General features: G+C 37.0%; 1 protein-coding gene across 8 annotated transcripts; it reads left to right on the top strand.

The window, feature by feature from the left end:
* Nucleotides 1-26,295: 26,295 nt before the first annotated feature.
* On the top strand, nt 26,296-124,394 carry LOC149843131 (putative E3 ubiquitin-protein ligase ARI8). 8 transcript variants are annotated; one of them, XR_016430846.1, is made up of 18 exons: nt 26,296-26,692; nt 38,749-38,873; nt 39,455-39,563; nt 39,696-39,786; nt 57,266-57,438; nt 82,760-82,864; nt 82,980-83,068; nt 83,732-83,839; nt 83,942-84,032; nt 84,125-84,214; nt 105,137-105,184; nt 106,196-106,267; nt 106,364-106,463; nt 106,552-106,678; nt 122,230-122,550; nt 123,455-123,662; nt 123,750-123,940; nt 124,145-124,394. XR_016430846.1 is itself a non-coding variant. In XM_089999612.1 (15 exons), exons 1-15 carry the CDS (start codon nt 26,540-26,542, stop codon nt 122,489-122,491), a joined length of 1,743 nt encoding a protein of 580 aa, XP_089855738.1. In that variant the 5' UTR covers nt 26,296-26,539; the 3' UTR covers nt 122,492-122,878. The 8 variants fall into 8 exon arrangements, 1 of the variants encoding a protein (XP_089855738.1); XR_016430841.1 differs by lacking the exon at nt 124,145-124,394 and having other exon boundaries at nt 123,534-123,662; nt 123,750-124,121; XR_016430845.1 differs by lacking the exon at nt 124,145-124,394 and having other exon boundaries at nt 123,500-123,662; nt 123,750-124,121.
* Nucleotides 124,395-144,179: the final 19,785 nt, after the last annotated feature.

Here is a 144,179-nt window from a genome sequence, read left to right as displayed (position 1 = left end):
ATTTAATACTTAATAATTCTTTAATTTGTGGAATGACGACTTTTTTAAAAAGCAACATATAGTACACATATCATTTCATACATTTTCTCTTAGAAAGTTGTTTTGAGATGACCTGGCATCTCACATCACAAAAGGACAATTATTTCAAAAAGCAACGAATATTTTTTGAAGACCTATATATACAAACAAAATAATATTTCAAAGATACAAGTGAGCTTTCAAAGAGAAAAATTCCTACTCGACACATTGAAAAAGAGCTTAGAAAAAGAAAGAGAAGAGAAAGAGAAAAATACAAGAAAAGCTCTCTGACAAAAGAATCAAGTGTGTGAAGAAAAAAAATATTATGTTCTCCTGAAACATTAGTCTGCCTATTTTAAAAAAGGAGAGAACATTCTGAGAATCTTTATACGTGCATTCATACTCTGCATATCATTCTGAAGGTTCTATAGGAAAGTATTGTAACTTTCTGTTTACTTTTGTATCCATTCTCTTTTTAGAGAAGTATACCTCTGTGAAAGAAGGTGTTTTTCCCTTCTCTATTGAGAGAAGTAGACCTTTGAGGAAGAGGGTGTTTTCCTTCTTTGTTGAGAGAAGTAGACCTCTGAGGAAGAGGGTTTGTACTATTTATCCCGTAACACGGATTTTATAGTGAAAGGCTCAAGTGTTTTACTTGGTGACTGGATGTAGGTCAGTAACTCGGCCGAACCAGTATAAATCCTGTGTTTATTGTGTTGTGTTTTATTGCCTTATTCTTTATTTTATCGATCTGCATCATATTTCACTATTCACCCCCCCCCCCCTCTAATGGAATTTCATTTCTAAGTGATTTTTGAAATCTATTTTAATCTATTTTCAAAACTAATTTTCAAAGTAAACATAAAGTTATTTTTGAAAATCTATTTCAATTTCAAAGTTATTTTTCAAAATCATTTGCAAATTCAAAGTGTTTTCGAAATTATTTTCAAATTCAAAGCATATGCAATGAAACATTAATCTAACTAAAACTATTAAGAAATGAGGAAGAAAAAATGTACCTCACGATCCATTTTTGATGGAGGGTTGAGAAGAAAAAACGATCTTTCCTCCGAGTTGCACGTGCCTCCGTCGATGGGGGTAAGAAGAACCAATGCTAGAAGAGATTAGAAGCAAGAAGATAAAGGGGAAGGAAGAGCAAACGGAGAACCGGTTGGGAATGAAGAGGAGGAGAAAGAGAAGAGAGAGAGGGAGAAGATGTTGCATTGGAAAGATGCCCTATGGCTGAAAATTGGGTTTTTATACTAAAAACTTAGGCTAAAATGTATTTTCTAAAAACCTTAATTAATTTTCAGAAATTCTAAAACACACTCCAAAAAAATGTATTTCATAAAAAAATCCTTCTAAAAAAATATTATTTGAAAACACCTAAACTAATTAGACTAATAATTAAAAAGTTTTAAACTAATCAAAACACTAAAAAATGCAGAGAAAGGTTTAAAAATGCGATTTTACCTTTATTTTTAATTCTGAAGCGGTTTCTCAAAACACTGATAAAAATGAGTTTTTAATGCAATTTTTTTATGAATCATGCAAAGAATTGTATGAAAATAATGCAAAAATTATGCATGATCAAATTCTCCCATGCTTATCATCTACTAGTCCTTGAGCAAACTGACCCTGAATAACAAAACAAAAGCAAACTAACAAAGCAAAAACCTAATTCACTTTCGTAGGAATCATGGTGGCATTTACCGTATGCAACAAGTCATTTAAACCCTTGGGTTACCCAAGTAGACGAGTGTGGTCTCGTGAGGGTTTGAAGTAATGCTACCCACAAACATCTCTGTCATATATATATAAAGACTTCAACTTCACGAAGTATTAGGCAGTTAAGGAGTTTGTTTTCACAAATATTTTATGTCATTATTGTTACGACAATGAAGCCATACATGATACTTCAAGTACAAGGTTTTGATGATGAACAAGTGAATCAACTGCATTTCAGCTAAGGCAATGAAGAAAGATGACAAGAATTGAAGAATTCGATGAAGAATCTTTGAAGACTAGTGTGCAAATGTTAAATTCATTAAAAGTCTTAGATTCTTGTAAGAGCCTTACTTAGAGTGCATATTTCGATTGCATTTCACCTAAAAAGTCTTTAGAAAAACTTTTCTAAAAGAACCCTTCATGAAAATCTTTTTAAAAAACTTGTTATTTAATTTTTCGTGTTTATTAGTCAACCAATAGACTCACCAGTCGACTAATCCTTTCACGCCAAATTTTCTAAACAAAATGTCATTTTTGTCAAATTATTCGATCGAAGGTTTTATCAGTCGACCGGACAGAATGTCTGTTTTCTAAAAATTTAGCAGCATTCGACTAATGATTTTATCAGTCGACCGGACAGAACATGTATTTTCAAAAAAAATTAGCAGCAGTCGACTGAAAGGTTTTTCAGTCTACTGATGATATTATCAGTCGACTAACTTTTTCTCTAGTCGACTAAGTTTCAAAACTTCAGATTTTCAAATGGCTTGATAAACACATTAGTCGACCGACGATAACTTTCAGTCTACTAATAGTTAATTATCAGTCGACTAATTACTGTTCTAGTTGACTAATTTTGTCGTTTTTCCTAAAACTTTTAAAAGGCATGTCTTTTCATTTTTCAAACGTTTTGATCATTCAAAATGGACTGTTTTGACACCTTTTCATACTCTCAACGTATGGAATCTTTCAACTGTAAATATGAGTGCATTCTATATTCAAAAACATCGAATTGAAGGCAATCCAATCGAATTATATTGAATTACTCTTTGCTTTTCACTCATATTCATTTTCTCACTCACTTGATATTTTTCACTTTAGTTTTTCACTCAAATTTCTTTGAGAGACAGTGAATTCGTGAGTTGAGTATTTCAACAACCTCAAAAGCCAATTGCATCTCATTTGCATTTATAAGAAAGGCTCGTAGGTTGTTTGTAAGTTGTTACTTATTTCATTTTTCTGTAAAATAAAGGACTCCTTGGTTTAAAGGAGTTGTTTGCTTTCAGTAGGTGTGTTACTGAAAGTGGGACCGGATTTGGTCTGTGTATGATCTTGTAGTTACACAAGGTTGATAGTGGAAATCTTAAGTTGGTTTTGCTTGGGGAATGGATGTAGGTCTGGAAGACCGAACCAGGATATATTCTTGTGTTCTTTGTGTGATTGCTTTGTGAATTTCAAAATCTGTCAAAATTCCGAAAAAGATATTTAAAAGCACTATTCACCCCCCCCCCCTCTAGTGCTCGTTGTCTCGATCCTACTGCACTTTCAATTGCACTTTCAAGACGTATTTATAGTCGTTATATGCCACCACTGAGTAAACCTTCTTTTTTTACTTTTCTAAATATCGTAATCATTTATGCTTTATTCTCAAAAAATCAAATATATATATGTCATTGCTTATTTATCCTCACTTATATGTTTTCTACACAAATTTCTCAAAACTTATTTTTAAGCAGTGAACTTTATCTTTATACTCTTGATTTTTTTTTTTTGTCTTTTTCTATATTTTCAATTTTTTCACATTTTTTTTCTTTTTGTTGAACACTATTTCAAATTTTTAGTTTTCGTGACCCATGTAACGAGCTTTGGGTCAGTGACTCTCAGGTCAGATGACCTTAGGGCATCAGATACAAAGTATCCCTCGGACTTAATTGCTTCAATCACTAGACCTTCCATTTTCATAGTTTTACGTATGACCCGCTTCTTGTCATGTGCAATGTCAACATCTATCAGGCTCTCTATAAAGTCCCTGTAACGGGCTTTCAGGCCGGTGGCTCCTAAACCAAATGACTTTAGGGCAACAGGTGTAAACACCCCTCAGACTCTACTTGCTCGAACAAAATAGGCCATAGATATTAGCTTAGACAAAGAAGTGATTTCCTTCATTATCTTTTTGATATGAGAATTAAACACTTCAACTTGTGTCTGAGCCCAGCTATTAGATAATACGAAGAGATCAAACAACTAAACGTATGCTCTTTTTCACTTTTGAGCTCTTATTTTCAATGTTGTTCATTTGCTTAGTTTTAAAAAATAAACCATGCATATTCATACTTGTGATTCAAAATAAAACTCCAACATGCATCTACCATCTTTTCTTTGAAATCTACATAAGTAACCACATTTTTCTATATTAGTATAAAAAAGTTTTTTTTTCATAGGGCTTAAAAATTCTCTAAAATGTTAGATTGTGTAAAACATTCATATAAGATCAAACACATTCCTTAAAAACTAATTTTTATGAGTTTTCATCAATGCAAATACATGGACAGAAAGAAAAATATTTGGGTGTATAAACTACCCCCCCCCCCATGCTTGAATGACACTGTCCTCAATGGCACTTCCCTATGCTTACATGAAATTAAATAAATGCACACTATGAAATGAAAGCTATGTAAGGGAAGGAGTAGAAGTCACCTTATCTGTGCTATGGAATATGTCATGTAACCGATAACTCATAGACCATATCCAAACAGAATGAAATGTATACATGATCTATCATAAATGCTCACAAACCAAGACAGAAAGAATTATGAAAAAGACTGATAAACTATGAAAGACATCAACCTAAATACTAATGGTGCAACGTATATACATTGTGCATTGCCCCACACATCAACGAGGTCAATGACCTTGATGTCCTGACTAGTAACGACTTCAAAAATATAGGGCTTCAACCATTGCCCATTGACCTTGAAATTGTTGCCCGTTCGTGGGTTCAAGATATCAATAGCACCATGTGGAAAAACTTCCTAGACTATAAATGGGCCATCCCATCTAGACTTCAACTTCAATGAAAATAGTTGGAGTCGCAAATTAAAAAGCCAAACCTTCTGACCAGGCTCAAACTGTTTCCTCAAAACATGCTCTATGCTCCAACTCAACAAGGAGATGACATGGCTTCCCAAAAACCAATCGGTAAGAGGACATGCCAATCAAAGTCTTGAAAGCAATCTTGTATGCCCATAATGCATCGTATAGGCGTTGGGACCAGTCCTTTCGGTCTGGTTGGATTGTCTTTTCAAGAATCTGTTTGATCTCTCTGTTGGATGCCTTGACCTGACCACTCGTCTGTGGATGGTATGGCATAGCAATCCGATGATATACAGAGTACTTCCTAAGTAAGAAAACAACATGCATATTCTTGAAGTGCTTACCTCCATCACTAATCATAGATCTTGGGACACCAAACCTACTAAAGATGTTGTGCTTAATAAATCAAAGCACCTCTTTATGATTATTGGTTCGTGCGGTCATGGCCTCGACCCATTTGGACCACATAATTGACTGCCACTAAAATATAGACATAACCAAGTGAAGGTGGAAAGGAACCCATAAAATTGATACCCCAAACATAAAAAATCTCTAAGACAAGAATGGGAAGAAGGGGCATCATATCATGCTTGAAAATACTCCATGTTTACTGACAGTGTAAGCATCTCTTACAGAAATCATGAGCATCTTTATGTAGTGTCGGACGCCAAAATCCAGACTGAAGGACCTTCGCAACGATCTTTCGGCTAGAAAAGTGGTCTCCATAGTCCAAAGAATGACAAAACTCAAGAATGAACGTGAACTCTTTATTGGGGATGCACCTTCGAATCATCTAGTCTAGACATAATCGAAACAACTCTGGATCCTCTCAGAAATAATGTTTCACCTGTGCCATAAAACGATCTATCTCATTCTTGTTCCAATGCCCAAGGAACTCTCCGGTCACCAAGTAGTTGATGATGTCCGCAAACCAGGGCAAATGCTTGACATGAAGAAGTTTCTCATCCGGAAAAGAATCATCAGTTTGTCACTAATCAGTGAATGTCTCCACTGTCAGTCTGGACAGATGGTCAGCTATAAGATTCTCACATCCACTCTTATCTCGAATCTCAAGATCAAATTCTTGTAGTAGAAGGATCCACCGAATGAGGTGTGGTTTGGTATTCTTTTTACTCATTAGATACCGCAAAGCGGCATGATTTGAGTAAACGATAACCTTGGAGCCCAACAAATACGAATGAAACTTCTCTAGGGAAAATACTACAACTAGCAGTTCCTTCTCAATGGTGGTATAATTCACCTGAGCATCGAAGATGGTCCTACTAGCGTAATATATGACATGAGACCTCTGTTTGATCTTCTGGCTAAGAATGGCTCCGACCGCATAATCAGAAGCATCGCACATTATTTTGAAATGTACTGACCAATTGGAAAATCGAAGAATAGGAGTTGTGGTCAGGGCCTCATTTAGAGATAAAAATGCTTTCAGACAGGCATCATCGAATAGAAATAGTTGGTCCTTCACGAGCAGGTTACATAACGGTCTAGAAATTCTGCCAAAATCTTTAATGAACCGCCTATAGAAACCTATATGCCCTAAAAATGATTGCACCTACCATATTTACGTCAGTCGAGATAATTTGGCAATGGACACCACTTTGGCCTTATCGACCCCTATTCCTTTCTCGGACACAATATGTCCAAGAATAATCTCCTGTCGAACCATGAAATGACTCTTCTCCCAGTTGAGCACAAGATTTGTCTCCATGCATTATTTTAGCACTCTCGCCAACTTTTGGAGACAATCATCAAATAAAGAGCCATACACTGAAAAGTCGTCCATAAAAATCTCCAGGACGTCATCTACCATGTAGAAGAAAATGACCATCTTGCACCTCTAAAATATTGTCAGGGTATTGCTGAGCCCAAATGGCATTCTTCTAAATGCGAAGGTGCCATAATGATAGGTGAAGCTAGTCTTCTCCTGGTCCTCAGGGTGAACGACCACCTGATTGTATCCTAAATAGCCATCCAGGAAAAAGAAATAATGTTAACCTACGAGTTTCTTTAAGATTTGGTAGATGAACGACAATGAAAAGTGATCCTTTCATGTTGCATTGTTCAACTTTCGATAATCAATGCATACTCGTCATCTCGTGGTAGTCCTCATGGGGATGCTTTCTCCTTTCTCATTAATCGCAATAGTGAGCCCAGACTTCTTGGAGACAACATGGGTGAGACTCACCCACTGACTATCAAAGATGGGATAAATGATCCTTGCATCCAACCACTTGACTACCTCATTCTTCACTGCCTCTTTAATGTGAGATTCAACCTCTTTTGCATCTCTCTTGAGGGCTTGGCACCCTTGTCTATGATAATCTGATGCATGAATAAGGAAGGGTCTATCCCCTTAACATTTGCCACCGACCATCCAATCGTCTCTTTAAGCTCGTGCAGAAGCTAACACTCCTGAGTGTCAGACAGGTTTGCTGAAATGATGACGGGGAGAGTTCGATCCTTGCCTAAAAAGGCATACTTGAGGGTGGTCGACAGGGGCTTTAACTTAAGTTCGGACAGACTCTCAATGGAAGCTCTAGCAGGGTTTTTGCCAAATAAGAAAGTGGTTCAAACTGCCAGGTCCATTGCGCTTCGCTTGTCAATCGGCTAAGCAGACCATAGCTCTCTCCCACGAGTGATTCATCCTCCTCCTTCTGTTGACTCAACATCCAAATTGACTTTGCTTTCACCAGGTCCTCAATAAAATCAACCTGGAAAAAAACATTTGCTCTTGTAGGACCCATTGCTGCATTGAAGATGTTTAACCTCATCTTCCCATTACTAAATGAGACATCCATTGTGCTAGTACGACATTTGATGCACGCATTGGCAGTAGATAGGAAAAGGTGACCTAGAATAATGGGTGTTTGTCTCACATCATCTACTCCCTCCATATCTAAGATAATAAAGTCAACAGGAAAGTAGAAATCTTCCACCTTGACTAAAATATCCTCAAGAAACTCTCGCGGTACCTTAATGGATCAATCTGTCAACTGCAGGGTCATCATTGTCGGCTTTATCTCCTGTAATCCAAATGTATCATAAAAGAAATCCAGCAAGATGTTCACGCTTGCCCCGAGGTCAAGCAAAGCACGCTCGACAGTAATGTTTCCTATAACGCAAGAGATGATAGGAGCCCTTGGGTCCTTGAGCTTTGGTGGAGTTTGGTGTTGTATCACTACACTCACCTGCTTAGTAAGATATATCTTCTTTGGCATGTTGGACCTCAACTTCATCTTCTGCGTACAAAGATTCTTCAGGAACTTTGCGTATATAGGGACTTGCTGGATGGCATCAAGCAGAGGAAGGTTTATCTAAACGTGCTTGAAAATCTCAAGCATCTTCTGCTTGTCGAACAACTTCAGGTTCTCTAATGCCTCAGGAAATGGAGCTTTGGGTATATAGGATTTGGAAGGCGCAGATGAGGGATCCCTCCCGCTTTCTTGGGGTGTCTCAATAGGGACCGGTTGCTCAACATTGGATCTCATGCTTTCTTCTGCAGCCTCTGTCGCTCTATATTGATTCCCACTCCTAAGGGTTATAACCGCATGAGCCTGCTCTTGATAGGCATATGTCATGTGCAGGCCATGCATCGGCTCTTTACCCCTAGGGTTAACCACCGACTCACTAGGCATTGTCTTCTCACTTCGCCTGCTTAGCGCTTCAGTGAGATATCTCATCTGTGTCTCTAGTTTGGCAATGGATTAAGTATGAGAGCTCAGATTCGTCGTGATATCTGAGAAAGCCTCCAACATCTTGTCCTCAAAGGACTGGTTAGAAGCGGGCTCCTGGGTTGGAGGCTGACTAAAGGAGGGCTGGGTTTGAAGGGTAGCTAGTTCTCTGAAAATCAGGCGCATAACTGCCTTGCCTGGGTTAGTTCTAGGAAGGGATGGGGGTTATTGTTGTGGATTCCTCCATGAGAAATTTGGATAGTTTTGCCAACCCGGATTATAGGTGTTGAAATAAAGATTGGGAATGGGTTTAACGAAACCTTGCACCACTTGAGCTTGCTTCTGAACAAACTCAGGGTACTGCAGTGTTGCGGTGTAGTAAAAAATATGGTGTGTTGGGCTAGCACATAATGCACACACCTGTATGGCTGGTGAGGGATTTGACAATAACTGATCCAATTTCTGGGGCAGCATGTCAAACTTGTTTTGCAACACAAGGTGTGTCCCTATCTTGAAAATCTCAACCTTCTTTGCTCCATCATGAGGTCGAAGCGTAGTGCATCGAATTCTCGCTAAGGGTCTCAAACTGAACCCACACTTCATCCTAACTCTTCAATATAAAGTGCCTCCACAAGCTGCATCAACCATTTGACAATTTTTTTCAGTCAGCCCATCGTAAAAGTATTGCACTGTAAACACCCCAAATTTTCTAAGTTCCAAAAATTATCCTTTCTGACCTTGGGTCTCACCTTATGAGTCATTCAGAAGGGCAATTGGGTCAATTTCTAATCATTTCTCAGATTCACTTCCTTGTTTAAGATCCAAAATCCAATTTCATTTTCTATACTAGACCCAACCTTGGATCCAGATCAGACATTCAAATCCAATTCTGAGCCTGATTCTTCTATTTTCAATCCAAATCTAAAAATTCAAAATCAATCTTCAGTATGGTTCAAGTATTTTCATTTAAATCCAATCTCTATTTGGATCCATTCCTCTCATTTTTCCTCAATTCGAGATCCAAACTCTATCTTTAGTCAAAATCTCGGATCCAGATTCGTTTTTAAAATTTAATTTTTAAAATTAATTCTTCTATTTCAAAAGTTCTCCTTTGCAAAATCCTCAAACTTAAAAATCAATATTTTTGCAAAATCTTTCAAAACTCTATATGGATCTCGTCTCTTGAGTCACTTGCATTTTTATAATATTTTAGATTTTTTTTCAAAAAAAAGACAAAATTTTAGAAAGTGACTTTAGGTTAAATAAGAAGAGGTTTTGTAAAATTTTTGCAACTAAAGCCCTCTTTTTAAGATTTTAAAAATCCAAAAGGGACATTTTTTAAAATGAACATAACCACCCTCTCATTTATAAAGCCATGTAAAGGAGAGGGAAGGGGTCTCTCAATCTTTTTTAAAAGAAAAAAAAATGAGTTCATCTCATCTCCCTCTTTCCCTCCTCTTTTCCTCCTCCTCTTCTTCTTCTCTTTCCCCTTTCTCTCTTCTTATCTTTCTCTCTTCTTTTCTCACGGCTGAAGACGATCAATCCGGCGACAGTGTAAAAGAAGAAGGTTCCCTCTCCTCTCTTCTCGATCTAATCAAATTCAGATCGGTAAGTGTTTCTTCTTCTTTATCTTCTCGTTCTTCTCTTTTCTTATCTCCGCTTTTTTTGTATTCTCGTTTTAGATTAAGTTTGATTTAAAAACTAAAAGAAAAATTTGCTCCTGCTATTCTCATGTTTCTGTTTCAATGTTTGCATCAATCATGCATTTGCATTTATTTATTTGCATCATCTTGTTCATAACTGTCATATGCATCCACATCCAGTACAACATTTGCTCTTATTCACGGTGAAATTGGATCTGAGTTTACAGAGAAATCCTTATTTGCAATGGAATCTGATCTGATCCAGAATCAGATTTGATCCGTCGGATTCCTTTGCATTTGCCAGATTCCTTTGCATCTTTCTTATTCCTTTCAATCTTCCAGAATAATTTACCATGAAAATCATTATGCCCTGTCGTGAATCAGAATCAGAATTGATTTTCACAGTGAATCTTTGGTTCACCGTGAAATCCTTTGCATCTTCTAGAATCCTTTACATCCATCAGATTCCTTTGCATATATCGGATTCCTTTGCATCTTCTGAATTCCTTTGCATCTACCAGAATCATTTACCATGAAAATCATTATGCCCTGTCGTAAATCAAAATCGGAATTGATTTTCATGGTGAATCTCTGGTTCACCATGAAATCCTTTGCATCTTTCAGATTCCTTTACATCTGCCGGATTCCTTTGCATCTACCAAAATCATTTACCGTGAAAGTCATTATGCTCTGTCATGAACCAGAATCAAAGTTGATTTTCACAGTGAATCTCTGGTTCACCGTGAAATCCTTTGCATTAGTTTACCGTGAAATTAAACATCTGAGCTAGATCATCATGAAAGTTGATATGCCGGAATTCGTTGCTTTGCTAGAAACTACCGTGGGAAGGCCGGAATCCTTTGCTCAGCTGGAAACTATCGTGGGAGGCTAATCTACCAGAATCGTTTGCATTTGCCAGAAAATCGAATTGATTATAGCATCTTCATTTCTAATCAGCATTTTTCATTTCAATTCCATTGCATCAATTTGACTTATTGCATTGTCTATGCATCATGTGCTTGACTTTATCAGATTATACATCGATCTTTATTGCATTTATCTTCATTAGCATTATTTCTTTTATGCTTCATAGATTCGTTGTTTTCATTTTTATTTCATCCCCCTATTCTGCATCTCCATTTCATTTGTGTTTATCATCATAAATCGCATTTAGTCTTAAATTCTTCATCACATCACATCAACATTGCATTTCATTCCCTTCTCAGTTGCATCAGACATTCATTCATCTGCATTGGTATCAATTCAGCATCTATACATTTTAGCAACTGTATTAATTTACATTTGAGCATTCATCTACTGTGTCTTCCTCTTTTCTTCTGCATACATTACTCTTCCTCCGATCCAGCACCGTTCTCAACATAGCATCTCATCGATCCACCATTATATTATGCTACATCATTCGTGTTTCAACTCCATATCATTTCTGCAGTATGCTTTGTTCCATTTCTTGTTTTACAACATCCTTTTTGTTCATTGCATTTTATTCATTACTGAAACAACATTCCATCCAATAACTGCATTTTGATTTCATTATATTTTGTGTTTTTTTCTTATTTTACCGTGCTTTCACTTTTTACATTCCCTGCATTTTCCTTTTCCCTGCAAGTCATTCCTTGTTTCTTTTATTTACTTCTTGTAGTAGCTATTATAATTTGTTCCTTTCTTTTCCCGCATGTTATTCACTGCATTTCATTTCATTGTTGGCATTTCAATTCTTAGCTTGCTTTTATACTATTTCATTTCATATAGTTTACCTATTTGTCATTGTTTCCTTTAAGCTCATATTGCATTCCAATTCTGTGCATTCCTTATATTTCGTAATTTTGTGTATTGGAATTTCACACTGCACTTTATCTTGTCACCCATATCTTCATTTCATTTAAATGTCACACTTTCATATTTGCATTTAGCATACTTTTCATTTTCATATTTGTTTTCATCTTTTTATTGTGTAGTATGGTTCATCTCCTGCTGCTTTGTGTGTTTCATGTTTTGCAGGAAAGCGCACAAGATACTGGTTTCTCTTTTAGATTAGAAAATTCCAATATTCAATTTAAATTTGAAGACTGTAATAATTTGATTTAATGAGAATTTCTATTTTCTGTTTAGATTAGAATGGATGAGCGTGTAGTTGCATTTTAATTTCTTCTTAATTGATTGTGGCATTTTATTTTTATTTTTTTAAACGGCACTATGGTGAAACATGAATGGCATGTGCACAATTCTAATAATAGGTAAATAATCCTAAGTAGACGATTTGCATTTGTGGCCATAGTCAAAATGCGAACAATACTTAGGATTTTTATCTTTTATAGAATAAAATTTGACCTACACTTTAGGTCCTTTTCAAAAAACATCATATTTTCTAAAATCAATTTTCCTTTTCTTCCTCCATCAGAATTTGAAATATAAATTAATTTGAGATATATTTGTGGTCATAGTCATGAATGTATTAAAAATTAATTTTGCTTTAAATTCTATAAAAATACAAACTCATCTTTAAAATAAAATCTTTTAAAATTCTTTTATTAAATACATTCATCATAAAATTACATTATATCATTATTTCTCATTTTCAAATTATTTTAATATCTCAAATTTCAAAATATTCCAAGTGATTTTCGAAATTCATTCTCAAAAACTTATTTTCAAAATAAACTTAAATTTATTTTCAAAATCTTGAATTTCAATTTCAATTTCATTTTCAATTTCAAATTCTAATTTCAATTTCAAATTCCAAGTCTAATTTCAAATTCTAATTTCAATTCCGAAATCCAATTTCAAAGTTTATTTAAAATTTCAATTTCTAAATTCATTTTTAATTTTCAATTTTTAAAATCCAATTTCAAATTCTAATTTCAATTCCAAATTTCGATTTCCAAATTTGTTTCCAATTTCAAAGTTAAATTTCAATTTCAAAATCTAAACTTAAATTTCAATTTTTAAACTTTAAATTCAATTTCAAATCTCAATTTCAATATCAATTCTAATTTCAAATTCAAATTCAATTTTTATTTCCATTTTCATTTTCCATTTCAAATTTCCATTTCCATTTCAAAATTTTACTTCAAATAGTTTTCTAAAGTCATTTCAAAACATTTTTAAACATTCTTTTTTTTTATTATTTTATTTTATTTTATTTTCAACTCAATTTTAAAATTCACTTGTAATTATAATTTTAAAATATTTTCTAAGTATTTTCAAATCAAAATGAATTTAAATCATATATCATATTTTAAATCTTTATTTTTTTTAAGTTCATAGCACAAGCATGATTCAATATGCATTTAGGATTTTAAAATAATTTCTTAATCAAATTTAGGCAAAGCAAAAGGCATTAATTCGATCCTTGGTTTGATTGCCTCTGGTAAAGGCGCCAGGAATGGTCGAACCTCGTACTGACGAGCGAGTCCCTATTTCCCATCTTTTTTAAAAAATGAAGGCGAGTTATCTTTTATTTCCAAAAAAATGTTGAAATGCAAAAGGATCCCGCTTAAGGAAAAAATTTGTATGGATACATGCACCAATTGCCAACGGAGCACCTGGTGGTGGGTACACTTTCAGAGAAGATCTTTCATCATCTCCCAAGTCTCATGAAACTGTTCTCCCTTAATCTGAGAAAAACTAGTGATGGTTATTCAAAACTGGTTCATCTTACCAATTGAGAAGTATTTCTTGAGAAACTCTTTCTGCATTCATTCTCAAGTGGTAATCTGAATCATATCTAAAGCCTTCATCCAGTGCTTGGCTTGTCATTGAGGGAAAACGGGAACAAAGTCAACCTCAACATGTTATCCTCGAAATTATTGATCCACACCATAGAGCAGATCTCGAGGAACTCATTGAAATGACGGTAAGGGTCCTCGTTACTAAGGCCGTAAAATGATGGTAATATCTAGATAATACCAGCCTTTATCTCGAACTGGTTGGCTCCTACAGTGGGTCTAGCGATGCAGGAGGTGGGAGTGTATTCAGTGAGAATGAAATACACTCGAAGAGGATGGGTCAGTTGTTGATCCTTAGACATGGGGCTAGATCGACGGGCTTTCCTAATGATAGACTTGGGGTCCTCTACTAGCTCAGCAGGCTCAGAGTCAAGCGAGTGTTGCCCTTGCATACACCTGAGGGTAGACTGGTGTAGCAACCATTCTAAAGAAAGGTGTTCTACCTAAACCTAGTGTGTGCACGTGATCAACCACACAAACCACGAAGTAGGCAAAATAAAAGAAATCAATAAAGCAAGAAACATGCACCACAGACTTGCACTCAAACAGATATTTTGCATAAAGCAAACTATGTGCACAGAACCAACCATGCACAGTCACCTACTAGGTGAGCTCTGCAGGAAAAGTAAGTTGGTCTCTAGGACTCTCAAGCAGCGTGATTCTATAAATCCTAATGACAAAAATAAACTAACAATCATAATTAATGTGCAGGAAAATAAACTAGAAATCCTAAATAATTAACAAAAAAGAAACTAGCAGTCCTAAATAAAATGAGAACACACGAGAGGCAATAAAGTGAATACTCATTTCTATCGTCGTTCCCTGGCAACGGCGCCAAAGATTTGGTGTAAGTTTTATAAAATAGATTTTTTTTAAAAGATATTTTTTGATTAAAATGTTTATGAAAGTCAGACACCAAATACTAAAAATTGACTCACACTAGGGTGAGATCCATGTCGAACTCAAGGAACGGGAGAAAACTTTGTATTCCACATAAATTGCAAGCTTTATTGCCTTTAAAATAAAAATAAATAAAGATAACTAACTATTATAATGAAATACCCTCTTGCAGAGGGCTCAAAAAGAATAATAAATGGTTTTATTACAAACCCCAAATTAATGAATTAAATAAACCTAATCTAAAAGAAAAAGAAAAAGGGGTCTTTAGTTGCTTAAGCTTTAGTCCATTTTTATCTTCATTGCTTCCCTTTGACCAGCAAGCTTATAAAAGCTACTAGTATTTGAGTTGTAAGCTCCATTACTTGTTACTCACTTGATGAAACATTCCTTGAGGGGACCTTTTTGGGCTCTTTGAGGGCTCAAAGGGCCTTTTGAGGGGCTATTTCACATCCAACTGCTTTTCTGTAAAAAAAACACAAAACGAGCAGAACAACGTAAAGAAACAATACCAAAATCTAATATTTCACGGCAGAAAAGCAAGGAACTAATCTAACAAACTAACTAACAGGTAAAAAGAAAACTAACATGTAACAAACTAATTCACTAAATGACAAAATAACAAACTAACTAGATGGAAGTTTGGGACGGATTTTTTCTGTCGCAACTTTGCGGCGGATTAACGAGAGAAACAAATCCATCGCTAAAATCCGTAATATTTACAAAAATAGCAACAAAAAAACTTTTGTCGCCAAATCCGTCGCTAATTAGCAAAGTTGTGCAATGTTACAATGGGTACATCATAAATGGTTATCGATTCCATACAAAAGACTATGGTATAAACAAATCAACGATGAATAGTGGTGTGTGTGTGTCAAGGGTAGCAACTACGGTGAAAATGAACATGATTACTACGGTGTTATAGAGAAAATAATGGAATCGACTTACTTAGGCATAAATAATAGGGTAACTTTATTCAAGTGTCATTGGTTTGATCCAACTGCAAGAAGAGTCGACAAAGCCTCAAGCATTATGGAGGTGAATCATAAATCAAGGTTTGGAACATATGAACTATTCATATTAGCCTCGCAAGCTCAACAAGTTTATTATACTTCATATCCGAGTATAAAAAATTTAGATAGAAATGAATGATGAGCAGTTTGCAAGGTGAAGTCCAAACTATACCCTGAGTATGATCAGTTACAGGAAGACAAGTTAATTGAAAAGAGTGATTACTATCAATCAGATGATATCTATGACTTCTCTTATGGTCACGATGTTGCGCATGATATGCATGTCATATCTCCATTGGTCGATGAAACATTCATAGAAGAATGTGATCCAAATGATATACCAAGTGGATGGGCAAACAATGAAGAAGAAGAATATGAAAGTCAAATAAGTGATGAGGAAGAATTCTCGAGCTAGTGAGCAAAATCTTGTAATACAAACCTCTATTTGAATGTATTCCAATGTTTTGAATATATTGCAATACTTGATGTGAATGATTTAAATTATTTAAATATACAGAAATGTATGATAATGATTTGAATGATTTGAATGTATTGCAATACTTGATGTGAATGATTTAAATTATTTGAATGTATTACAATACTTGATGTGAATGATTTGAATGTATTGCAATACTTGATGTGAATGATTTGAATGTATTGCAATGATTTGAATGATTTGCAGGTATTCCAATGATTTGAATGATTTGAATGTATTGCAATACTTGATTTGAATTATTTGAATGTATTGAAATGTATTGCAATGATTTGAATGATTTGCAGGTATTCCAATGATTTAAATAATTTGAATGTATTGCAATACTTGATTTGAATTATTTGAATGTATTGAAATATATTGCAATGATTTAAATGTATTGCAATACTTGATTTGAATTATTTGAATATATTGAAATACTTAATGTGAATGATTTAAAACAAATTGAATGTATCGCATGCCATTTTTTATTTGTTAAAATATGGTTCATGGAGCTTACAGTGGTCGTTCATCCAATAGTAGTCAGTCTCAGCCTTCATCTTCACGGGCTTCTTTGATAGGTATATCATTTAACTAATTGGATGTTTGATTAGTTGAAATGCGCATTCTGAGAATTTCTAACATATTTTTTTACAGATGATGTTTCGCCTGTACATGACCCACCTACACCAGTTGATCATACAAGTCAGGAGCCAACACAGGATGCAGGGTCTTCTCAGTCTGACACAAGAAGACTCATTCGAATAGTGTATATCGATAATCGACCGTAAGTATTTCATTTTCACTTATTGCATATCTTATAAATATTGTATATTGATATTTACTGTGTACCAATTCATGTGCAACACGAGGTTCGAGCCACAAGAAGTAGTACGTGATATTAGGAATTCACTACTTCAACATCTACTAGGACCGATCGCTCAATGAAAAGAGTATCTAAAAGAGGTGATAAACAGATTGTGGTCCTCATTCACGGTATACCGTTATTTGTCATAGTTAATGTGTTTCAGATTTAATTATTTGTTATAGTCATGTCTACTAACTTTCTAAAAATATTTGTAGGCTTCGAATCGCTTCGCGATTACTATGGAGGAACATGATGCAATGAAGGTGTGGTAGAAGGTGGCTGCCAATTGATTTGCAGACATGTTGCACAATATGAAGACTGCAGCAAGAAAAGCATCTGGTGGGATAGATGATCCACTGCAGTAGAAGGGCCATGGACCTCCTACTATCATGTCAGATGTTTGGGATGTAATGCGTGACAAGTGGGCTGGAGATGCATTTCGAAACCGCTCAGCGAAGGCTGCACAAAATCAATAAAAAATGCCCGAAGCCCATCTACACACAAGTGGATCTAGGACTTTTGGGAGCCACCTAAAGAAAATGGTAACTTATCAATATATAAACAAATCAATTTTATAAGTATTGTTGCAAACCTGTTAACTAAATCTTTTATCATTTCACTTCGCAGGAAGCATAAAAAGGAGGCATTGTGCCATATAAGGATGTGTTTGTTCAAACACATAAACGTAAGACCACGAGAGAGTTCGTATTAGAGAAGGCGAGAATGACAACAGTATGTATTTATTATATTAATAATCATTGTAATATACAAGTTATCATAAATATTGTAATTCTTAATTATTAATTCATACTGTAAACATTATTTTGTAGGAGTCATATGAGCAACAGATGGTAGAGCGATATAGCGATGACTCTACTCAACATCCATCATTTGATCCTGCAGCATGAGTGACTGCAGCAGGTGAACCCAAAAAGGGTCGTGTGTTCGGGTTTGGGAGTAATATGAACACATCACCAGTCGTTGCTTCCTCCAGTCACAGCTCAGAGACTTCTCCTGTCAACATCAGCTTCAAGCATCCGACTGATTCTTGGGATGATGTACGACAGATCGTTAAAGACACAATGCATGACTACTTCCATGAAACAATTGCCGACGTTCTCCGGGATGAGTTCAACAGTTTTTTGTAGAATATGGGAGCTTTGTTTGCAAGTGCCTCTCAGGTATGAAAGTTTCATGTGATGTATTGCATGTCGTTAGATTTCATATAACTTTGATTGCCTTAACTTAGGTGCATTGCATATAATTTATTTCAGTATATTTTGTTTACCAATACTGACCTTTTATATAATATTTCAGTATAATATTTTTACTGCCTTAGAACACATATGAGCATGATAGAATCACATATACAGTTTTTTTACTGCCTTTGAACAATATAAGCACGATAGAATCACATATATAATTTTTTTACTGCCTTAGAACACATATGAGCATGGTAGAATCACATATACGGTTTTTTGACTTCCTTAGAGCACATATAAGCATGGTAGAATCACATATACAATTTTTTTACTGCCTTAGAGCACATATGAGCATAATATAATCACATACAGTTTTTTGCCTGCCTTAGAACACATATGAGCATGATAGAATCACATATACAGTTTTTTGACTGCCTTAGAGCACATATGAGCATGATAGAATCACATATAAAGTTTTTTTGACTACTTTTGAACACATATAAGCATGATATAATCACATATACAGTTTTTTGCCTACCTTAGAACACATATAAGCATGATAGAATCACATATACAACTTTTTGACTGCCTTAGAGCACATATAATCATGATAGAATCACATATATAATTTTTTTGACTGCCTTAGAACACATATGAGCATGATATAATCACATATACAGTTTTTTGCCTGTCTTAAAACATATATGAGCATGATAGAATCACATATACAGTTTTTTGACTGCCTTAGAGCACATATGAGCATGATAGAATCACATATATAGTTTTTTTGACTGCCTTAGAATACATATAAGCATGATATAATCACATATATAGTTTTTTGCCTGCCTTAGAACACATATGAGCATGATAGAATCACATATAAAGTTTTTTGTCTGCCTTAAAACACATATGAGCATGATAGAATCACATATAAAGTTTTTTTACTGCCTTAGAACACATATGAGCATGGTAGAATCACATATACAGTTTTTTTACTGCCTTAAAGCACATATGAGCATGGTAGAATCACATATAAAGTTTTTTTACTACCTTTAGAACACATATGAACATGATTAAATCACATATAAAGTTTTTTAACTGCCTTAGAACACATATGAGCATGATATAATCACAAATACATTTTTTTGCCTGCCTTAGAACACATACGAGCATGATAGAATCACATATACAGTTTTTTTACTGCCTCAGAGCACATATATATGAGTATGATAGAATCACAAAAACAGTTTTTTTAGTGTCTTTAGAACACATATGAGCATGATTGAATCACATATAAAGTTTTTTTACTGCCTTAGAACACGTATGAGTATGGTAGAATCACATATACATCTTTTTGACTGCCTTAGAGCACATATGAGAATGATTGAATCACATATAAGTTTTTTTTACTGCCTTAAGAACACATATGAGCATGATAGAATCACATATACAGTTTTTTTACTGTCTTAGAACACATATGAGCATGATAGAATCACATATACAGTTTTCTTTTCTCGTGTAGGTTGCCTGCGCTAATCAACGTAGTGGAGCTGAAGAGACAGATCAAGACAATGAATAAGAGGACGCACAAAATCTTGACGATGATTAGATTCATGTGTTGAATTTGTTCTACCTTCTTTTTGTTTGAAAAATGTAAATGTTGAATTATAAATAATTAGAACTTGAGAATTTTACAGTGGATCGATTAATTGTTTTAGTTTTCTTTTATATGTATTTTGATGTGTACTTTGTTTTTTATTCACAGGAAATATAAATTGTACAGGAAATATAAATTGTACAGGAAATATAAATTGTATCACGAGAAATTTTTTCTCGATATTTAATTTTCAAATATATATTTTTTAATTTTTTTCCTTGTTTACGACGGATATATTTGTCGCTAATTACTATTAGCGTTGAATGTAGCGACAGATTAGCGATGACTATAAATTCGTCGCAACACCAAAATTGTTGTATAGTAACGACGACCTTGCAGCGGATGTTGGCATTCGTTATTCCGTCGCAACTTAGCGACAAAACTAGCGACAAATACATTATGTCGCTACTTAGCGACGAAATGGGCGACAGATATATTCCATTGCTAATTAGCGTCGAAAAAATTGTGATAAAAGCTATCTGTCTCTAATCTGACGCTAAGCTGTTTAGCGATGGATTAGCGTCGGATTAGTGACAGATTTAGGTCGTCGCTAATCCATAGGTTTCTTGTAGTGGGCGCCATAAGAGATTAGAAGCAAGAAGAGAAAGGAGAAGAAATTAAGGAAGAGCAAAAGAGAGAACCGATTGGGAACGAAGAGGAGGAGGAAGAGAAGAGAGAGAGAGAAGCAACTGCATTTTTCTCAAGAAGGAATGACGTATGGCTGAAAATCGGCTTTTTATACTAAAAAACTAGGTCAAAAACATGTTTTTTAAAAACCTCAATTAATTTTCATAAATTCTAAAACACACTCCAAAAAAATGTATTTCATAAAAAGGACACCACTAAATAAAATATTATTTGAAAACTCCTAAACTAATTAGACTAATAATTAAAAAGTTCTAAACTAATCAAAACACTAAAAAAATGCAAAGAAAGGTTTAAAAATGTGATTTTGCTTTTATTTTCAATTCTGATGTAGTTTCTCAAAAACACTAATAAGAATTAGTTTTAAATACAAATTTTCAATGGATCATGTATAGAATTGTATGAATAAAATGCAAAAATTATGCATGATCACCCAACAAGTTAGATTCTTGTCAGTGAAGGTGAGAAACTTGAGATATGGTTGCTTCGTTTGGTTTCCTTTGTTGGCCTAACCAGACTGTTGTTAAGGGAATTTGGGTCTGCGTTGGCTGGACCCCCCGGGTGTTCTATTCCCTTGTTGGTTTAGTAACTCATGCATCATTATGGTCACTTTATCAATCTTGTTGTCCACCTCACCCAGTTGGTGCTCGGTCTCAGCCCGTAATGCATCTACAAGTTCTTGGGCTCCTCGAGTCACCATGACTCTAAGCAATGTGTTGTTTGATTCCAGGATAGATTTCTGTCAGTCTGGGTTTCAGTTTGTATAGAGGGTTAGGCTAGGGTTTACGGTTGACTCTAGGTTTGGTCTTCTGGTCAGATGTATCAGGTATGTAAAAATAATTTTTTGAGATTTTTTAAGGTTTTTACAAGGTCAAATTTAATTGATTTATGTGCTAGGTCAGGATGTTACAAGTTCAACCATTTTTCTGAGTTCTAATAAGGTTTAAAAATTGAACCATATCTTAGTGATCCAGAAGAATATTTGAGCTTCGTAAGTTGGGTTTGAAAGCTAACGGATATGGTTAACTATGGTAAAAATTTCAGAAATTTAGAGCTTAGGATCAGGACAAGGATTTTTTTTGAAGTTTAAAAATGTTAAGTCATCAGGATCTAGACACAAGATCAGACAAGTTTTGGAAAAAAGGTAATATCTACATATCATAATCTTATTTTTATGATTTGTAAATTAGGTTCGTTCTAAGGCGGGTAGGGCTAGCTAGGGTGGCTTTCCAAAGTTTTTTAAGACCGTCAGATGACTGGGGTGAATTTTTTAAGACTGGACTAAGAAAGAGGTTGGTGTTGATCCTTCTTTAAATACAGACATACTATAACCTACCTTTCGGAGGTCAGATCTGGGTCACCAGAGACTGAATTTGAGTGATTCCAAAGTTGAGTTTGAAGTATAGGACGTGTCGACTCAAGTCTCAGGTTTGTAGATTAACTCGATCTGTGAAGATTGTAGTGGGTCAAACTCCGCGAGTCATCAGATCGAAACTGGATTAACAACACGTGTTTCTTGAATTAGAATTAATAATTCGTGTTAGCATAGTTCATGCTTAATTAGATTTTTTTTTAATATAGTGTTGCTCACATTTTCTTTACTTTCTCATGTTATTAGATTGTTAGGAAATAGTTAGTTCTATATTTGATTCAAGTAGTAGTTTGTTTCTGAAGTTGTTTATAATTTATTAGTTAGTTTTACTATTTTGTCTTTTAGTCAGCTTGTTAGATTAGTTCTTGTTTAGGTTGTTTTGTTGAATTTTTAGTGAATTAGTTCTTAGATTATGTTTAGTTGTTTCGTTCCTGCTGCCTTTTGTGTTTGTGATTTTTGCAGGGAAGCGATCAGACGTGCAATGAGCCCTATGCCGAATTGATGCATCCTCGAGTCAGCTCCATGATCCTCTAGGTGTCGTCCAAGGATGGATTTCTGTGTGTCCTCCTCATGATTGTCATGATCCTCATGAGAGTTATTGCCTCTATTAGCGAATTGGAGATGTTTTTGGGTGGCTTGGATTGTCGTTTGGAGTTGCTGCAACAAGTTGGTGATGTTCAAGAGGTTGGTTTCAAATATGGCCAAACAAGTCTCAACATCACCGATCTTTGTGTTTGTGTCTTCCATAAACTTGTTTAGGGTTTTGGGGTTTGTTTTTGAGATTTGGTTTTGGTTTTTCTTAGGAGGTTTGAGGGTTCACTCTAATACCACTTTAATGCATGCATGAACCTAGTGTACAAAATTTTGGACAAGGGGTAGGCTCGATTAGGTCAAGTAGGCTAACTTGGGTAGACAAAGTTTGAGTTTTTGATAGATTCAAGAAGAAAAATCAGAACTCCCAAATGATGCTATAAAAAATCTCAAATTTCTAGGGATGATTCTAAAATTCTTGAACTAAGTTGTAACCAAATTTGAAAGTCAGAGAACTCAAAACTAGGGAGATACAATTTTAGGAAGTGACAGGTAAAATCAGGGATAAGTAGGGTATACTAAGCTTTAGATTGACAAACCTAAATTCAGAAATAGATTTTTTTGTACAAAAAGTTCAATAAATCATGACATTCAGATGGTTAAAACTAGACACCCCAAGGAACACTAAGTCCAAATTACATACTTAGATTCATCATGGTTTGGGTTGGGTGAGTTTATGAAGTATGACAAAATTTTGGGTCCGTCAAAATTCAGGATAGGCTGAATTGGGTTGGGTAGATTCTAACTTAGGTTTGGTTCAAGGGAAAGGCTTCACTGATTTATTGGGTTTAGGCTGACTTGGCTAGGGACTTCTACAACAACCGGTGGAGATTGGGTTCACCGGGTATTTGGCTTGGGAAGATGATGACCATCATGACTCAGTTTGACCACTCTGGTTGAGTGGACTTGGCAGTAGCCTAAGTCCACTTAGTGAACTAGACCTACTAGATGTTAACACACCAAGGTAAGAGAGAAGGGTGGGTCCTTTAGAGAGAAAGAGAGAGGAGGGGGGCAAAGAGAGACATCCTTAGAGAGAGGGATGTGAGAGAGAAAAACAAGTTTTTAGAGAGCGTAGAGAGAGATTCAATTCAACTTTTCTATGTCCTCCAAGCCAAATGCAAGGGCTATATATATGTTAAGGAGGGATCATAAAACCTTACACAAGTTAGAAAATATTTCTTAAAAGCAAACATAAATCTAGATAAACATCAAAAGAGCAGGGCTATTTCTAGTTAAGCCCTTCTTGGACCGGTCTATTTCTGGAGTCATGCATCACAAAAATAGAGCAATTCTTTGATCTACCATCTTCCATCTTTAGGGGGGTCTTAAAGAACCTTGCACAACCTTTCTTGAGCTCCAAAAATAGGTGGGTCGCCAATTGGGTGGGTCTCACAATGCCTTCAAATACAAAATTAGGAGGGGGCATCCCATGAGTTGTCCCCACTAGTTCATTAATTTGGATAAAATGGGTTCAGATTCGTATCTTCCAAAATTATATATGTACCAATTTACTTAACAAAAGAATGAAACATGGCCATATTGTCCTTCTAAAATAGCATAATTTTTAAAATGCATCTCAATTTGCCAAAATCCTCCCCATGTCCAAATTTTTTATTCTTAACTTTTTAAGACATCTTTTCCCTATAGCAAGGTGTTCGCCAATCATTTTTGTGAATGTCTGAAAAATATGTGAACCACCTTTTACTAAAAAAAAATCGCTTAAAGAGGTAGGAGGACATTCACATGTGAAGGTTAGGACATTCGTAAATGTGAGAGTATTTAGTTAAAGGAGGTTTACAAATATAGTACGACCTTCACAAATCATGTTTGTAAATGTCTCTAAAATATACAAACATATTTTTATTAAAATCACATAAGAGGCACAAGCAGGACATTCACAAATGTATGAGGACGTTCACAAATGTGAGAGTATTTATTTAAAAGAGGTCCACAAATATAGTATGACCTTCACAAATCATATTTGCAAATGTTTCCAAAATATGCGAACATCTTTTTACTAAATACTCTCACATTTGCGAATGTCTACACACATTTGTCAACATCGGCTTGCCTTAGCCTCTTATACGATTTTTTTTGTTTTTTAGAAGGAGGTTCACACATTTTTGGGACATTCACCAAAATGATTTGCGATCGCCGTCTAATATTTGCGGAAGAGCAAAAATGTCCTAAAAAAAGTTGAGAATCAAAATTTTGGACATGAGAAGGATTTTGGCAAATTATGAGGCATTTTCGAAAATGCGCAATTTACAAGGACACTACAATCATTTTCAATAAAAGAATATATGCTGATTCGCTTGACTAAGATGTGCAAAAAGATTTCAATGAATTAAAAAACCAATGGACCATAATAAGCCAAATTTAGGGTTTAAAATATGAATTTATTTTAAAAAAATGATTCGTAATTGTTATTAAAGAATCTATGTTTAAAACATGTATGGAGTCAAATTGAGTGAGAAAGAGGCTGTTGACACTTAATTCGGGGCAACTGCTGTTCACTTGCACACATAGGAGAGGGTATCTCCTAAAAAGTCTTTTCTCCTAAACCGATTAATATCTTCTAAAAAATCTTATTTCCTAAACGGTTTAATTCTTACCCAGGTGGTCGTAAACATGACCTAATTCATAACCAGAATCTGATTCGACCCCAATTTACATCAAAACTAAACTTAACAAGACTCATAAACCCAATTTACGTGAAAAAAGACTCATAAACCCAATTATTCTACCAGACCTGTTTAGTCCCTACCTGATAAACATTAGAAAAGATATAAACCAGAACCAAACCCTAAAAACCAACTTTAATCAGTTGGAGTTCGGTTCTAGTTCTCTAACCCGATTTAAATTTGGGTCTGAGCAAATCGAGCAAACCCAATCCCAATCGACCCAATTGCACCCCTGCGGTTAGGGATGTTAATGAATCAGATTTTATCCTATATCTGATCGAATTCAATGCCATTTAGGCCCTGTTTGTAAACTAGTAACTGGGATGAGAAGTAGCATTTCAGGAAGTGCCAACTGTCAATTCCATGCTCTAGTGTAAACTACCATATCCCATTATAATGGGATACAAACATGGTTTTGATTTTTTGTTACAGAATCACACAAACAATCCAAAATGATGGTTATCTAAATCCGTTTACATGTTAAAAGGCTGATATGATATGAACTTTTTATAATCCGAATTTAAATTCGTTAAGACAACATTCTATAATTGGATATTATAGTGACTACATTCGATCAGAATCCAAACTGTTTACATCCCTATCTGCGGTGGTGTGGTCTTATAAGTTGTATAAAACCCTGTTTGGCTGGAATAGGAAGTACCATTTGCAGAAGTGAGAACTGCTAAATCCTGGATTTGACAGTTAGAGGTGAGGTGGTGGCTGTGGATTCCGTTCTTTAGTGTAAATACAAAGGTGAGATGACCTCACTCCTCATTCCAAATGCATAAACACCCATCCCAAATACCAGTTCCCAAAAGACCACCACAAAATAGGGCTTAAAAGTTGTCGGTACACGGACACGGAACTTGCCTTGTAAATTCGTGTTCGGACATTGACAACAAGGGAAAGTTGGGATATATTGGTAATTTAACGTCGCCCACCACTGGTTAATAATACAAGGGCGCCTGGCGTTAGCCAACGACAGAGGAAAAGGGTTGAGAAAAGGAGGAAAAAGAAAGCCCCCAGCGATTCCGTTGATTTCCCGTCCACCTCTAAATTCCCCCGAATTCCTCCAGTCGATCGCTTTCCTCTCTGCTTCTGTCGATTCCCCACGTTCTCCTTCGGATTCCAACCCTTCTCTCGCCGGATTTGGCCCTCGTTTTGGCGAGAAATTGCCTGTTTTCGGAATTTCTAGGGCTTCCTTGTCCCCCGGCGGTGGAGATGGAATCGGAGGACGACATGCACGACGCAGCGGATGTGGAGTCGCTCGATGACTTCTACAGCGGCGACACGGCGATGAGCGAGGACGACGAGGCGCACTACGAGTTCCTGGACAACGATAGCGATGACTCCGACGCTGCGACGAGGCCGCAGGTAGATCCCGGTGGAATCTCTGTAGGAGTTTCTTTCGATTACTGATTGTGTTTTTTTGGATTTTTGTTGGTTTATTGTGGGGTTTTGGCCTTTTGATTGGTGGATGTTCGTCGATTGAAGTGGCAATGCTGCAAAAATTTGTCCTTTTGTTTCCTTTTACTGGTTTTAGGTTGTTAGGTTGTGGTGAGCTGGTGTTTTGAATGATATAATTCTCTTTTCGCCTGTATGTTTGGGAATTGACTTGTAAATCTATCAAATTATTGGCACGGTGGAGAGATTTCGGGTTAGGCATTTTATCCTATGTGAATCCCCTTTGAGTCGCATTGCTCATCGATAATTGATGGTTGTTTCATCGCCATGAGTCATTAAAGCAACTGTTTGTAATTCTCGTAAGCCATTGTTGAATAGAATATCTCGTTTAGGAGTTTTGGATTGCTCATCAACAACTGATGGTTGTCACATGGGTCAGTAGGACACTTGTAAAATGGATTATGGAGGAAGAATAATAGGCTAAGATAGGTTGTAGGATATTTAGCATGTGACGGCTTTTCAGATTTATATTGCAGAAGCTACAAAGTGAGGTTTTTGTTAAGCCAACATGGTATTCTGGTATGATGTTCCTTTATTTAAGAAAATATGTGTAAGTACTAGAGGAACAAATGCTTTATGAGCATTGAGTTTCTGCGAATTGTGTGGTGATATCCTTTTTTTTACATTGGATAATAGAGTTGATGATTCTAGAGTCATGGATTACTATTGGAGTAGCTCATGCTCATTCTGTTATGAGCAGATATGTCTTTTTGTGTGTTGCGTAGTGGAGAGCTATTCTATAGCTGGATTGTTTTTCTTTTCATACTGGCTATTGTGGTTAATCATCCTTCAAGGTGGATACATAAAGTTAATGTTAACACTAAACTTATTCTCTGCGGTTGTGTTCATTTATGGAAATAAGTATTTAAACCACTTGTGAAGCTTTTTGTGCATTGATTTCATCTTAGTTAATCCATGGTAGTCTTAGACAGTCTTGAGTTGTTTAATCAAAACATGCTTTTAGATATCATTTCAGCATCTGTCATATAGTAAGATGTGTCTTTGATCTTTTCCAAGTTAATGGTTGAATCTCTAATTTGGACACTGATTGCAATTACCTGATTGTGAGTGTCATGGTCCTAAAGGCGAAGGCCCCCGCGACGATGCCTCGGTAGATCTTAACACCAGGAGCAGGCCTTTCAAGCGCACAAGCAAGCTCTCAACACACATGCATGAGCGGAAGCAAAAGTACACGCATGCACAAACACATAGAGAGAGAGCAAGGAGATATGAAAACAAACTTCTTTGTAGCAATTGTAAGTATGTACACAGAGAGAAAGATAGAGAGGGGGGAGAGCGGCCCGCTATCGAAGTATACGGGGGATCTTAGTTCAAAGGCCATTTAAAAGCATTAGAGAGTGCCAAAAAACTTAGTCATACCCGCCTATGTATAACTGTTTAGTTATACACTGCCGGTCCCAAGCCCGGATAAAGGAGGAGGGTTGCGGTAGGCCAGTGCCAGCCAACATAAAAACTTAGTCATACCCTATGAATATGAACCAATATGAGAATTTCGTTGGGGCGTTCCCTACTGAGCGATGCACTGTAATCTATAGGCCCGGAGGCAGTGATAAATGGGCAAGGGTTGCTAGGTCGTCGCCCAGAAGCGACGCGTCACACCGGCGCCTGGGTGTGGTGTCAAATAGGCAAGGGTTCCCTCACTTTGTTGGACGGGTGGGGGTAAAGAACTTAGTCCAAGACCATAAAATTAGGTTAGCCACTTGGAACATAGGGTCTGTAACTGGTAAGTTGGTAGAGTTAGTAGATGTTATGTGTAAGAGAAAGATTGATATTTTATGTCTACAAGAGACCAAATGGGTAGGTGAGAAAGCAAAAGTGATAGAACCTTGGGGATATAAGATTTGGTATACAAGAGTAAATAGGAATAAGAATGGAGTAGCGATTGTTATGAGTCGTGAGTTTATAGATAATGTAGTTGAGGTCCGTAGGAAGGGTGATAGGATTTTACTTATTAAATTAGTATTAGGTACGGATATTATTAATATTCTTAGTGTTTATGCACCTCAAGTAGGTTTAGATGATTCCATTAAGCGTCAATTTTGGGAAGATTTAGATGGAGCAGTACAAGAGATATCTTATGGAGAAAAGCTTTTCATCGGCGGTGACATTAATGGACATGTAGGCATTAGTAGGGATGGATTTGAGAGTATCCATGGAGGCTATGGTATAGGAGAAAGAAACGAAAGTGGAGAAATGATTTTAGATTTTGGTTTGTCCTATAATATGATCTTAGCAAACACTTGGTTTAGGAAGAGGGAGTCTCACCTAGTAACATTTAAAAGTGGGGTTAATACGAGTCAGATAAATTTTTTCTTACTTAGAAAGAGAGATAGGGTTTGTTGCATCGATTGTAAGGTTATACTGGGAGAAAGTGTAGCTACACAACACAGAGTCTTAATTTTAGATCTTAGAATTAGACAATGCCGCAAAAGGGATAGACATAGGATAAATCCTAGAATTAAGTGGTGGGCACTGAAAGGAGCTAAACAAGAAATGTTTGTACAACAGGTAGTTAAGGAAGCTGATTGATGCCTCGAGCAGGATTCAGAATCAATGTGGAATAAGATAGCGGGTGGCATGAGAAAGGTGGCTAAGGCGGTATTGGGTGAGTCTAAAGGCGGTGCACTGCTAGGTAAGGATACATCATGGTGGAACGAAGATGTTAAATTAGCTATTAAAGTTAAAAGAGAGTGTTATAAAAATCTAAGTAAGAGTTGTGATAATGAGAATTTGGAGAAGTATATGATAACAAAGAAGGAAGCTAAAAAAGTAGTTCGAAACGCGAGGGATAAGGTATATAAGGAGGTTTATGACAAGTTGGATACCAAAAAGGGCGAGAAGGATATTTATAGGCTTGCAAAGATGAGAGATAGGAAATCGAGGGATATGAGTATGGTTCGATGTATCAAAGATGAAACACAAAGGGTTTTAGTCAAAGATGAGGAGATTAAGGAGAGATGGAAAGATTATTTTGATAAGCTATTTAATGAAAGTCATGCTGAGGATCTTGGAGACTTCTCCATTCCTTTTCATGAGATGAATCGTGACTTCATGTGCAAGATTCAAAATAAAGAAATTGTAGAGGCTTTGAAGAAAATGAAATCAAGAAGGACAGTTGGCCCAGATGGTATACCTATCGAGGCTTGGAAATGCTTTGGAGAGAAAGGTTTAGAATGGTTGACAAATCTTTTTAACAAGATTTGGCGGACAAATAAGATGCCTAATGAGTGGAGGAAGAGTACTTTGGTGCCTCTATATAAGAATAATGGTGATATACAAGATTGCACAAACTATTGTGTTTTAAAACTCATGAGTCATACTGTAAAACTTTGGGAGAGGGTGATTGAGTTTAGGTTGAGGAAGGTTGTCCTGATATCAGAAAATCAATTTGGTTTTATGCCTGGAAGATCAACTATGGAAGCTATACATCTTCTTAGACAACTTATTGAGAGATATAGAGAGAGGAACAAAGATTTGCATATCGTTTTTATTGATTTGGAGAAGACATACGATAGAGTACCTAGGGACGTTCTCTAGTGGACAATGATGAAAAAAGGTGTTTCTCTCAAGTACATTAGTATACTTAAAGATATGTATGAAGGAGTAGTAACCAATGTCCGCACTTGTAGAGGGGTGATAACCAATTTTCCTATAACGGTTGGGTTACATCAAGGATCCGCTTTAAGCCCTTTCCTATTTGCCATAGTGATGGATGAGCTTACGAGATCAATTCAAGAAAATGTGCCATGGTGTATGTTGTTTGCTGATGATATTGTTTTGATTGATGAGTCTAGGGTTGGGGTTAATGCTAAGTTAGAATTATGGAGACAGACATTGGAAGCAAGAGGTTTTAAGTTGAGTAAGAGTAAGACAACATATATGGAAGTTTAGTAAGCAATGAAGTAGTGATGGGAGTGTAATGAAGCTTGGTGAGCAAGAAATACCAGTGGATAATTGTTTCAAATATTTGGGATCTATCATTCAAAAGTATGGAGAAATTGATGGAGATGTAAATCATAGGATAAAGGTTGGGTGGATAAACTGAAAAAATGCAACTGGAGTGTTGTGCGATCGTAGAATGCCATTGCGGTTGAAGGGAAAGTTTTATAGGACGACAATTAGGCTCGCTTTACTATATGGTACAGAATGTTGGGCTGCTAAGAGACATCATATTCAAAAAATGAGTGTAGCTAAGATGCGTATGCTTAGATGGTTGTGTGGAAATACAATAAAAGATAAGATTCGAAACGAGGAGATACGTAAGAAGGTAGGTGTTGCATCCATTGAAAATAAGATGAGAGAGAATCGTGTACGGTAGTTTGGACATATTCGGCGAAGGCCTAATGAGGCTCTAGTTAGAAGGATGGAGAAATGAGAAAATATATTAGTTAAAAGAGGTCGGGGTAGGCCTAAAAAGACTTGGATGAAGATGATAGGAAATGATATGAATGCTTTGAACCTCATCGAGGACATGACATTGGATAGAAATGATTGGAGGAGAAGGATTCATGTGGAAGACCCAGAATGATTTTCTTTTTTGGTTCATATCACCGACCCCAATTGTTTTGGGATGAAGGTGTAGTAGTTGTTGTTGTTGTTTGTTGTAGAGAGTGCCAAAGTGATATATGCATCAGATGCAAAAAGTGAAAAACATGAAGGTTCAAGACACGCTTCTCCACCTAAGCTGACAGTGTCCTCGACATCAATCGTTCATGATAATCCTTTACAAGCTGATGATAGTGCAACATGTGGGAGGCTTTTTCCCAGGTGGCTTCACTTTCTGATAGACCTTTTCACTGAACTAGGTACTTCTTCACTTCACCAATGTAGTTGTTGGAGTGGTTGATGATGACTTTTGGTTCTCTGTTTGGGATGCTGATTGTTGATGGCGTGCGGTGCAGAATGAGAGCACGTTGAGGTATTCTCCGTTGAGGATCTCCTTCATCTTCATGGAACGATTTCAGGTTGGACACATGAAAGACTGAATGCACTTGAAAATTTGATGTAAAGTCCAACCTATATGCCAAGTTTCCAACGCGCTTGGTGATGGTGAAGGGACTGCTATATTTGCGAATAAGGCCTTGATGGTGACCCTGAAAGATAGCTTTGCGGTCAGGGAAGAACTTTGCCAACACTTTATTTTCAACACGAAACTTTGCTGGCTGACGCTTCTTGTTCGCCCATTTCTTAATGCACTTTGTTGCCTTGTCTGATCCTACAAGTTTCTGACAAACTGGTATGCATAAGACGCTTTGCCACATTTTCGCCCGATAAGGGAGTGCGGAGCCTGTAGCTGTTGTGTTGTTGTAACTTTAAATGAACTATGACCGAATGACTCGCTTTTCTCGAGGTTGTAGTAGAATTGGGCGACATTAAGCAAATCCACCCAAGCTCTTTGGTTGGCACTAACAAGGTGCCAAAGATATTCCTCCAGCATGCCATTGATCCTCTCTGCCTGCCCATCGATTTGGAAATAAAAACTTATACTGAAATGCAAGTTGGTCACCATCAAGCGAAATACTTCTCATCAAAACTTTTCAATGAAAATGGTGTCTCGGTCGCTAATGATGTTATCAGGGATTCCCCAATACTTAATTACGTTTCACACAAATAGCTTTGCAGTATTGGTAGCTGAGCAAGTGGGTGGCAAGGGCAGATATGTAGATAACATACTTTGAAAACCTGTCTACAACCACATAAATTGAGCTTCCACCATGGACTTTTGGTAAGCTGACGATGAAGTCCATGGAGATGCACTCCCACAGACGGCTTAGCACTGGTAGTGGCTCCAACAATCCTGCAGGTCTTTGGTTGATGGGTTTATTTTGCTGGCAGATCAAGCAAGTCCACACATCATCGCACAATTGCAGCCAGTAGAACACACGTTCCAACAATGCCAAAGTCCTCTGCTGCCCTGGGTTACCTGCCCAGACTGTATCACGTTACTCATGCATTAAGCGCATTTATAGAGTATCTTGTTGCGAGATTTATAGACGATCTCCCGTGGTTTGGAGCAAATCATCCTCCAACGAAAATATTCACGTCTTTCTTTTATCAACATGATCGGTTGTTGGGCTGTCAGATCATTCCTCAAAGCTTCTCGAACTTGCTAGAGAAGATCGCTCGTCAGGTGACTAACATTGCCATCCCAACCGAGCGGTGCTACAAGTTTCGCCTTTTGACTCAAGGCGTCAGCAACAACATTGGTTCTGCATGACTTGTACTCAAGGACCATATTAAATTTTGTCAAAAAATCTTGCCGGCGGGCTTGTCTTGTACTCAACTTTTTCTGAGTCTAGAAGTAGCTCGTTGCAACATTGTTAGTTCGCACAACAAATTGCGACCTCAGAAGGTAGTGTCTCCATGTCATAGACAATACACGACTGCTAACATCTCCCGTTCGTGCACAGTGTATCGTTGCTTGACGTCATTCAACTTGCGACTCTCAAATGCAATGGGGTGTCCTTCCTGAAGCAACATCCCTCTAATCGCTAAGTTAGTCGCGTCAATTTGCACTTTAAATGGTTGTTGGCAATTTGACAATCTTAGCACAGGTTCTTCTGTGAGGGTGCGCTTCAGCTTCTCAAAAGCTTCCTGACACACATCAAACAATGGCCATGGCTTGCCTTTTTTAGCAAATCAGTGAGTAGGGCGCGACGATATGAGAATATCCTTTTATGTATTGCAAGTAGTAGTTGGCAAGTCCCAAGAAAGAACACAATTTAGGAACCTTAGCAGATGGTTCAACCTTCTTGTGATCCATTTTCAATCTGCCTCCTCCTAGAACATGGCAAAGGAAGTAAACTTCCCCGTGACCAAATAAGCACTTTTTCTACATGACATATGACATACAACTCATTATCTTTTTAGAGTTTGAAACACAATATGAAGGTATTGAATATGCTCCTCCATAGAGTCGATGTACACCGCGATGAATTTTTCAAGGTATGGGTAGAATATCTTGTTCATCAAGGTAGAGAAGGTCGCAGGCTCATTCGTCAAGCTGAATGACATAACAAAAAAACTCGAACGCTCCATAACACGTCACACAAATGGTCTTGGCTTCATCTACTCTTGCTTGTCAATAACCCGATCTCAAGTACAACTTAGAGAAAACCTAAGCCTTTTCGAGTTGATTAAACAAGTCCGCGATCAAAAGAAGCAAAATCTTGTTCTTCTTATTAATTTGTTTAATTTTAGTCGACGCACAAGCACCCATCGTGCTTTGCTTGAAACAACATGGGTGCTCCAAAGGGAGCTTTGGATGATTAGATGATCCATGCTTCTAGCATGTCATCCAGCTGCTTACGCAGTTCCTGTAGATCAGGAATTGTCATACGATATAGAGCCATTACGGATGGCCATGCACTCGGCACTAGCTCGATATGATGATCTACCTCACGCCTTAAAGGTAACTTCTTCGGCAATTCGGTGGGCATAACATCACCGAACTTCTTTAATACAGGCACTAGGGTCTCTGGAACACCAACGACTTCTCTCGCTTCTTTCGTTTCTTAGATTGTGATGAGGAAAGTCTCGTCACCTCTCTTCGTTCCTTTCTTCAGTTGGAGCGTAGACATAAAGCACTCACGAGGCTTTTCTGCAGGCAACATGATAATCATGCACGACGCATTCTCATCCTTAAAGCTGACAATGTTTAGGTGAGGCATCGACACTACCTTGATGCTTTTAAAAAATTCCATCTCAAATGTTGACTTTGAAATCATCCCTTGGTGCTACTGAAAATGTGGCCTTCCTAGACCAACTTTGGATTCACACTAGCACATTAAGGATAGCACTGTAGATGGCTTTTGCTTCGGAGTTGACCACTTTTATACGACTCTCCTTTTTCCATTGCAAACCCAAACATTATGATTCTTCACGAGAGATGAAGTTATGCGTGTCACATATGTACCAATGCCCGAGTCTCTCATTGAGTAGGAGTTTCAAGTACATCAGTTCCTTGCATACAGGTGGATCCATAGTATCCATCACCCTCACCGCGTTCATCATCTGTATCGCTCCAATAGTCAGTAACAATTACCAACGGTTGAACTATCATCGTCGTGACTGTTATCACTGTCATGACGATGATAGTTCAACCCTTTGTAGTTGTTTTTGTTCTGATTGTTGTTATTATGGCCATCCGGTCGGCCAAGTATCACTGTCACGATGATGATAGTTCAACCGTTGGTAGTTGTTTCTATTCTGATTGTTGTTGTTATTTTGGCCATCCTGTTGGCCAAGATTGTGCTGGTTCCTATGGTCAGTGCTATGCCCATTGTCATTCCTTTGGTTATCCCTTCAATTGTTGTTGTTATAGTCATTTCCAAATTGTCTACCACGTGTTGCGCCTATCGATCTTGGCAAGCTTTTCGACAACAGCAAGCGCCACGATGAGAGTTGGAGGGTCTTGCCGATTGAGTTTCGTAGCTGCCACCCCTACAACCCATGCGTGAAGTGGAACAACCGGTCTGCGTCGCCCATGTCCTCGATGTCTAACATCATCAAGGTAAATGCCTTGATATAATCATAAATTGACCTCGTCTGTTTCAATGCTAGCAACTTGTTGAGGGCCATTCTTTCCTTATTCTTGGGCAAAAAGCAGTCACATTGTTTTCTTTTTCTTTCCACGAGTCTAACATGACAAGCCTTCGTCGAATGTCGCCTAAGCGGCGTCTCCACCAAAGGATAGCATCATTCGCAAGGTGCATCATTGCGGTGCACAATCTGTCTGCATCTTCCTCAATTCTGGCAGCATCAAGGTACTTCTCTATCAGATAAATAAAATTCTTGAGATCTCTTGAGTTTCGAGTGCCCTTATACTTTGCGGGCTCGGGCAACTTGATATGTGGCCTATCCACATGCGCCGTTGCTCCACCAGCCAGGACAACCCTCAACTGTCGCTCCAACTGATCATTTTTTTGTCGAACAACATTCATTTCTACAGCCATGGTGTTGAACCTTTCTAACAGATCATCGAACTTAGTGGTAAGACCATCCATCGTCTCCCCAAATTTAGGGCAAGACCAGTGTTGTGAAAAGCGTTGAGGCGTAGCGAGGCGCTCCACCAAAATCTGAGGCGAGGCGTAAAGCGTAAGCCTCAAATTTTTTTTTGAAAACTTAAAAAAGACTATAAAAAATATCTAAAATTATAAATAAATAAAAATTGCTTTATTGATAAAGCAACAACCAACAAGAAATTAAAAAATCTTAAATAAATACTGAAAAATTATGAGATTAACCTATAAAAGTAACATTAATCCAGTTATGATTAATTATTTTGGTTGATTGGATGACATGTATTCGATTTTGGTGCTACTTAAATCAGGCTTTGTAATGCTTGCCAAGTTGTACATGCGTTTAATCTTGTGGTTTTTGGTGTTTGACGCAGAGCACCATTAATGGATTCAACATGTCTTCTGATTTTTTTTCTTCTTCAACCGAATGTAGCAAGTTGTGCACGACTTGCCAAATCAATTCAATGACTGGCAACTTTTAAATCTTTTTTTCTGTCATCACAGTAACATGCTCAACTGACTACTAAAAGAGATAAAAACCATTAGGAATTGATTTAGGATGATGACCGGCCAGTGATTTATAGTCAAAGAAGAAACAGAAAATACAAATTGAGAACAAGAATGGAGAAAAAGTGAAACTTACCCAAAATGTACAAACTGCGTGTTTCAAATGAACGAACTCGTCTCCTCCTTTCTCTCCGGCAACAAACCCTAATACACCAAAACAATTTTTTGGCCCTCGAACTTGTCTCCTCGGCTCTTCGTTTTTCAGAAAATAACAGGACCCCCAACTGCATGTTTCTCATAAAATATAACATTAGGGTCGGGGGCCCTGTTATTAAAACCTAATTTTTGGTCAAATGAGGGTTTTGACCCTCATTTGACCAAAAATTCGAGGCGTATACGCCTCACCTTGAGGCGCGCCTCGCTCCGAGGCATGCACCTCAAGGCGTATGAGGTGCACGCCTTGGGGCATTTGCGCTTTATGCTTGCGTCTCAAGGCACAAAGGCCCTCGCCTTGAGGTGAGGCGCGCTTTTTGCGCCTTGAGGCACACTTTTAATAACACTGGCCAAAACTTTCCACAATGTCCTCCACTCTCTCTACTGCAATCTTGATCTCTTGATCAAGCATCACAAAGGCAATATTAATCACATTAACCAACTTCTCCATGTTGGTCACGATCCCTATCAGCTCAGCGACATCACACATGATAACTGAGTAACTGACACATGGTCATCAAACATGAACTCTTCTTCCGAAAGAACCTGACTACCTAAAGGAATCATGTTTTGTTTATTCGGAGGCATTGTCAATCTCAATGTCAACAAGGCTCTGATACCAACTTGTCACAGGCTTAAAAGCGAAGCCCCCACAATGACGCCTCGGTAGATCTTAACATCGAGAGTAGGCCTTTCAAGCACACAAACGAGCTTTTAACACACACGTGCATGCACAAACACATAGAGAGAGCAAGAAGATATGAAGACATAAACTTCTTTATAGCAATTGTAAGTACAAAGCGAGAGAGAGAGGGTGTGGGGCCTGTTACCGAAGTATACGGGGGATCTTAGGCCAAAGGCCATTTACAAGAACTAGAGAGTGCCAAAGAGATATATACATCAGATACAAAAAGTGAAAAAACATGGCGGCCCAGAATATTAAGTATGCCTGTTCGTAAGATTTCTCCAAGTGCACTTGTTCATTTATATATTCTGGTTGCGGATTGAGGGCCATTGCATGGTGCAATGGTAAAGTGCTTGGGTTGCTAGTAAGAAATCATGGGTTCAAGTCCTGGTGGGTTCACTTCTCGCAAAAAGCAGAAGGTTAGGACCGGCTCCTGTCAGCCCCTCCCTAGAACCCTGGAATAGTGGACTTCACTGAGTATGGCTCTTTTATATGCTGGTTGTGGGTACATGTCTCATACAGTTGCCAGTGGTGTTGGTTTGGAAGTGACTCAAGATGGAAACAAGGGATAATTTGCTGTAAATATCTGTAGTGTATGCTTAACTACATCTTGAAAGGAAAAAACATGAAATTAAAATAAAAAACAAAGGCAAAAGAGGAAGGAACTTGCTGGTGATTGCATAGACTGAACTGAAATGCGTGATTGAATAGTATGAATTGCATCAGAATTCTAGATAAGGTGAAGCACATTTTCCTTTTCTACCAAAATTATCATGTTTGTCATCTATATGACAGGCATGGACATGGTTATGGGTTATGACATGGATATGCTCGGTATGCCCCAAAAGTCTTGGAAAGCAAGGACACTGGAACATGGTAATATTTGCGTGCACACATGCATGTTTAAAACTCGCTATGTAAAACAATGAAGCATGAATGACCTCTTAAAAGTGCAAGTTCTTGAATAAAAATTCTAAACTATCATGGTTAATATGCATTAACTAACGGATACAAGTTGAAAGTTGAAATAGACATGATTGATGACAAATTTTAACATGAAGAGAACTATGTACATACAAAATAAAGCAAATAAGATTGGGCATGGATTTGGCTGTGCTCATGAAGTTTCATGTTGTGTGTTGTGTCCATCCATGCTAAGAAAATTGTGTGTGACATAGTCTGTTATATAATAAAAAAGTTTTTTGCTCATTTTATACAAAGATGATAGTGTAGAATTGCTGCCTTATTTTCTTGAGTTGTTGATTGCTTGACATTTCAATTAATTTTTATCTGCTGTTTCAATGTGTGGCATGGTATCACTTATTCTTTTTGATAAAGTATTTGCTTGAGTTTTGTCCATCTATTTGTGCTCTTTGTTGTATGGATTGATCCAAATTCTACTCCAAATATTATGCATTCAGACACTTGCAGGTGTTCTTGTGGGGAGATTTATTAATATTTATTTACTGTATAGTAATTTTTTGGTTTGCTGTTAAACTTCTTTCTTCTCTCTTTTCCAGCAAAACTATACCATCTTGAGTGAAGCTGACATCCGTCTTCATCAAGAGGACGACATAACAAGAATATCTACTGTGCTTTCCATTCCAAGAGTTTCAGCTAGTATTCTCTTGCGCTACTATCACTGGTATGAAGTTTGCATCTATTATAAGGAAGTCGTTTATGAAAATTTGTCCATATGCTTCCCCATTTCTTGATGATGGATAACAACATTAAGTATTCTATGATTTATCGGTAAAGTGTAAAAGAGATTGATCCTATCAAGTTGAAGTGCAGTCACCAGAAACCCTTTGGCTTAGAGTGCTGTGTTAACTGGCTTCAAGCCAACAAATTCAAACCCATTGATGCCTGATGTCATGGTCATACATGATACAACTCATAATTGCTATCATTTCTCATGCATGATGTAATGAATCTGGCTCCATACTGAATTTTCGGTATTGGATGCATCTTCTTGGTTGATTTTACATTTCTAAGATTGGGCTCATTTAGTGAATTCATCACTTTGCTAAAATAATCTTTGTTAATCTACCTCTTTCATTTCAAAAGGGGTCCAGGCGCCCGTTACATTTTCATCTATTTGTTATTATGATTTTTATGCATTCAATTAAATGATGGTAAAAATTTGGTAGGTTCTTTGTGTGCTTGAGATCTTTAAGATGTGCTACAAGGATCTCATGCTTTCTCTTGAATCCTCTTAATACACAGGAGTGTCAGTAAAGTCAATGATGAGTGGTTTGCAGATGAGGATAAAGTTCGCAAAGCTGTAGGCTTGCTGGAGAAGCCAGTTGTTGAGATAATGCATGACACTGTTGAAGTAAGCCATCATGTTTTTTTGTTCTTAAAGTGGTTGAATTTCATCTACCTATTAGTATATATCAAACAGATTTTTCTGCCCCCTTAAACCTCATCCTTCCATTAACGGTATTTGTCATTTTCTGGTTTGCAGCTTACCTGTGGGATTTGCTTTGAAAATTACTCTCGTGGAGTAATGCATGCTGTTGTTTGTGGTCATCAATTTTGCACTTCCTGTTGGAAAGGTCTGTCTATTTGTCTTTAGGAGTAAAATAATCTATTGTTTAAAATGTCAAGGATAATTTCATTCCAGGGTAAAAAAGCACATTCTCAATATAGTCCATGCATATCAAAACTTCTTATCTATCTTTTATGCTAATTTAACATTGTTAATGTTTTTTTAGGAAAAAAAATTTAGCCATCAATGCTAAAAGCACCTGCTGTAATTAGTACCATAGTCACAAATATCAGTATCTGCTATATCTTGACGAGGTATAATATCGGGATATTATAGGTTTTCCAATAAATCTCAGGATTTTAAAACTAAAAAAAAAAAAAATTAAAAATAGAAAAAAATAAGAAAAAATAGATGTAAAGCAAAGGAGCCATAATATGACATAAACAACATGACAAACAACCTAAATATACACCGAGAGACCCCCTTCGTTCCCTTCCTCTTTCTTTTCTTCCTTCCCTTCCCCTTTCTTTCCTTCTTTTCCTCCTTCCCTTCCTTCCTTCTTTCTTCCCCTGTCTTAGGGCAGACACCGAGAGCCCCCTTCCTCTTTTCTTCTTTCCCTTCCTCTTTCTTTTCTTCCTTCCATTGTCGCAGGGCAGCCACCGAGAGCCCCTCTTTTTCTTTCTTTCCTTCCTTCCCTTCCTCCTTCTCTTCCTTCTTTCTTTCCTTGTCGCAGCCAAGAGTGTTGAGTATCGGGGGTCAAGGTCAAAGGCCCCCTTACTTAAGGACTTAAAAGTTAAACCTTAAAGGAAAAAGTTATAAAACTGATACTAAAAGTAACCTGTTAAAAAACCAAATGTATCCTTTTTTCAAAAATCCCAAAATACCCCTACACTAACAGTTTTGAAAAAGTAACAGCTGCTGGGGTTTGCGATAGCGATATATATAAATTGCCAATATTTTCAAAATATCGTGATATTTTACCTTTAATATTGTTCTCCATTTTACAGCTTTAATATCACAATATTTTCAAAATATCGGTGATATCTGTGACTTTCTAGGAACAAGTTGATTCTCTTTTTTGTACTCATGCTGCATCTTCTATTCCTTGTTTATTGTTTGAAGCTTGCAATTGAGGCCTATTAAAGAGCCGTTATGTCATTGCAGCCCTTGATCTAAGCACATAACTTGAAACAGTGGTTTTACTGCACACAAATCATGAATACATAGCGTACTAGAAAAAACATGAAAAAAAGTGATATGCAGGCATTTCACTAATGTGATTTAACAACTCTGTTTATGATTACCATAGAAGTTGCCTATTTCTAGTGTATTATGCTGTTTGGAGGAAAGTTATGCCTGTTTAATGTTTAGGTGTATTCTTGTCATTTGATTATAGCCTCAACTTTGAGGATGATATAAGAGGAAATAGTTGTTAAATTCTCAAAGTTTCTTTTGGAATTTAATGTCTATGTGGAGGTTTCTTGGTTAAGTCTATGAATGTACTGTAATGAGAACTTTTAACAGAAAGGAATAATACATCCACATTTTATGCCTAATAATAAATGGATGCTGGAATGAGGTACGTGGAAAGGTTTGATTTCCATGCTTTCTACCAATACGGAACATGCAGTTGAATGATGGGACAAAGACTAAATCCGATTGAACCTTGGCTTGGTCAACAAGCCTGAAATATTCCTTTTTTAATTGGGATGGTCTGACTTTTGAACTCCAAAGTTGGTGATTGGTTTGATAAAAAACTAGTTGATGGGGGCATTACTGATGAAATTTTTGGATTGATTAGTTTCAACAAATTGGTTGACTGAGTGAACATCCTGGTCTGAACTCAGTAATGAAGTGGGCTGCACTGCAGTATAAACTCGTGAAATGTTGGGTGCTGCCTGTCCACGGAGTCTCTTTGAGGGAAGGGGCCCTCCCTTGGACATGGATATTTGCACGGCCAGTTGCATGGGTGAGGCTATGACTCAAGATAACATCCTGGATTGTGTGTTTTTAGCTGGTTCTGCTATATGGAGATCAAGATCATTTACAGATGGATGCTTCAACCCTTTTATGGATAGACCGTCAAACTGACCTGGCCTAATGAAAGTAATCTTTAAGATCTGACATGGTGACACAGACCTTTCATACTTAATAAGCTTACCTGCAAAAGTGAAATTATGGGCAGAAATACAGAGACTTTGATTCAAGGTTCTGCCATCTTGCTGGCTATGTCACAGGGATTCGGCTAGCAGGGTGCCGCACCCGCGTCGACGCGACTCGACGCGGGTGCGGCACCGGGTGCGGTCAACCCGATCCTGGGTGCGTTGACCGCACCCAGGATCATTAAGGTCCATTTTTTTTTGGATTTTTTAAAAAAAAAAATTTGCCCAAATGGGCTGCGATTTTTTTTTTTTTAAAATTATGCTGACAGCAGCTGTCAGCTGCAGCAGCTGTCTGTCAGCTGCTGATGCAAAATTTGAAAAAAAAACCCGCCTGTTCCCCGATCCCCTTTATTTATATATATATATATATATATATGTATATATATATTACATTTTTGCCCCTGCCGCACCCCCGCACCCCCGCACTCGGGTTTTTTGGAAGTGCCGAATCCCCGCACCCGCACCCGCACCCGCACCCGCGCCCGCGCCCGCACCCATGTGACATAGCTTGCTGGTTACTCAAACACTCTGGAGGTAGCGGAGATCTTGCTGGAATTTTATAGGGTAATGATGATGTGGACTGGTTGTCCGTTGCAGCTTTGGAACTCAAATTTTTTTCTCATGTATCTGTTTCTTTTTTTTAGTAGTTCAAATAAATCCTTATCTTTGGTTGTCTAAAATAACGGACCAAACCTTAGTCCAAAGATAATACTAAGAGGCTAATAGTAAAATGAGTGCTAAGCAGTGCCTAGCCTTTGCCCCCTTAGGCTCTAGGTGTCACCTACTGACCCACAAAAATATTATTATTTGAAATAAACATTAAAAAACTCAAAAAAATATATACAATTATAATGTTTTTAAAACTATTAAAAGAATATCCTACCAGGGCACACCTAGATCACCTAGACATCCAAATAGGTCCCTAGGCATAATTTTAATTAATAAGACAAAGAATACACCAATCACATACAATCTATGTCACATGGGTGCGGGTGCGACACAGGTGCGGCGCAATTTCAAAAATTTTGGACTCGGGGACTCGGCTATATATATATATATATATATATATATATATATATATATATATATATATATATATATATATATATAGAAGCAATAACATAGCAACAGAAAAAATTTATTAGCAATTTCATTGTCATTTATCAGTACATGAATATATAAAAATATCAAGTTTTTCAGTAGAGAAAATATGACTTGCATATGAAAATATACATCTTACAGGAAGAGGGCACATTCATGTTTCATTTACCTTTGCTCTGGCTAAATCCTGGTTGTATTGTATTTATATTCCTTTAAATTGATAAATTGAAAGATATTTCAAGAATATAAAATTATGCATATACAACTACTAAGTATTGGTCCTGAACACTGAGAAGCAACTTTCTAGTAGGCAGTTCAAGCATTTACGCTCATTTGAAGAATTTGCATAGTATCAAAAGAAGCACAATATATAAAACAAATCACCCCTAAGATAGATGGAGAGAAAGAAACCAGAAGCACCCAGACGTGTATGTGTGTGTTGGTGTGTTTTGGGGAGAGGTGGGGCAGATAAACATTAAACAAGCACTACATGAACCAGTCAAAGTATGTTTCTGTTTAATAAGTGTATGCCCCATGAAAGCAGGGCCCACTCAAGCATGATATTGGTAGTGCACACCCTTCGCTGGAGGAATCACGCTTCCCCTTAAAGATCACACATCCCCAATCAAATGGATCAGAGTTGCATAAGAGTTGCATAAACTGCAGTTGCATAGACTGTGCAATGCAGTCTGTGACTGTGCACAGTCACAGACTGTGCAGTTGCAGTTGCATAGTGTGCAAGTCACAGACTGTGCACAGTCAGACTGTGCACAGTCACAGACTGTGGCAGTCTGGTTATATATATATATATTTTTAAAAAAAGTTATATAAAAAATGATTTTTTTTGTTTTTCTTCTTAAAAATGGACATTTTTGGACTCGGTCAAAGTTGACCGAGTCCAAAATGTGGACGGACTCGGCCTTGACTCTTTGACCGAGTCCGACTCGGCGTTGACCGAGTCTGGGCCGAGTCCGAAGCCGCACCCGTGTCGGGGCGTGTCGACTCGGGTGCAGCGCCTCCCTAGCCGAGTCCGTGTGACATAGCATACAATTTGGCAGATCCATATACACGTATATGCAAAGAAACCTTATCTTTGACTTTGTAAAAAATAAAAAATCAAATCAATAATCCACAAAACAATATGATAATTGGCATAAAAAAGTGATGTTTATATCTATCCATCTCTATAGGTCACCTGGGCACCTAGGGTAAGTGCCTAGGCATAATTCTAACTGCTTAGTCAAAAAAGTAGAACAAATGGTATACATACAGCAGGTGTGCACATGCACACTCATGTCCACATATATGCAAGAAACCTTATCTTTGGGGGTTTTCCCCCTAAAATAAAGTACCAAATCACTAAACAACAAAACAATGTAGGAATTGGCATAAAAGAAAGTGCACACACATGTATGTGTAATGAAGTGCCAAATGAAAAGAGCAACGTCTCCAAGCGAAAGCACGGAAGCACGCACATACACAAGATGCCACTAAAGGGCAAAATAAACCACAAAAGTGGTCAAGCACAAAAAGAAGATAAAAAATATATCTCACTTCATAGAATGCTTCAAGAGAAGCTTGGTAAATACATGGGGCTGTGCCCCTTATTTATACACAGCAAGGGACCCAAGGAGGGGCTCCCATAGAGTCGTTGGAGCCCCTCCAACGGTCATATTTATGACCGTTGGAGGGGTCCAACGACTCTATGTGGACCCCTCTCAAGTGAATAAAAACAAAAAAAGAAAAAAGCAAAAAAAAGGAAAAAGAATAAAGGAAAAAGAAAAAGAGAAAAGCATATCAATGATATGCGTGTACAGGGTGAAATTACAGAAATACCCCTATCGGGTTTTACAAAATAAATATATATATATTTATATATATAGATAGACACATAGACATATATATATTATATATATGTGTATGTGTCGTAATCTATGTATATAGATATATATATATATAAATATACATCATATTTTAACACCCCCCCTCAAACACATGGTGAGATCACCGAGAGTTTGCTAAGGAGGAAGTAGAAGCGAGGCGAAGGCAAAGCTTTGGTGAAGAAGTCCGCCAACTGATATTCGGTAGGAACATATGGAAGTTGAATGGTGCCTCGTAAAAACTCGTCTCGAACATAATGACAGTCCATCTCAATATGCTTCGTTCGTTCGTGAAAAGTGTGATTGCTAGCGATATAAATGGAGCTCTTGTTGTCACAGCATAGCTTTGAGGGAGTTGAGAATGAGACACCCATATCTTTAAGTAAGCTTCTTAACCATATAATCTCAGTTGTGGTAGTGGCCATCGCACGATATTCGGCTTCAGTAGATGAGAGAGAAACTTTACGCTGCTTTTTACACCTCCAGGAGATAAGTGACTCCCCAAGAAACACACAATAACCTGTGGTAGAAATACGATCATCGGGGTTACCCCCCAATCAGAGTCAGTATACGCAAGTAAAGTAAGAGGTGAAGAAGAGGATAAGAATACTCCCTTAGTTATAGAATCTTTTAGATATCTGATAATCCTCATTACCACTGCCATGTGAGTGGTGGTAGGAGCAGTCTGAAATTGGCTTGCACTATGAACCAGAGTTACCGGAAGCTTCTTAGGTAGGTGGGAAGCTCGCTTCCCGGAAACTCGCTTCGGAAGCGCGATACTCCTCGCTTCCGAAACTTCATGGGAATCTCGATTCCCCCATGCTTCTTCTATGCTTCCCATACACATGGTCTATGCTTCCTATATGCTTTTCTCACGTTTTTTTTTTCATGTTTTTCATGTATTTTCTCTCATACTTTCACTTACTTTCCATATACTTTTTTTAAATTAGTAACCATCATTGTTAGATTTTAACAAAAATTTAACTCTTTTACTGAAAAATCATGAAATATAAGAATCATCAATTTTATTTTAGTTTTTATTTGTTTCTTGTTCGATTCCTATTTAATTACCATATTGCTTCATTTTTTTTAATATTTTGCTTTTAAATTGATACTTCGCTTCCCGCTTCCCATAAATTTTAAAAGCTTCGCTTCTCGCTTCCGCTTCCCGTATCGTTTCCTGCTTTCGCTTCCTAGTTTGGCAACCTTGCTATGAACAGCATGGGAAATGTTAGGCCTGGTAATAGATAAATATGTTAAGGATCCAATCAATTGACGATAAGGCGTGGGATCTGCTAAAGGAGTGCCATCATTGGCTCTCATCTTGGCATTGATCACTTCTGGAGTCTCCACCCTTTTGTCATCTGTTAGCCCAGACCTAGCAATAATATCAGAGGCAAGCTTCATCTGAGATAGGACATACCCCTTGGGGGAGTATGCAACTTTAATTCCTAAGAAATACCTCAAAAAACCCAGATCAGACATATCAAAATTTTTTTTAAGAATATTTTTAATAAGATCAATACCTTTCTTATCATTACCTGTGATAATCATATCATCAACATATAATAACAAAATGGTTATGTATTCATTAGAGGATTTAACAAACAAAGCAGTATCAGTGTAACATGAGGAGAAACCATTATCAAGAACTACTTTGCTAAAAAGATCATACCAAGCTTTTGGCGCTTGTTTTAACCCATAAAGAGCTTTGTTTAATTTTAGAATATTGCCTTTCCCAATTTCAAGACCCGACGGAGGATCCATAAGAACTTCTTCACATAAAGTTCCATTTAAGAAAGCATTTTTAACATCAAGTTGGTATATAGGCCATTGTTTGATGGATGCTAAGGCAATTAAGGTTCGTACACTAGTCATTCTGGCCACGGGAGCAAAGGTTTCTTCATAATCAATCCCATATTCTTGGGCATAGCCTTTTGCTACCAAACGAGCTTTGTATCTTTCAAGAGACCCATCACATTTAGTTTTGACTTTATATACCCATCTACACCCAATTGCCTTCTTCCCTAAAGGTTGAGGAATAATGCTCCAGGTTTGGGCCTTGTTAAGAGCCTCTAATTCGATTTTCATGGCTTCAATCCAATGTGGGTGATCTTTAGCTTCCTTAAAAGAGGAAGGTTCGTGATACGAATGTATTAACATAAGACAGGTCCTATAATTCGGAGAAAAAGATTCATACTTTTGTGGTGGCCTACTGGTACGAGAAGATCTCCTAGGTAGATGGTTGTCAGTAGATTCTTCTAAAAAGTCTTGAGAGTATCTGTCAATAGCAGGTTGATGTTCATTTCCTATCCGCCGGGTATAGACATTTATATCATTAAGGTTTTCATTTTGGGAGGTATTATCATGTTGTTGTATATCATTATAATGTGAAATCCCATCACAACTAGTATCACAAGAAATAGCCTCAGGAGACTCAATTCTACGAGCTAAGTCAAATAGAAAAGAATAATCGATGTCTTCCTTAGATGTGTGGATATCGAAACCATTTTGTTCTTCAATAAAGTTTACATTTCTCGACACATATAATTTATTGTTTCGAATATCATAACATCTATAGCCTTTTTGATTCTCACCATAGCCAATGAACACACATTCAATAGCTTTAGGTGACAACTTATCTTGTCCTAGACTAAGTACAAAACATTTGCATCCAAAGATTCTTAGTCTATTAAAATCGGGAGTAATTTTAAATAATTTTTCAAAGGGCGAAACATTTTTCAAAGAGGAAGAGGGTATACGATTCACAAGATATGTTGCGGTAAGAAGAGCTTCGGCCCAAAAGTTTTTAGGAACACATTTAGACACAAGAAGAGTTCTTGTGGTTTCAATTAAATGCCTATGTTTCCTTTCCGCAAGACCATTTTGTTGCGGAGTTTTAGGACAAGATCGTTGGTGCAAAATTCCATTTGTCTTAAAATAATTTTGGAAGTCTTTAGACATGTATTCTCCTCCTGAGTCGGATCTAAAAATGGCTATATTGTGTTGGAATTGGTTTTGAACAAGAGCGTGAAACTCTTTAAAATTAGTGAAGACATCGGATTTATTCTTGATAATATAAACCCATGTGTATCTAGTAAAATCATCAATAAAAGAAACATAGTAAGAGAAGCCTCCTTTGGACATAACGGGTGCCGGTCCCCATACATCGGAATGCACAAGTTCAAAAGGCCTTTTTGACACAAAATTGCTATGAGAATATGGAAGAGAGTGAATTTTCCCAAGAATACAATCATTGCATGTAAAAGTATTTGTATTACAAAATTTTTCCAAAAATGGAAAAAGGTACAATTTGGAAATACTAGGGTGCCCAAGTCTCCTATGCCAAGTCTCAATATCTTTGGATTGAACATGATTACAAAATGATTTGGATGGCAAAGACAAAAAATCCATATAGTAAAGGTCCCCTCTTCTATGGCCTTGCCCAATCCGCTTCCCGGACCGGAGATCCTGCACATAACAATGGGTTGGTGAAAAAGAGACATTACATTCAAAATCGGTAATTTGAAAGACGAAGAAAAGATTTAGATTAAGTTTTGGGATGATTCGGATTTTGGGAACAAAAAATTCTTTGTTTTGGTCATAAATTTTCTCAAGGTTTCCAATACCCTCAACATTTAAAGAAGTTCCATCGGCGGTGGATACATATGATTTAAATTTATTGAGACTTGGTTTTGACAAAAGTGATGCATTTGGAGTCATATGGAAAGAGGCACCCGAATCAAGAATCCAAGAAGACATACTTGGGAATGAAGAAATGGCGGCATCGGAAGTGGAAGGTGAGGATGATGATGTAGAGGCGTTCATCTTCATAAATTGTTGGAGAGTTTCGGTTAGATGAGCGATGGAATCCTTTATGTCACCATCCTTCTTTGAATCTTCATTGATGATTGGAGGAGTTTCTCCCACGGAAGCTACCTTCTTCTTGAATTTAGGGCAATCGGGACGAATATGGCCCGGTTCATTACAATTATGACATGATTTTCCTTCCTCCACCATTATTCTTCCAAAAATGTGGTGGTTTATATGATCTTACATTGTTGCCGGGTCTAGACACGGCATGTACTTCATCAACATCCTTTTTCAAGGCCAAACGGGTTTCTTCTTGACATAAATCGGCCAAAATATCGCTTAGAGGAGTAGAGGCTCTATGAAGTAGAGATCCTCTAAGTTGTTCAAATTCGGGACGAAGCCCATGAATAAATTGAAAGAACCTCTCTTTTTCCATTTGCTCTTGTCTCATAGCAATAGCACTTCCTTCCCATTGCGGTTCGAGAAGGACAAGTTCATCCCATAAAGAGGATAGGGCACTATAATAGTCCCTAATGCTCATATCACCTTGCTTGGTGGCTCTTACATTTTCTTGAAGAAAAAAGTGCCTAGCAAGGTCTCTTTGAGTGTACATACCTTTCATGAAAAACCATGCTTCATTAGCCTTCTTGAATTTTGCAAGATTTGCACAAATCTTCAATTCGACGTTATTCACGAACCATGCTAAGATTTTAGCATGTTCACTTTCCCAATCTTCCATTTTAGAAGAGTAATCAAGAATAGCCTTTTCTTTTTCTTCTTCATTCAAGGCTTTTTCTTCACCTCCTTCAAATTTAGTTAACTTTAGTTGTGGTTCCGGAATGGTTCCACATACATAACCCCAAAGCCTTTTACCTTTGAGATTATTCTCCATAGCGGTCGCCCACATGCGATAATTGGTCCCATCCAATTTGAATGAGAGATCGATTTTTGCATCTTTGTTGGCCATTAGAAGAAAAATTTATAAGACAAGAGAGTGGAGAGGTATTACTTGTCAGTGGAGGATCCAATGAAGTCTTCTTAGCCAAGGCTCTGATACCATGTAATGAAGTGCCAAATGAAAAGAGCAACGTCTCCAAGCGAAAGCACGGAAGCACGCACATACACAAGATGCCACTAAAGGGCAAAATAAACCACAAAAGTGGTCAAGCACAAAAAGAAGATAAAAAATATATCTCACTTCATAGAATGCTTCAAAAGAAGCTTGGTAAATACATGGGGCTGTGCCCCTTATTTATACACAGCAAGGGACCCAAGGAGGGGCTCCCATAGAGTCGTTGGAGCCCCTCCAACGGTCATATTTATGACCGTTGGAGGGGTCCAACGACTCTATGTGGACCCCTCTCAAGTGAATAAAAACAAAAAAAGAAAAAAACAAAAAAAAAGGAAAAAGAATAAAGGAAAAAGAAAAAGAGAAAAGCATATCAATGATATGCGTGTACAGGGTGAAATTACAGAAATACCCCTATCGGGTTTTACAAAATAAATATATATATATATATTTATATATATAGATAGACACATAGACATATATATATATTATATATATGTGTATGTGTCGTAATCTATGTATATATATATATATAAATATACATCATATTTTAACAGTATGTATGTATGTATTTAATAGAGTCGATTGTATGTACAATCTAGTTGAAATCTCTTGATGCAAGTTGTTTTGATCCAATTTAGCCTCATAAATGTGTTTGGCATGGTCGATTGAGCGAATCAACCCTTTTTTTTGGATTTATAACCAGAAGAAGCCACAACCGGCACGAAGACCTGGTCCCACTGGCTCAGCCTGCCATACCTACGGTCGTCGTGCTGACAGCGTAAAACTCTGAGGCTAGGACCCCCGCCCTCGGGGCCTATGCTACGCATTGGCTTGCGTAGATGGGCGACACCCATGGGAATCAAACCTTGACTGCCCGTCTAGCAGCTAAGGCCCCACCCCACTATGCCAACCATCTTGGGACAAGGGAATCAACTCTTACATCAGTTTTTTTTTGATGAAAAAAACATGTTTTTTTTTAGTTTGAAAAAATCAGTGCATTTACAACTGTCACTTTTTGCATTGCGAGAAAACCTGTACACTTGTCAGATTCTGGTGATTCAAAAGCTTGTTCCACTAAAAAGAGCACGTAGATCAAATCCTTGGGGTTGTTTGGACTGAAAAATCAGAAAATTAAGAAAAAAAATGGTTGCTAAGTCGTTTGTACATACAAGCAGTTGTAGCAACCTTTAACCCTATGTACACACACACACACACTCACAAAGAAAGCACAATTATAATGTTCTACAAATTACTAAAAAATATAAAATACAATTTTAGGCACCATTGACTTTGGAGCTCGCCTAGGCTCTACCCTCCTCTCCCTCTTGCTAGGTGCTATGCATGTGTCTAGGTCACCTGGTCACCTAGACGAGTGCCTAGGCATAATGTTAGCTACTAAGACGAAAAGTATAACAAATGGCATAAAGTGAGTTTATTCACTTGCACACCCATATACACATATATGCAAGTGAACCTCACCTTTGATTTTCTCAAAATAAAGAGCCAAATCTGTAAAGTACAATACAATATGGCAATGACATTTAAGATAAAATTAAGTGCATATATATATATATATAACAAAATACACTACTAAAACAAGTTTATAATATTCTAAATATTATTGAAAAAACCATTGTAGATACCTTCCATCTGGGCGCTCACCTAAGTCACATGGGTGCGGGTGCGGGGGTGCGGCAAAAAAAAATTATATATATATATATAAATTTTTTAAGTTTTAACAGTTAACAACATTAACACTAATGAATGTTCATCTTGGGCATGACCGAGTCGAGCTAGGTCAATTCGGGTTGGGTCAGGTCTACCCAACCCCACTTTCATCCCTACACTGCAATGGCATAAAACATAAATGGACATGATATTTTACCAGTCCAAGCAATTACCTTTTCTGGTGCATTTATTGATTACTTATATATATACAACAACAACAACTACGCCTTCATCCCAAAACAATTGGGGTCGGCGATATGAACCAAAAAATAAAATCATTCTTGGTCTTCCACATGAATCCTTCTCCTCCAATCATTTCTATCCAATTCCATGTCCTCGGTGAGGTTCAAAGCATTCATATCCTTTCCTATCATTTCCATCCAAGTCTTCCTAGGCCTACCCCGACCTCTTTTAACTAATATATTTTCCCATTTCTCCATCCTTCTAACTGGAGCATCATTAGGCCTTCGCCGAATATGTATAAACCACCGTAAACGATTCTCTCTCATCTTATTTTCAATGGGTGCAACGCCTACCTTCTTACGTATCTCCTCGTTCCGAATCTTATCTTTTATTGTATTTCCACACATCCATCTAAGCATACGCATCTCAGCTACACTCATTTTTTTTTAATATGATGTCTCTTGGAATATATATATATATATATATATATATATATATATATAGAGAGAGAGAGAGAGAGAGAGAGAGAGAGAGAGTAATTAATGAGAACTGAGCAGTCTGTTCCTTTGTTAAATCTCCACCCCTCGGCTGTTACGTCTTTGCTAGCCTCTAAGAAGTTTCTTCCCAAGATAAAAGTAACTAAAAATCATGTAGAATTAATTCTTCTTTCATTTTCCATGAAACCCCTTTAAGTAACCATTAGTGGTAACGTCCTTATTTTTTCCCATGATGCCTAAGAACATGTATCGGCTAGTATTTACCAACCAAACACAAGTTATAAGAAACAAACAAATACTCCATTAATCAACCATTTATTTTATTCAAAAATTGGACACAAATGACCCTGGGTGCGTTGACCGCACCTAGGGTTCGGTTGACTGCACCTGGTGCTGCACGCGCACCGGCACCCGCATCGCGTTGATGCGGGTGTGGCACCCGGTTGGCCGAATCCCTGTGACTTAGGCGCTCACCTAGACACCTGGTGCTCTACTTGTGCCTAGGTCACCTAGGAATACTTTTAACTACTGGGAAAAGGAGTAGAAATGGCATAATGTGAGTGTTTGCACGTGTCATCCATATAAAAATATATGCACAAAAACCTTAGTTGTATCCACTCAGTCTGACCTCATAGATGTGTTCAACATGTTTTGTTTGCTAGGAAATGCACCTCGGATAAGGTTTTTTTCGCGGTAAACTTTTTTATTCTTGAAATTTTGGTACATTGTGGGCCATTGATTTTTGAAGCCCTTGAAAAACCTGCTTATATGTTGGAAATACAAAAACCTATTTTATACTAATCAAACTATGTAGATTACATCTATAAGATTAGATAAAAAAATGCAAAATATTGAAAAAATGGTGTTTTCTACCGGATTGTGTACAAACGACTGTATTATATATATATATATATATATATATATATATATATATATATATATATATATCACTGACATCAGCGATATTTTAAAAATATCGCAAGAAATACCAATATTTTAAGGTAGCCGATATTAAAGGTAATATTTCGCGATATTTTAAAAATATTGCGAGAAGACAATATCGCGATAATATTGCAATATTTTTGGGGAAAACTCTTTTATTTACTTTAAGTTTGCATTTCCTATTTTTTTGTTTCTTTTATATTTTAAAACCATTAACACATATTTCTTTATATTTTTGGAAGAAAAAAGATGCAAAATTTATTATTTTCTTAGTTTTTCTATTGTTATTTATATTATTTTCAATTTTTTAAACTCCCGAGATATTCTTGGGATTTATCAACTTTTGAAAATCTCTTCGAGAATTACCCTCGTTGAGAAATTACCTTTAACAATACATGTGACTATGATATATATAGAAAAAGTGGTAGCTGCGCAACCCTGAGGTGTGCAACTACCAGCAAAATCACGCTGCTTGATGGACGACCAGCATAAAAAAGTTAAAAAAATGCTAAAAAGTGCTTTGTGCGAATTTAAGAGTCTTTAGCGACGGTTTTTGACCACCGCTAAAGGTCCCAACAGAAAATGAGACCTTTTAAAGGTCCTAGTTTCCGTTGGAGCCTTTAGTGATAGGTTTTTTACCACCGCTAAAGGTCCTATTTTTTGTTGGGACTTGGGACCTTTAGCAGCGGCCAAAAACTGCCCGCTAAAGGGGAAAAATGCAAAAAAATCGCATTTTGCCCCTTTTTCGCCTTTTTTTTTATGGTCGTCCATCACGCCTGCAATGGACAACCAGCGTGGTTGCGCTGGCCGTCCATCCCGAGGCTTGATGGACAGCCAACGCAAAAAGCGCTAGAAAATGCTAAAACATGCTATTTGCGTGTTTTAGCATTTTTAGCGGCGATTCTTGACCGCCACTAATGGTCCCACGTTTTTAGCGGCGGTTTTTTGACATTCGCTAAAGGGGCAAAAACACGCAAATAGCACATTTTGCACCTTTTTTCGACGACTAGAGTCATTATGTCAGTAGCTGCACCTAAGGGTTGCACAACTACCACTCTCTCTCTCTCTCTATCTATCTATCTATCTATCTATCTATATATATATATATATATATATATATATATATCGAGAGAGAGAGAGAGAGGATGCTATCAGAATGACAAGACCAACCTAGTTGATCCTCCCTTGACCCACATACTGCACCTTCGAAATTAGAAAGCCTAGTGCCATGAACAATGGCATGACTATATTGACTAGACACTTGTTCTTCCTTGACTCTATAGACTCACTCCTTTGGCAATCCATGAACCAACAAAACTAACCGGAACAACAGACCCTTAAGAACCAAGAGATGGTGATCCTATACCTTCATGATAAGCATTAACTCAACCAACCGATCTAAGACCATAAGGCTTCTTCGTTCAATGCTTCCTTCCTTGGTGAACCATGAATAAAGAAATGTAGGTTTTACATGAGTGTCAGACTTGGGAGATAGTGAAAAGACTACCTTATAAAAATGTAGTTGGGTCGAAATGGGTGTATAAAATAAAATACAAACCCGATGGCACCATCGAGAGATACAAAGCTCAACTAGTAGCGAAAAGGGTCACCTAGATGTACGGGCATGATAATGATGAAACCTTCAGCCCTGTTATCAAGATAGGCACCATTCAAATCATTCTTTTTCTCGCAGTTGATCATGGATGAAAACTAAGTCAATTGGATGTAAATAATGCATTTTTACATGGCCATCTTAAGGAAGAGATTTATATGGAGTAGCCACCTGGATATAGTGAGGATGATCCAAAGGCTTATGTTTGTAGGTTAAGGAGGGCCATTTATGGGTTAAAACAAGCTTCAAGATCTTGGTTTGAGAGTTTCTCTGTTGCAATTCAAGGTTATGGTTTTACTTTGCCCCATTAGATCATTCACTTTTTATTTACAAAGGTAACAATCTTATTAGTGTGTTACTCATTTATGTTGATGATATAATTGTTATTGGTAGTTGTGATGAATGTGTTGAAGAAGTGAAGAGATTCTTAAATAAAAAGTTCAAGATGAAATATCTTGGTCTGTTGAGATATTTTCTTGGAATAGAGGTAGATTGGCAGGATGATTCTCTTATTCTAACTCAACACAAATACACGATGTATCTCTTAAGTACAACGGGCATGAAGGATTGTAAACCGGCTGCAACTCCAGTTCCTATTCATCAGAGATTGGGAGCAAATAAAGAACTATACTATAACCCCACACAATTTAGAAGCATAGTTGAAATACTACAATATCTTACGTTTACTCATCCAAATATTATTTTTGCCGTGAACCATGTCTCACAATTCATGCATCAGCCTATATTGCCACACATGGAGGGTGTGAAGAGAATTCTAAGATATTTAAAGGTGACTGTTGGAGATTGTTTGCTTTACAGAAAAAGGGCAACACATGAAGATATGACGTTGGTCACGACTTATTCAGAAGCTGATTGGCAAGTGATCCTAATGAGAGAAGGTCTGTTTCTGGATATTGTGTTTTCCTTGGAAGAAATCTGGTCTCATGGAGTAGTAGGAAACAAAAGGCTATTGGAAGGTCCAGAATAGAGGCAAAATATCGTGAAATGACTTGGGTCAGACATATGTTGTATGATTTGAAAGAAATTATTCTCAAATCAGTGCTGTTATGTGATAATCAAGGTGCTATCAAGATTTCAGTAAATCCCATCCATCATGAGAAGACGAAGCATATTGAAATTGATCAACATTTTATTCATCAGAAAGTGGAGGATCAAGAGATAGAGACCAAATATGTTCGGGCTGAAGAACAAGTTGCTGATTTATTCACATAAGGTTTCACGAAGAATAGATTTTGGTACTTAAGAAACAAGTTATCCATGGTTGATAACCATGTACAATTTGAGCGAGTCTATTAGCGTGAGGTCCAGATTCACGCATGAGGGTCCAGATCCAAATCACTTCAGATCCAGATCACCCAACATTCATCTTGTGTTCATGTCTAATGTGATTGTCTTGTTTCCTTAAATTCCCCTCATTAATCTCTTTTGTATTTTATGTAAATGAGGGTATTTTAGTCATGATGTATCTTAATTGTAAAGTTAATATAGTTACAAGAGAAACATGATTTTCCTATAATGTGTGTTCAGCCCAAAACCCTATTGTCCTATTTTCTCTTCAGAAACCCTAAATCTAACAAGAACAAGCACGATATGTGCTGAATTTTACAATATAGCAAAACATAGCTGCCGTCTAAGGAGCATCTTAAGCTGACTGACCAAGTGTATCTTATAAGCCTATTTCAGCATATACTTTGATTTAATGCTGTTGCCTTTCACTGGTTTGTTTACTTGGAGAGTAGTGCGCCCCCTAAATTTCGTAATTCTTCACATTTAGTTGATTGGGTTCACTACTTCTTATGCATGGCCTTAATATCCATGTAAAAGCAAACTTCATCTAAGATGACAAATAAATTTTGGGAGAATAGGAAACTTAACTGCCAAGATGATCTGAAGAAAACTCAAGTTAATAACCAGGGATGACAGTGGACTGGGGTGGAAGCAGGGTACAAGGTCTCCACCTCCGGCCCGTCTCAAAATTCTACCCTCCATCCCCGCATTTTAACCTCCATCCCTGCCTCCATCCCAGTTTCATGTCCTCTATCCCCGGTCCAAACGGGGCGGGGCCCTATTTCTCCCTGCCATCCCTAAAGGTATTTAAGTTATTTTACTAATGGGGATCGGGGCGGGGTGGGGAAAGCGTAAGTCCATCCCGCACGGGTTTTGATTTTAACCTCCATCCCTGGTCCAAACGGGCCTAGCGAGGCAGCGCCCCCCCCACCCCATTCCACTGCCATACCTATTAATAACTTCTAATTTGGCTATGAAGTTGCTTCATGTAGAGGCAAAAAGGAATTCATTTCAAGTAATGCTAAGGCTGTATAATCAGCCAAAGTTTGCTGCGTTTGATGGTTGCTATGTCAATAAATTAGAACTCTTTTCCATTATTGAACCGGATAGGATCTTGTGTAGTTTGTAAATTTACATTCTCTTCTTGATAGAACTAGACTATTTGCCTGATATTCTATGAAATTTTACTTTAGTTATTATAACTATGTTTGTATTGTTAAATTTTAATCTGAAGTTTTCATGTTAAAGGTTATATAAGTACATCCATAAATGATGGTCCTGGATGCCTGATGTTGCGTTGCCCTGATCCTGCTTGTGCTGCTGCTGTTGTCCAAGATATGATCGATTCATTGGCATCTGATGAGGATAAGGAGAAATATTCACGTTATCTTCTTAGATCATACATTGAAGACAATAGGAAGGTATTTATGTAATGAACTTGTTGCTGATGCATGTTTTATGTACATAGTAATCTTGTGTCAAAATAGGAGTTATTTTAGCAGTACATTTATACATGAAAAGAAATGCAGAGACAAAAAGATTATACTTTTTACTTTTTGTAATACTTTATATTCTGCTGATATTCACATGTTATCTTTAGCAGATTGTACTGCATATTTCATGCCAGGAAACTGGTTAATCATATTGAGGAAGTTGGTTAATGTTTCTGTTACTCTAAAGTCCTATCTGCTGCACCTATGTGTTGCCATAATATCGTTTCCTTCAGTTGGTACATCAAATTGCTAAGGGTTCTTTCCCCCCTCTTATTTTTTCCCATTTCCATGATTCATAAATCTGCAACAGCTTATTGCTTAGTATTCTTCCATTTATCATGTCAAACTTTTTTTTTTTTTTACAGCTTTTTCAATAACCTTGTTTATGTGATGTTTGCCTGATGCCCTTTTAACACTCATATCATGTACCCCTAACAGAAATGAAAAAGAAGACAGTCCTATCATGTTTTTTACATTGTGATCGTTAAGAAGTTAGATTTGTTGACTTTAACCCTTTCTATTAACTTCCCATGCACCTCACTTTGTAATTCCAATAGCCTTTTTTCCTGGTCACTTTCGTCAAGTGATTGTTTTCATCTTGTTGAATACTTGGTTTAACTCTTATCTTACAAAAACATAAAATGGAGACTATTTGTAACACCCCAAAATTTTAATATGAAAATTTGGCCATTTTTTTAAATCCGCAATTTAATGCGAGGTCTCATCTATGACATTGCCTAAACCGAACTATGCTCTAAGGAGTGAGCTTGTGCACAAGTGCTAGCGTTTAATAGCTCCTTAGAACATGTTTCGAGCGAAGACCAATGACAAGTCCGTGGGGTATTGCTCTACAAAACTAAGTTCTAGGGAGTCAGCTTGTGTGCAAGCGTTAGCGTTTAATAGCTCCATAGAACCTAAATCTAGAAAGAGACTACCCGAGACAAAATATTAAATACAACGAAAGATTTCAAATGGGCCACACGCTATGTCACAGGGATTCGGCTAGCAGGGTGCCGCACCCGCGTCGACGCGACTCGACGCGGGTGCGGCACCGGGTGCGGTCAACCCGATCCTGGGTGCGTTGACCGCACCCAGGATCATTTAGGTCCATTTTTTTTTTTGGATTTTTTTTTTTAAAATTTGCCCAAATGGGCTGCGATTTTTTTTTTAAAAAATTATGCTGACAGCAGTTGTCTGTCAGCTGCTGACAGCTGCAACAACTGTCTGTCAGCAGCTGACAGCTGCAAAATTTGAAAAAACCCGCGTGTTCCCCCGACCCCTTTTATATATATATATATATATATATAATTTTTTTTTTTACATTTTTGCCCCTGCCGCACCCCCGCACCTGGGTTTTTTGGAAGTGCTGAATCCCCGCACCCGCACTCGCACCCGCACCCATGTGACATAGGCCACACATTACAAATCTTAGGCGGATTACAGGTAAGTGAACACAATAGGGGATTGGATCCAAATCCCTTAGATTTGGGTCCACATCCAATCTTATGGACTATTCCAAACCATAATCAAACCATTCAACATAATCCAACATGTCGTTTAAAATAAAGGTTTGGCATTACTTCAACTTAAACAAGTTTGGGGAATCAAATGTTCCCAAATGTCTGAAACTAATTTCTAAGGCTAAACAAGGAATGATAAAAACTTGGTTCATTGGCACTGCGTCACATCGCTCCATTGCAACTGCTCATCACCGCAATGGTTTAAATATTGGGTCAGACTTCATAGAGTTTGGTAGGGGTACAATTACCCTTCATGCATTGCAAAGAACTAAAGCATACATGAAACCTATATGCATTCAAAACATAGCATCATATAAGCATGGTGTATTTATTTGCAAGGCATTCCAAAATCAAGATATGCAATCCACAATATCATGCTCTCAATAATACAAGTTCACAATATAGGCATACTACAACAATGTAAACATAACTGATAATTAGATTTCACAACTTATATTGCTATTCATGTCATGCTGCATTCATCAAAACATGCTCACGTCCTTGTGGGATTGTTTCACAATTAAGGCATATTTTCACAACATAAACTGGGTGAGTATAAGGCCATTGTTTCTCTTGATTACAAATCCCATCGGGTACTCATGGAACAATTCATCGCAGACAACCGAGACCACATCAAGGGTATATTATTCTATAGATTGTATTTTACCTGAGTGTCTGACTGAATCGGATCCCAAAGCGGGCGATCCGTGATTGAGAGATAAACCCCTCTAAGGCAACAATAATTAGAATGCATCCCGGAATACTATTGCAAAAGTCTTGAACCTACCACCTAGGACACATTGGTAGTCCGATCCCCTAGCTCTGAGGACTGAGGACCAAGTGAGTCGCCTCACTCTTAAATAACAAATATGGTCCAATGAAGTTTTGTACTACCTACCCTCTTCAAGGTAAGCCGTTTGCTGAATGAATTATTGAGTTCCTTTAATTAAAGGACTTGTTTATTTCATCACTGATGCCTTCTATACATCGACATCCTAGGGCTCAATAACCCAAGTACCTCTCAAGGATATGTTCAACATTGTCATGCTTAGCATGAGCATCGTACTACCCTTCTAGGGTAATTACATATTTTATTTGCTTAACATTTCATAACCCATTCATTATGCTTAGGTGTCTAAACCAATCGGGCATCTGAAGACGATAATCAACAAAATTATGTGTCCATGTTTTGGTTCATAACTTGGTGCGCCTTAGACCCTTGCTCCTCAAGAGCGATCACAAGTACATGCATGCATTTCCATGCCTTACAATACAACATAAAACACATGCCACACATACGTATATGCACTACGACACCACATAGGTTCCTTGCACTAGACGCTCCTTTTTATGAGCAACAGTGAGTGCATGCATGCATTTCACACCTTATAGCACCACATAAACATGTCATATCATGCGTCAAGTCATGGAAATAATCAATATTATGACTGCATATCATGCTTAGCATCATGGTCACAATACACTAACATATCACATCATGCTTCAATATCATGACAGCATATTCATAGGTATTGAATTTGATGACATTATACATCATGGTTAATATCAAGAACACATTACAACCCCATGATAGCATATCATCTCATGTAATATCATGACAACATATATGACATGCTTCAAATCTGAAATTCTATGCACATTTACATATGATACACATAGGTATTGAATCTGATTTTTGGTGCCCCCTAAGCATGACACTCAATTCACATTCATAACTGAATTTAAATGTTTCATAACCATAACACACACTTTCTTTGAACTGATTTTTGGTGCCCATAAGCATGGCACTCAATTCACATTCATAATTGAATTTAAATGTTTCATAAACATAGCACACACAAACTGATTTTGGTGCCCATAAACATGACACTCAATTCACATTCAAATTTGAATTTAAATGTTTCATAAACACAGCACACTTGCTTTGAAATTGATTTTTGGTACCCATAAGCATGACACTCAATACATGTTCAAAACTGAAATTTAAAGGCTCATAAACATAGCACACTCATAAGTACTTTAAATCAGATTTTTGGTGGCCATAATCATGGCACTTTAGACATATGCATAACTGAAATTAGATGTTCATAATCATAGCGCACTTGTGTGCTTAATTTCTGATTTTTGGTGTCCATTCTTAAACTGAATTTTGGTGTTCATAACCATGGCACAAACAAGTACTTTAAATCTGATTTTTAGTGTCCATAAGCATGACACATATGAAACTGAATTTTAGTGTTCATAATAAATATGATTTTTAGTGCCCATAAGCACCTTCATAAAATTAGTTTTTGAGGTGCATCTACACACTTTCTAAATTTAGATTTGCATAAGCATGATTCTCATGCTTATAAAAATTCAGATTTTCCAATTATCAACTTTAAACATTCCTACAACATTCAGATTTGCGAAAACCTCAAATCTATCACATGAACACATTCCAACCCACGGATATCATTCCTACATTCATTTAAAATTCACATGAACATAGTATACCTTTCTAATATGCACATGGAATTCAAATTAGGCTACACATAAATTGACTATAAATCACATGGATTAACATTCTAATGTGCATTTAAAATTCATATGAACATAATATAACAATCTATTATGCACATGAAATTCAAATTAGGGAAAACCCCCAATTCTATCACATGAATTAACTATAAATTGTAATGAGATAAGCGAAAATACAAATTACAAGTGATAACACTTGAAGAGTCAATAATGGACAAAATATCACAAGCACATAAAGTGCAAATACCCAAATCTACTAAGGGGAAATGTCAAAAGGCAAAAAAAGAATAGTATTATTGAGAATAAGTGAGAGGACATTGATACAAAAATAAGGGGGAACAACCCCTTTATATACAAAATGAATGAGGCTTAAAGAGGGGGCCATTGGGGCTCCCATTATAGATGGTGGGGAGCCCCAACAGTCATATATATGACCGTTGGGGACCCCAACGTCTATAATGGTGGGGTCCCTAATGGAACCAAAAGGGAAAAAAAAAGAAAAAAGAAAAGAAAAAGAAAAAATGAAAAATAAAAACAGTTTTATAAAACAACTTTTGTTACATGTGAAAAGGACCAAAATACCCCTATCGGGTATTTTGGAATAAATAGAAAAAGAATATATATATATATATATATATATATATATATATACATATATATATATATATATATATATATATATATATATATATATATATATATATATATATATATATATATATATATATATATATATATATATATATATATATATATAAACACGCCCCCTCAAACTTTACGGGGAAAGAACTAAAAGTTTTCTAAGAAGAAATAGAAAATGAGTAGTAGGAAGTGCTTTGGTGAAGAAGTCGGCTAGCTGATACTCCGAGATGACGTAGGGCAGAGAGATGGTTCCTCGTAAATACTCATCACAAATATAGTGACAATCCATCTCTATATGTTTAGTACGCTCATGAAATGTATGATTGCTTACTATATAGATCACATTTTTGTTGTCACAACACATCTTTGAAGGAGTTGAAATGGTGATCCCCATGTCACTGATAAAACTTTTAAGCCACACAATCTTAGTTGCCATGACACGATATTCTGCTTTGGTGGATGACAATGATACTTTTTGCTGTTTCTTGCACCTCCAGGAAATAAGTGAATCCCCTAAAAAAATACAAAAACTAATAGTTGAGATTTGATCATTGGAATTACCTCCCCAATCGGCATCAATACAAGCAGTTAAATCAAAAGTTGAGGAAGAGGATAAGAAAAACCCTTTTGAAATAGTGTTCTTGACATATCGCACAATTCTCATGACAGCTGCCATATGAATCGTCGTAGGAGCATACTGAAACTGACTTGCTGCTTGAACAACATGAGAAATATCCGGTCGGGTGACGGGTAGATAAGTAAGACATCCAATTAATTGTCGATAAGGTGTAGGATCATCAAGTAGAATACCATCTTCATGTCTTAATTTTGCATTTACAACTTCGGAAGTCTCTATTTTCTTTTTGTTTGAAATTCCCGACTTAGCACAAATATCAACAACTAATTTCATTTGGGAGAGTATGTACCCTCTACGTGAATAAGCCACCTCAATACCTAAAAAATACCTCAAGAAACCCAAGTCAGACATATCAAAAGTTTTCTTTAAAACAGATGTAGTGTCATTTACTCCTTTGTCACTTCTCGTGATAATCATATCATCAACATGTAGAAGGAGAATTACAATAGCATCAACTTTTTTCTTAACAAAAAGATCCGTGTCAGTATAGCAAGAGACAAAACCCAAATTAATTAGTAAATTACTAAATTTATAATACCAAGTTTTAGGAGCTTGTTTAAGACCATATAATATTTTTTTTAATTTCAAAACTTTTTCGTTCAAATTCATGCTAGGAGGGGGATTCATATAAACTTCTTCACCAGGATCTCTATTTAAAAATGCATTTTTAACACCTAATTGATAAATAGGCCATTTTTTAATAGATGCAATAGCAATGAGGGCTCAAACACTTGTTATTCGAGCAATCGGGGAAAATGCCTCATCATAATCTATCACATCCTCTTAAGCATATCCTTTGGCTACCAACCTAGCCTTGTATCTTTCTAAAGATCCATTACTTTTAGTTTTTACTTTAAAAACCTATCTCCATCCTATAGGTTTATTTCCTTATAAAGGGTTGACTATTTCCCAAGTTTGGGCTTTCTTAAGTGCATTAAGTTCAAATTCCATGGCTTTATTTCAATGGGGATATTGTTTGACATCGTTATAATGAGATGGTTCATAGAAAGAGTGAAGGGCTATTAAGTAAGCTCTAAAATTTGGTGAAAAAGAGTAATAAGATACAAATCTATTTGGTGTTTTAGAAATACGATTTGATCTTCTTTTGTGAAGATTCTTCTAAAGATGTGTTTTGAGAGAATTTGTCAAAAGCACACGGATGAATACTTTCTTCTCTTCTAGTATAAACTTGTGTATTACTTGATATATGTTCATTTACATTTTCACGTAAACCATTTTTTTCATTGTTAAGAGGTTGTTCATTATGATTACCACCGTCATTAAGTGACTCAAAAGTCTCAATAGAATTAGATTCATCTTTTCAGGGTAGTAAATCAAATAAGGAGTAATCATTGTTTTCTTTTGGTTCATTATTTTCAAAACCATTTTCTTCTTCATGAAAGGTAACATCCTTTGAAATATAAAGTTTGTTATTTAGTAAGTCAAAACATCAGTATCCTTTTTGGTTTTCTCCATATCCCAAGAAAACACACTTAATAACCTTTGGAGAAAGCTTATCATTCTTATGAGTAAGAGTATAACACTTGCAACAAAAAATTCTTAGTCATGTTATAAAGTTTTTCAAAAGGAGAAACATTGTTTAAAGATGAAGAAGGAGTTCTATTAATTAAATATGTTGAAGTTAGAATGGCTTCGACCCTAAAAGATTTTGGAATATTCTTGGAAATTAGGAGAGTCCTAGTTGTTTCTATTGTATGTCTATGTTTTCTTTTTGCTAGACTATTTTGTTGCGGAGTTTTGGGACAAGATCTTTGATGGCAAATTCCATTTTGTCGCAAATAAATTTGAAATTCATTTGACATATATTCTCCTCCTGAATCTGATCTTAGAATTGAGAGATTGCATAAAAATTGATTCTTAACCATTGCATGAAATTCTTTGAAGAAGGAAAACACTTCAGATTTTTGATTTAGGAAGTGTATCTAGTGAAATCATCCACAAAAATTACATAATATAAAAAACCTCTCTTAGATATGATAGGTGAGGGACCCCATACATTGGAATGAACTAATTCAAACGACCGTGTAGACACAAAACTTCTTTGAGGAATTGGAATTGCTTTCAATTTATTAAACATGCAATCTTTGCAAGTCATGACTTTTTCATTATAAATATTTTCCAAAAAAGAAAAAAAGTCTTTGAAAAATTACAAAATGACTTGGATGAAAGAGTAAAAAAATCCATAAAATATAGATCACCCTTTCTATGGCATTGTTCGATCAGCTTCCCTGACTAGAGATCCTGCACGGTGCATTCTTTAAGTGAGAAAGAGACTTTGCAACCATGATCGGTAATTTGAGAGACGAAAAATAGATTTAAATTGATTTTTGTAATCACCCTTATCTTTGGAACAAAAAAATCTTGAGAATATTTTAAATCAAGTATTCCAATGTTTTCAATTTTTAAAGTCCCATCGATCGTTGAAACATAAGACAATGTAGGGTTGAAATAGACGTTAGGAAGAATGTTTTTATGTGGTGTCATATGAAAGGAAGCACCAGAGTCTAGAATCCACATACCTGGAGGAGATGATGTAATGGTGGCACCCGAGGTAGAGGAAGACTTAAGAAGATGTTGAAGTGCCTCATAAATTTGATTAAGAGTATCTTTAGTGTCTCCTCTATTGTTCTTTTCTTCTTTCTTTGGAACGATTTCACCAACGGAAGCCACTTTTTCTTTAAGCTTAGGGCAAACTGGTCTAATATGTCCCGGTTCATTACAATAGTGACAAGTAACACCCTTTCTAAATCCATTATTATAATTGGATCCATTTTTGGCGAATAGGGGAGGCTTATAGGTTTTTACATTTGATCCCGGCCTAGTAATGACCAATATTTCATCATTTTTATGAGTCATACTAAGACGAGTTTCCTCTTGGCATACTTTGACAAGGTCATCTTCAATAGGTAAGGCCTTGCTCCTATGAAGAAGGGATGCCCTTGTTCAAATTTCGGTCTAAGAAAAGTTGTAAGAAATGTTCTTTTTCAATTTGTTCTATTCTCATTTCAATATCTTCTAGGGCCACCAACTTGAGCTCTAGAAGAGCAAGTTCATCCCAAAGGGGAGACAGTGCACTAAAATAGTCGCAGACGCTCATGTCCTATTGTTTAGTGGATTTAATTTTTTCTTGACAAAAAAATTGTATAGCTAGATCCTTTTGAGTATACATACCCTTAAAGAAGAACCAAGCTTTATTAGCTCTTCTAAACTTAGCAATGCTGGCACAAATTTTTATGTCAACATTGTTCATGAACCACGCAAAAATTTTTTCATGGTTACTTTCCCAATCTTCTACCTTTGTTTGATGTTTATTAATAGCTTTAATGCGGTCTTTACGATCAAGAGCTTTTTCAACACCACCTTCAAGTTTGGTGAGCTTCAATGTTGGTTCAAGAGAGGTCCCCATAACGAAGCTATGAAAATGTCTACTTAAAGGCACCATATCCTTGATGTGATAAGTGTGCACAAAGGCACAAATGAACACTCACACAAGTGCACAAATACAAATTCACAAAAATAAAAATAGAATCTCTTATTGAACCACAAAGGAGAGCTTTACAAAAACTTATTCTACACTGAAAGGGAAGTCCCCTATTTATGAGAGACTAGAGAGAGCTATTGGAAGGGCTCACACATGTGAACGTTGGAGCCCCTCCAACGGTCATTTTATTGACTGTTGGAGGTTCCCAACGTTCACATGGGGTGGGCCCCTCCATGGCTAAAAGCCATAAGAACTAAAAAAATAAAAAATAAAAGCAAAATAAAGAAAAGAAAAAGAAAAAATTACATACATATTCAATAATAAGAATATGCGCAAAATGGAAGAAGGAAAAGACAGATTTACCCTTATCGGTTATTAATATATATATTTATATATATACATATATATATGAGTAGATAGATACATATACATATATATAATATATATATATATATGTATCTCTCTCTATATATAAATATATATAGGAGATACATTTTAACACCCCCCTCAAACCTAGGGCGTAATGACCGAAAGTTTGCCAAGGAGGAAGTTGAATATGGGAGAACATAGCGCCTTGGTGAAGAAGTCCGCCAATTGATATTCTGATGTTACATAAGGAAGATTTATAACTCTTTTCAGATATTTTTCTCTAACACAATGACAGTTCATTTCAATATGCTTTGTGCACTCATGAAATGTGTGATTTTTGACAATATAGATTGCACTTTTATTATCACAACACAACTTCGTGGGCTCTTGAACATGTACTCCTATATCTTCCAACAACTGCCGAATTAAAACAATTTCCATGGTAGTAGTTGCCATGATTCGATATTCTGCTTCAGTAGATGATAATAATACCTTTTGTTATATCTTGCATCTTCAAGAAATTAATGAGTCTCCTAAAAACACACAAAAGCCGGCGGTGGAGTGACGGTTATTTGGGTCACCGCCCCAATCAGAGTCAATATAAGCTATTAAATTTAATTCAGAAGAAGAAGATAGAAATATTTCCTTATTCAATAATCCCTTTATATATCTGATGATTCGGAGAACTGCACTTATATGTACTGATGTAGGTGCATGTTGAAATTGACTTGCAATATGAACATGTGAAATATCAGGTCTAGTGATACTAAGATACATTAAAGATCCAACAAGTTGCCTATAAGGAGTAAGATCTTTTAGAAGAATCCCATTATTGATTTTCATCTTTGTACCAACTACCTCAGGAGTTTCACAAATTTTATCATCTCTAATTCCTGACCTGTCAATAATCTCAAATGCAAGTTTAGTTTGAGATAAAAAATAACCTTTATGAGAATAAGCAACTTCAATGCCTAAAATATACATTAGGAATCCCAAGTCGGGCATTTCAAATTTATCTTTTAATATAGATTTCATGCTCTTAATTCCCTTAGTATCATCATCGGTTATTAGCATATTATTAACGTACAACAATAAAATTACTATCCTTGCATTGGATTTTCTGACAAACAAAGTTGTGTCAGTGAAACATTATGAAAAACCATTTCCCAACATTACATTATTAAATCTATCATACCAAGCTTTGGGGGCTTGTTTCATACCATAAAAACCTTTTCGAAGGCGAAACACTTTATCCTTAGGAATCTCCATACCTGAAAGAGCATCTATATAAACTTTTTTGTTAAGATTGTCATTCAAAAAGACATTTTTAAGATCCATTTGATAAATGTTCTATTTCTTAATTGAGGCAATGGTAATAAGACATCTAACAATAACCATACACACAACGGGGGCAAATGTCTCATCATAGTTGATTCCATATTCTTGACTATATCCTTTCGCAACTAGACGGACTTTATATCTTTCAAGAGATCCATCACTCTTGGTCTTGACCTTGAAAACCCATCTACATCTTATAGTTTTCTTACCACTAGGAAGATTTTGAAGTTCTCATGTTTTAGCTTTTCTAAGCACTCTAAGTTCATTATCCATAGCTTCTTTCCATTCAACACTCTTCTTGGCTTCTTCAAAATTTTTAGGTTCCATGTATGAGTGAATGACACTAAGACAAACTCTATATTTAGGAGAAAAAGAATCATAGGATATAAACCTAGAAGGAACTCTTCTAGTTCTTTCAGTTCTTTGAGGGTTTTAATCATGTGAAGAGGTAGATTCACTGGGTTCACTATATTTCTCAATTGTATTTCTAAAAATGCTTTTATCTCTATGAGTATAAGTGATAGGATCACTAGATGTCCTTTCTTCAATACGATGATTGGTAGATGGATGTGAAGAGTTGTCATTTTCTTCTTCATTATCACTATTATACGCAAATTCATCATCACTAGAAATATCATCATTCCTAGATAATAAGTCAAGCAAAAAAGAGTAGTCCACATTTTCTTCGTGAGATTCACATTTTTCGAAATCACTAACGTTTTCCAAAAAAGTCACATTCCTAGAAACATATAATTTGTCATTTTTAATATCATGACATCAAAACATTTTTTGGGTTTCGAAATATCAAGGAATGGCTTTTGGTGAAAGTTTGTCATTTTTATCTGTTAGAACAAAACATTTGTATTAAAAAATTCTCAACCTATTATAGTAAGGTTTCTTTTGTTATAACATTTCAAAAGGTGAAATTTTATTTAAATTTTTAAATAGAAGTCAATTTATGAGATAAATGGATGCAAGAGCCCGCCTCGGCCTAAAATCTTTTTGAAATATTTTGAGAGATAAGTAATGTTCTAGTAGTTTCAATAATATGCCTATGTTTTCTTTCGGCTAACCCATTTTGTTGAGGTGTTTAGGACAAGATTTTTGATGAACAATTCCATAATTTTCAAGATAACTTTTGAACGCATTTGAAAGATATTCACCTTCAGAATCAGTCCTAAAAATCTTTAGGTTTCCATTAAATTGATTTTTAATCATCATGTGATATGCTTTAAAGGATGCAAAAACCTCATGTTTGTGTTTAAGAAAGTATATCCAATAATATTTAGAGTAATCATCAACAAAAATAACATAATATGCAAACCCTCATTTTGATACAACGGGTGCCGGTCCCCGGACGTACGAATGAACAAGTTCAAAAGATTTGGTTGTAAACATAGATCTTTTTTTAAAAGGAAAACTTCTCATTTTTTCAAGCATACAATCATTACAAGTAAGATTGCTTTTACGAAGATTTTTGACAAAATGTAAATAAGAAAATTTTGTTGACATTGGGATGCCCAAGTCTTTTGTGCCAAACATTTATATCCTTATGTTGGACAACATTTGTTGACATTACTAGATTGGAGAACCTAACGTGAACAGAAGAAGAAAAGAAAAAAGAGAGAGAGAGAGAGAGAGAGAGAGAGAGAGTTTCATTATCCCTAATCACCTATTTAAATAGGTGATTAGTAATATTACACGTAGGCATACATAATTGTTCTAAATTACGTATGACCACCTCAAGTAGTTGAATATTGCTTTTAACACTCCCCCTCAAGCTGGAGCATATATATCTATCATGCTCAGCTTGCTGCAACATCTTAAAAAACCTGCACTTGCAATAGGCTTGGTGAAGACATCTACAACTTGGTCCTCAGAAGTCACATGACTTGTAGAAATATGCCCTGACTGCACTAAGTCACGTATATAGTGGCAATCAACCTCAATGTGTTTTGTTCTCTTATGAAAAACTGGATTGTTGGCTATATGGGTGCTTTATTATCGCACATCATCAACATTGGTGATGAAATCATCACTTGTAGATCTTTTAGAATGGACCTAACCCACATCATTTCAGCAGTTGTTTGAGCCATAGCTCTATATTCTGATTCAACACTCGAACGAGCTACCACAGTTTGTTTTTTACTTCTCCAAGTAATTAAGTTTCCTCCTACGAACACACAGAACCCTGTGGTGGACTTTCTATCATCAATGGCCCCTGCATAATCTACATCTGAGTATGCAAGTATATCAAGGTTGGAGCTTTGTTTATATAGCAATCCCTTTCCAGGAGAGGATTTCAAATACCTGAGAATCATCATAGCTGCCTGCCAGTGCACTCGGGTTGGTTTGTCCATGAATTGGCTTATTTTGCTCACAACCAAGGAGATATCTGGCCTTGTTACAGTAACATATAAAAGTTTACCAACCAGGGATCTAAAACTATTATTGTCAATTGGTTCTGCTTGTTCATCATACATATGAAGTTTAAGATCCATTGGTATATTGACTGGTTTGGCACCTAACATCCCTGTTTCCTGCAGTAGATCAAGTACATACTTTCTCTGTGATAAAACTATCCCCCCACTGTTTCTAGCCACCTTTATGCCCAAGAAGTATCTAAGAGGACCGAGATCTTTTGTGACAAAGTGCTTCTGAAGATGAATTTTAGTGTTTGAGATGTCCTTTTCACTGCTACCTGTAAGAATAATATCATCCACATACACAACCATAACCACAATACCAACAGAGGTTTTCTTGATAAACATGGAATGATCGGATGCTGACCTGTTAAAGCCAAATGCAGACATAATTTCAAATAACTTCTGAAACCATGCACGGGGGCTCTGTTTTAGGCCATATATGGCCTTCTTTAGTTTGCACACCTTGCTACACTCCCCTTGAACCTCAAACCCGGGAGGTTGCTGCATGTACACAGTTTCAGACAGATCCTCATACAAGAAAGCGTTTTTCACATCTAACTGGCATAAACTCCACCGACAATGAACAACGACAGATAGGACCAAACGAATAGTCCTAAGGCGGGCGATTGGGGAAAAAGTCTCAAAAAAGTCAACTCCATATGTTTGAGTATACCCTTTTGCCACCAATCGGGCTTTGTATCTTTCAATGGAGCCATCCGAGTTATACTTAATAGTGTAGACCCACTTACATCCGACGATATCTGCATCAGTAGGTGGAACAACCAAGTCCCATGTGTCGCATGAGAGCAAGGCATCCATCTCAACCTGCATTGCTTGCTTCTCACTTAGGGTCTAACAACGCCTGAGGATGATTAAGTGGAACATATGTGGCAGATAAAGCAGAGATAAAATTCTTCATGTGCACCCCAAGCCTTGCTTCAGTAACAAACTTGGAAATAGGATGTAATGTGCATTGTCTTGTACCTTTCCTGAGGGCTATAGGTTTGTCATCCTCAACATTAGACATCTCAATATTTTTGGACGAACTTACTTCTGAAGAAGGCAGTGATATAGGATCTGATTCAGGTGGTGATCTGCGAGTATATACCAACGGAGGATTATGATACCGAGCAAATATCGGAGTCTGAGAATGGGTGAGAACTCCCTTATTCTCTGTAGGTGAAAACGACTCCAAAGGAACCAGAAGAGGCATGACATCACCTTGTTCAACATGTAGTCTAGATGCAGTAGTAGAAAAGTAAGGAATAGATTCAAAGAAGGATACATCAGCACTAACATACTCTCGACGGAAGATGGGATCATAACACCGATATCCTTTTTGATTCTTTGGATATCCAATGAAGACACACTTGATGGCTTGGGCAGATAATTTATCACAGTTAGGTCCAAGTTTATGAACAAATGAGACACATCCAAACACCTTGGGAGAAATCGGAAAAAGTGGAGCATTAAGATAGAGAATTTGAAAAGGAATTTGCTCTTCCAATGATGAGGAAGGCATACGATTAATAAGATAGCAAGAAGTGAGAATGACATCCCCCCAGTATGAAGGTGGCATATTTGATTGCAACATAAGGGTGCGAGCAACATCAAGAAGATGTTTATGTTTCCTCTCAGCAACTCCATTTTGCTGGGATGTATGAGCACAAGTGGTTTGGGGGCGGATGCCACGATTTTGATAGAATTATAACAATTCATTTGACTTGAACTCAAGAGCATTATCAATACAAATAATCTTGACAAGAGAATGAAATTGAGTCTTTATTTCAATAACAAAAGACATAAGAATGGAGGCAACCTCTGACCTTTCTTTTATTAAGAAAACCCATGACAATCTAGAAAAACCATCAACAATAACTAAGTAATAACGACATTGAGATTTACTAGGAACTCTACTAGGTCGCCATACATCAACATGCAAAATCTCAAACAATCCTTGACTCGATGGACTCTGACTAGATGGAGAGGAACTTCTGTGATGTTTGCCCAATTGACATGCGTCACACTGGAATGAGTCAGACGAAGAAACTTGAGGAATAAGCCTACAAAGCTTTGGCAAAGGAACATGACCAAGACGGAGATAGGAACTGGAAGATGGCTCAGACACAAAATTCATAGATCCAACTGGCTGATGTAGATAATAGACACCACCCTCCTCATGGCCTCCACCAATCCTCTTCCCCGTTAGCAAGTCCTGAAAAATACAACACACAGGATCAAATATCACCCTACAATTATGCTCCTTAGCAATACGACTAACATACAATAAATTCTGAGAAAATGAAGGAGCATGAAGGACATTAGTCAATTGAAGTGTGGGGGATATAGAGATGTTTCCTTGGCCTATAGCAGGAGAATATCTCCCATCTGCAAGTATAACATTGCGAGGTTCAGCAATAGGATGTAACTTCGAAAAATTATAGGGAGTCCTACATAGGTGTCTAGAGGCATCTGAATCTATGATCCATCTACTACCTTGATAACTCGAGCCATCACTTGTAGAGCATGCAACATCAGCAACAGGCATAGGAGCACTCGAACTAGTAAGCCAGTGAGACAAAAATTCATCGTACTCTGCACGATTGAGGATAACTGGATCGTTGGAGGATGTAGTGGTAGTCTCTGCCTCGAGTTTAGCAATTTGAGCCTTGGACACATTTGGTTTGGGCGATGGAATAGGAGGTCGACCAGTCTTATCCCAGCACCTATCTTCAAGATGTCCGAGTTTACCACAATATGTACATTGAAGCCTTCATCTTCTTCCTATACTGCGACCACGACCTCTACCTCGAAAATTCAAGAAAGTACCTCTTCCACGACCTGAGGGGATAGCTAGAGCTGATGCCTGTGATTCTGATTGGGTCTGAGGAAGAGTGATGACAAGCCTACTCAGACGATTATAGGCTTCTGCAAGAGTAGGAACATCAGACCCGGTTAGCATTTGAACTTTGGCAACAAAAAAATCAGATGATAACCCAGTAAGGAATCGGGCAACCATAGTCTGCTCCTAATGGGTCTTCTGTTTAGTGCAGCATAAGGGTCTATGTGCATTTAGCCTCTCAAAGGCAGATTTAACAGAAGCATAGTATTGGGCCAAAGTCTGTTCTCCTTGCTGCAACTGGTAAATTTCCTGCTCAACTTGTAGAATACGACTCACATTGGTTTCATGAGAATACGTCTCACAAAGATTATCCCACATTTGTTTAGCTGAGGTATAATAAATCAATCCATCAGCTATATGAGGTTGTACGCTATTCATTATCCATGACATCACAATGTCATTGTCTTCATCCCAGGTGACATATTTTCCTGTTCTTTCGGTAGGCTCCAATTCCAATAGAACATGTTTTTTTCGATGACCAGAAACCGACATCATGAAGGTGCGAGACCACCATGCATAATTAATATCATCTAGCTTAACTGAATAGTCATACAAAAATGGATTCACAAAGGCTTTATATTCACCAACTACCTCTGCTTTTTGGTCATTATCTTGAGCATGTGATTGAGCCATGATAATAATAAACAAAACTTGCTTACTAAGAACAACTAGACAAAAAAACAACCCAGATATTGCTGCTCAACAAAGAGACTCCTGCGCAGTTTGCTTCTATATCTGAATAGCGATCAGATCATCTCCATAACCACAAAATAAATAAAAATATTTTAAGGAGAGACTATCAACTTTACGACTGGAATGTTCAACAAGACTACCAACTTCGAGATCAAGATCCTTACCATTTAATTTCAACGGTAATAATCTGATCTCAGACATTCAACAACGATAAAAACAATATCAAGACAACACCATTCAGATCCAATCAGAGTCTTCAGATCTGCGTGCTTCTCATTATGCGTCACAATGATCAGACGCAATCTAAAAAAAATACCTTTTTTTTTTTTAATAATCCACGAGCAGATCACGATGATCAGCGACACCACCTTCCACTCCACCATTCACGACTGACAGCAGCCTGATCACGTTAAGCAGCCAAGGCCCCTGAAAAGAAATACCTTTTTTTTTAATCCACGAGCCGATCACGATGATCAGCGACACCCACGTCTACTTCACCCTTCACGACTGACTTCAACTTGATCACGCTAAGCAGCCAAGGCCCCATTCCACTAAGCAGGAACCTGATCACGATCCACGATCTCCCACTTCTTCTTCACCTTTCACGACCAGCAACCTGATCACGATCCACGATCATAATTTTTTTTCGAGCCGATCACCCACTTCTTCTTCACCCTTCACGACCAGTAACATCCACGAGCAACGGCAGCAGCAACGTCATCCCCGAAGAGAGACCCGCTCTGATACCATGTTGACGTTACCAGATTGGAGAACCTAACGTGAACAGAAGAAGAAAAGAAAAGAGAGAGAGAGAGAAAAGAGAGGGAGAGAGAGAGAGTTTGTGTTTCATTAACCCTAATCACGTATTTAAATAGGTGATTAGTAATATTACACGTAGGCATACGTAATTGTTCTAAATTACGTATGACCACCTCAAGTAGTTGAATATTGCTTTTAACAATTACAAAAAGAGTTCTTTGGTATTTGAAGAGAGTCCACGTAGTATAGATCTCCGTTCTAGAGCCTTCCTCAATCAACTTCTCGGACTGACGATCCTGTATCCAACATTTATTAGATGAGAATTTTATGTCACATTCATGGTCCGAGAGTTGAGAAACCGAAAGTAAATTTAAATTTAATTTTGGTATAAATCTAATTTTGGGAATAAAAAAGCCTTGTTTTTTAAAGTTTCTAATTCTTTTAATTTCAAGAGAAATGCCATTCGCGGTTGAAACAAAAGATGGAGATATATTTTTTGAATATTCGGAAAGAGAAAAAATATTTGGAGACATGAAATGAGACACCCGAATCTAAAAGCCAAGAAGTCTTGCCTGGAGGAGAGAATGTTGACATGGCGGCCCTGGAGATAGATACCTTAAGAAGAGGTTGTAAAGCTTCCACGATTTGACTTAGAGAAAGAACTCCATTTTCGGAGGTGGATGGTCTTCCTTATGCGGTTGAAATGTGATGGACATAGCCACCATCTTCTTCCATTTTGGACATACCGGTTTGATATGTCCGGATTCTTTATAAAAATGACATAATTTTGCTATAGTCTCTTCCTTGATATCTTCCATTTTGACCACCATTTTCTCTTGCTCCTTGATTTTGATTTTTAAAATAAGGAGGTTTGTATGCTTTCAAGTTGCCCTGGTCTAGAAATGGCATAAGCTCATTCATTTTTTTTCTTGGTTTGAAGGTGTTGCAAAAACACTCGGATTGGTCTTGCTCATACCTATATGGGTTTCCTCTCCACTTAACTTAGTAAGAAGTGGTGGAGAAGTGAAGGAGGATAGAAGTGAAGATCGTATTTGTTCAAACTCGGGTCTAAGACCATTCAAAAAATTTAAAAACCGATCTTATAGTTGCTTCTGTCGAAGCTCACTGGATTTCCCACTCCATTTTGGTTCAAGCATAGCAAACTCATCCCAAATAGAGGATAATTCAGCGAAATATTCCCTAATAGTCAATTCGCCTTGTTGAAGGGTCAAAACCCTTTTTTGAAGATAATATTTGTGGGACAAATCCCTTGAAGTGTACATCCTTTCAAGGTATTCCCATACTTGAAATGCCTTCTTAAACTTTAAAATATTTGCATTGATTCGGGCTTCAACCGAAGGGAAAATCCATGAAAGGATTTTATAATTCTTCATTTCTTATTCCTGATGTTTCTTGTTGTACTCTTCATAAGCTTTTTCTCTTTCTTCCCTATCAAAAACCTTAATCTCACCCTTTTTAATAGTGATGATTTTAGGTTCGGGTCCGGGGATAGTGCCTTTGACATAGCTCTAAAGGCCTTTTCTTTTAATATGAGCTTCCATATTTTCGGCCCAAACATAATAGTTTGACCCATTAAGCTTAAAGCCAAGAGAAAAGTGGGAATCTTTTTCCATCATGAAGAAGTTTATATGAAAACTTCAAGAATAGAGACTCTTACCCTATGTCACATGGGTACGGGTGCGAGGATACGACACTTTCAAAAAACCCGGGTGCGGCAAAAAATATATATAAAGTCCAAAAGTTGGACATAAATGACCTTGGGTGCGTTGACTGCACCCAGGGTCAGGTTGACCGCATCGGGTGCGGGTACGACACCTAGTTGGATAATCCCTGTCATATATATATAAAAAAAAAATTCTTGGCATTTTTTTTAAAGTTTGAAAAATTTTAGATCTTAGACTTAGAAAATGCCGTAAAAGGGATAAACAAAATAGATCCTAGAATTAAGTGGTGGGCACTGAAAGGAGCTAAACAAGGAATGTTTGTAGAGCAGGTAGTTAAGGAAGCTGATTGGTGTCTCGAGGAGGATTCAGAATCAATGTGGAATAAGATAGCGGGTGGCATGAGAAAGGTGGCTAAGAAGGTATTGGGTGAGTCTAAAGGCGGTGCACCGTTAGGTAAGGATACATCATGGTGGAACGAGGATGTCAAATTAGCTATTAAGGTTAAAAGAGAGTATTATAGAAATCTAAGTAAGAGTCGTGATAATGAGAATTTGGAGAAGTATATGATAGCAAAGAAGGAAGCTAAAAAAGTAGTTCGAAACGCGAGGGATAACGTATATAAGGAGGTTTATGACAAGTTGGATACTAAAGAAGGCGAAAAGGATATTTATAGGCTTGCAAAGATGAGAGATAGGAAATCGAGGGATCTGGGTATGGTTAGATGTATCAAAGATGAAACACAAAGGGTTTTAGTCAAAGATGAAGAGATTAAGGAGAGATGGAAATATTATTTTGATAAGCTATTTAATGGAAGTCATGCTCAGGATCTTGGAGACTTCTCCATTTCTTTTCATGAGATGAATTGTGACTTCATGCACAAGATTCAAAAGAAAGAAATTGCAGAGGCTATGAAGAAAATGAAATAAAAAAGGGTAGTTGGCCCAGGCTTGGAAATGTTTGGGTGAGAAAGGTTTAGAATGGTTGATAAATCTTTTTAATAAGATTTGGCGGACAAATAAGATGCCTAATGAGTGGAGGAAGAGTACTTTGATGCCTCTATATAAGAATAACGGTGATATACAAGATTGCACAAACTATCGTGGTATAAAACTCATGAGTCATACTATGAAACTTTGTGAGAGGGTGATTAAGTATAGGTTGAGAAAGGTTGTCATGATATCGGAGAATCAATTTGGTTTTATGCCTGGAAGATCTACTATGGAAGTTATACATCTTCTTAGACAACTTATTGAGAGATATAGAGAGAGGAACAAAGATTTGCATATGGTTTTTATTGATTTGGAGAAGGCATACGATAGAGTACCTAGGGATGTTCTCTAGTGGACAATGCTGAAGAAAGGTGTTTCTCTCAATTACATTAGTATAATTAAAGATATGTACGAAGGAGTAGTAACCAATGTCCGGGCGCCAACTAATTTTCCTATAACGGTTGGGTTACATCAAGGATCTGCATTAAGCCCTTTCCTATTTGCTATAGTGATGGATGAGCTTACGAGACCAATTCAAGAAAATGTGCCGTGGTGTATGTTGTTTGCTGATGATATTGTTTTGATTAATGAGTTTAGAGCTGGGGTTAATGCTAAGTTAGAATTATGGAAACAAACATTGGAAGCAAGAGGTTTTAAGTTGAGTAAGAGTAAGACAAAATATATGGAATGTCGGTTTAGTAAGCAACAAAGTAGTGATGGGAGTGTAGTGAAGCTTGGTGAGCAAGAAATACCGGTGGATGACTGTTTCAAATATTTGGGATCTATCATTCAAAAGTATGGAGAAATTGATGGAGATGTAAATCATAGGATAAAGGTTGGGTGGATAAACTGAAAAAATGCAACTGGAGTGTTGTGCGATCGCAGAATGCCATTGCGGTTGAAGGGAAAGTTTTATAGGACGACAATTAGGCCCGCTTTACTATATGGTACAGAATGTTGGGCTGCTAAGAGACATCATATTCAAAAAATGAGTGTAGCTGAGATGCATATGCTTAGATGGTTGTGTGGAAATACAATAAAAGATAAGATTCGAAACGCGGAGATACGTAAGAAGGTAGGTGTTGCATCCATTGAAAATAAGATGAGAGAATCGTGTACGGTAGTTTGGACATATTCGGCGAAGGCCTAATGAGACTCTAGTTAGAAGAATGGAGAAATGAGAAAATATATTAGTTAAAAGAGGTCGGGGTAGGCCTAAAAAGACTTGGATGGAGATGATAGGAAATGATATGAATGCTTTGAACCTCATCGAGGACATGACATTGGATAGAAATGATTGGAGGAGAAGGATTCATGTGGAAGACCCAGAATGATTTTCTTTTTTGGTTCATATCGCCGACCCCAATTGTTTTGGGATGAAGGCGTAGTTGTTGTTGTTGAAGTTTGAAAAATTGGACCCAAATGACTTTGGGTGCGTTGACCGCACCCGCAGCTGCATCGCGTTGACGCGGGTGCGACACCCTGCTAGCCGAATCCCTATGACATAGCTCTTACCACAAAGGGTCTTTTAAACTCACTTGAAGAGATGTATTGCACTTAGAAGTGGATTGCAAGAGCTCTCCATGCCAGAAAGGAGGGATTGAGAAAGTGCACGCTTTTTCGAGGCAACCACCAAAGTATGACGAAAACACGAGCTATTCTTTCATCAACCTTGCTCTGATACCATGTGAAAATGTTTACAATGGGACTATGTGCTCAAAGGCACAATATCCATGATGTGATACGTGTGCACAAAGGCACAAATGAACACTCACACAAGTGCACAAAGGCATGGATACAAATGCACAAAAATAAAAATAGAATCTCTTATTGAACCACAAATGAGAGCTTTACAAAAGCTATTCTACAATGAAGGGGAAGTCCCCTATTTATAAGAGACTAGAGAGAGCCATTGGAGGGGCTCCCACATGTGAACGTTGGCACCCCTCCAACGGTCATTTTATTGACTGTTGGAGGGGCCCAATGTTCACATGGGGTGGGCCCCTCCATGGCTAAAATCCAAAAGAACCAAAAAAAATGCAAAATGAAGAAAAAGAAGGAAAAATTACATACATATTCAATAATAAGAATATGCATAAAATAGAAGAAGGAAAAGACAAATTTACCCTTATCGGGTATTAATATATTTATATATATATATATATATATGTATATGTATCTCTCTCTCTATATATAAATATATATAGGAGATGCATTTTAACAAAAGCCCCAAAGTTTCTTTCCACGAAGATGATTCTCCATAGTCGATGCCCACATCAAATAATTCGAACCATTGAGCTTGAAGGAGAGCTCCACCCTTGAGTCATGTTTCATGTTGAAGAAGAAGGTAGAGATGAGGAGAAAGAACGAACTTCGGTGACAAAAGAGCCTAAGAGAAATCTTCCAAGATCACAAGGAACCCAAATGGCTTTGATACCATGTAATGAGATAAGCGGAAATATAAAAGTGATAACACTTGAAGAGTTAATAATGAACAAAATATCACAAGCACATAATGTGCAAATACCCAAACCCACTAAGGGGAAATGCCAAAAGGCAAAAAGAGAATAGTATTATTGAGAATAAGTGAGTGAACATTAATACAAAAATAAGGGGGGACAACCCTTTTATATACAAAAATGAATGAGGCTTAAAGAGGGGGCCATTGGGGCTCCCATTATAGACGTTGGGGACCCCAACGTCTATAATGGTGGGGTCCCTAATGAAACCAAAGGAAAAAAATAAAGAAAAGAAAAAGAAAAAAACGGAAAATAAAAAGAGTTTTATAAAACAACTTTTGTTACATGTAAAAAGACCAAAATACCCCTATCCGGTATTTTGGAATAAGCAGAAAAAGAATATATATATATTTATTATATGTATATATATATATATATCTATTTTTAACATAAATTGCATGGATTGTCACTCTAATATGTAATTAAAATTCATATCAGCATAATATAACAATCTATCATGCACATAAAATTCAAATTAAGGAAAACCCCTAATTCCTACACATGAATTGACTATAAATCACATGGATTAACATTCTAGTGTGCATTTAAAATTCATATGAACATAATACAATAATCTATCATGCACATATAATTGAAATTATGGAAAACTCTTAATTCCTGCACATGAATTTACTATAAATCACATGAGTTAGCATTTTAATGTGCATTTAAAATTCATATGAACATAATACAACAATCTATCATGCACGTAGAATTCAAATTAAGGAAAACCCCCAATTCCTACACATGAATTAGCTATAACTTACGCGGATTAGCATTCTAATGTGCATTTAAAATTTATATGAACATAATACAACAATCTATCATGTACATGAAATTCAAATTAGGGAAAACCCCCAATTCTATTACATGAATTAACTATAAATTGCATGTATTTTCATTCTAATATGTAATTAAAAATCATATGAACATAATATAACAATCTATCATGTACATAAAATTCAATTTAACATAAACATAGCTCTAACATGCATGTATTAGAACTCTACAATCATATGGGGTTAGAGCAGAGTTACCGGAAGCACCTAGGTAAAAGGGGAAGCGCGAAACGTCGCGCTTCCGAAGCGTGAGGGGAAGCGTCCCCCTTTTTTGGGAAGCGCGCTTACCTTTTATGGGAAGCGCGCTTCCCCCACGCTTCCCTCTCGCTTCCCCATTTTTTTCATTTTTTTCGCTTCCCCCTCGCTTCCGGTTCGCTTCCTAGGTCGCTTTCGAGACGGTTTGAAATTTTCTTCTAAGTAGTCCCACGCTTCCCCGCTTCCTAAAATTTTGAAAGTGCCTCGCTTCCCGCTCCCGCTTCCCGTATCGCTTCCCACTCCCGCTTCCTCGACTGGTAACTCTGGGTTAGAGTAGGTCCCCTACCTCTCGATGAATTCTCACAAAAAACTAAGAGAGAATTATAAAATAATGCAATATAGTGAGCCTCCTTCCAAGCTTGAATGAGCCTTCTCCACAAACCGAAAATGAGAGAACCTCCTTCTTGAGAACACCTCCAAATTTGTGTGAGTGAGTGAGAGGGGGGGGGGGGGGCTGCTCCTCCAAACCGAAAATGAGAGTGAGGTGCCTTCAAAACTGTGAGAGCTTCCTCCAAGGTGAGGGTGTCCTCCAAAGCCAAGAGAGGAAGAGGGAGATGAGAGAGACAATGGTGGAACCTCCTTCAAGCTTGCATGCTTCTTCTCAAAAACGAAAATGGAGAGTGATGTCTTCCTTTTCACAAAGGGGTGTGTGTGGGAAGAAGGGGAGAATTAGGGTTTATTTCCAAAGAGAGAGACTCCAAAAATCGTGAATAGTGGTTTGGCTTGAGTGATGGAGATGAGATGGGAGATGGAAGGCAAGCAATAGCCCATGGCTAGGGTTTCATCTTTTTGAAAATGAGAAGGGAGGAGGGCAACTTGATTTTTGGATAGAGAGAGGGTGGTGGCTAGGGGAGAGGAAGTGAGAAGCTTCTCCTTCCTTCTCTCCATGGTTGCCCTACTTTGGGTGGTCCCCACCTTATATACTACCTCCACTAGGGAGGTTGACCCTATGGAGAGGAGTAGAAGCTTCTCTCCCTTCCACATGGGTCACTCCGTTTGGTTGGCTCTTCCACTTGCTTGCCACTTGGCCCACTTGTTTTCCTACTTGTTTACCCACTTGCTTGCCCACTTGGCTGCTTGCTTGCCTACTTGGCTACTTGCTTTCCCACTTGGCCACTACCTTGGGCGCCCCCTCCACTTGGATCCATTCCAAGTGGATCCAAATCCATGACCTAAATGGTTCAACCCAACCTAGGGTCCCCACTAGGTCCAATCCCAAGTGGATTAAATTAATTCCATTAAATTAATTCTAATTTAATTACAAAAGAAAAATCAAATATGATTTAAAATCCTAATTAAAATTAAGTGCCAAATTAGTTACACTTATACTTAATTGCAAATTTACCCATAATTAAAATAAATTGCTGGTTTAAATATAACTAAAATTAAATGCTAATTCCAATAAAAACTAGCAATTAATTGTACTCAAATTTTAAATGCAATTTAAATATAATTTAAAATTGCAAACCATATATAGGGCAAAATTCCACTTTTATTTATTCAATCATCATGGAAAATTCACAGAAATTTCTCGGAGATTACACCATTGTTCATATAACAGATTGCAAGTGGTTTGACACAGTTATCCATCTGTTTTTTCTTAATTATTGATTTTTCCATTTTGTTTGTGTAGACCAAATGGTGTCCTGCTCCAGGCTGTGAGTATGCTGTGGATTTTGTTGCTGGCAGTTCAAATTATGATGTTACTTGCAACTGCTCTTATAATTTCTGTTGGAATGTAAGTGCCTCTCTGAAATAGTTTGTGCACATGTTATTCTTTGACATTTTCCTTAGTAAAGAAGGAAATAACTAAGGAAAATAAGCGATTCTAAACCTTCTCGAATTAAATGCAGTGTACTGAGGAGGCACATCGCCCTGTTGACTGTGACACAGTTTCCAAGTGGATCTTAAAGAATAGCGCCGAGTCAGAGAATATGAACTGGTAAGGAATAAATGTTTTAAATAATTTGCTTCTATGTTGATCTTGTGTTGAATGAATCAAGAGCTTTAGGTTTCACAATGTCACTGCAATTGAGTGAAGTGTTTGATTTTGATAATGGGGAGTGTGATCCAGTGGATTCTGGGATGCAAAGATCCATGTGGTGGGGACTCTAACCCTACAAGCAGGAACATCTCAAATCCATAACATTTCCTTTTGTTGAACTAGGTGTGTGTGTGCACACGCTTATGTGCATGTGAATCAGGCCATTATTATTTTCAGGTGACATTTGTAATGCATTGTTATGGTGAACCTTCTCCATTTAGAGAAATTTTATGCCAAAATAAGATTTTTTGAAGGAAAAAAATGACTGTATGTGACACAGAGGCGGAGGAGGTTAACATAACTATAACTGGTGCATGATGAAAGCCTGCTGCTAAATGATTTTCCTGGATTCTCAGCTGGGTGAATTTGTATCCCTTTTTTGGGTTTTCACATATATTTAGTTGTTGTGATGGAAAATACATATATATATATATATATATATATATATATTCTCTGTCTAGTGGTATTAGGATTTCACATATATGTATCGTCATGTTCTATTTTGAGCTTTTCTCCTATGCCATGAGCATAATGCTGACAAGTTTCTGATGCAATATTTAGGATACTAGCAAATTCGAAGCCTTGTCCAAAATGCAAGAGACCAATTGAGAAAAACCAGGGATGCATGCATATTACTTGCACACCACCTTGCAAGTTTGAGTTTTGCTGGTGAGTCAGCTTCTTGTTAATTTGATATGGGGGATTTATTTAAATGTTTACCTTCAAATTCTTTAGTTTAAACTTTAATTATCAACATGTTACCATTTGCAGGCTCTGTCTTGGCTCATGGTCTGATCATGGCGAACGGACGGGTGGGTTCTATGCATGTAACCGTTATGAGACTGCAAAACAGGAGGGAGTGGTATTGGATGTATCTTTTCTATTATACAAAGAATAAATTATTTTTATCATGAATTGGGAATCTATATCTTTGTTACTTTTGATGGTTTTCAGTATGATGAGGCTGAAAAAAGACGAGAAATGGCTAAAAATTCATTGGAGAGGTACACTCATTATTATGAACGATGGGCCACCAACCAGTCGGTTAGTACAATTTACATTTTCCCATCTTATTGTTACCATGTGTTACTGTTTATTCAACACTAACCACATTCTTTTGTGTCATTTAGAATCCTCTGGACTGACTTTATTATAATGACTTCTGTAGTTGTTTTTTCTCAGTTGTGTTGAGGAAATGCCATATTTCCTTTGTGTAATACCCTCCAATGTAGCTATTTACACATACATTCCATATTAGGGGTATTTTTGTAAACTAGTGTATACCCACTACTCCACTAGCTTTTGTCTTGTAGTGGGCTTTATGGGGGTCGACCCCCTTTTTTATTTATTGTAACTCTATGAAGTTTTACATCTTCACTCTCTTCTCTTCCTTCTCTTTGTGGTTGCCCTAGTTCCATGCTTTCATAACATGGTATCAGAGCTTGGTTGAAGGAAATAAGAGGCATTGTCTCAGTTCATAAGAGGTGACGATTCGTTCTGGTTTTGAGATTTCCACCATTGCTGACATCATCAAGGAGAGGAACGATCAGGTGTCTTGTTCCTTCTGATTTGGGGGTCTATTAGGGTTTGATTTATAAGTTTATGGAATCAAACCGTACCTGATTTGGTGGAATATTGGATTTTATATGAATTTTCTTATAATTTTTCTGTCGATGGAGGTAATCTGTCCAGATTTCAGAAATCTGAGATTTCTGATCAGATTTTTGGGTGGTTGAGTCACCGATTGTTTGTGCTTGCATCATTTTTGAGTTGAAAGGCTAATACAATCTCTAGTTTTGGAGAATCTTTGGTTTCTTGGTGATTCTATTGAAGTTTGTGGGTGTGACCAGCAGGCAATAATGGTGTGTTTGGATCAGAGTTACCGGAAGGGCCTAGGTAAAAGGGAAAGCGCGAAACGTCGCACTTTCGAAGCGTGCGGGGAAGCGCCACTTTTAAATGGGAAGCGCACTTCCCTTTAATGGGAAACACACTTCCCTTAATGGGAAGCACACTTCCCATCACGCTTCCCCCACACTTCCCCAAATTTTTTCAATTTTTTTGTATTTTGTATTTTGTATTTTTATTTTTTCTGCTTCCCCCTCGCTTCCTAGGTCGCTTCCGGTTCGCTTCCTAGGTCGATTTCTGACTCGCTCCTAAGTGGTCCCACGCTTCCCGCTTCCTAAAATTTTGAAAGTGCCTCGCTTCCCGCTACCGCTTCCCGTATCGCTTCCCGCTCCCGCTTCCTCAACTGTCAACCATGGTTTGGATAGTTCACACATTATATGGCTATCAGGTAGTGATATAACTGAAGTTCTATGTGCATAACTGGTTTGGGGAAATGAATGCATTATTTCTAGATGTGTTTGTGTGAAGGCTCAGGTTTCTTGTGCAACAAGTTATAATTTGTAGTTTGGGGGTTGGGTTGAAATGGAGAAAGTAGACTCCATCCAGTTGACTACAGTGAAGTTGGATGAGACTAACTATTGCTTCTAGTCTGATTTTATGATAGACATAATTGATGACAAATGATTAGGGGGTTTGCTTGATGAGACTTCAGTGAAGCCCATACTTGGAAATGTGAATTATGCGAATGCGATCAAAGAATGAAAGATGAACAATGCGAACACCAAGGCATGAATTCTTAGCTCTGTAGAACCAAGAATTGTCATGAACATTTTTAAGTTTGTTGAAGCTAAGGATGCATGGGGATATTTCAAGCAAGTGTACATGCAGGAGAGCTGGGAAGACAATACCAGTTAATACATGAATTGAGAGCATTAAGACAAGGAGACAAATCAATTGAGGAGTATCATTATGAGATGCAACTGCTATGGGACTCATTGGCCTTGATTGATAACAATAAGCAGTGTGAGAAGTGCAAGGATTGCAAGACTTTTATGGAGGAAAAAATACAATCTAAGGAAACAACGAGTAATTGAGTTTTTTATGGGATTGCGCTTTGAGTTTGATAATGTCAGAAGTGTTGTTCATAGAACTCGCCTTCCTCAAGTCACTCAGGCTCTTTCTGAAATCACTATTGAGAAGACTAAGATAAAATCTCTTCAGTCATTCCTTTGGTGAGTCTCTTATGACAACCTAACAATTATGGTGGGGCAAAGTGTAACGACCCCAACTCATCCTCATGAAAAGATGATTTTTTTTTCTTAAAACTATTGCGGAAACCAAACCCAAGGATTCGGGGTCTCACAGATTTAATAAATACTAGACCACAAGAGATAGTCCATTGAATTAACGAAAGAATAACCAACTTTATTAACCAATAAAATGAATGTCAAAAAAACTAGAAATAAAAAAATAGTCTATAACATAGAGTCACTTTGTCAAGAACATCAAAACACATCACGCAAACTCGCAGACTCCATGCAGCAGTCACCCCATCACTGAGCTCCCGGTCCTTAAAAACATTTTTGAAATACAGTGTAAGAACCAGAGTTCTTTGTACGAATTCTTTTAAAAATCCAAACAGAAAGGAAAGAACATAAATCAAATTCATGTATAAATTTAGAGGAATATAACAACAATTTCATAATCAATGTACCGTTCAAGCATTTAAAACAAGCATCATCCAATAACAATTTTCATACGAGACAAGATAAATATGAATGCATGAATTAATGTAGAACAATAAAGATGTATGAATAACTTGTTAAGTTATTAATCAGAGTTTTTTTTGTATGCATGTTCCTATAAAATGTACACAAATTTTACTTCACTTTTTCTTAAACCCGCAAATACTCAAAATGGACACAACAATTCCTGAAGTTCAAGTTAGGTTCTCAGTTTTAGCTTAACACACAATTTGTATTTTATTACTGGGTTCCACACTTGTTCCTCGATCGATATTATGAATCAACACCATCTATTGGAACATTAAAAATTAACATCTAATGTCGGGACACCAGAGAAATCAATATCTACTGATGTCACTTTCTTGGTATACCAATAACAACAGCTGTACCAATAACAACACCCCCAGGTAAAGTGGCTAAAAACTCTCTAAAACCGTAGTCGGGAGGTGAACCACCCTATTTGGTTCAGAGGCACAAACACACACGTAGTTTTAGTATCCTCACAGTTTCTTCAAAACCGCTATCCAGGATTCCCACATTATGGAAGGGACATCAAGGAAACAAATTAATTACACTGTTTATCTCTTTTATTTTATTAACAAAAATCAAAGTTCTTTAGATAAGAACTGGTTTGCAATTCAAAATGCAAAACCCAACTCAGGGCCCAACCTGTCACATTTTAACAATATAATTAATTTTGGAAAACCAATAATTCCATAAACCAATTTTGCAATGCATAGAAACAATTTTGGAGCAATACATGCTCCTGATCCACATTGCCTACAATGGTTCACATCTGACCACAAAAGTATCTCAAAGTGATATATGCATCTTATGCAAAATTCTTAGTGAATATGCACACACTTCAAAACATGTCTACAATGCACATTTGATCACACCCAATAATAATGCATATATAAATCAGTTTGCATATGCATGCGAACAAATGCTTGCAACACACATTAATATGATCCAATTCATGCATAAACTCTCAAACATGCACATATCCTATTTATGCAAACATCAAAATAAATTTTAGAATTCACATGAACATTTGCAACATATTAATTTAGTGTATAACATGTACAATTAATATTCAACACATGTATCATCTAACACCATGACATGCCATCAACCGCATGTCAATGTTGTGCTAAAGCAAGCAACAACATGCTGTGATGCCAAAAGATCCCAATAAGGTGCTGCGAACAACACTATGTGGCTGCACAAAGGGTGCAACACTGCTGCCCCTAACAACTCGCCAAATGCATAATAGCAAGACAGTTAATATGCATAATCAGCAAAACAAATTTTTATAACAGCAAAACATTTTGTTATGAATGTTAACCAATCAGTTTTATAAGCAAAATTCAGCAAAACAGTTTGGTATGCATTCCAACAACATAGTGTGATACACAAAATCGACAATCAGCTTGATATCCATGTAATGAAATGGTGGTCTTCAACAAATGCACAAATAACTCACAAACAAGTGTCTATTGGAGACAGTACAAGCATGACCCTTGAAAGGGTATAAAAGGAAGAACACTTGAAAAATAAATAATACTTTATTCATGAACAAAATGCTTAAGAAGCATGGATAGTTTACATTGAAGGGGTTCACCCCTATATATAAAAAAAAGTGGAAGAGAGAGGAGAGCTCATTTTGAGCTCTCCAAAAGAGACGTTGGATTCCAACGTCTCTTAATATAGCTGTTGGACTACAGTCCAACAACATTTATTATTATAGCTGTTGGACTATAGTCCAACAACATTTATTATAGCTGTTGGACTACAGTCCAACAGCTATTTGCACAGTCAAATTCCAACAGGAACTTGACTGGATCAAATATCTAGTTTTTATTGAACTAGATGCTAAAAAAGAAAATAATAAAAGAAAATATAATAATATTAAATAATATATATATATATATATATATATATATATATATATTACAGTTTACATTTTAACACTCCCCCTCAAACTTACGGTACAATGAGCGAAAGTTTGTCTAAGAGGAAGTGAAATCTGGGAGCAGCGAGAGGCTTGGTGAAGAAGTCTGCTAATTGATATTCTGATGTAACATATGGCAGATCAATGGTTCCATGTAAGTATTCCTCTCTGACATAGTGACAGTCCATCTCAATGTATTTAGTGCGCTCATGGAATGTCCGGTTGCTTGCAATGTAGATCGCACTTTTGTTGTCACAACACATCTTTCAAGCTTGCGTTGCTTTAGCTCCCATATCCGCTAGCAATCGTCTGAGCCAAACAACCTCCATAGTGGTGGTTTCCATGGCTCTGTATTCAGCTTCGGTGGAGGAAATAGAGACTTTCTGCTGCTTCTTGCACCTCCACGAAATTAAGGTTTCACCTAGGAACACACAAAAACCAGTAGTTGAGTGTCTATTATTGGGATCACCTCCCCAGTCAGCATCAGTATATGCAATTAAATTTAATGAAGATGAAACAGACAAGAAGAGTCCTCGTGAAAGAGAGGATTTTAAGTATCTAATAATACGCAAAATCGCTCCTATGTGCACGGAGGTGGGAGCATGCTGAAACCGACTGACTGTATGAACCACATGAGTTATATCTGGCCTAGTAATGGAAAGATAAGAAAGAGCTCCAACAAGCTGTCTATAAGGAGTAGGATCATCAAGAAGTTCTCCATCATCAATTTTCATTTTAACATTGACAACTTCTGGAGTGTCTACTTTCTTATCATCTGTAATTCCAGACCTGGAAACGATATCAAGAGCAAATTTAGATTGAGATATCAAATACCCCCGAGGGGAATAAACAACTTCAATGCCTAAAAAATATCTTAATAAACCTAAGTCAGTCATTTCAAAGTGAGTTTTAAGAAGAGATTTGATATTTGCAACTCCCTGTTTGTCGCCGCCGGTGATGATCATATCGTCTAGATAGAGAAGAAGAATAATGATGCCTGCATCAGATTTCTTAACAAACAAAGCAGTGTCAGTTAAACAAGGTTGAAAACCAATATCAAGCATAACATGACTAAATCGGTCATACCAGGCTTTTGGAGCCTGTTTAAGACCATAAAGAGCTTTTTCTAGACGAAGAGCTTTACCCTTAGGGATACTAATACCAGGTGGGGCTTCCATGTATACTTTTTCAACGAGATTCCCATTCAGGAAAGCATTTTTGACATCTAATTGAAAGATAGGCCATATTCTAATGGAGGCCAAGGCTATTAAAGTTCTAACAATGGTCATACGGGCCACAGGAGCAAATGTTTCTTCATAATCGATGCCATACTCTTGGGCATATCCTTTTGCTACTAAACGAGCCTTATATCTTTCCAGGGTCCCATCACTTTTGGTTTTGACTTTGTATACCCACCTACAACCTATAGGTTTCTTACCCGGAGGAATATCTTGTATCGTCCAAGTATTGGCCTTTTCTAGTGCATCCAATTCTATTTTCATGGCTTCTATCCATTCTATATGATTTTTTGCTTGAGAATAGGATGATGGTTCAACATATGATTGTATTAATGTAATGGCGGCCCTATACGTGGGTGAAAAAGATTCATAAGACGCAAATTTTTCTGGAGGTTTAGAGATTCTAGACGTTCTTCTAGGTGAGACTTCAGAGTATTTTTGTAATGCACATGGAAGATTTTGCTCTCTACGTCTTGAATATTGTAGACTAACATCCCTATGGATTTGCTCTTCATTATCATCATTTTAAACAACAATAGGACTTTGATCATTGTCAAGGTCACATCCAACATCACATTCATTGGATTTTGAAGTTGGATCAATTAAAAACGAGTATTCAGTGACATCCTTGGATTTTTCAAATTCAAAGAAGCTTTCTTTTTCCAAAAAAGATACATTTCTTGACACATATAATTTGTCATTTTGAAAATCGAAACACCTGTAGCCTTTTTGATTATCAGCATATCCTAAAAAGGCACATGGGATTGCACGAGGAGAGAGTTTGTCATTTCTGTTGGTGAAAACAAAACATTTGCATCCAAAGACTCTTAATCTAGAATAATCTGGAGTTAAATTAACAAGCTTTTCTATTGGAGTTGTATTCTTTAATGAGGAAGATGGCATCCTATTAATGAGGTAGGTGGCAGTTAGGACCGCTTCAGCCCAAAAACTTTTTGGAACTTGATTTGCAATTAGCAATGTCCTAGTAGATTCCATAATGTGCCGATGTTTGCGTTCGGCTAGGCCATTCTGTTGTGGAGTGTGTGGACATGATCTTTGATGTGTAATACCATGTAAATTGAGATAGTCTTTGAATTCGTTGGACATAAATTCTCCCCCTGAATCAGTGCGAAAAACAGAAATATCATTTTGAAACTTATTTTTAACCATTTTATGAAATATTTGGAAGTTAGCAAAGACATCAGATTTATGTTTAAGAAAATAAATCCAAGTATGTCTAGAAAAGTCATCAACAAAAATGACATAATATGTATAACCACCTTTGAAAATAACTGGTGCGGGGCCCCAAACATCCGAATGTATTAACTCAGTGGTCGTGAGGAAACAAAAGTTCTACTAAGAAATGGTAACCTTTTCATTTTGCCAAGAATGCAGTCTTTACAAGAAAAATTTTCAGAATTACAAAATTTTTTCAAACTTGGAAAATATTGAATTTTAGACATATGAGGATGGCCAAGCCTTTTGTGCCATAAATCCAATTCTAATTTCTTAATATTATAACAAAATGCATTCTTGGGTAATTCCAAAAAGTCCATGTAATAAAGTCCTCCTTCTCTATGGCCTTCCCCAATCAGCTTCCCTGACTGGCGATCCTGTACCCAACAACCATGAGAAGAGAAGGAGATATTACATCCATAATCAGATATTTGCAAGACAGATAAGAGATTCAAATTAAGTTTAGGGATATATCTAACTTCTGGGATAAAAAATCTTTTGGATTTTTGAAGATTTTCAAAACATCCTATTCCTTTTACTTCAAGAGATGTGCCATCGGCTGTAAAAACCTTTGACACACTTGAGTTATTTTTAAGACATTCGGATAGACTATTAACATTTGGGGTCATATGAAAAGAAGCACCAGAATCTAAAAGCCAAGGAAAGTTACCTGGACCGGAGAAAGATGCAACTGCCGCTCCAGTTGAGGCTTCGGTTGAGGAGGATACCCCTTTGAGAAGAGGTTGAAGGATTTCCATCAGTTGAGCCATAGACACAGGTGCATCTTGATCTTTTGACTCAGATTCAACAGATGCAACTCTTTTTTCTTCTCTTCTTTTTAACTTTGGACATTGAGGCCTATAGTGCCCCGGTTCATGACAATGATGACAAATAACTTTTCTTTTATCAAAGTCGCCGTTTTGCCTTCCAAAATGAGGCGGCTTGTAAGTACGAGTATGATTCCCCGGTCTAAATACAGCTAAAACGGAGTCATCATCAACTTTTGGAGTACTTTTTCTAAGTCTATTTTCCTCCATAGTGAGCTCTTCTATAGTATCAACAATAGAAGGAATTTTTCCACGATGTAAAAGGGCCGATTTGGTGGATTCAAACTCCGGCCTTAGACCATTCACAAATTGATAGAAATGTTCCATATCGAGTTGCTTTTGGCGAAGCTCGATGTCTTCGGCACAATGCCATTTGGGCTCAAGAAGAGCCAACTCTTCCCAAAGTTCGGACAACTCATTATAATATTCTCGAATAGTTTTATCTTTTTGAGTCATTGTCCGAACTTTATCTTGTAAATTGCATATATGTGCAATATCTTTAAGGGAATACATGTTTTTGAGGTATTCCCAAGCCTTATCGGCATGCTCAAACTTAGCTAGACTAGAGCATTTTTTAATGTCTATGCTATTGATGAGCCATGACATAATTTTTGCATGCCCTATCCTCCATTCTTTCCATTTCTTTTCATAAGTGGCTAACGCCTTACTCTTCTCTTCTTCCGTTAGAGGAACCTCTTTATCACCCTCTTTCTTTGTAAGAGATAGTTTAGGTTCCAAATCGGAACCATTCACTATACCCCATAAACCTTTTCCCCAAATGTGATGCTTTATAATCGAAGCCCACATTACATAGTTAGTATCATTTAGCTTCATTGGAATGATGGTGATCTTATCATTGTCATCCATCTTTTACAAGGGTAAGAGAGGAATAAATAGGAGGAGAGAGAGAGAAAAATAAAAAGAAAAGAAAAAGAGTAGACAAAGGAATAAGAGAGGATACAAAACCAAAATTTTTTTGTAGCACAAGTTCGCCTTTCTTCAAACAAATCTTCTTGAGCCAAGAACAAAGTGATGAAACACCTTTTGTAAATGTGGCACGGAAATCGAGGCGGAAGCACTTCAAGATCTGAGGATTTCGTAGCTCTGATACCATGTAATGAAATGGTGGTCTTCAACAAATGCACAAATAACTCACAAACAAGTGTCTATTGGAGACACTACAAGCATGACCCTTGAAAGGGTATAAAAAGAAGAACACTTGAAAAATAAATAATACTTTATTCATGAACAAAATGCTTAAGAAGCATGGATAGTTTACATTGAAGGGGTTCACCCCTATATATACAAAAAAGTGGAAGAGAGAAGAGAGCTCATTTTGAGCTCTCCAAAAGAGACGTTGGATTCCAACGTCTCTTAATATAGCTGTTGGACTACAGTCCAACAACATTTATTATTATAGCTGTTGGACTATAGTCCAACAACATTTATTATAGCTGTTGGACTACAGTCCAACAGCTATTTGCACAGTCAAATTCCAACAGGAACTTGACTGGATCAAATATCTAGTTTCTATTGAACTAGACGCTAAAAAAGAAAATAAAGAAAAATAGAAAAAGAAAATAATAAAAGAAAATATAATAATATTAAATAATATATATATATATATATATATATATATATATATATATATATATATATATATTACAGTTTACATTTTAACAATCCATTACTGCAAAACAACATGATATGCATAATTGGCAAACAACTTGATAAAAACAGGTTCGCTACGCATCACAACAAAACATTTTTGCTTGCAATCTGCAAAACAATTTTGCTGTGCATAGCAGCAAACTTGTTTTGATGTGCATAGCAACAAAGCGGATTTTTTTGTATATGTCTAACAGCGAAACATGCTTCACATGCATGACAATACACAATCTGATATGTATGACAACAAAACAGGTTTTTGTGACGCTAAGGACAATCACATAGTTTCAATAACAATTGGCCAGCACAGTTAAATTAGATTCAATAACAGTTTATGGCGAAGCAAGTCCAATCTGACTATCAGTCAACAAAACGGGTTTGATAACAGTCCAAACATAATTGTCCAAAACAGATTTTTTTTTATAGGAAAGATGCTAATGACAGTCGGCCAGAATAAAATCAGTTTAATACAGTCCCCGGTAAAGCATACAAAGATCTGTTTATCATTACAACAATGATGGGTTTAATAAGTCCTTGAAACAACATGTTAAATCATATTTTTTTTGTCAAACAAACTGAATTTAATAACAATCCTCTATATGGTTTACAAATCTGATTATCATTCAGAAAAGAAATAAATGTTTTTTTCATAACAGTCCACAGATCTGCGTGCATGGGACACATAGATATGTTGCAGATCTGTACCAGATCTGCATACATAACTATATGTTGCAGGCCTGTACCAGATCTGCAGGCATATATGTATATATGTAGCAGGTTAGATCTCAATTAGAAATAATATATAAATGCAGCTATCGGCTGCACGTGCGATCACTAAGATCGATAGATCTGAATATGTTTACACATATTTATACCCCTCTTTTTGAGCATAAGTAATTAAAATCCAGCCTGTGACAAAATAGGCCGGGCTAAGAATTCATATATATATATATATATATTCAACACAACAACAAGAAGTAGGTGTAGGAAATCAACAACACATACGTAAATTCAGTAATACTTCATGTTGAACCCATGGTTAAATATAAAAAACGTTGGTAAAATCACTTCATCCAAGGATTTACAAAATCGTGATTTAAAACATGAGTTTAAATATGATTTCAGAAATCAAATTTCATTTTCCCCATGAAAATCATACATGAAATTGATTTAAACTCGTTTCTCCCCGTTTGAACCTAGAGAAGGACCCGTACCTTAGATTGGATATGGAAAAAGACCGAAAAACAATGGACGATCGGTGATAAATATGTATTCTTTTATGTATTCTTTCTCTCCTTCCTCTTCTTCTTCCTTTTCTCTCTTTCTTTCTTTTTTCTTTTTCCTTTTTCCTTTTCTCTCCCTCTCTCTCTAGAAAATGAAATCTAGAGAGAGACGAGTTAGACTCTTATATAAATTTTTTTTAGGTCTTCTAGAGAGAGCGTGACGTCCCCTCTAGAGGCCTCTCATATGGGTAGAGTTCTACCATAGGTAGAACTCTACCTTCTACTTTTCTTATCCATCTAGATATTATCTCTTTTATTTTATTTAAATTAATATTCTCAAGGAATATTCTAAGGGGGTTCTGGAAGCCCATATGGAGTAAAGTTCTAATGCGTGGTTTTAAACTTTAGCTCATCCTTATTCTATTTTAAAGTTGGTTTTAAACTTTAAATTCAAAGTAGTTTTAAAATTGCCATGGATGGATTTGGGATCCAAGATCTAAATCCATATCCAAATCCATATGGATCACACCTGGACCAGATTCTAGTTAATATGCGTCCTGGACTCGGTCCAAATCCATGTCAATTCAGATCAAACGGATCAGATCTGATCCGATCCAATCCAGAAAATGGTAAAAATAAAGCCGGGTCATTTTTGAAAAACGCGATTTTTGGGCCAACCGTAACCTGATTTCAAAAAAATGAAAGATCAATGTTCTCAGAATTACGAGACACATCTAACGGTATACTTGATTTTCGTCTTCGAATTTCGCCTGAATTTAACTTGATTTTCGCTGGAATTTAAAGGTTAAAAACGAAAAGTTTTACAAATATTAATCGTCCCAAATAGGTCTTGTCAGTGGGCCCTAGGCCACGCCCAAACCCAACTGACGTCACCTATATTTGAGGATATTTTCCATGATATTTATCATATTTAGTAAAGTACTTGGCCAACATTTTAGAATTTTCAAATTTAAAAACCATGGAAAAATACACGATATTACACAAAGACGGGGGGTCCCTGAAGTATGATATGAGTAATGTGCATTGTCACTACTGTAAGGAGATTGGACATATGAAAAACTCATGTCCTATATTGAAGAGGAAACAAATCAAGTTTGGAGGGAGTGCTGTAGTGTTTGGAGTTGCGGGGGAAGAAAAGAATTTGATAACAGAAGTCATGTTTCTATTGCATCTTCCACCTCCACTATCAGTCCTGATAACCAGGGCCTGGTCACTTCTAGACTTGATCAGTTACCTCAACAAGTCCAACTTCTTTCTTTGACTGCTTCTTCCAGTTCTTCTAGTCCCACTAGTACATCTGGTTATGCCTATTCAGGTATTTCTAGCTTGACTTTGGGATGGTTGATAGACTTAGGAACGTCATGTCATATGATTGCAAATGAGTTATTATTAACCAATTGTAGACCATGCAGTGGTGCCTTTCACATTGCAGTTGGTTCCTTGGTGCCTATTTCAGAAGTTGGTTCTATTACTCTTGAGTCTAATCCTTGTGATAAACTTAATGTTCCCGAAGTATTTCATGTCCCTTCTCTTGCCATGAATCTTCTCTCTGTTGGTAAAATTACCCTGTATAATTGTGATGTAACCTTTACTCTTGATGGTTGTTATTTGCATCATCGGTGGTCAGGGAAGCTGATGGGAATAGAGTTGGTGTTGCAGTTTTGGATTCTTCAGTGTTGTGGCACCAACGACTGGGGTCATGTGTCACATTTTAGACTTCAGTTTTTGTTATCTTCTGCTTTGCTTGGATCTTCTTGTAAGTCTGGAGTCTCTAATGATATAAAGTGTTGTGAGAGCCATAGTTTAAAAACTCGCCGGGTTGACCCAGTGACTCGGTCGACTCGACCTGGATCACCCAGTCACTGGGTCAAAAAATGTGTTTAACTCGTTTTATACAAAACTCGACCGAGTCATATGCTGACTTGGCCGAGTCATGGGTGAGTCAGTCAATCATGGGTTTTCTGTTCATTAAATATAAATATAGATATTATATACAGTTGACTGACATAGAACCTATGTAATTTCATTAAATTCAAGATCATTTTGTCAGGTGATATATATAGAATTAACCCAATGTTCCTGCTTCCTAGTGCTTTGAAAGACTTGGTACAGATTCAGGAAGCTCACTTGACCGATTGCCATAGAGTGCCTCAGCTCTTGGAAGAACATGCTATAGGAAGTGCAAGCTCGGCCAAGAGCTTTGGTATACAGTATTTCTTATTGTCATTTGAGAAAGAATGAGTTGTATATGAGTTCTTAACAGAACAGAGAACCCATCTCATCTAACCTTCTGTTCCACAAGAGGGGAATCAATAGGAGGTGGTTTCATCCATGACTCTGTTCTATATTTTATATTCACAATATAAACTATACATGGGTTCTCTGTTCTTCCATTAAATATATTATAAAATATCATATAATCTATGTCACACAGGTGCGGGTACACGAGTGCTGGTGCTGTGATGCGGCACTTTAAAAAACTTGGGTGCGGGATGGTATATATATATATATATATATATATATATATATAGAGAGAGAGAGAGAGAGAGAGAGAGAGAGAGAGAGAGAGAGAGAGAGAGAGTTTGGGTCTAGATCAAATATGGATCTAGATTCAAAACCAAACCCCTCTTTTCTCTCTCTTATTAACTTCACCCCACCGCCTTTCTCCCTCTCTTCGTAACCCCCACCCCACGCCTCTCTCACCCACCACCTCTGTCTCCCTCTCTTCGTAACCCCCACTCCACGTCTCTCTCTTTCTCTCTCTCTCTCTCTTCTCGTAACCCCCCCCCCCCCCCCCCCCTCTCTCTATGCGAGTAAGAGAAGAAGAAGGTACCTCTTTCTCTCTTCATTCCTCCTCTTTTGCGTACTTCTCTCTTTGTCTCTCTCTCTCTCTCTCTTCTTCTTCTTCTTCTCCTCCCTGCCTTTCACCGACATAAAAAAGAAAGAAAAAAAATGGGTTGGAAATATTTTTTATATTTTGAACAAAAATGACCCTAGGTGCAGGTTGACCGCACCCAAGGTTTTTGACCACACCTGGTGCGGCACCCGCAACTGTGTCGTGTCGCGTCGATGCGGGTGCGGCGACCTATTAGTTGAGTCCCTTAGACAACATATAATACATGTTATGTATTATATTGATAAAATAGTATAAAATATAGATAGTATATACATATATCTATATATTTTATATAAAATATAAAGTTAGCATGACCCTGCCGAGTCACCGAGTTGACCCGGTCGAGTCACGAGTCACTCAAGGACGAGTCGAGTGATGAGTCACCGGGTTTTAAAACCATGGTGAGAGTCGTAGGTTATCTAAGAGTCATGCTCTCTTGTTCGGTCTTAAAGAAATTGAGTCTGAGTTCTTTTGAAATAGTTCACTGTGATGTATGGGGTCCTTCTGCAAGGAGGATCCATGTATTTTGTGATATATATATATATATATATATATATATATATATATATATATATATATATATATATATATATATATATATATATATATATATATATATGATTTTACCAGATATACATGGGTTCATTTTATGAAAAATCGAAGTGAATTGGCTAATATTTTTAAAAGATTCTGTGTATGTTGAGACTTAGTATGCAGCGAAAATAAAAATCCTACATTCTTAATCGGGGGGAGAATATACGAGTAATGCGGTACGAGCCTTTATACTTGAGAAAAGAATTGTGCATCAAAAGTCCTGTCCTTACATTCCAGAATAGAATGGAGTTGCAGAGAGGAAGACAAAACATATATTGGAGACTACCAGAGCATTGATTTTTAATAGTTATCGGCCTAAGGAGTTCTGGGTAGAAGCAGTGAGGACAACCATACATTTGATAAATCAGGTGCCTTCTAAGGTAATTAGGAAAATCTCTCCTCATAAGAGATCGTTTGGGAAAGAACCATATTATGACATGTTAGGGTATTTGGATGTACATGTTTTGTTAAGTTGTCTCCCAAGGCAGTAAAGTGTTGCTTTATAAGGTATCCGGAAGGACAAAAAGGATATAAATGTTTTGATCCTAGAAGTAGGAAAGTGTGGGCATTAAGGCATGTAGAATTTTGGAAATATGTGCCATTCTATAATCAAAATGAGTCAAAGAAGCGTATAGAGTCTACTTTGTCCTTTTTGGTGGCTTTGAGAGAGACTTCTTACAGAAGGAATGGATCACATCAAGGTTGTAAGCAGTGTTGTGAAAAGCGTTGAGGCGTAGCGAGGCGCTCCACCAAAAACCGAGGCGAGGCGTAAAGCGTAAGCCTCATTTTTTTTTGAAAACTTTAAAAAAATTATAAAAAATATCTAAAAATACAAATAAATAAAGAAATGCTTTATTGATGAAATAACATCCAATAAGAAATAGAAAATCTCAAATAAGTACTAAAAAATATGAGATTAACATATAAAATTTACTAAAAACTGATTACATAACTGGAAAATATATGAGATTAATAAAAAAAGTTAAAATATACTAAAAAACTGATTACCTAACTGAAAATTATATGAGATTAACCTACAAAAGTTAAAATATATGGGATTATTCTAAAAAATATGAGATTAACATATAAAAGTAACTAAAAAAATGATTACATAACTGGAAAATATATGAGATTAACCAACAAAAGATAAAATATACTAAGAAACCGATTACATAACTGAAAAATATAAGAGATTAACCAACAAAAGTTAAAATATATGAGAGTATTCTAAAAAATATAAGATTAACATATAAAAGTAACTAAAAAACTGATTACATAACTGGAAAATATATGAGATTAACCAACAAAAGTTAAAATATACTAAGAAACTGATTACACAACTGAAATAACTTGAAAATATGAGATTAACCTACAAAAGTTAAAATATATGAGATTATTCTAAAAAATATGAGATTAACATATAAAAGTAACTAAAAACTGATTACATAACTGGAAAATATATGAGATTAACCAACAAAAGATAAAATATACTAAGAAACTGATTACATAACTGAAATAACTGGAAAATATATGAGATTAACCTACAAAAGTTAAAATATATGAGATTATTCTAAAAATATGAGATTAACATATAAAAGTAACTAAAAAACGGTTTACATAACTGGAAAATATATGAGATTAACTAACAAAAGTTAAAATATATTAAGAAACCAATTACATAACTGAAATAATTGGAAAATATGAGATTAACCTACAAAAGTTAAAATATAGTAATATATTACGAAACTGATTGCATAACTGAAATAACTGGAAAATATATGAGATTAACCTACAAAAATCTTGTTGATTATGCCTCAGAAATTTTGTTGTAAAAAAAAAATTTTTTTTTGCGCCTCAGGCTTGCGCCTTGAGGCACAGAGGGCCGCGCTGCCTCAAGGCGAGGTGTGCCTTTTGCGCCTCAAGGTGCGTTTTTGATAACACTGGTTGTAAGTATTGTATCGTTACCCGTATTTCGGGCCCAAAGTAACGCCATATCATATTGTAAATTTTTAATAAAAAGTTTTCAAAAAATAAAAATAAAATCAGAAAAAATTAGCAAAAATTCTAAAAAAACCATCACATGAAACAATGATGAATTGCACAAAGTACAACCATAAAATCACACATAAAGCATTTATGTTTCTATGAGCTGCATAAGACATAATCAAACATCAACTAATAGAATCATAGATAATATTGCATAAATATCTCTAAAGAACAATGCAAAATATTAAATATTTTGAAATTAAGAACATGCCACAACACTCAAAATTTCATACTACATTAACTAAAACAAAATAACAAAGTTTATGAACAATTAAGTGTTTAATAACCAAGTTTTTTTAAAACATATTACATAAAACTGTAATAATCATAATCATTGTCTTATCCTCCTCTTTCGACTTCCACATCGTCTCCAAGATATGTGGGTCTTCATCATGTACCTCCTATGCTCCTTCCCCGTTAATTCACTAAATATCCTTTTCATTCAAAAGTCTTTGCCTTTTCTTCAACCCATGCATCCAATTTATCAAATTGTTTCAAACTGATGGGATCAAATTGCTCTTTGTGCCTCCTTGATGATAACTTTTCGATTTGCCTAAAAAAATGACATGAAAAATCAAAATTAGTTGGGTTTCGAAAGATGTAAAAAAAACTTTGAATGAATACATAAAAATAATAAATAAACTTTATAATTTTATATATCTCTGCCTTAGTCGTAAGTTGTAGCGAACGTAGACGAGGTCATTGAGCCTTTTATGCTTCAATCTATTTCTTCTTTTGGTATGGATTTGCTTGAAAACACTCCAGTTTCTCTCGCATCCACTTATACTACATGTTTGGCTAAGAATGAGAATGGTAAAAACTCTCAAATTTGGAGCATCTCTTTCAAACTTAGCCTAGTACATGCCTGAAAAAAAGAAAAAAATGAGAAATCAATAAGACAATAACATATATACAATAATACAAAAATTGTAGCTAAATAAAAATATGAAATTAAAATCAAAATATACAAAATAAATTACCTGGACGCATCGTGGCACAGTTTCACACTACTGTAGGTCTCCCCATATCATACAATGGATTATCATAATTTTATATTTTCTTATGAATTTGATCTTGAATGCTATACTCAGGGTTCATCCTTTCGATGCAATCCAAAAGCCCTTTGTTGACTTTCCTATCCATTTTAAACGTAGGGGAGTATTTGTCCCGTACCGAGCCTTCAAAATAAGGCATGTGCAATGCAGAGCTCTAGTGAGTGGAAAATGCATCAAGTGTAGGAACATGTGGTATGCGTTGGCTTGATCGGTGACGTGCGATGATAGCATGACATGCGATAGGCAACAATATTGTTGTTGGTGCGACGGTGTGTGGCGGCACAGACGTAGAGCATTGTTTAGTTAAGCAATGCCAGTGGATCAAAGGATGTTGCCTTTAGGGATTTGGTGAAGGACCTCTCGATTTGTATGAGTTTCCACGCATAACGTTTGGATGCACATGGGTGTGTGTGGGTTAGGGCTAATTCCTTTAGAGATCACCTTAGGTGGTTTGAACCAGAGTTGCCGGAAGTGCCTAGGCGTAAGGGGAAGCACACTTCCCCGATACGCGCTTCGGAAGCGCGAAATGTCGCGCTTCGGAAGCGCGAAACGTCGCGCTTCGGAAGCGCGAAACGTCGCGCTTCGGAAGCGCGAAACGTCGTGCTTCCGAAATGCGTGGGGAAGCATCATCCTTTTTTGGGAAGCACACTTCACTTTTATGGGAAGCACGTTTCCCTTTTATGGGAAACATGCTTCCCCCTTGCTTCCCCATTTTTTTCATTTTTTTCGCTTCCCCCTCTCTTCCGGTTCGCTTCCTAGGTCGCTTCCGAGACAATTCATAATTTTCTTCTAAGTGGTCCCACGCTTTCCCGCTTCCTAAATTTTTGAAAGTGCCTCACTTCCCGCTCCCGCTTCCCATATCGCTTCCCGCTCCCGCTTCCTCGACTGGTAACTCTGGTTTGAATTGAGTATGGTGACTTGGGGTTAGGCAAGAGAATGCCTAGGCGCCGACGAACGAATCTATGTGGTGCTTTACGTTATGACATGCAATCATCAATTGGTCTTCGGATTGAGGGTCAAAAGGCCTTGTCCCTTTGGTGATGAGGTTATGCTGGGGGCATGCCCATGGGTCACGATGTGCTTCATGACATGCAAGACTAAGGCATCCATGTGCTATTTGGAGGTGCTAACCAGTATGGGATGACTATGCACGTAAGTGACATGGACGAGGTAGAATACACATTTGGAGATGCGCTTGATCAACTTTTGCTATGTAGCTATGCACATGGTGGTGTGCAAGGCCAATGAAATGATTTGGTTCATGAAAAGTGTTGGTGCGCAACCTTTGGCTGTTAAGCTGGCCAGACTGGCGCTTCGCGGGTTTGCGAAAAATTCTATACCCGTGATAAATTGGCATCAAAGCAAAAAAATTCATGGAGACCTTGTTGTTCGGTGAGTGCGACACTGAAGAGGGCAGTGATCGTTGGTTCAAGTTAGAAACTAACAAGAGATGCTGTCCTATTTATGCGAATTTATGCAACTGAAGTGTGGTTGACCGAGCGCATAAGCAAGTTATTGGCAGGGTGGTATAGGTCATTTTGTCTATGGTAAGCAGAAGTATACTGTTGGTGTTCGGTTGACTAAGGGAACATGAATAAGCTAAAGATTCCTAGCAGTTGTGCGTCGGGCTCGTAGGTGGAGTGTGGCATTTGCCTTGTGCATTCAGACTCCCTAGATCGAACCGTAGGGAGTCTGGTCCTGAATTTTGGACTTAAGGTACTTCAGTATGTCCTTAATCAACCCTCCAATTTTCAAAGCCAACTGAGTTCCCAATGCCTAGAACCAAATTTTACAAACCGGATTGCTTGAACCTTAACCCTCTTGTCTCTGGCCTGAAATTTTTAGCAACTTTAAAAATCCCTAACTCCTTCCTGTTTTCTCTGTTCTTGAAATTTGAACCAAAACATACCTTAAGGTGTCTGGAGCCATTCCATCAAATTTGGATTTTTTTTGCTATACCAATTGGGAGAACCGCTTTTTTTTCCCAAACCCTGTCTGAACCCAGCCACCTTGACTACCCGAATTGATTCATTTTAGACTTTCCCCTTCCCATGTCCGAACCCTTCGGCCCACGCTCACATCATTTCTCTCACGCTTCCCACTCACTTATCATATGCTTTATCTAAATTATTTATCATCATTTTTAAGTTATGCAAAATATTTAGTTCTTACATTATTTTTTTTTGAAATTTATGAATTCATTTTTATTTTAGCTTTTATTAATTTCTCATTTGATTCCCATTTTGCTTTCCATTTGGTTCCCACGTTGCTTCCTTTTTTATTCCCGTTTCACTTTCAAATCAATTTCTCGCTTTTTTCTTCCTATAAATTTTAAAATTCATTGCTTCTCGTTTTCACTGCTTGTATCAATCTTCTACTTTTGCTTCCTAGTCTAGCCACCTTGCCCCAAACATCTAAGAGCGTGAGAGCACTGTGGAAAATCATAACACATCTCCTATTCAAGGCTCCCAAACAGAGCCGTACTGTTTGTATTGTTAAAACTATTCCTCTATAGATTTCCAAATATATCTTCAATTGTTCACTTTGACATGGTTTTATCTTGTCATAAAATATCGTGATAATATCACGATATTAGAGCGATATTTTTGAAAAAATATCATTTTATATATTTTAAGCCCAATTTTTGTATTTTTTTAGTTTCTTTTTGTATTTCATAAGATTTTCAAAGTTATTTCCTTTTTCCAAGAATGCCTATTATTTTCTTATATTTCTTATTATTTTTCATATTTTTTGTATTTTTAAAACTCCCAAGATTTTCCAACTTTTGAAAATCTCTCCAAGAAATACACTAGCCGAGAAAATACCTTGAACGATATAGGTCACTATGGGTACAGTGTATTTCCTTCTGCACACACACACACACACACACACATACATATATATATATATATATATATATATATATATATATATATATATATATATATATATATATATAAGCATTTTAATGTCTGATCAACATCAGCTTGAGATAGAAGCAAACCAGTACATACAAATTTCATGAAGTGCATTGTCGGCATATTATTTTCATGGCTAGCTAATTGAAAAGCCAAAAAAAAACTATGCATGGTCTAGTGTTCGTTAACCAGAAGCTGAACAAACTTAAGCTCATCTTGCAGGTGCCTCTTTTAATTCGTTTTCTTTCCCTTGTATAACATATCTATTGTTGGCCTAATGAATGTTTGGTCGTTGCTGGGGTATTCATTGGTGAGGTATCCTTATCGATTTCCTTTGCACAAAACTTTGTTTGGCTTGTGCATGTTGCCTTCGTAAAGACATATGTTTCATGCCAATGGAGTTGAATTATTAATATTTTTGCCATGGTAGCTGTCACTTGGAATATTCCACTTTTTGCGTATCTTTTATGGTGCATATTTTTGTAGTATTACTTGATAATTGACTGCGAATGAAATAATGCATCTTGTGCTCCAAAGTGGATTACAATATGTGGCTGTGCCTTGGACTGTATTTTTCATCTGTTGCACCACATTGTAAACTTTATTTATTTTTCCAATAGCTCCCATAATTGCCTAATATTCAATATGATTATGGAAACGTGTTGTCCGTGTTTCTAAACTTTTTCTTCTTTGCTTGCAGTCAAGGGCAAAGGCTCTTTCAGATCTGCATCAAATGCAAACTGTTCATGTAAGTAGTAATTTGTAGAGTGACTGCAATTGACACCTGTTTTCTGACGAGTCTGACAGTCCAATACTTAAGAATGGAGTTCTTGTGGCATGAACTGTATTCAAATTGAGTTCTCGATATTTTGGAAACATTGTTTTTTTTTTGAAAGATTGCTATGACATCATCATAATATTGCAAACATATCAGAAATGCTTATTTGTTTGTCTTTTAAGATTAGAACAAAGGGTTTTTATGGCTTCTCATCTTTTTTTCTATGACCAAAAAATAAAAAGATGGCTATTTTCTTATTTTTACTTTTTTGTTTCTTAAACTTCTTTTTCTGAGTTTTGTGGGAAAGTGAATGTCAGGAAAAGTTTTTTCTAATATATATAACCCACGAGGGTAGCCAATATTTTCCCATATATATATATATATATATATATGGGAAAATATTGGCTACCCTCATGGGTTCCAACCCCTTACCACCAGAAAATCTGACATACATGCTATGTCACACAGGGAGATGCTATTTTGGCTGTCCCTAGTGACAGGAGTGGACACGTCGACTCGGACACCAACACATACGACATTATTTTAATAAATTTTAAATACTATTTTATTACATTTTAATTTTGTTTCAATAAAAAACATTTTTAATGGTAAAATATTCAAAAATAGTTTTTGATTGATAAAAAATTTAAAAAACTTCCTTGTACTTGTGTCCCAATTTTGAAAAAAAATTCTAACTTTCGAGTTGAATCCAAATCCTGCATCCTCAAGTCCACGAATCATAGTAACATAGCATACATGTGGAAATAACATGATCCAAGGGGTCAGATTAGGTGGCCTACAATGTACCAAATTTTGAGTAACATGATTTTGCAAATCCTTCTATATGCTAACAATTGGTGATGCTGTCTTTCTATTTTAAATGTTTCTTTACCTTCTTGCAAAAAGCTAGGTTCTTACTATTTCCACAACTACCATTCTTTTAATTTATGAATATTATTTTGTTCCTGTGTAACTGTGCAGATTGAAAAGTTGAGTGACAAGCAGTGTCAGCCTGCGTCTCAACTAAAATTCATAACTGATGCTTGGTTACAGGTATTTCTTTTGGTTTTTGCTCATTCATTCTTGTCTAGTGTTTATCACCTTCCTTTGATATGAAAGGTTTTATCACATTTATGTTGTAATCTGCAGATAGTTGAGTGTAGGCGAGTACTGAAGTGGACATATGCATATGGCTATTACCTTCCTGAGCACGAACATGCAAAGAGACAGTTTTTTGAGTACTTGCAAGGTATTTCCATTCTTTTTCTTTTCTGATTGCTTTACGTACTTGTTGTGTCCATTTTCCATCAGTTTTAACATGCACATTTGTGCTGTAGGTGAGGCAGAGTCTGGGTTGGAGCGGCTACATCAGTGTGCTGAGAAGGAATTGCTTACTTTCCTAGAGGGTGAGGGCCCATCTAAGGAGTTTAATGAGTTCAAAACTAAGCTGGCAGGCTTAACCAGGTAAATTTTTATTTATGTTTTAATAATGTAGCTTTCGTTATCAAACTGTTGGATTGCAAAGGGCTGCTTTTATAAGCTCATCCTGGTCATGTTGATAGATTTGATTGCAACAGTCCCTTTCAATATCTTGAAAGCTAATTGAGTGCCTTTTCCCAGAAGTTCTGGTTGCATTCTAGTATATGTGAAAAACGTACTGATATAATCAGTTTAATAACGAGTTTTCATCAAAGTTGAAAAGGTGTCCTATTGTCTGTAACGGGATTGGGATGCTTTTATAAGCAGGTATCTCATTCTTGAATTGTTGTGGAGTCCATAGTTTGAAAATGCAATAATGATTTATTTAGACTAGACTCAGGGCTCATCTAGGTTACACAATTATTTGTTCGATTGTTGTCATCTTTTATTTTGTATGCATAGATAGTCAAAGTATAATGCATAAATAAAACTGTATAGTAAAACTGTCTCTAACATGAAAAAGCTATATTGAATAAGATTTATCGAACCAAGTTCGAAAGTATAAAAAATGCACAATATAAAATGCAGAGTTTTCATGTTTATGAGTGACTAACTATTATGTCAAGCGTCATAGAAAACTAATAACTTTTATGTGTAGAGTATCCAATTCCACAATAAAGTATTATGAAATGAAAACTTGGTTATATTTTCAATGAAAAAGAATATCACAGCCACGGGTCTTAGTAAACAGTAAAATGGAAAAGGTTGTGTACTGCACCATAATAAAAGTTAGCAAGAGAGTGAGTTCATGTACAAAGAATACAAATAAATTTCTACCTCTCGCATCATAGTACCTATGTGAAATCAATTAAGTAAATACAAAAAGTACAAATTATGAAGGTGGAAGTCTGCATATTGGTTCAACCAACTTGATGGGCCATAGGTTGACTTAGGCATGTCTCTGATCAATCCACTGGGGTTTTAGAGAATGGTGGAACCAAGGTTGCTAGACTAGGAAGCGGAAGCGAGAAGAGATGCATTTTAAAATGTATAGAAAGCGGGAAGCGAGAAATTGAAAAAAAAAACAATATAAGAATTGAATGGGAATCAAAATGGAATGCAAATAAAGACTAAAATAAAAGTGACTTTCTTAAATTTCATGATTTTTAGTGTAAGAATTAATTTTTTAACAAAATCTAAAAAAGATGACTGCCAATTTAAGAGGAATAGATGAAGCATGTGGAAAGCATAGGAGAAACGTGGGAGAATCGAGATTCTCATCAAGTTTCCGAAGCGATCTTCCCACCTATCTAAGAAGCTTCCAGTAACTCTGAGAGCATCTTTTTCGAACCATTTGAAAGGAAGTACCCCTTGACATTGGTAATGAAACATGGTATTGACTGCTGATCATATTCCTTGCTGATGAATCTATGTCACTGGTCAGTACACTGGGTTTTTACATGGCAGAACCACCTATTAGCATCTGTTCACAGTCATTTTAGTGGTTGGAAGTATACTAGCTACATTTATTGCTGCTGATTGTACTCCCTGCTGATGAAAACCTGCACCAGTCATTGTTCTTGCCTGGATGGAAGGTGTGAAAATGTCTTCAAAGAGACAACATACATAAGAAAACTAAATTCTTAATGAGAAACACGTGCACAAAGGCACAATAAGAACACTTGGAACAAATGTGCACAAAGGCACAACACATTCAAGAGAAACCAAATGCGCAAAGACAAAAAAAATATGAATCTTTATTAAAGAAGTGAGAGAGCTTTGGCTCAAAGCTTAAAGATTACAAAGGGGGAAGACCCCTATTTATAAAGTCAAAAGGGAGACCTTGGAGGGACTCCATGTAGACGTTGGAGCCCCTCCAACGGTCACAATTGTGACCGTTGGAGGGGCCCAACGTCTATATGTGCCCCCCCAAGGCTAAAAAAAAAAAGATAAAAAAGAAAATAAAAAAGAAAAGAAAGAATAGAAAAAATAAAGAAAGAAAAAATACAATCACATTCCAAGGAGAATATGCGTAAGATGTAGAAATGATAGTTTTACCCTTAAAGGGTATTACAAAAAATTATATATATATTTGGAATACATTTTAACACCCCCCTCAAATTTATGGTGTGATAACCGAAAGTTTGCTAAGAAGAAAATTGAATCTAGGGGAACAGAGCGCCTTAGTAAAGAAGTCCGCCAATTGGTATTCTGATGTCAGATAAGGAAGATCAATGGCATTCTTTAGATATTCTTCTCTAACATAGTGGTAGTCCATCTTAATATGCTTCGTCACTCATGAAAAGTGTGATTCTTTGCAATATGTATTGCACTTTTGTTGTCACAACATAGCTTGGTGGGCCTTTGAACACGAACTCCCATATCTTTTAATAATTGCTGAATCCAAACAATTTTCATGGTTGTAGTTGTGAAAATGTCTATGAAGAGACAATACGCATACAAGCACGAATGCTTCACAATGCAAACATGCACAAATGCATGTAACGAGAATATATTGAATGAAAAGGAGGAGCTTGAGTCACTCAAGCCTTACATTTACAAGGGCGAACACCCCTATATATACACCACAAAGGGGAGCCACCTTGGGGACTCCAAAAGGAGTCATTGGGAGCCCCCAACCATCACATTTGTGACCGTTGGGGAGCCTTCCCAAGGTGGCATGAAAACCATAAAAAGAATAAAAATAAAGAAAAAAGAAAAAAAAGAGAAAAAAATAAAAAATAAAAAATAAAAAATAAAAAATAAAAAATAAAAAATAAAAAATAAAAAATAAAAAATAAAAAATAAAAAATAAAAAATAAAAAATAAAAAATAAAAAATAAAAAAGAATACAATCATATTCCTAAGTGGAATATGCGTAAAATGGGAAAATACAAAAATACCCTTTTCAGGTATTATGATCAAAATAAATTATATATATATATATACATACATAGAAATTACATTTTTAACACCCCCCTCAAACTTACGGTGTGATAACCGCAAATTTGCCCAAAAGAAAATGAAACCGAGGGGAGAAAAGCGCCTTAGTGAAGAAGTCCGCTAGTTGATACTCCGATGTCACATATGGAAGATCGATGTTTTTTTTCAAATATTCTTCTCGAACATAATGGCAGTCCATCTCTATGTGCTTTGTGCGCTCATGGAAGGTATGATTTTTGGCAATGTATATCGCACTCTTATTGTCACAACATAACTTTGTCGGTTCTAGAATATGAACTCCCATATCTTCTAGCAGATGTCGAATCCATACTATTTCCATGGTTGTGGATGCCATGACTCTATACTCAGCTTCGGTGGAGGACAAAGAGACCTTTTGTTGCTTCTTACACCTCCAAGAGACCAACGATTCACCTAAAAAGATACACAAACTAGTGGTGGAGTGACGATTATTAGGGTCACCTCCTCAATCGGAGTCAGTATACACAATTAAATTTAATTCAAAGGATGAAAAAAGAAATACTCCCTTATTTGTTGTTCCTTTTATATATCGAATGATTCGAAGGACTATACTCTTGTGAACTGATGTAGGAGCATGTTGGAATTGACTTGCAATGTGAACTAGATGAGATATATCAGGCCTAGTGATGCTAAGATACATCAATGACCCAACTAGCTGTCTGTAAGGAGTAGGATTATCCAAAATAATCCCATCATCGATCCTCATCTTGGATCCAACAACTTCGGGTGTTTCACAAATTTTGTCATCAGTAATGCTTGACCTGTCAATCATCTCACAAGCAAGCTTAGTTTGGGATAAAAAATATCCTCTATGAGAAAAAGTAGCTTCAATGCCTAGAAAATATGTCAGAAAACCTAAGTCTGACATCTCAAAAATTTCAGTTAGCGCAGACTTAATTTTTTTAATTCCCTTGATATCATCACCTGTAATTAACATGCCATCAACATATAGCAGCAAGATTACAATTTCTGCATCAAATTTCTTTATAAATAAGGCAATGTCAGTATAGCATGAGACAAATCCATTTTCTATCACTAAATTGTTAAATGAGTCATACCAAGCTTTGGGAGCTTGCTTTAGACCATAAAGAGCTTTTTGTAAACGTAAAACTTTACCATTAGGGCAATCCATTCCAGGAGGGGCAGTCATATAAACTTCTTTATTTAAATCTTCATTTAAGAAAGCATTTTTAACGTTCATTTGATAAATGTTCTATTTTTTAATTGATGTGACGGTAATAAGGCATCTAACTGTAACTATTCGAGCAACGAGGGCAAACGTTTCATCATAGTCTACCCCATATTCTTGTCCATATCTCTTAGCAACTAGACGCGCTTTATATCTCTCAAGAGTTTCATCACTCTTGGTTTTGACTTTAAAAACCCACCTACATCCTATACTTTTCTTTCCTTTAGGAAGATCCTGAAACTCCCATGTTCTAGCTTTCCTAAGAGCCCTTAGTTCATTTTCCATGGCTTCTACCCATTCATTCATCTTTTTGGCTTCTTCAAAATTTTTGGGCTCAACGTATGAGTGTATGGCACTAAGGCACGCTCTATGTTTGGGAGAAAAGGAGTCATAAGATATGAATCTAGAATGAGGTCTTCTATTTCTCTCAGTTCTTTGAGAACTTTCACCCAAAGCGATTGTTTCACTAGGGTCACTATATTTCTCTATAGCACTTTTAAAAACTGCTTTGGTCTCTATGTCTGTATACAATAGGTTCCCTAGAAGATCTATCATCAACCTCATGATAGATAAAAGGCTGGGGAGGATTGCCATTCTCTTCTACTTCATTTTCACTTGGTATGAATTCCTCGTCACTATGTCATCATCTCTTGACAAAAGATCAAATAAGAAGGAATAATCCATATTTTTCTCATGAGATTCAGATTTTTCAAACCCACTAACATTTTCTAGAAAGCTTACATTTCTTGACACATATAATTTATCATTCTTGACATCGTAGCACTGAAATCCTTTTTGAGTCTCGGAATACCCAAGGAAGGCACATGAAATGGCTTTAGGAGAAAGTTTATCATTTTTATCTATCAAAATAAAATATTTGCACCAAAAAACCCTTAACCTACTATAATCAGGATCTCTTTTATACAAAATTTCAAATGGTGAAATTTATCCAAATTTTTGGATGAAAGACGTTGATAAGATAGACAGATGCAAATGCAAGGGCGACTTCAGCCCAAAATCTTTTAGGGATGTTTTGAGAAATGAGTAGGGTTCTGGTTGTCTCAATAATGTGCCTATGTTTCCTTTCGGCCAAACCATTTTGTTGGGGTGTTTTGGGATAATTTTTGATGAATTATCCCACATTTCTCAAGATAACTTTTAAATTCATTTGAAAGATATTCTCCCCTAGAATCAGTTCTAAGAATTTTTAAATTTTCGTCAAATTGATTCTTAATCATCATATGATAAGATTTAAATGTTGTAACAACCTCGTGTTTATATTTGAGGAAATATATCCAAGTAAATCTAGATAAATCATTCACAAATATCTCATAATAAGAGAACCTCCTTTTGAAATAATGGGTGTCAGTCCCCAAACATCTGAATGAACAAGTTTAAAAGGTTTTGTAGTAAACATGGATCTTTGATAATATGGCAAACTTCTCATTTTTCTAAGTGTGCAATCATTACAAACAAAATTTTCTTTACATAAATGTTTGGCAAACGGAAGATACAAATTTTTTGTGACATTGGGATGGCCAAGTCTTTTGTGCCATACATTAATGTCTTTGTGATTCAGCACATTACAAAAAGAATATTTTGGAATTTGAAGAAAGTCCACATAATAAAGATCTTTTTTAGAGCCTTCTCCAATCAATTTTCCGAACTGACGATCCTGTATCCATTATTTATCAGATGAAAATTTTATATCACATCTATGGTCCGAGAGTTGGGAGACAAAACAAGTTTAAATTTAGTTTTGGAATAAATCTAATTTTAGGAATAAAAAAACCTTTTTCTTTAAAATTTTCAGTTCCTTTAATTTCAAGAGAAGTGCCATCGGCGGTTGAAACAAAAGATGATTATGAATTCTTAAAAAAAACGGATAAAGAACATATGTTAGGGGATATATGAAAAGAGACACCCGAATCTAAGAGCCAAGAAGTCTTACCAGGAGAAAAATATGTAGATGTAGCTGCTCCAGAAACAACTCCCTTAAGAAGTAGTTGAAGCGCTTCCATGATCTGATGCAGAGAAATAGCTCCATTTGAGGGAGTCACATTTTCTTCCTTTTGAGATGTGGTGGCCATGGCAATCAACTTCCATTTAGGGCAAACAGGTTTGATGTGCCTTGGTTCTTTACAAAAATGACACAATTTTGTTGTAGTCCTTTCTTCCTCCTTGACGACTTGATCATTGATTTTGATTTTTAAAGTGAGGAGGCTTATAAGTTCGAACATTGTTCCCCGGTCTTGAAACGACATTAACGACATCACTTTCTTCATTAGTTGAAGTTGCAAGAACACTCAGATTGTTTTTGCTAGTATTCATACGTGTTTCCTCCCCACTTAGCTTTGTGATGACATCTTCAAGCGAGGGGGAAACAAAAGATGAAGAGCAGACCAAATTTGCTGGAACTCGGTGTAAGCCCATTCAAAAAATTGGAAAAATGGTCCTCTTCCAATTGTTTGTACCTAAGCTCAATGGTTTCTCCACTCCATTTAGGCTCAAGCATAGCGAGTTCATCCCATATGGATGATAATTCCGCAAAATATTCCCTTATAGACATTTCATTTTATTGAAGGGTCAAAGCCCCTTTTTTGGAGATAGTACTTGTGAGACAAGTCTCTTGACGTTTACATTTTCTCAAGATAATGCCAAGCTTCCGATGCTTTCTTGAATTTAATAATATTGGCATTGATCTTAGTTTCAACCGAAGAAAAAAATCCAAGAAAGAATCTTGAAATTTTTCATTTCCCATTTCTCAGGTCTCTTGTAATATTCTTCAAGAGCTCTATTTCTTTCTTCTCTTTCGAGGATTTTAATTTTACCTTTCTCTACCAAAGCTATGTCACATGGGTGCGGGTGCGGGTGCGACACGGGTGCGGCGCAATTTCAAAAATTTTGGACACGGGGACTCGGCTATATATATATATTAAATATATATATATATATATATATATATAAAAGACTCGGTCAAAGTTGTGCCCATTAGGGGACAGGTGATGAGTTGTGAAGGCATTCTGTACACTTTCTTCATACACTGTAATAATTCACTTTCTTCATACAGGAAAAAACCACAAAAACTTGAGTTGTGCCCATTCTGTACTTAAAACTTGAAAGTGTACAGATTTTTTAGTTGTGATGGGTTTTTTTCCTTACAGCTGTAGCCCAGAAAATTTCAAAAAAAAAAAAAAATTCCAAAAAATGGACCAAAATGACCCTGGGTGCGTTGACCACACCCAGGGTCGGGTTGACCGAGTCCGAGCCGCACCCGTGTCGGTGCGTGTCGACGCGGGTGCGGCGACCTTGGAGCCGAGTCCGTGTGACATAGTACCAAAGTAATCTTTGGTTCGGGTTCCGGTATAGAACCAAGAACGTATCCCCAAAGATCTTTACCTTTTATGTGCGCTTCCATGTTCCCGGCCCAAACATGATAGTTTGAGACAATGTTGTTAAAAACGCGCCTCAAGGCGCAAAAAGCGCACCTCGCCTCAATGCGAGGGCCTTTGTGCCTTGAGGTGCAATTATAAAACGTAAAAGCATGGAGGCGTACGCCTCATGCGCCTTGAGGCGTACGCTTTGAGGCGAGGCGCGCCTCACTGTGAGGCGTGCACGCCTTATTTTGTTGGTCAAATGAGGGTCAAAGCCCTCATTTGACCAACATTAACATGTCACCCCCGACCCTAATAAGGGTCGGGAGCCCCAATTTCCCTAATTTCTCTCTCGCATCCCCTCTCTCCCTCTCTCTGTCAGTCTCTCCCTCCCTCTCGTCTCTCGCAGCCACTCTCTCTCTCTCTCTCTCGTCTCTCACACTCTCCCTTCTCGGCCTCCTCCTTCTCACCGGAAGTAGCCGCGACGCCGACAACCCTTGCCAGACACCAGGTAACCCCGACCCCTCTCTTCAATCTCTCCAGCAGACACGAAAAAGTTTTAATGCAATACATGTCCTCAATCATCTTAGAGATGTTCTTCTTTTCTCTTTTTTTTGTTAACAATGATCGCACACGCGGCTCAGGTGACAATACTCAGCCTACAATAGTAGGCAGAATTTAAAACTTGCTAAAAGGCCTGTGGAACTGCTGCTTCACACCCGAGGAAAACCTGGGTTTAAATGGACGCTTCTGTACAGTAAAGCAAACTTTGTCACAGGCATATACAGTGGTAAGCAAACTTTGTCCCCATTGGTGTTTCTTGGCCTAAAATCTAGCCTGCGGAGAAAACATATACAGTGGTAAGCATAAACCGCATAAAGAGGCTTGAAGGCTTCAATATCGTGACCAAATTACCAAAAGAAGATGGCTGGTTTTCAGAGCCAACATTCATTTTAAATCAACAACCAACAAGATCCAAGATGTCTGCTAGCATTCTCCTTGTTAATATGCACCAAAGGCATTTTTCTTTTTGGCTAGGCCACAGGAAACCACACCCCCCTCCCCCCTTTCCAAATCACCGACTGCACATTTGCAGCTCTTCGCTTGGTAAAACCCTTGAGGTCCCCCTTGCCCACCGAGCAATACACCCAATTTCGACCTTGAGGCAAAGGATGCCCCCTGCAAAGCTGAAGCTGGGTGCACACCCAGGTGGGCAAGGGGGACCCAAGGTTTTACGCTAACGTTGAAAGAACACAGTTAATAAGGCGGTTTTTCCCAGTTATTAAAAAATCATAAATATCAAAAAACAGTGGTATGTGGTATTATGTTGACAAGTTTTTATATTCCCCATCAAAACTTTGATAATTTTTATAGTTTTTTTAAGTTTAATTTTTTTTTGAGGCTTACGCCTCGCCACAGATTTTGGTGGAGCGCCTCGCTATGCCTCAACGCTTTTCATAACACTGGTTTGAGCCATTCAACTTGAAGCCAAGAGGGAAATGAGTCTTTTTCGCCCATTAGAGAGAAGTGAATAGGGAAAAAAATCACGTACCGTAATAAGATTTTAGATCTTGTTGTAGGAAACTTCTAAAATATTGGATGAAGATAAGTCTCCACATCAATCACAAAAAAACTTGAAAGCATGCTTTTTGAGGCACTCAACCACACATCCTTCCTTCTTCAAACCAAGCTTTAATACCATGTGAAAATGTCTACGAAGAGACAATACACATACAAGCACTAATGCTTCACAAAAGATGTGCACAAAGATACTCAAACAACACTTGAACAAATAAGCACAAAGGCGTAAAATAATGCAAACATGCACAAATGCATGTAACGAGAATATATTGAATGAAAAGGAGGAACACACCTATATATACACCACAAAGGGAAGCCACCTTGGGGGCTCCCCAATGACTCTTTTAGGGAGCCTTCCCAAGGTGGCACAAAAACCACAAAAAAGAATAAAAATAAAGAAAAAAGGAAAAAGAGAAAAAAATGAAAAAGAATACAATCATATTTCTAAGTGGAATATGCGTAAAATGGGAAAATATATAAATACCCTTTTCAGGTATTATGATCAAAATAAATATATGTATAAAGATATGTATACATATATATAATATATATGTATACGTATCTTTTTATATATATATATATATATATATAGGAATTACATTTTTAACAATAGTTGGCATACATTTACAAGAGGGAACACCCCTATAAATACACCATAAAGGGGAGCCACCTTGGGGGCTCCTAAAGGAGTCGTTGGGAGCCCCAACGGTCACAAAATACACCATAAAGGGGAGCCACCTTGGGGGCTCCCAAAGGAGTCGTTGCTCCCCAACGACTCTTTTGGGGACCTTCCCAAGGTGGCACGAAAACCCAAAAAAAAATAAAAATAAAGAAAAGAAAAAAGGAAAAAGAGAATAAAATAAAATAAAAAAGAATACAATCATATTCCTAAGTGGAATATGCGTAAAATGGGAAAATACAAAAATACCCTTTTCGGGTATTATGATCAAAATAAAATTTATATATATATATATATATATATATATATATATATATATATATATATAGGAATTACATTTTTAACAGTAGTTGCCATAGCTCGATACTTAGCCTTCGTAGAAGATAGTGACACATTTTATTGTTTCTTACATCTCCATGAAACCAAAGATTCACCTAAAAAATACAAAAGCCAGTGGCGGAGTGACGGTTATTAGTGTCGTCACCTCACCAATCGGAGTCAGTATAGGCAATTAAATTTAACTCAGAAGATGACGATAGAAATACTCCCTTATTTATGGACCCTTTCACGTATCTGATAATCTGAAGAACATCACTCATATGAACTGATGTAGGTGCATGTTGAAATTGGCTTGCAACATGCATTGCATGAGAGATATCTGGTCTGGTGATGCTAAGATACATCAATGAACCAACCAGTTGCCTGTAAGGAGTAGGATTTTCTAAAGGAATCCCATAATCAATTTTCATCTTTGTTCCTACTACTTCAGGAGTTTCATAAGTTTTGTCATATGAAATACCTGACCTGTCAATGATCTCACAAGCAAACTTAGTTTGTGATAAAAAATAACCCCTGTGAGAATTAACAACTTTATTGCCTAGAAAATATATCAGAAAACTTAAGTCTGACATTTAAAAAATTTCAGTTAGAGTAGACTTGATACTCTTGATTCATACTGCATCATCACCTGTAATTAACATATCATCAACATATAATAACAAAATTACAATACCTATTTCAGAGTTCTTTACAAATAAAGCAGTGTCAGTGTAGCAAGAGACAAAACCATTTTCTACCATTATGCTGGAAAATTGATCATACCAAACCTTGGGAGCTTGTTTCAAACCATAAAGAGCTTTTCGTAGGCGAAACACTTTATCTTTAGTAATCTCCATACCTGAGGGAGCATCCATATACACTTCTTCGCTAAGGTCACCATTCAAAAATATATTTTTGACATCCATTTGATAAATGTTTCATTTTTTAATTTAAGCAATGGTAATGAGACATCTAACGGTAACCATACGTGCAACGAGGGCAAATGTCTCATTATAGTCTATTCCATATTCTTGACTATACCTTTTGGCAATTAAGCGTGCTTTGTATCTTTAAAGAGATCCATCACTCTTGGTTTTGACTTTGAAAACGCACCTACACCCTATCGTTTTTACCCCTAGGAAGATTTTGAAATTCCCATGTCTTAGCTTTATTAAGAGCTCTAAGTTCACTATAAATAACTTCTCTCAGTTCAACACTCTTCTTGGCTTCTTCAAAGTTTTTATGTTCCACGTACAAGTGAATGGCGCTAAGACACACTCTATATCTAGGTGAAAAAGAATCATATGATATAAACTTAGAACTAGTCCTTTCGGTTATTCGAGGATTTATTTCCTGTGAAGGGGTAGGTTCACTATATTTTTCAATTACACTTCTAAAAATGCTTTTTTCTCTATGGGTATAAGTGATAGGATAACTAGATGCTCTTTCTTCAATATGATGATTGGTAGATTGATGGGAAGAGTTATTATTTTCTTCTACTTTATCATCACTAATATCATTATATATGAATTCATCATGACTAGAAACATCATCATCTCTAGACAATAATTCAAACAAGAAGGAATAGTCTACATTATATTCATGAGGTTCACATTTTTCAAAACCACTAATGTTTTCCAAGAAGGTTACATTTCTAGACACATATAATTTGTCATTCTTAATATCATAACATCGAAACCCTTTTTGAGTTTTGGAACATCCAATAAATGCACAAGAAATGACTTTTGGTGAGAGTTTATCATTTTTATCCGTAAGAACAAAACATTTGCGTCAAAAAATTTTCAATTTATTATAGTCGGGTTCCTTTTGATATAATATTTTAAAAGGTAAAATTTTATTTAAATTTTTAGATGGAAGACGATTTATAAGATAAACAGATGCAAGGTCCGCCTCAACCCAAAATCCTTTTGGAATGTATTGAGAGATAAGTAAGGTTCTAGTGGTTTCAATAACATGTCTATGTTTTCTTTCGGCTAATCCATTTTGTTGAGATGTTATACGACACGACTTTTGATAAATAATTCCGTAATTTTTAAGGTAATTTTTGAACTCATTTGAGAGTTACTCACCTCCAGAGTCGATTCTAAGAATCTTTAAGTTTCCATTAAATTGATTCTTAATCATCATGTGATATTCTTTAAAAGATATAAAACCTCATGTTTATGTTTAAGAAAGTATATTCAATAATATCTAGAGTAATCATCAACAAAAATAACATAATATGCAAACCCTCCTTTTGATAAAACGGGTGCCGGTCCCCATACATTCGAATGAACGAGTTCAAATGGTTTTGTTATAAACATAGATCTTTGTTCAAAATGCAAGCTTCTCATTTTTCCAAGAATAAAATTATTACAAGTGAAATAACTTTTACAAAGATCTTTAACAAAATGTAAATAAGAAAGCTTGATGACATTGGGATGCCCAAGTCTTTTGTGTCAAACATTTATATCTTTATGTTGGACAACATTATAAAAAGAGTTCTTTGGTATTTGAAAAAAATCCACGAAGTATAGATCTCCCTTCCTAGAGCCTTTTCCAATCAACTCTCTGGACCGACGATTCTGTATCCAACATTTGTTAGATGAGAATTTTATATTACACCCATGGTCCGAGAGTTGAGAGACCGAAAGCAAATTTAAATTTAATTTTGGTATAAATATAATTTTAGGAATAAAAAGACCTTGTTTTTCAAAATTTTCAATTCCTTTGATTTCAAGAGAAGTGCTATCCACAGTTCAAACAAAAGATGGAGATACATTTTTTGAATACTCGGAAAGAGAAGATATTGGGAGTCATATGAAATGAGGCACCCGAATCCAAAAACCAAGAAGTGTTACCGGGAAGAGAGAATGTTGACATGGCGGCCCTGAAAATTGCTCCTTAGAGAAGAGGTTGAAACGCTTCCACAATTTGAGTTAGAGATAGAGCTTCATTAGTGGAAGTAGATGAACCTTCTTCCATATGTGGTTGAAAAGTAGTAAACATAGCTACCATCTTCTTCTATTTTAGACACACCGGTTTAATGTGTCCCGATTCTTTGCAAAAATGACATAATTTTGCTATAATTTCTTCTTTCATTTTGGCCACCATTTTCTCTCGCTCCTTGATTTTTGAAATGAAGGGGTTTGTATGTTTTCAAGTTATTCCCCGGTTTAGAAACGACATATGTTCCTTCATTTTCTTCTTTGTTTGAAGGCATCACAAGAACACTTGGATTGATCTTGCTCAATCTCATGCAAAATTCTTCTCCACTTAGCTTGGTAGGAACACTTCAAGTGGTGGAAAAGTGAAAGAGGTAGAAGAGAAGATCTTATTTGTTCGAATTCGAGTCTAAGCCCGTTCAAGAAATTAAAAAAACGATTTTGTTCCAATTGCATGTGTCGAAGCTCAATGACTTCTCCACTCTATTTGGGTTCAAGCATAGCAAGCTCATCCCAAATAGAGGATAGTTCGGCAAAATACTCTCTAATAGTTATTTCGCCTTGTTGAAGTGTCAAAGCCCTTTTTTGAAGATAATATTTGTGGAACAAATTTCTTGAGGTATACATCCTCTCAAGATATTCCCATACTTGAGACACCTGATTGAATTTCAAGATATTTGCATTAATTCTAGTCTCGAGAAAAAAATCCATGAGAGAATCTTGTAGTTTTCCATCTTCCATTTTTCGTGCTTTTTGTTGTACTCTTCAAATGCTTTTGCTCTATCCTCTTCATGAAAACCTTTATCTCTCCTTTCTCAACTATAGTAATTTTTGGTTCGAGTTCTGAAATTGTACTGTAACCCTAAAGTCCCTTACCCTTGATGTGAGCTTCCATATTTTTGGCCCAAACATGATAGTTTGAGCCATTAAGTTTAAAGCCAAGTCAAAAATGAGTCTTTTTCGTCCATTAGAGAAGCTTTTTATGAGAGACAAGAGAAGCCTTTACCACAATGGGTCTTCTTTATGCTTACTTGTTGCAGCATGTCTTCACTAGATGCGGGTTGCAAGAGCTCTTCACGCCAAAACACAAGAATGAAGCATGGACACAACTTTTGAGGCGACCCCGTGATGACACGATACACAAGCTTTTCTTCTTAGAAACCTCACTGTGATACCATGTGAAAATGTCTTCAAAGAGATAACATACATAAGAACACTAAGTTTTTAATGAGAAACACGTGCACAAAGGCACAATAAGAACACTTTGAACAAATGTGTACAAAGGCACACCACATTCAAGAGAACTCAAATGCACAAAGGCATAAAAAATATGAATCTTTATTGAAGTGAGAGAGCTTTGACTCAAAGCTTAAAGATTACAAAGGGGGAAGACCCCTATTTATAAAGCCAAAAAGAAGACCTTGGAGGGGCTCCATATAGACGTTGGAGCCCCTCCAGCGGTCACAATTGTAACCGTTGGAGGGGCCCAACATCTATATGTGGCCCCCCAAGGCTAGCAAAAAAAAAAAAAAAAAAAAAAAGAAAATAAAAAAGAAAAGAAAGAATAGAAAAAATAAAGAAAGAATAGAAAAAATAAAGAAAGAAAAAATACAATCATATTCCAAGGAGAATATGCGTAAAATGTAGAAATGACAGTTTTACCCTTAAAGGGTATTACAAAAAATTATATATATATATATATATATATATATATATATATATATATATATATATATATATATATATATATATATATATATATATATATATATATATATTTGGAATACATTTTAACAGGTGAAGCCTCCCAACTTGGGTTGATAAGTAGCTAGCAGGCTCCTTGGCACTCTGAAATGCCTTTCTCTGGTGGATCCATCCATTCAATACAGAACCATATAAACCATTTCTGGTGTTTCCACAGCTGAAAAATAGGCAAGAAACTGTGCCTTGTTTTTGGTTGAGAATTTCCTCCAACTTTGTTGATGATGTGTTGAAAACCAAGCACTGGAAAATGGATAATGGCTCTCTTAATGGAATGTCTGGCCTTCCTATGGCAGGAAAAATGATGGAAAAGGAGGCTGCTGTACATAAAGCATATAATAATTGTCTTTCCTCATCAACTTGATGTGATATGACCAAGGATAGTTCGTCTTGCCTCATGGAATGAAATAATATGATTGACTGTAGTAGATGGGAGACTAAATAGCCCCTCTTACCTCATGAAATAAAATAAATAATTGATTGAAGGGGATCGTCAAATGTGATCATGCAGTAGTCTATTAGAAAAGAGTTCTTGAACTTGAGCCTTTATGTATTTTGACATTTCATAAGTTCATTCTTGTGTCCCAATTTCATGTGATATGTGGCTTTGTTATCAGTGCGTTGCATTATGTCCTCTATTACTGTAGTGTGTTGTGTTAGCCCAAAATGCAGTGTCCTAGTGATATTGTAGTAATCTGCTTTCTTTTCTTCTAGAAGATTTAATGATGGTCATTGTTCTGTATTTTGTATGTCTCGTGGTGACGCAGCGTGACTCACAATTACTTCGAGAATCTAGTAAAAGCTTTGGAAAATGGATTGGCGGATGTTGACTCCCAGGGAACCAGTAGTCGTACAGGAAGCTCCAAGACTGCTTCTGGGAAAGGGAGGAGTGGCAGGGGCAAGGCTGCTAATTCAAGATCCAGTTCCACAAAGGGCCTGGATGATACAGGTCACTGGTCTTGTGAACAATGCACATATGGCAATCTTAATTCAACGAGCACGTGCCAGATGTGCAACAACCATAGGTGACAGTAGAAGCCATGTGCACATTACTAGTGCATGTGCGATAACTACCTCAGTTTTTCAAGGTACGGGCTTTTGAAGACTCCCCCTTGAAAATTGGTCAATCTGCATGTGCCTGTTGCTTATTTAGTGAAAACAGTAAAAGTGCTCATTTTGTAAATATTCTTGTGTTGATTATAGAAGAGCCAACGAAATATAAATGTAAGCATTTATTGCTTCCCCCTTTGCTCGTTTATGAAATTTCAGGTGATGCTAAGATCCTTAAGATCTAGTACATCTGTGATTATCATAAGCCTATCTATCTGAACATTGTTACAATCTCCTTGTCAATGTAATGGTAGTGAAATCTGTTCATGGATCAATGTGATGTGCAACAAAGGTCATCAAGGTTCATCATGTTCTTTTGTAGAGTCCATTGTACATTTTGAATCAATAGTGCATCCTTTTCTTCTCCTTTTACCCTTTTCCATCTTTTTGGGCGAATTTAAACGTTTTCTTGATCTTTATTAAAGCTATAAGGTTTCATTTGTTCTGTGTTTTGTCGCTAGAGTTGGGCCAGTCCGGAATTTCTTCATGGAACCCATCAGCTTCATAGTTACATTAACTGCATTAGCAATTCCATCTAATGTTCCACATATTTCCTTTTGCATGATGATTTTCATAGTAAATACTATAACACACCATCTTTTATTTTACATCTCAACTATGTTGCACGAGTCTGGGACCACACTGCAGATGCACTCCAGAAAAGTTTTTGACATGCTATATTTCCACAGATTTGTATTGCAAGATTCATGCTTGCATGCTAACTGTTTAATCTCTCAAAATAGTTTCATTGCCTTCAAGATATTAAAGTAAAAAAGAATTAAAAAACACGATTACATTAGCTTTCTCAATCTAACTTTAGCATCTGCATTATATATGTGTTCTATTATGCCTGGTACCCTCTTTCATATGGATGGAGCTCAGTATTTAAAATGGGATTATACATGGTTGACCGTTGCTTGGTAGAAGTATGCATGGCATTCTCTGAAAGATACACCTGCAGACCATTTTCAAGTTCCGCCAAGATATGTTGGAAATGCACTTTCAAAGTTGTGGGAGAACAGTCGTGGCTAGCTTTTGTATTCCAAGATCTTTGTGTCGAACAGTGCCATCGTGAAAGAGTTCTGTTTAGGTGCAGTTTTCGTCCATATTCCAAGCTTTACACAGCCCTCTGTTTTGGTTATTTGTATTCTCTATGGCTCATTCAATATGCCTGCAGTTATCGCTAGGTGCCACATTGATTTATGAGACATACAACTTGTACAAATCTCAGCATTTCAGAATATGAATCTATCTGATTCGAAAATGGAGAAACTTGTATCAGTACCTCAGTTTGAATTCAAACGAGTTTGATTTGCACCATATGATCAAAATGAATGACTGCTACCGAGTTGCAAGTGGTCTTTGATGGTATAGTTACTGGGTTTGGTTTTGCAAGTGCTGCAAATGGTTTTGCAAGCTGGATGCAATAGTTGATGTATTTTCTCGTCTGTTTGATTGTCATATTGCTGTCTTAGTTTTAGTGCTTGTTAACTCCGGGGTGTGAAAACGCCCTGTTTTATGCTGTGTTGGATATATTGTGGCACGAGCATTGATGGACTTCAATCCTTGTAGGGACGCTTACATTCTTGAACTTGGTTACTGTTAAGGTGACTCCAAGCTTACTCTACTTCAGAGGGAATGACACCAGATGAATGAAATAAAAAGCCATATCCACCGTAAGTAATAGACCACACGGATTATTATGTTGAACTATTCCATTTGTAAAATTCATGAGATCGAGAGTCGGTATTATTCCTATAAATCCATTGGCGCATACCGAACTTTCTCTCATCTTATGTTATTTCATCACGCTTCAGAAGCTTGTCTGTTGTATTCATGTTCTTTGTGTTGAAGATTTTCAATTTTTTTTCATGGATTTCTTTTGGAAACACTGGGGCGATGTGAAGAAATAATTCATTATATAAGAAGTTAACAGAAACCGATTCAACTCCTTTCCCAACTACCGGCTCCCAAACAAAGAGTCTTGTGCCCAAAATTATCGGTGGCCAAAGTAAAAGTTGATGTCCATGGTCAAATCGCACTCTGTTGCAGTTCGTTTATACATATGCATTTTAATATACACATATATATATATATATATATATATATATATATATATAAAATTTAAATTTATACCTGAAAACTTATAATTCAAAATTTTACATAAATAATCAGATATTTATGAAAAGCTGCCTAACATTTCAGTAACTACACTCAGTCTTATGCTTTTATAATTTGTGTGGTCTTTTTTTGATAAAAATATAACTTGTGTCTAGTCAAACTAAGTGACTGAAATGCCATTCTTGTTAATTTATTCAACAAAAAACATTAAAATGCCATAAATTCAGTTGTCTTACAAAAACAGGACAAAAAATTCCATTGCACACAACCCAAGGGGTTTGGCACTGTTGAGGGGGCTTTGGCCACTAGGCTGGTGGTAAGGGTTTCATTCCCATGAGCGTCGGTCCCTTGCATTAATTAGGGCAAGGGTTAAACTCTTGCTCAGCCGAAGCTTGGCACTCCATGGGGGCAAGGGGTGCACCATGAATTTACATTGTCGGAACAACAATCATAAGTATGTCTGCTTAGTCAGTCTCTGATCTTGAGGGTGGTTTTTCTGTCCATGAAAAAAATATATATTGCACACGGGGGTGGAGACAGGATTCTAACCTAGGGTGGGCAAAACACAAAGTAAAAAATAATTGCTAACAATATATTTTTTTAAAAATTACCAACAATATGATCTAGAAAACCAAATCAAAACCCTATTTCTACAAACATCATAAAAAAAATCCTAATATTCTAACCAAAATCAAATCACACAATATTCATTGATTCATGTCAGGCTAATTAAAAAAAATATAAAAACCTTAAAATTATAAACTAAACATTTATATTATTCCAAAAAAATAAATCAAAATTAATCACTATAAACAACACAATTTATGCAATTATGCTAAGTAATAAAAAAACACTAATATTCTAACCAAAATCACAACTTGCAATATTCATATATCCATACCTAATGATAATTGAAAAAAGTGCACAAAAAAGCCCTTAAATCATAACTAAACATTTATGTAATTTAAAACAAAAACAAAACCCTATTCCCCTATAAACATTATAAATTATGCAGTTATGATTAAATAAAAAACCTTTAATATTCTAATAAAAATCAAACCAGATAATATTCATGGGTTCATGCCTAATGATAATTAGGCACACCTTAAAACCATAAACTAAACATTTACTTCATTCTAAAAAAAAGAAAAGAAAACCTTAAATACTAACAAACATCACATTATAGATATGCTAATTGAAAAAAAACAAATCCCTAATTAAATATTTATGGCTCGAAAAACCAAAATAGAATATTTAGGGGTTGGATAGCCAAAATCAAGCATTTATTAATGGAATCACACTTAATGATAATTAAAAAGAAAATACCCGATAAAAACCCTAAATATAATCATGTAATTTGAAAAAAACCAAATCAATACCCAAAATCTTAAAGAATTAATAGATTTATGCTAATTGAAAAAGAACAAATAAAAGTTTTAATATTCTAACAAAAATCAAGCATTCATTATTCATGTTTAATGCTAATTAAAAAAAAAGAAAACACACACATACAAAACCCTAGTAGGAGCGGACAATCGGGGGGAGAGAGAGAGAGTTGGGCACCATGGGGCGGACAACCAGCGTCGATCGAGCCTCGCTATTCACATAAAGTAGGTGGTTGAATGCAATAACCCAAAAGTTAGGCAGCTTTCTGTAGACAACTCATCATTTAGGCGGTTTTTTAAAAAGTCTTTATCTTTTATTCAAATTGATAAGCTCTAGCAAGTATTCTCGGTCAAACAACTCAACTTCCATGCCTTTCTTGGTCCGACCAAGCAAACCGACTCTTTCCTTTTTTTATTTGGAGTATATCTGTTGCGCTTACTTGCACTTTTAGGTTTATTTTGGCTCAACAAACCTTTTATATACACCACCCCACTGTCCACAGGATCTAATGAAGCCAGTGAAGGTGTGTTTAAGCAGCAGAAGTTCCAAGAGTTCCACTTGTCTTTTCACTTATGAATGGTGAAGAATTTCATTTGCTAACAGCTCGAGCCATAGAAGCCAACGGGCCAACATCTTTCACCGATACCTCCGTTTCACTTTTCTTTTCATAAGCCCAAAACTATATCAGTTTTGCCTTGGTTAAATATGCTTTGTGATGTGTGCATTTTACTCTCTCTCATTTTTATACATCTATGAACCTTCAATATGATTTGGTGGTGGTGGAAGACGGCGGATGGTTGCAGTATAGGGAGATGACTTACATTCCATCTGGAGACATAATGGGAGAAAGAAAGATAGATCAGGGTAAAACCGACATATTTTTTGTTAAAATCATGAATTTGAGTGAAAATAGTTAGGCCAATTTAGAAACTGAGCACATGTATGTTTTTGGTACGCATGCATTTGAATTACCAATTTTTTTGGGTATGAATCATTTATAAAATGGCTGGTGTTGTAGTCGAACATGAAAAACAATATGCACGTTCTGGTACTGGAGTAGCATGTATTCATTGATGATTCAACTGGGGATATGCTCAGAACCATCTGAAGTATCTATCTCATGTCCTTCAACAAGCTATTGAAACCATCACCCGATTTCAAACAGATTTCACCTAAATGAACCCGACGCAACCTGCTGGCCCTTCTGTAAATGGATGGCTACCCAATCTCATACACTCAACCCACTTGGGATGCATTGATGAGAGAGGGCTGAGTCTGACAGAGACTAATTTGGAAAATCTATGGAACTTGCTTTATCCTTTTTACCTATTGGACAGTTTGGATGTGAACAATTATTCAACCGAGTCTGAGTGGGGATGTGTTTGAAACAATGTCTCAGATCTCATTCTTGGGAAAACCTTAGAAAGGAAAATCTTGGGGTAAATTAAAATCTTTTGAGGGAAAAACTTGGAAAATTACATATGTAACAAAGATAAAATATGAAAATATATAAAGAAAATGACTATACTACCCTTGAAAATAATGGTATTTCTTAGTGTGCCCACGAAATATCGCAATATTCTTTCCATACCCATAAACTCAATTCTCAGTGAATTTTGGGCATTTGTAATGCTTTTACCCTTCCGATGGAGACTGCCCTACCACTGTTTTAACGACACTTCCTTCTTTTTAGTGACACTCCTCTATAGGACATATACACCATCACTTGTACCTGGCTGTCCAGCGACACTCCATTTTATGTCAGTAGTACTCTTTAGGACATTTTCACCATTCCTTATATGTAACGAGCTATACTTTTTGGTAGCAATACGAACATTTTCACTATTTGTAACCGATAAATGACACTCCATTGCAGAGACATGCTTCTTTAGGACAACTACCTTCACCATTGCTTGTAGTAGCGACACTTCATGGTAGCAAATCTCTTCTTTAGGATAGTGATACTCCTCTTTTAAGGCATTTCAATTGTCACTTGTACACGACAAGTGACACTTCTCTTATGACATTTTCACTGTCAATTAAACTTGGCAAGCGACACTTCTTGGTGTTGACACCCAAAATTTTCTCGGGTTACCGAATCAACTTCAATCATTGGTCCCCGGCATAGTAATGTCATGACTTGTTGGAAAACAATATTTGTTCGTTCACATTCCTCGGGTTTCAAGGTGCGAACTCTTTTGTACTTCGTTCTTCGTTTAGAATACGAAGTATCTTTTGGACAAAAGAAATCCTTAAAGTCTCCCAAACATCAACCAGACACACTCAAATCTTTTAAAAGGGTATTTTAAAGTTCCATTTGATAAAATGCATTTCAAAGTTTAGTTTTAAAAGTTTTCGAAAGTTTAGTTTCAAAGATTTTGACCTATGAAATAACATCCCTAACCACTTTTAACCAGAAGTAAATACTTCTACCTTTCCAACAAACCAAAAATCACTTGGATCAGTCATTAGAGTGAAGAGTTATAGTCAAAATAAGGTTTTGGATCTTGAAAACAACTTGTTTGGGAACTAGGGCCCACTTTAGGGAATTTGTTTTTTACCTTTCAAATAGTTGAATTTGGTCTCAAGATTAAAAAAGATTTTGTAGACGAGGATGTTATCTTTCAAATACTATAAGTTTTTTGTCAATTGAATTTATAAATCCTGAGATACATGTGCTTTTTAGCAAAGTTTTAGGATGGGTTTAGGTTTTTTGGATTCAGATCTAGATCCAGATCCACAACAGTGCCAAGCACTCTATCCAGGTATTGACCCAATTTAGATCCAAGAGACTCAATCCAAATCCACTGGATCCATGTCAGAGCTCAAGCCTGGCATGGATCTAGTTGGGTCTGCAACTAGTTTGAATCCAAGAGACACAATCCATATCCAGATCCATGCTAGAGCTCAAGTCTGGTGTGGATCTAGCTAGGTTTGGAATTGGTTCATATCCAGTTGAGCCGATCCAGGATCTAGATCTATCAAATCCACATCAGACCTCAAATATGGCATGGATCTAGTTGGGTCTGGAGCCAGTTTGGATCTAGACCCAATTGACATGGATCCATGCTTGACCTCAAGTCTCATATCCAAATCCAATTCAGACCCGACTTAAAATCTGATCTAAGTGGATTAGATCCACGCTAGAGCAAGGGTCTATTGTGGGTCTTGATCCATGCTAGAAGATCAGACATGGATCCCTGATCCACACAATAGCTTTTATCTGACGTGGATCTTGGCAGGATGAGGAGGAAGACTATAGATATCCCTCCTTGGAGCCTCATTTGTACATCTTGAGCCTTTTTGGTGATGTTTTACTTAAGCATGTGTGCTCCAATGGAGAATCTAGAGCGCCTACCTTATTCTTTCTTGTTATTCGCTTTAGGGAGCAGCCCCACTTTGATAATTTCTTTTTTTTGAAAGGCAAGCTGGGGTTAAGCAAACCCCCACCAGTTATTATTCAATCATACCACTGAGGTTTTGAACTTGCAATGTCCCACCATAGGGAGATATGGTGGTGATAGCTCCTACCAACCACGTGGCACTTAGCTAATTTCTCCTCTTCTCTATAGACTAGGTAGCTTTTCTAGGGGAATGTCCTTCCCAGATAGGAATTTTGGCTAGAGAGGGGAGACTTTGCTGGATCCATGGCTCATGGTCGAGTGGAGAGACTCTACTGGCACAACAGGTGATGGTTAGGGATTCACAAAGCCTAAATAAGTATTGTCCCACATTTTCTTATGTTTACTTTCCTATTGCTTACACTAACTTGCAAACACTATTATGGTTCTGTTTGAGCCTTAGATGGGTCCACTGCCCTAAGCTTACTGCACATGCACTCAAAGGAGGCTTTTGAAGGTCAATTTTTTCAGAAAACTCTCAACATTTGTTGGATTATCCCTTACCACTTGGGGAGGAATGGTCTGACCTTGTACCAGCGAGGATCCCACATATCTTGAAAAGAAGTTAAATTTAAAAAAAGTATTTTTCTAAAATCTATAAAAAAGGTTTTTCAAATATAGGATTTCAGTCCAACAATTCTTTTTTGGCAAGCTCGGTGGGACCCTCTATTCTTTCGTTAAGATTCCTTATAAATTTAACTTTCCCAAGTTTTCTTTTGAGCATCCACACACTACTAGGGCATTGCATAACATTTAGTTTATAGGAAAACACTTTCCTAGCCCAGTCAGTTTTCAAAAAATTTGTGTGCAAACAATGTATGCATTGTGTTTGCTTCTCTCTTTGCTTTATCCTACTTCTTAGGATTAGAGCCACTCTGTTTTTGTGAGTGCTTGTTTTCCAAATCCCTTGTCTGATCTATTTGGATTAAAAGATCTCCCTACTTGTACTAGGAGCATCAACTCGATATATTGGTAGGTGACCAAGGAGCCATAATTTATTCTACATGTACCAAAAGCATTAACTTGGGGTTATAGTGGACGGATGGAAGAGAGCCCTTACCTATAAAACCTTAAAGTAAGCCTGCACAGGAAAGCCTTTTCTTAGGAAACCCAGTTTTTGAAAGTTGCTTGCAAGGTGCTATTTTGTGTAACCTTGTTTGTTCACCTAGACAATGGGTAGATCTATGAGGGTTTTTGTTTGTAGGGCCAACTAATGGCGGTGAATTCCAACTTGAGGAGCATAAAGGTGTGCACAAAACATGGCAAAGAGTGAAATTCGAGTTGTATTGGCCTAGAATGAGGAGAGACATAAAGAATTATGTGCAAGAATGCGAAGTTTGTCAAGCCAACAAGTACGAAGGTATTTGACCTCCCGAATTGCTCCATCCTTTGTCTATTCCCTCACAAGCTTGGACCAATATAAGTATGGATTTCATTGAGAAACTTTTTTCTTCTCAAAAGAAAGATGTCATATTTGTAGTAGTTGATAGACTTACAAAGTTTGCCCTCTTTATTGCATTGCCTAGTACCTATTCAGTTCAGTTAGTGGCACAATCATTCTTGCAAAATGTGTCAAAGTTGTATGGTATGCCGAAGACTATCATATGTGATAGAGATCTGGTCTTCTTTAGAAAATTTTTGAAGGAGTACTTCACTTTGATGAGAACTAAGATGTGTTATAGCACGACTAGCCATTCATAAATCGACAGGCAAACTGAGGTAGTCAATCAAGCACTTGAGACCTACTTGAGATGCTTCACGAGTGAAAAGCAAGAGGCTTGGGTTGAGTTTCTTAGCCGAATGGTGTTATAACACTTCATTCCATTATTCTACAAGAATGACACCCTATGAGGCCTTGTATGGTCGTACCCCTCCTTAACCTCTCTTCTATGAAGATGGATCGACAAAATCCCTTATAGTTAAGAAGCAATTGAGACAAAGAGATAAGATTTTAAGAATTTTGAAGCAAAACATTGAACGCGCCCAAACTCAAATGAGACAAATATATAATAAGCAAAGGAATGATAGACAAATATAATAAGCAAAGTAGGATCTATGATTAAGTCCAAGTCTATTTTGATGAGGATAATGTCAAAACTCGAGAAGGCCAGGTCCCAAGATCCAAGGTTGATGAAAGAGATCTAAAAGGGAGAAAGGAAACAAGGGTTCAAGATTTTGGGGAAGTTAGACCTATGAAAACTCTGAAGAAGGAGAAGCCATGGAAAATGAATACTCATCTAATGAGAGTATTCTAGAGGAAAAGGAAACAAGAATGCTTCAAAAAATATGCTTGAGGATGAAAGAGGAAGAAGGTGGATCCTTAAACCCTCTAGAAAATCTTGTAAATCTATCAGAGTCTATGAGGATACATCTTTTGAGAAAAGCTATGTCCCTAGGAAAAGTAAAACCCACAAGAAAAAATCAGATTTAGATAGGAACATTCCAAAAAAGAAGTCAAAGGCAAAGAGGTTCATTAAAGAATATGAGAAAATTTTTTCTTCACAGGATGAAAGTGTTAAAAAAGGATGATTGAGGAATCAAATTATGAAAGGAAGAGATCCAGGAAAAGATCTGAAATGAAGAATTCTCGCGAAGGGAAAGAAAGCAGGAAAATATAAAGAAAATAAACTTATAAATGCAAAAAGGCTTTAAAATGACTGGATGATTGATTAATTAAAGAAAGAGATGGAGGAGCTAAAAGCTAAGTTTGAAAGGAGAAACTCTCTAATGGGATACATAACTGCAAATCTCCCATATAAAGAAAGAATATAAGCACAAGGATTTCCTGTTTGAACCAGATGAAAGGTCTCTAGATCTTGAAAATGAGACTGAGCATGATGAGAAAAAGAAATTTTGAAGAAGGGAGAAGAATGTTCACAGGGAGAGGAATGTTTTTCATGTAGAAAATGATGATTCTGCAAGAAGATACACTTCACAAAAGGGGATGAATTATTAAAAAACAAGCATCAGTGAAATGGGACATCAAGAAAAGGCCCAAATCCTTTCTATAGTTAGCAATGGTCTTCAAGAGGTAGTCTGGAATCTCTCTGATTCGTCTAATGTTGAAGTTATACCATGTCTAAAAATTGTAGAATGTCCTCCATAATTTTGTTGTCACTCAAATAAAATTCATATTTTTCCTCTACTAAGGCCTGAGGGAAACTACCTTCAAGTGTACCATGAAAATGAACCTTTACCCCTTGAGAAGAGTATTTCCAAGGATCAAACTCTTTAGAAACTTCTCCTCCAAAAATAATTGAGGATTTTATAGAAAAATCTTCCTTAAATGTGTCTAAAATTTTGAAAAGCATCCTTGCTCCCTCAAAAACTTCAGATTCCTCCAAAATTATTCAAATTATTCCCCCTGAAAATAAAATGAAAGTTCTTATTTCTAAGAATTTATCAAAAGAAATTATTCTTAAATCAATTGATGAAAGCTCTTATTTCTAAGAATTTATCAAATAAAATTCATGTTTTTCCATGAAGTATCATCCGTATAGGTTAGGGTTAAACCTGAGCCTCATTTCAACGAGGTTTCTCATTCCGACGAGGTATTTTCTCCAGTCCCATCATGGTTTTCCCCGTCGTGGAATCCATGCCCTTTATATCCATCCCAGAGAAGGATCATACTTGAGCTTCACCTCACGAGACATTTTTCTCAAAAAATGTCCCATCAAGGTCTTCATGTATTCCTTCCCCATCCAGGTAAGGGTGGAACCTGAAATTCATCTTGATATATCTTTGTCCCATCCAGGCTAAGAGCTAAGCCTAAATCATTCCAAAAAGCTTATCTCGTCTCACCCATAAGACTTGATCAAAATTCCTATTTTCACCATTTCGGGATCTTCATCCAAAGTCCCATCATGATTTCCTAATTTTCTGTTATCCAGTTATATCATTTTTGAGGATTTCGTCTCACCAAAGCCATTCAGGATAAGGTGTTAAGCCTGAGAATAATGCTTTCAAAATAATTCTTTCACACCCAGTTCAGGTTCTCTGACTGGGGCATTTTTCAAAATTTGGAGTGTTTTCTTTGCCACTAAGCTCGGCTTTCAACCAGCTTAGTAGCAAAGAGGGGCATCTGTAAACACTCTAAATTTTTCAAAATTTTGTAAAAATTCCTTTTTTGCCCCTGGCCCCCATTTCTTAAATAATTGAGTCAGATTCAATCTAAATTCTAGTTGTTTCTCTTATTTTACTGGAATCCAAATCTATTCTCTATATCTGACTCAATTTTGGATCCGAATCCAGTGTCAAAATCCAAATCTAAGCCTCGTTATCCAATTTTTAAATTGAAATTACAAAAATACCAAAAATAATCTTTGAATGGCTCAGACAATTCATCTGGTATCCATTTGGATCAACTATTCTATATTCCTCAATTCGAGGTCCTAAACTCGAATATTTCCTCAAAACTCTGGATCCAAATTCTTTTTTTGAAAAAAGTTTCAAAGAATAACTTTGAATTCTCAGAAAACCCTTCTTTTGTAAATATTTTTTAAAATTTTGCAAAAATAGTTTAAAACCCTTTATTTTTCCATAGTTTTAAGACCACTCATCTGTGGATGGTATGGTGTGGCAATTTAATGATGCATAAAATACTTCTTGAGTAAGGAAGCGACCTGTACATTTCGGAAGTGCATACCTCCATCACTAATCATTGCTCTGAAAACACCAAACTGACTAAAGATATCATGCTTGATAAATTGAAGCACCTCCTTATGATCATTGGTCCAGGTGGCCATGACCTCGACCCACTTGGACACATAATCGACCGCCACTAAAATGTAAACGAAACCAAATGATGGCGGAAAGGGACCCATGAAATTGATTCCCCAAACATCAAAAACCTCAACGACAAGAATGGAAAGAAAGGGCATCATATCGCGCTTGAAAATGCACCCTGTCTGCTGACAATATAAGCATTTCTGACAAAAATCATGAGCATCTCTATGAAGTGTCGGCCACCAAAATCCAGACTAGAGGACCTTTGCGGCAGTCTTTCGACTAGAAAAATGGCCTCCACAAGTCAGAGAATGACAAAAAGAAAGGATGGAATCGTACTCCTCCTTGAGGATGCACCTTCAAATCATATGGTCAGGACATAATCGAAACAACCCTAGATCCTCCCAGAAATAATGCCTCACCTGCGAGAAGAAACGATCTCTCTCATTTTGATTCTAATGCACAGGGAACTCTTCGGTCACCGAGAAGTTGATGATATGCATGAACCAGGGTAGGCGCTTGACATGAAGAAACTGCTTATCTGGGAAGGAATTATCAATCTGTCCATGATCAGTGGATGTCTTCATGGTGAGTGGATGTCTCCACGATCAGTTTGGATAGATGATCTACTACAAGATTCTCACATCCACTCTTATCTCGAATCTCAAGATCAAATTCTTGTAGCAGAAGAATCCAATGGATGAGGCACGACTTAGCATCGTTTTTACTCATCAAGTACTGCAGGGCAGCATGATCTGAGTAAACAATGACCTTGGAGCCCAATAAATATGAACAGAACTTCTCAAGGGCAAACACTACAGCTAGCGGTTCCTTCTCAATGGTCGTATAATTTATCTGAGCATCGGAGAGGGTCCTACTAGCATAATAAATGATGTGAGATTTATGTTCTATCTTCTTGCCCAAAATGGCTCCAACTGCATAATCAGAAGTGTCACACATGATCTCAAAAGGCACTGACCAATCGGGGGAATAAAGAATGGGAGTTGTGGTCAGGGCCTCCTTCTGAGACACAAATGCCTTCCGACATGCATCATAAAAAATAAATGGTTGATCTTTCGATAGTAGGTTACATAAATGTCTAGAAATTCTGCTGAAATCCTTGATGAAGCACCGATAGAAACCTGCATGCTCTAAAAAATTAACACACCTGTCGTACAAAGGTCGATGAAGATAATCTAGCAATTGACTTCACTTTGGCCTTATCGACCTCAATCACTTTCTCATACATAATATGTCTAAGAACAATCCTCTGCTGCACCATAAAATGGCTCTTCTCCCAGCTAAGCACAAGATTTGTCTCCATATAATGCTTTAGCACTCTCGATAACTTCTGAAGACAATCATAAAAGGAAGAGCCATAGACCGAAAAATCATCCATGAAAATCAAAAGGATGTCATTTATCATATGGGAAAAAATTACCATCATGCACCGCTGAAATGTTGTCGAGGCATTGCAGAGCCCAAACGACATTTTCCTAAATGCAAAGGTACCATATGGACAGGTGAACATCATCTTCTACTAGTCCTCGGGGTGAATGACCACTTGATTATATCCTGAATAACCATCCAGAAAACAGAAATATTGTTGGCCCATGAGTCTCTCCAAAATCTGGTCGATGAACGACAACGGGAAATGCTTTTTCTGCATTACACTGTTCAACTTCCTATAATCAATGCATACTCGCTACCTTGTAGTAGTCCTTATGGGGATGCTCTTTCCCTTCTCATTCAACTCAACGGTGAGCCCAAACTTCTTGGGAACAACCTGGGTGGGGCTCACCCACTGACTCTCAAAAATATGATAAATGATCCCTATGTCCAACCATTTGACTACCTCAATTTTCACCACCTTCTTCATGTGAGGATTCAACCTTATTTGCATCTCTCTTGAGGGCTTGGCACTCTCATCCATGATAATCCGATGTATGCAAAAGAATGAGTCTATCCCCTTCAGATCTGCCATCGACCATCCAATCGTCTCCTTATGCTCATGCAGATGCTGACACTTCTGATGTTAGTGAGGTCTGCAAAAATAATGATGGAGAGAGTTCGATCCTTGCCTAAAAAGGCATACTTAAGCGAAGCCGGTAAGGGCTTTAGATCAAGTTCGGATGGACTCTCAATGAAAGATTGGGTAGGCTTCTTTGCCAACTCAGGGAGTGGTTTGAAGTGCCAAGTCCAATTTAGCTCACCTGACCATTTATCAATCAATCTCAGGCTCTCTCCCTCGAGTGATGCATCAACCTCCTCTTGAGGTGGATCACTCAACATCCAAACATGCTCTGCCTCTACGAGGTCTTGAATGAGATCAACCTCGAAAGAAGCCTCATCGCCCGCAGGCCCCATCGCAACATGAAAAATGTTCAACTTCATCTTCTTATTGTTGAATGAAACGTCCATTACGCCAGTGCGGCAATTGATGCATGCATTAGCGGTGGCCAGGAAGGGGTGACCTAAAATGATGTGGGTCTGCCGCTTATCATTCACTCCCTCTATATCCAAGATGATGAAGTCAACAGGGAAGTAGAAGTCTTTCACCTTGACCAGAACATCTTCAAGAATCCCTTGCGGGACCTTGATCGATCTGTCTGCCAGTTGTAGAGTCATAAGTGTTGTTTTCATCTCCTTTAGTCTAAACTTGTCATAAAAGAAACCCGGCAAGATATTTATATTTGTCCCAAAGTCGACCAAGGCACGCTCAACAGCGATGTCTCCTATGACACGAAATAATAGGAGCCTCTGGGTCCTTGAGCTTCGGTGGGGTTTAATGTTGTAGCACCGCACTCACCTGCCCAGTAGGATAGATCTTCTTCGGCACAAGGGATCTCAATTTCTTCTTCTGTGTACAAAGCTCTTTCAGAAACTTTGTGTATAGAGAGACTTGCTGGATAGCATCTAGCAATGGGAGGTTTATCTAAACGTGCTTGAATATCTCAAGCATCTCTTACATGTTCACTCTCAGCTTGTTGAACGTCTTCGGTTTCTCTAACGCCTCAGGAAATGGGGCTTTGGGAATATAGGACTGGGATGGCTCAGATAAGGGATCCCTCTCGCTTTCCCGAGGTATGACAATAGGGACTGGCTATTTTTCACTCAGTCTCTCACTTTCATCTATAGCCTCCCTCGCTCTATATTGCTTACCGCTCCTAAGGATTATAACTGCTTGAGCTTGCTTTTGATGGGCATCTGTCATGTGCAGGCCATGCATCAGCTCCTTACCCCTAGGGGCTAATCAACGGATGGCTAGGTAACACTCTCTCACTTCGCCTGCTAAGCACCTCAATGAGATGTCCCATCTGCGGCTCAAGTTTTGCAATGGAGTGCATGTGGGAACTCAAGTTTGCCTTGAGATCTATGAAGTCCTGCAACATCTTGTCCTCAAAGAACTAGCTAGAAGAAGGCTCCTGGGATAGAGGCTGACTATAGGAGGGTTGGGCTGGGGGGTAACTAGGTCTTTGAAAATCAGGCACATAATTGCCTTACCTGGGTTGGTTCTGGGAAGGGATGTGGGTTAGACTTATGGATTTCTCCACGAGAAATTGGGATGGTTACGCCAACTCGGGTTATAGGTGTTGGAAAATGGGTTAGATGCGGGCTTGACGAAACCTTGCGCCATCTGAGCTTGCTTCTGAACAAACTCAGGGTACTGTGGTACCACGGGACAATCAAAGACATGGTGTGCTGGGCTAGCACACAATGCTCATACCTGTATGACTGGGGAGGGATTCAACAACAACTGATCCAATTTTTGGCTCAGCAGGTCAACCTTATTATGTAACTCAAGGTTCGTCCCTAACTCAAAGATACCAGCCTTTTTGGCTTCAAGAGGGGCAGGTGCAGCTCTCTCAGATCGTGATGCTGAAGCGTGATGCATCGAATTCTCACTCAGGGTCTCAAATATAGCCCAAGCCTCATCGTCACTCTTCAGCATGAAAGTGCCCTCACATACAACATCAACCATTTGATGGTTCTTCTTAGTCTGTCCGTCGTAAAAATATTACACTAGTTGCCAATGAGGCACCTGGTGGTGGGGACACTTCTAGAGAAGATCTTTCATCCTCTCCCACATCTCATGAAATATTTCTCCCTCAATTTGCGAAAAGATGGTGATGGTTTTTTGATATTGGTTCATCTTCCAATCGAAAAATATTTCTTGAGGAACTCTCTTTGCATATGTTTCCAAGCGGTAATCTGAACTGTATCTAGAGCCTTCAGCCAATGCTTGGCTTTGTCCTTGAGAGAGAAAGGGAACAATGTCAACCTCAATGCGTCATCCCCAAAGTTGTTGATCCACATTACAGAGCAGATCTCGAGAAACTCATCTAGATGACAGTAGGGATCTTTGTTGCTATGGTCGTAAAAAGATTGTAACGTTTAGATGGCACTGGCCTTGATCTTAAAATGATTTGCTCCCACATCAGGTCTCATGATGTAGGAGGCGGGAGTGTAAACATTAGGAATGAAGTACTCTCTGAGATGATGGGTCAATTGTTGATCCTCAGCCATGGGGCCAGGTCTGTGGGCTCTCCTAACAAGGGACACAAGGTCCTCTAAATTCTCTACAAGCTCGGGGTCAAGCTAGCATCGCCCTTGCATGCACCTGAGGGTAGACCAGTGCAGCAACCGTCCTAAGAAACTGGTTTTTAACTACATAACATGCAAAGCGGCCAAACCACAGCAAACCACAAAGCAGGTAAAATAAAAATAACTAAAAAGCAGTAAACAAACACCATACACTTGCACCCAAACAGATAGTATGCAAAAAATAAACTATATATGAGCATGGTACCACTCGTGCGCAGTCACCTCCTAAGGGTAGCCTAATAGGTTGGCCGTGCAGGAACAGTAGGCTGGTCTCTAGGGCTCGCAAGCAACGTGGTTCTAACTCCTAACTACTAAAAGAAACTAACAATCCTAAATAATTAGAAGTAAAAGAAACTAGCAATCCTAAGCGAACAACATAAAGAAAACAAGCAACCTAAGTAAATGCAAACAAATAATGGCAATAAAGTGAATACTCGTATTAATCGCCGTTCTCCAGCAATGACGCCAAAAATTTGATGCAACTTTTTCAATAGAGTATTTTAAAAAAATATTTTCAGTAAAAACGTTTGTGCAAACCGTGCACCACATAATAAAAACCGGTTCACACTAGTGGTGAAGTCTGAGTCGATCTCAGAGAACGAAAAATACTTTGTATTCAAGCAACCAATTAAACTATACTTTATTTCCAAAAAGAAAAATCAATTGATTGAGTAAATAAGGAAGAGAGTGCAGCCCTCTGCGGAGGACTTTAAATAATAAACGAGCGGCCTTATTACAAACCCAATTGAATGAATAAAATAAAATAAACCCTAATCTAAAAATAAAGGAAAAGTCTTCAGTGCTTTGAGTCTTTTATCTTTTGTGTCCCTTCTTTGTTTCTTTGTTCACTTTTGTATGGTTTGATAAATGGCTTTTTGAGGGCTCCCTGAGGGGCTCTTTGAGGGCATGAAGTGCCTTTTGAGGGGACCTTTTAGGGACCTCAGAGGGCACTTCGAGGGATCGAAATAGGGCTCACTTGTAAGACCCGCAAAATTTTCTGAGGAAATTACTGTTTGCTTTGAGTTGATATGTATGCTTTCGTGTGTTTGAGATTATAACACATAATTTGATATAAATTGACTATGCTTTGTATTTTAGCTTTGCGCGCGTGACCCGAAAAATGCGTAAATACACTATGTAAGTAAGAAGAGCCTAATTCTGGATGAATTAACCTTTGAAATTTTAAGGGCTAATTTATAATATATTTATGTAGTTTGTCCCCGAATTTTGGACCTATATGACGAAAAAACTCTGTCAGTGCATGTGAATTACGAGATTTGCTCTACGATTAGACACGAATCGTAATAAGCCTATTTCTTGTAAACGAAGGGGAATTTTCTTAAGAGGCATTGAACATTCCATGTTAATTGAGGGTTTGAAAATAACTAAATGATTTATTGAAGTTAATTTAATATTTAAAAACATAAAATAAGCATTGTTTTGAATCTAGCACATTTGGCGATTTTGGATTTGGATCCGGATCGACTAGAGGTGGCCCAAACCTAAGTGGCGCCCCTCTAGGAGGACGATTTTGGTTATGGTGGACCAGTTGGTCAGTAGTTGACCAGCTGGGTGGCATTGTTGTAAAAGGTTTGCATGGATTTGAAAAAGAAGGCCATGATTGGCCATTGTCTCATTTCAAAGCTCATAATGAAGCTTAAGGCTTCATTATGAGGGACATTTTTCCATAAAAGGGAGCATGGGGCTGGCGTCCCATGGTCTTTTTGTAATAAGCTTAAAGCATTTCAAATAAATAAATTCGGTTGGATGGGTTGGGCGGCACCTAATGGCACTCATTTGTAAATCTTCAAAACAATAAAGGCATTTTAAAACACCTTAATGGCGTTTTTGAAAAACCTTTCTAAAAGTTTTGAAAGCAAGACATGCATGGGGCATAGGGGTGTCTATGGGGGGGCGTGGAGCACCCTAGCCCTCCATCTTCCCTCTTTAGATCCTAATCTTCCAATCCAAAAGCCCTAGATATTTAAGGCATTATGAAAGAGAGTAAAGACATTTTTTTCGGCGATTTTGGTAGAGTCTCTCTCTCCCCTTCCCTTCTTCTCCAAAACCGTGAGAGAGTGTTAGAGAGTGTGGCACCACGTTAGCTGGAGCTCCTCAACCGTAGCTTCCTTTTCCACCATCTCCTCCGTTGAGAAAGCCTCAAAGGTGAGATTTCGATCTTCTTCCATTTTCGCATGTTTTCTTGTTTTCAAGGAAAAGAATGTGTGGTTCTTTCTTTCGTATTGGCATAAAGCCAACTTCCCTGCTATGCATTATATGATATACATAGGGATTTGCGGTGGATTAGGTTTGCATGTTCATTATTTCAATTTGGAAATGCTTCTCATGCTTGTTGCGTTATGAAAGGGGTTTGTAGCTTGAATGTTTCCTTTTCTCAAACGATGGGTTCAGGGTTGCATGTGTTCTTTTTGTCCTTTTCGAGATGATGTGGGGCATTCGACTCCTCCATGAAACCGAAGCACCTTGCATTTCGTGGCATGCAAGGGGTCTCCGGTGGATTAGACTATTTTAGCTTAGCATATTTTCGTTTCAAGATTTTTGTTTTGATTTTCTCTCGTTCGATGTTGCAAGCGGGCTTTTCGATCTTTTTCCTTTTCTTTGGGGATTCGATGGGGTGAGTGGTTTGTTCAGTTTGAAGCCACCACTCGAGGTAGTGGATGGGCAGCAATGCTGCCATCTCTTGTGTTGGTGCTAGGGAGCCGATTTGGGCTCGCCCCTAGCCGAACCCACCAATTTCCTCCTCTTCTCCTTCTCAGTTTTCTCAGTCTGAACCAAGTGGGTTCAAACTGGGCGTTGGCACCCCCAGGTCTGAGCACAAGCTCAGACCAGCTCAGGTGGCCTCCTTTTGAGCCCATGGCACGCCGAGTGCTGGAAGAGCACTCGGGTGGCCTGGGTGCACAGGCGCCCATGCGCCGGCGTCCTTGGCGCTGGCCCTCCTTTGGCTGGTGCGGGCTGCTGCACCCTGCACCTCCTTTCACTGGTGCTAACCGCGCATCTGCTGGTCTGGACGGCTCTGTCCAGACCAGTGCTCAGACCCCGGGGATGACCCGGGCCTGCACCAGGCCTGAGCCATCCGGTCGCTGTACCTGAACCGAATTCGGTTCAGGTGGCAAGTTGTGCTTTCATGGAGCAAGTTTGGACCAGACTTGTTGTGGGCTCCCTGGCCCCTTTGGCGCAGACACAGGTCTGTTCCAGACCTGTGTCAGGCCTCGTTGCACCTGAACCAACCTGGTTCAGGTGGTGCTACGTGAGCACAGACTTGGGCAACTCTGGACCGAATTTCCAGACTTGCTGCCAAGCGTTTCGGGACCCCATGGTCCGGCTGCATAGGTTTGGACCGTTGTCCAGACCAGCGGGTGTAAACACCCCAAATTTTCACCCACCTTCTTGGCATTTCCACCAATCATTACATTCTGGTTCTCCGAAATCAATGAAGAGCAAAATGGTCATTTTCCAAGATTGAACCTGGCAGAAAGTCCTAAATTCCATTCTCGAGTCTCAAAACTTCTCTATTTAGACTCAGAGACATCTTCAAACTGCACATTTTCAAAATCTCATGCTTAACCAAAAGTCAGAATTTTCAAATTCAAGTTCAGAGTGACAACTTTATAAGACATGTCTTTTGCATAGCATTGCATGAGCATTTCATATCATTTCATTGCACAACATGTCATTTCGAGATTCGAGACTCCAAATTTTCAAAATTGTCAATCCAGATTCGATTTCTAAACTTTTCAAAATTGATTTTAACCCTGGGTTTTCAAAGTTATCAATTCTTCCCATTTTACCCCCAGGACCCCGAATTACGAGATGTTTTCTCAAGAAAACAATCTGGATGGTTTTGACATTTCAAAATTTCGCCAGTAGGAAAGAGGGGGACACAATTTCAAATTCATAAGACCTTATTTCAAATTTCCCTGCTTCTTTCAAAATTTTGCCCTGAAAAACCAATTTTTCCAAGTTTTGAAGTCAAACCACAACCCACTTTGTGCTTGCTAAACTAGCCTATTATTGTGAAAATTCTGAAATATCTCATTTGGCCCTTATTTCAAATAAAGGATGTGGGACCCGCCTCGAGGTGGTGTCACACTCAAATCCTCAAAAATTTCCCCTTATTTCCAAAAGAGTGCCCATTCGAAAATGGCACCGATTTACAAAACCTTGTTTTTAACTCAATTTTAATAAAATAATTAGTGGGCCCACGTAGGTCGCGCCTCTGTAAAACCCGAAAATTTTTATTATAAAATATTTCAAATTATGCAATTTGGGCCTAGATCCACATTACAGATCTAGGACCCATAAAGGGGGTAATTAGGATTAATTGATTTAAACCTCGATTTAATAATAATAAAAACAATAAATAAATAAAATTTTAAGTTTTTAAAAATTAATCCGAGGATCCACAGTTGGATCCATTTGGATCCAACTTGTGGATCCATATTGGTTGGGGCCGGGTTACGGGCCTCGGGTCCGGACCCGAGTCGTGCCCCTATAGCAACCCTTTTAAAAGAAAAGGGCAACCCAATAAGGGTTGCCCGATATTGTTGTAACAGAAAAAGAAAGGGGAAAGGGGGGGGGGGGGTTACGCAGGGCGTAACCGACCCCCATCTCGGCAAAGAAGGAGGGGGCTTGGGGCCGATAAAGGGGGGAGTAGAGAGGGGGTCTCGCCCTCTTCACTCAGTCTCTCTTCCCCCATCTCTCTCTCTGTCTGGGTGCGCGCGCCACAGGAGAGGAAGTCACCGGCGAGCTGCGGCAACCAACAGTCACCACAGGCCACGGCGAGGACTTCCTGTCACGGCAGCAGCAAGGATCGTCAGCCGCAGCCTTACCCACGTGATTTCAGCCTCCGATCGCCGGAAAGATGTAAACACCCCAAATTTTCACCCTCATCCAGTACTTACATTTCATGTGTCATTGCATTTCATTGCATGCATTCGGCATACCATTTCGTTGCATTGCATAGCATTGCATGTCATTACATCTCATTTTCGAGATCCAACACTCCTGTTTTCAAAATATTTAATCCAGATTCGGGTTTTAAAACTTTTCTTTCAAAATCAATTTTAAAACCTGGGTTTTTAATCAACATTATGTCATTTGCCAACCCCCAGGACCTTATATTTTGAAGTATTTTCTCAGAAAACAATCTGGATTCATTTCAAACTCAATTTCATATGATTTTAATTCTCAGATGAGACCCATTTAGGTGGTGTCGCTTCTGGATTCCTTTACTTGTCAAAAATCTCCAAAAATTTAAGAGTCCTAGTTGGATCAGGACTCTTTTTTCAGAGTCCAGTCGGATCAGAACTCTACTTTTCACTACCTTTTTACCTGTCTTTGAAGAAAAC

This window comes from Nuphar pumila, chromosome 3, assembly GCF_984573655.1.
Source record: "Nuphar pumila chromosome 3, dmNupPumi1.hap1.1, whole genome shotgun sequence".
NCBI lineage: Eukaryota > Viridiplantae > Streptophyta > Magnoliopsida > Nymphaeales > Nymphaeaceae > Nuphar > Nuphar pumila.
This window is presented reverse-complemented; position numbering and strand designations above follow the sequence as displayed.

What these genes read in the sequence shown, in the direction of transcription:
- LOC149843131 (XM_089999612.1), top strand. Translation starts at nt 26,540, where the DNA reads ATGGAATCGGAGGACGACATGCACGACGCAGCGGATGTGGAGTCGCTC. An exon ending in CTCTTGCGCTACTATCACTG is followed by an intron (nt 38,874 to 39,454) that starts GTATGAAGTTTG and finishes CTTAATACACAG; the next exon opens with GAGTGTCAGTAAAGTCAATG. An exon ending in CTTATAATTTCTGTTGGAAT is followed by an intron (nt 82,865 to 82,979) that starts GTAAGTGCCTCT and finishes AATTAAATGCAG; the next exon opens with TGTACTGAGGAGGCACATCG.